The sequence below is a fragment of the Oryctolagus cuniculus genome, chromosome 1 (assembly GCF_051225735.1).
Source record: "Oryctolagus cuniculus isolate XC-2025 breed Fujian yellow rabbit chromosome 1, ASM5122573v1, whole genome shotgun sequence".
Lineage (NCBI taxonomy): Eukaryota > Metazoa > Chordata > Mammalia > Lagomorpha > Leporidae > Oryctolagus > Oryctolagus cuniculus.
The window spans coordinates 81863868-82008046 of NC_142867.1; the positions used below are offsets into that span (position 1 = coordinate 81863868).

General features: G+C 37.2%; 1 pseudogene; it reads right to left on the reverse strand.

Moving 5' to 3' along the window:
* Positions 1–54342: 54342 nt before the first annotated feature.
* Positions 54343–105339, reverse strand: LOC138846073 (heat shock cognate 71 kDa protein pseudogene; annotated as a pseudogene).
* Positions 105340–144179: the final 38840 nt, after the last annotated feature.

Below are 144179 nucleotides of genomic sequence, written 5' to 3' on the forward strand. Positions count from 1 at the left end.
TGATATGTACTGACCAGTTTTGCTTTATTTGAACTTTCTGAACATTTTTCTCAGTAAGGAGTCTAGTGATGGAACAGATTTCAACAAGTTCCTGAGCATTATTGAATTATGTTTCTGGTTGGTCTATTGAGAAATTACTTTTCAGCCATCTGATGATTTGTGGTTGTTCCTTTCTTGTAACAAATTGTTCTGATTCATTGACTTATTCTCCTTGACACTAAGATGGTAGAGAGGATGCAGTCCAGTCTATTCTTGGTATCTGAGACATTGTCTTTTATTTCCAATGAGGAAATGTTGAATTTACTAAAAGATATTTTATTCAAAATTTAATAAAACCATAGTATTAACTTCAGGGCTGTAAAATTTTGCAAAATGCCATGTCTGCTAAATAAGCAGCAATTTATGAATGTATGCCAGGCAAGATGGAGTTTATACACCGGATCTGGTACAAACATGTGAGTATGGATATTGTTCAAAGTAGCAGTAAATAAAAATCTGAACATGCTATGCCACCAGATTGTAAATCTAAACAAAGAGAAAAATTAGGGAAGATCTAGGTCACATAGAAAAACAGAAATTGTGGGAAACAGGGAATACAATTTTCTTTTTCCTTTTTTTAGAAAGCTTTTATTTAAAGAATACAAATTTCATAGGTACAGCTTTAGGAATATAGAGGTTCTTCCCCACATACCTACCTTCCCACCCCCACTCTCATCCCATCTCCTACTCCCTTTTCCTATCCCATTTTTTATTAAGATTCATTTTTTATAAATATTTATTTATTTATTTGAAAGTCAGAGTTACACAGAGAGAGGAGAGGAAGATAGAGAGAAGTCTTCCATCTGCTGATTTACTTCCCAGTTGGCCACAATGGCCAGAGCCGTGCCAATCTGAAGCCAGAAGCCAGGAGCTTTTTCAGGGTCTCCCACGTGAGTGTAGGGGCCCAAGGACTTCTGCCATCTTCTACCACTTTCCTAGTCCATAGAAGAGAGCCATATCAGAAGTGGAGCAGCTGGATCTTGAACTGGCGCTCATATGGGATGCCGGCACTTCAGGCCAGGGTGTTAACCCACTGTGCCACAGTGCCAGCCCCATTATTAAGATTTGTTTTTACTTATCTTTATATACAGAAGACCAGCTGTATACTAAGATTTCAACATTTCGCACCAACACACACACACAAAGTGTAAAGTACTGTTTGATGACAAGTTTTACAGTTAATTCTTATAGTACAACTCATTAAGGACAGAAGTCCTACAGGGAGTAAGTGCACAGTGACTCCTGTTGTTGATTGAACAATTGACACACTTATTTATGACGTCAGTGATCACCCAAGGCTCTTATCATAAGTGACCAAGGCTATGGAAGCCTTTTGAGTCCACAGACACCATCAATATTTAGACAGAGCCATAAGCAAAGTGGAAGTTCTCCCTTCAGAGAAAAGTACGTCCTTCTTTGATGGCCCCTTCTTTCCATTGGGGTCTCACTCACAGAGATCCTTCATGTAGATCATTTTTTTTGCCACAGTATTTTGGCTTTCCATGCTGGAAATGCTCTCATGGGCTTTTCAGCCAGATACAAATGCCTCAAGGGCTGATTCTGAGGTCAGAGTGCTGTTTGGGTCATTTGTCAATCTATGTGTCTGCTATGTGGCCTGAGAAATACAAGTTTCCATTTTGAATGACACCAAAAGGAAACAAATAGTTTCATTAAGCTAAATTGTCTGTTTTCTCCACAGAGTTTACAGGAATGAAATCTGAAAATAAAAAGAATTATCATTCATAACAGCAATAATATGAATTATTTATTGTGTGCTTGTTAGAGCCTATAGCTAAATTAAGTTTGTCATAATTTTTTACTGTAATTTTTATTCCTCAGTGGAAAGTAAAGTTCTAGGCTTAGCTGGACACCTATATCTCTGTCTTAGTCTTTTCCTTCTGAACCCAAAAATCCCTAGAGATGGAAGTCTGGGGTTCTCTAGGATCTTGTGGAACTATTTCTGTAGCTGAGTGTACATATGGCCATTTGGGTCCCGGGTAGATGCAGAACTTTTTAAATTCCCTCATTATTAAAGATTTATTTATTTATTTGAATGGAAGCATTAGGGAGAGAAAGAGAGAGAGAGAAAGAGAGAGAGAGAATCTTCTATCTAATAATATACTCCCAAATGACCAAAAAGGCTGGAGCTGGGCTGGTCTGAAGCTAGGAACTAGCAGTTTCATCCGTGTCTCCATGTGGGTTCTAGGGCCCAAGGACTTGCACCATGTTCTGCTGCTTTCCCAGAAGCATTAGCAAGAAGCTGGATGGGAATTGGGGCAGCCAGCATTCAAACTGCTACCCATATGGGATGCTGGCGTCTCAGGTGGCAGTTTTACATGCTATGCATGGCAGTGGGGCCATTTTCTCCCTCAGATGGCTGTGGATAGTTTGATTTTGAAATATTTTTAAGAAATGAGTCTTCTCATTTTTCCAAAGAAAAGTTTCAAGAGGAGAAAAAAAAGGAAAATTTATAGCCAATCACTACATAAATCACCATGCAGGTGAAAATGTACACCTACAATTAATCACACATCTTTGAACACAAAGTCTGTATTGCCCCCAACAAGTTACCCCAACAATATAAATTAATATTAAGAATGGCTGCTTCCTATCTGGAGAGGAAGGGATGATAGGCTAGTAAGCAAAAATGCCACAAAACTCACTAAGTTTTATTTATAAATTTACAGTGAAAAATAACCTATACATGGAAAACCAAGACACTGTGGCAAAAAATGTTCTACATCAAAGATCTCTGTGAGTGGGACCCCAGTGGAAAGAAGGGGTCATCAAAGAAGGATGCACTTTGTCTTAATATTGACAGAGTTTGTGGATTTAAAGGGCTTCTATAGCCTAGGCAGCCCATGTCAAGAGCATCGGGTGGTTACTGACATCATACATAAGAGTTTTAATTGTTAAATTAACAACAGGAGTCACAGTACAATAACTCCCCATGTAGGACTTCTGTCCTCAATGAGTTATATTATGAGAGTTAACTGTAAAACTAGTTCTCAGTTTGTGTGTGTTTGTGTGCAAATTGTTGAAATCTTTACTTAGTATAGAATTGGTCTTCTGTGTACAAAGTTAATTAAAAATGAATCTTAATGGAGAATGGGATTGGGAAGGGGAGAGGGAGGAGGAGAAGGTAGGGGAGTGTGGATGGGAGGGCGGGTATGGTGGGAACAATAACTATATTCCTAAAGTTGTAATTATGAAATTAATAATAAATTAATTATTTATTTAAAAAAGAAAAATAGCGTATAATGTGATGATGAAGAATATAGTGTACAATAAGCTCCTTACATGCTCTATGTATATATTCCATAAGTAGTTGCAATTATTTTTACTAATATTGGAAATATATGACTTTTATTCTCCTTTGATACTATGGTATAGACATGGAGCAGAAAAATAGTTTCTGAGCAACTTGAAACACAGTTTATTATTTTTAGTCATTAACACTAAATCTGTAGTTACCAACTGCTAACACAAGGTTACTTCAAAGTTTTAGCAAAATGGAATTAAAATGTGAATTTACTTTGGTACAAAAAATGTGAAATCCATATATGTAGGGGATCTTCAAAAATTCATGAAAATTTTCAGAAAAAAAAACCCAGAATTTAAAAATTTTTTTGCACCAGTTTTCCAATTCTATTCTTCCATGAAATTTTTGAAGTTTCTTGGTGTGACAAACCAAGGATAGATTATTGTTTCTGTTTATATCATCCTCATATTCCTCATTATTAAACCATCGAAGCATGGGCATATTTGCACATTAATGCATCAGTTACCTACATGTTGCATTTTGAATTCAAACGATAATCGCTTTTCCCCAATATCTCTTATATCAGTTTTATTGAGAAGTCTTTTAAAATGCTCTGGGGGATTAAAGAACTAAACTTCTACCACAAAGTAAATGTAAACCAGATGAAGTTATCACTTACATTTTTATCACTTGTTTTGCTAACTCTGGTCCATATTTTCACTGGCCATGTAGTTGACTATTTGACTATTAAATGTTAATTCAGTCAGAAATTCCTATGTCCTCAAGGATGAGTTGAAAATCTAGATAGGATCACATATGGTTTTCTTTCTAAAAGTTCTGGTGTGCTTATGGATTAAACTATAATCAATTCACTATGTAGTCAAAAAATAGATGCTATTGTATTTATTCTTTTTTGTTTTTTTGATAGGCAAAGTGGACAGTGAAAGAGAGAGACAGAGAGAAAGGTCTTCCTTTGCCGTTGGTTCACCCTCCAATGGCTGCCTTGGCCGGCGTGCTGCTGCTGGCGCACCGCGCTGATCCGATGGCAGGAGCCAGGTGCTTCCTCCTGGTCTCCCATGGGGTACAGGGCCCAAGCACCTGGGCCATCCTCCACTGCACTCCCTGGCCACAGCAGAGAGCTGGCCTGGAAGAGGGGCAATCGGGACAGAATCTGGCGCCCCGACCGGGACTAGAACCCAGTGTGCCAGCGCCCCAAGGTGGAGGATTAGCCTACTGAGCCGCGGTGCCGGCTTGTATTTATTCTATGTATGGATGATTTGATATTTGAATTAGGGCCTTACAGTGTTATTGGAAGGGTGGAGAAACAAAAGACTGGAAGCCAAAGCTGAAAGTCAGGGAAATTGTCTTGAAAGGGCCTGGAGCAATGAGCACAAAATCATTAGTTTCATGATATATAGTTGGTATCAAGACATCCCTGCATAATATTTAGAAATGTGTGCTCTTGGACTAGTGTTGTGGTATAGCAGGAAAAGCTGCCACCTGCAATGCCAGCTTCCCATATGGGAGCTTGTTGGAGTCCTGGCTGCTCCACTTCTGATCCAGCTTGTGCTAATGGTCTGGGAAAGCATCAGATTATTGTCCAAGTGCCTGGGCCCCTGCCAGCCATGTAGGAAATCTGGAAGAAGTTCCTGGCTCCTGGCTTTGTCCTGGCCCAGCACTGGCCATTCAGGCCATCTGGGGAGTGAACCAGTGGATGGAAAATCTCTAACTCTGATTTTTGAATAACTAAGTAAATATTTTAAAAAAGTGTGCTCTGTAGCTTGATGGCCAGGGTTCAAATTCTGTCTCCATTACTTGGTGGCAAGTACTGGCTGCTATGTAAGTGTATTACTCTAAACAAATCATTTAATGCTTCAGTGTTTTGATTGTCTATCCACCAAATACGTGTGATGATAACAGCCAACTTTATCTGCTCATTGTGAAAATTAATATAACGTTAAAATAGTGTGTATATGAAATGCAGTAAATAGTATATACTGTTTAACTCAGGACATTATTTAATAAATATTAATTAATGAAAATGAATGCTATATTAGCTATTAGCTGTTCATACTGCAGTAAAGACATGATCCCTGGTAGCATAGTTTGTATTATACCAATAATACAATTGTTTCTGTTGATTTTTCAAATGGATCCTTTTACATAATAAAACTGGTATGAACTGTAGTTAATTATTTGCTGCTTGCAGCTCAGTGAAAAAAAAATTTCAGGTGGTCTAATCAGCTATAAATGAGATCCCTGGAGCAATCAGTTTTCTCTGGCTGTAAGTTAGCTGACCTTGTAGCTACTTTTGTGCATATTTTAATGACAAGTCAACACAATTAATTACCTGTTTTACTTGAGTCTACACTATTGACACTACTGACATGTACAACTACATTTCAATCCTAAACATTTTTATTATACTTTCATGCAAATCACTATTGTAAAGTCTGCTCTCTTAAAAGGTATAATTTTTGCATGACATGTAGATGTAGGCACTTAAAATCTAGGAAGACAATTTCTACTTATACAGTTTAACAGAGAGGGATTCTGAAAAACAATGTCTTTTCCCTCTGGAGCATATTGGGCAGTTCCCAGGCATCAGAATCTATTTTAACAGTTGTGTAATACAAATGGAGACTGTAATTTCTATGGCAACTGATATTCTATATGTAGCTAATCTCTGCTAATAAATTCATGATTTGTCTTTTATTTTTATCTAAGCAATAAGAATACATATTCTTCTTATGTCTTAGATTATGTATCACATTATTGACTCCATTTCAAAAAAATCCCAAATTCAATAACATCATCATAGTGATAATCAAGAAAAGAGGGTAATGGGTTAGTATTATCTATGATACTTTGCTATCTATTATAGAATTTCATGCTCGTTTGCTAAAGGTTTTGAGTATTTTTATGAAAAATTTATTGTTTTTTACTTTGTGTGTCTTCAACATTTTTAAAAAGATGTATTTTTTATTTCCTCGAATGGCAAAGATACAGAGAGAGAGGGAGAGACAGAGAGAGACATCTTACATCTGGTGGTTCACTCCCTAATGGCTGCAACCACCAGGGCTGGAACAGGCCAAAGTTAGGAGCCAAGAGCTTCTTAAGGGTCTCCAACGTGGGTTCAGGGGCACAAAGACTTGAACCATCTTTTGTTGCTATTCCAGGCACATTAGAAGAGAGATGGATCAGAAGTGGAGCAGCCAGGTCTCAAACTGACACCTATATGGGATGCCTGATCGTAGGCAGAGGGTTAACCTGCTATGCCATAATGATGGCCCCAACTTTTTTGGTTTTGACAACAGAAATATTTAAAATTAAGATGACCCTATTTTCCCAAATTGCATCTTTATCTGGCACAATATGAGGTTAATTCTTTGATTCAAATTATTGAGCTTTTTTAGTTTCATATTAAATATGAAAGTTTTGCTGCATACCAGTTTTGAACATGGCTGTGGGAGTAAAAACAAAAATTTTATAATTTTAGAAAATAATTATTTATTATGTTTTAATTAGCAAGATGTCATGCAATCATATATAAAAGGACAGTTCAGGAGCTTCAAGGGAGGAAGCCAAGATGGTGGAATATTAAGGGCGCGCACTGATAGTCCGGGAAAAGATAGTTTAATAAAAGTGGACATAATGTAGTTTCAGGGAAAGGTTCGGGAAAAAAAGCTGCAGAGGAAACTCTTCCGGAACTAGGGGGCACGGTGGACCTATGTTTAGGGCAAGGGCACCCGCAGCTCGGGATCCCAGAGGCAGAGTCTACACAGCAGCGCTGGAAAGGGAGGTGAAGCGAAATCTCAGTAGCCTGAGACATTGGCCGGGAAATGGCAGGAAGAGCCTACAGGGAATGAGGCTTGAAGCCCCGCAGGGGAAAGTTCACCAGGCTAACTAGAGGAGAGAAAAAATAAATAAATAAAAGGGACCGGCATGGACACGAGTCTCTCTCTACACTCACCTTACAAAGGCAGGATAGTTCAAAGAACCCATAGAAAATGGAATTAAAGTTTATTTTGACCCAATATTTTTTGAAATATGTACATACTCTTTAGTTACTGTATGAAATATTAAGCATGTCATAAGCCAAACATAGAGTGCGAATTACTGGGGACACAAAGTTAGGCAGGACAGTTTTCTTGTCAGTTGCTCATGGCCTGCTTGAAGAAATAGGTTTGTAAATCAGTGATGACAACTGGCAAATGAACTTTCGGGTAAACCCCATAATACCCACGTCTTGACATTCATGCCCTGTATTATCCTCTCTTGTTAAGGGTGGGCAGAACCTGTGGCTTGTATTTAATCAACACAATATGGCAAAAGTGATAGAATGTGGCGTCTGTGATTCCATTATGTTATATAGGATATCTTACTAAGGCTTATTCTAAAGCCTTCAAGAAGGAATTTGCCATTAGTTGTAAAATCACAAGGAAATAAGTCATTCTTCCCAACTTAGTGATCTTGCAAACATATTCTTTCTTATTGAAACTAGATATTAGAACCCAGCTCTTCTCGGGGCCATCACTGTGGCTCTCTTGGCTAATCTTCCACCTGCGGTGCTGGCATTCCATATGGGCCCTGGGTTCTAGTCCTGGTTGCTCCTCTTCCAGTCCAGCTCTTTGCTGTGGCCCGGGAAGGCAGTGGAGGATGGCCCAAGTCCTTGGGCCCCTGCACCCACATGGGAGACCAGGAAGAAGCACGTGGCTCCTAGCTTTGGATTGGCACAGCACTGGCCGTAGTTGTCATTTGGGGAGTGAACCAATGGAAGGAAGACCTTTCCCTCTGTCTCTCTCTCTCACTGTCTATAACTCTACTTGTCAAATAAATAATAAAAAAAAAAAACCTTTTCTCAACACTCATTCATATTCTTGCATAGATATGCTGGCCCAGAATCTTGACAGTCAGAAAACTATTACATAAAGATGTGTTCTTTGAAGCTGCTGAGTCTGTGGTAATTTGTTTTTCAGTATTGACTCCAAATTTAACAATTCACTATCAAGTAGGCTTATAAACATACTGTTGTAGGGGTCAGATTATGCCCAATGAAGTCAAACTCTAAGGTCAGGAAAGACTGAGATTACATGCAGTCACACACATGGCCTAACTTGGAGTTGACTAGAAGGAAGAGAAGTAACATTTTAGTTTAAAGGAAAATTTGATGTAAGGTCTCAGAGGCAGGAAATGTGGCATTGTTGAACTGTATATTTTTGTAATATGGCTAATGTGAGGGTATATATCATGGCGTAATGACAAATGAGAATTAGTTGGGGCTAGAATTTACAAAGGACATTTTGTCCTGATAAGATTTTTAAATTGTGTGATGGGAAACCATTCGTATAATTTAAACTAGGGATGATATGATCAGATTTATGTGGGAAATTGATTTAGCTTAGAATATGTCATATACAATAAGTCAAAAGCCAATTCTAGCTTTAAGAACAAATATTCCAAAAATAAGAGACTCTCTCACTTCCTCTGCTGTCTGCTCTCTGAGTACTACCTCAAGTCTCCTGTATCTCTTCTATTGAATCTGTTTAACCAGCACTTTCAGAGACTGTGTTTCCCATGGGCATTGATCATGTCTTACTCACTTATTTTTCCAGAGGCTAAAACAGTTCTCAGTAAATTATTCATATTGGTACAAGATACACTGTTATTGACTGAATATGCCATTAGACATATTTTAGGTGAATTTGAGAAGTTTACAGAGATAAAGGGCAAGAATTTCTACTTCAAAAATATGCACAAAACAAATATGAGATAAATGGTAAAACAATTTTTTCTTTTGTCTTAAAAACTTATTATATAACGTGTGTACAATTTTTATGTCTCCTAAAACATTATACCTTAATAATACAAAGAAAATTAATATCTGATAAGGAATTTAAATTCAGGCAGATTGAATTCAACAAATTTTGGAATTTATATTATGCTCTAATTTGAAAAGGAATCAAGGATTAGAATGATATTTAGCACATAGATTTTTAAAAAACAGACTTTTGAGAAGGCATCATAGTATATTTATATTGATGCTTACCCTGCTTTGAGTCATGCTGAAATATCCTTAGACCATCCACATGATAAACTATAATTTTTCCCCACTCCTTTTATTTGTAACTGCACTTCTACTGTCCAGTTTCCCTTTCAGATCTATATCGTTAGAACAGCATCCTGGATGACCTCTTGATTTCAAAACTGGAATAAAGTTGTGAAAAGAGAATGGATATCAAGTCAAACTGAAAAAAATATTGAAGGCTAGCCCTCTGTCTCTTTGTAAGGTGGCCTAGTTTCTTTGAATTTTCTTTGTGTGAAAAAATTTCTTTATTAATCTGCTAATCTCTATTGATAGAATCAAACAAATATATATCTTTAAACACAATAAATCTACTCTACAGTAATTATTAATTATATCTGATTATCATCAATTAAATCAACTTAAATAGTGTTGGTAGATATTTACTGAGATGTAGCCTGAGGCAGAGGACAGAACATACTGTGTTTTAACTCATCTATCATCTCATCTTTATTATCTACTTGTTTTCAGATTTTTTTAGACTTATTTTTGAATTTATTCTTCTGTAAAATGTGAGTATTTTAAGGATTTAATGAGTAAGGAAATTACTATGAAAGCCCCGAACAGTATCCCTGGCATTTAGCATGTACTAAACAAATGGTTTGTGGATATGTCTTTCAGGTATTATTCTAAATACTTTTTTAGATTTATATATTTATTTGAAAAGCAGAGTTACAGAGAGAGAGGGAGAGAGAGAGAGAGAGAGAGAGAGATCTTCCATTTGCTGGTTCATACTCCAATTTGCCACAATAGCTGGAGCTGAGCTGATCTGAAGCCACGAGCCAGGAGCCAGGAACTTCTTATATATCTCCCATGAGAATGCAGAGGCCCAAGGACAAGGGCCATCTTCCACTGCTTTCCCAGGCCATAGCAGAGAGCTGAATCAGAAGTGGAGCAGCTGTGACTCAAACAGCACACATATGGGATGCTGGCTCTGTGGGTGGCAGCTTTACCCACTATGCCACAGTGTTGGGACCTGTTATAAATTCTAATAAAGTTTTTGAAATGAAAAACTAAACATGACTACTTAATGCAGTGACAAGTAGACTAGATCATATAGACCTTTCCCAAATATAATTTTTGTTCATATGCTTCCTTAAAAATCATCTAAATTTTCTGCTATAAAATAGTCAAGTATAACTGGAAGTCAGTTTTAACACAACTGACTAGAGAGTAAGCAAACCAAAGTGTGTCTCAAATAGTGTTTAGAAATAAAGTTGCTTTCTTAAAAATCCATTTATTTATTAAACTTTTATTTAGTAAATATAATTTTCCAAAGTACAGTTTATGGATTACAATGGCTTTTTCCCCCATAACTTCCCTCCCACCTGCACCCCTCCCATTTCCCTCTCCCATTCCATTCATATCAAGATTCATTTTCAATTATCTTTATATACAGAAGATTGATTTAGTATATATTAAGTAGAGATTTCATCAGTTTGCACCCACATAGAACATAAAATGTAAAATACTGTTTGAGTACTAGTTCTAGCATTAATTCACATTGGACAACACATTAAGGACAGAGATCCCACATGAGGAGTAAGTACACAGTGACTCCTGTTGTTGACTTAACAATTTGACACTCTTGTTTATGGTGTCAGAAATATCCCTTGGCTCTAGTCATGAGTTGCCAAGGCTATGGAATCCTCTTGAGTTCGCTGACTTTGATATTATTTAGACAAGGTCATAGTCAAAGTGGAATTTCTCTCCTCCCTTCAGAGAAAGGTACCTCCTTCTTTGATGGCCCTTTCTTTCTACTGGGATCTCACTTGCAGAGATCTTTCATTTAGGTTGGTGTTTTTTTTTTTTTTTTTTTTTTTGAGAGTGTCTTGGTTTTCCATGCCTAAAATACTCTCATGGACTCGTCAGCCGGATCCACATGCCTTAAGTGCTGATTCTGAGGCCAGAGTGCTGTTTAGGACATCTGCCATTCTATGAGTCTGCTGTGTATCCCACTTCCCATGTAGGATCATTCTCTCCCTTTTTGATTCTATCAGTTAGTATTCGCAGTCACTAGTCTTGTTTTTGTGATCCCTTTGGGTGAGCATTTGAGAAACAGACACACACACACACAGAGAGAGAGAGAGAGAGAGAGAAACAGAGAGAGAGAGAGATCTCTTATCCTCTGTGTCACTATCCAAATGACTGGGATGGCCAACGCTGGGCCAGGTTGAAGCTGAAAGCCAGAAACTCAATCCAGATCTCCCCAGTGTGGGTGAAAGAAATCTACTTACTTTAGCCATCACCCACTGCTTCCCAGGGTATGCATTAGTAGAAGGTAGAATTGGGAATGAAGCTGAGAGTTGAATCCAGGGATTCCTATATGGGATGAGGGAATCCCAACTGGAGTGTTGTGCCCCAGGCTGAATTCCATCCCTGAAATTGCTTTCATGAGCCAACATACCAACAAGCATTCCAGTTCCTATGGGAGAGAAGCAGCAAGACAACTTTGAAACAGTATCACTTACTGAAGTTCATGTCCTTAAAAATATTGACACTGTTTTTAATGTAAAATCTCCTTATAATGCCACACCAGCAAATGAACCACTTGATATTCATCATTTATTAATTTAATTAACAAGCAGTTGTTAAACTCCTACTATATGCTAAGCAACCTAAGCTGCAGAAAAGAGAATTGAATAAAATATGTAAAAATCCATGTTCTCATGTATTTTGAGCTCTGATGTAGATGACCATATCACATTTTAAGTGCAGTCCACCCACATAATAAAAGTTATCTTAAAAGCATATTTTATTCATGTAAAATTATACTATAGACATATCTTTGCCATCTTCTAAAGTTTATAAAGGTGAAATTAAAAAAGGATGCTATTTATGGAAAAAGATACAGAAGCATTCACTCTCTCAGTAAATGTTTTTTAGGTACCTAGCAGATAAGAGGCACTGAGCTGAGATGCTGAGGTTCCAAGACCTAACACCCTCACTGCTTTAAAGTAGTATGCAACCTGGTGGGCAAAACACATAACTGAACAAACCTTTGCAAAGATGAGTAAAGCCAGTCCTACTATCGCCTGATCTCTGAGCTCTCCTATAACACATGTTTAAATGGGAAATTAGAGTTCTTAAGGCTACTATTCATTACTATATTAATTAAAATACAGTTTCAAGTAGTAATGAAAATAATAACAATAATGTGTAGTAACAATTATATATAAGTTATTTCCAGTCTATTAAGGACATCACATATTCTGATAGAAGTTGCTTCCCCGAATATATAAAAAATACTGACATTATCCATGTAAAATCTTTTTTGGCTATGACCCAATCCAAACGTGTCAAAAGTCAGAAGTAAACTTTCTATTATCACCATCATCAATTTTCAAAAGTTCTAGAAATATAATTATACACATATGGAATTTTAAAATTTGACTATGGTAAATTTGAGAGCAATTTAGCTGTCACAGCAGGCATCACAGGTAATATAGAATAAAAAATGAGAACAATGAGATACCATCAATAGTTATAATTACAGTCTAAAATTAGCTGATGGTAGTGAATTCAGGCATGAATTCACATGTGCACCTTCTACCTCTGAGGATTATTTACCAGAACATAGTTTTAAGGAAGTTGATTTTAACTACCAATCTTTTACACTTTAGTCATTGTTAGTAATCTATGTGAAAGACATTTGGTTTTGCCAATAAATGCAAATCTAGATGATAGACACTTGGTTCATAGTTTTGTTGTAGTAATTTATTTTTTCCTTCACCTTTAGAGAAATATTTAGATTTTCCACATCTTTTATTATTATTATGCGGTTAACATTGATAAACAAACATAAGCACAACCTTTTGTGCATGGATCTTATTGCCTATGCATATATTCCAGGAAGGCATATTGTTGGGTCAAAGGATATGCAGTTTTAAATAAATGTTAATATAAGCTGATCAAATAAGTTTTGATACAGAAAGTGTTGATCTGGCATGGCTACCAATCATACTTGAAAGCTCTTTCTCATATCTATATTTACTAAATTTTCTATGGACTTTGCTGATCTTTAAATATAGAAAATCTCATTAGCATTGAGAGAGATTAGAATATACCAACCCAAAATATGACATTTTGACGTAAGGGTTATTTTGAAGGGAAGACACCTGAGAGAGTGGACCCAGGGAAAGCTCTGTGCCTTTTCTTTTTCTGCCAAAAAGAAAGGAATGAATTTCCTTTTGTAAAGGTGACAGAAATTTTTGTTTATAAAGTTGTACCCTCTCCTATATCAGGAGGAGTGTAGAAAGCAATCAGTTGAGTCTACATAGCAAACCTTCATAAGCAAGAATTATTTGCCACATATTTCTTAGTCACCTTCCCATAATTAATTACTCTTTGTTAAGATGGTATATAAAACCTAAGTCTAATTTTTTTTGAGTTTTCATTTGTTTCTCTGGAACTCTTAAGTACTTAAAATTAGAAATAAAATTATCATATCTATTACTCCATCAATTTGACTTTTGTAAGATTTTGAAGTTTATTTATTTATCTACCTATCTATTGGAAAGGCAGAGCTACAGGGAAAAAGGAAGAGTCAGAGAGCAAGAGATGTCTTCCATCCTCTAATTCACACCCCAAATAGTTAAACAGCCATGTCTGGACAAGGACAAAGCCCAGAGCCAGAAATTTCATTTAGGTCTCTAATATGGGTGGAAGGGTCAAGAACTGGGTCATTTATGTACCCTTCCCAGGTGCATGAACAGGAAGCTTCATGAAATGTGGAGTAGTGAGGACTCAAATCAGCACCTATATCTTCAATGTTGGTGTCACAGTAGTCATGTTAAAATGCTGACCCATGTCTTTTGTAAGTTTAATTTTCAGAGTAGAAAAAGAGAGTTGAAAAAACATTTTCTTCCTATGTAGCATATAATACTTTCTTTTGTGTGATGCCTCCAAGTTGAATGAAGAGTGATATTAAATTTCAGGAAATTTTTAAAAGATTCCCAAATAGAGCTTTCTTTTATAGTATCTTAATTATTTATTGTAGAAAATTATTAGCCATAAAAGTTTATGAACGTGCCATCATTGTACAGCAGAAGGTTAAGCTGTAGTTTGTAACACCTGCATTCATATGGGTCAAGTCCAGTCTGCTCCACTCCAACCAAACTTCTGGCTAATGATCCTGGGAAAGCAGCAAAAGATTTTCCCTGCCACTCATGTGGGTGACAAGGATAGAATTCTTGGCTCCTGGCTCTAGCTTAGCCTAGACCTGGCTATAAGAAACATTTTGGGGGTAAACCAACATTTCTTTCTCTCACTCTCAGTCTGCCTTTCAAATCAATAAATCAGTAAATCGTGTGTGTATATATGTGTGTGTGTGTGTGTACACATATATAATACACACACACACACAGAGAGATAACTATACCAACCTAGCAAAGAACCTGAACTTCATAATGGAAAATAAATTATTTGCTTCTTTTCTGTCCTCATTCCTTCCATTCCATTCTTTTTCTGCTTCTACTTTTCCCTGCCTTCTGTCTTATTGAAAAATCTACTTGATCTGAGTTTTTTAGTCAAGAACCTAAAAAAGCAAGTGCATGTCTCTGATTATTTAGGATCTTATGGGTGGCACCAGTACAAGAACTACAAAAAACAAACAACAAACTTAATAATAGTGGCCTCCTTTATTGAGGCCTTTGCATTGTGATGGTTTTTCCCTGGTGAAAATAGCAACATTTTGGAGTTAAGCAGGTAGAAGTTTGAAATGCGGCGCATCCACTTGTCAAGACTCCAAACCTGATGTCAGCCTCTTAATTTGTGCTGAGCCATAGAGTCTTAGATTGGAAAATGGAGAAATTAATAAGTCTTAGAAATTCTTTGAGGGGCCAGCGCTGTGGCGCAGAGGGTTAACGCCCTGGTTTGAAGCACCAGCATCCCATATGAGCACCAGTTCGAGACTCGACTGCCCCTCTTCTGATCCAGCTCTCTTCTATGGCCTGGGAAAGCAGTAGAAGATGGCCCAAATCCTTGGGCTCCTGCATCCATGTGGAAGACCTGGAAAAAGCTCCTGGCTTTTGGCTCCTTGCTTTGGATCGTCCAGCTCTGGCCCTTGGGGACAATTGGGGAGTGAACCAGTGGTTGGAAGACCTCTCTCTGTCTCTCTCTCTCTTTGCCGCTCCTTCTCTCTCTGTGTAACTCTGATTTCCAAATAAACAATTAAATTTCAAAGAAATTCTTTGAAAATTAAAAATACTTAGATAATTTGGCTCAATATTTTTTCATTTAGTATTATTTATTCTTTAATATACATATACTTGAAATTTCAGCATTAAAATTGTAGAATGTAAGAGATGGTAAGGATTTTTTTAAAGATGAAAAATGGTTCACTGCATTACAGTTAAAACCAACCACCACTATAGAGAATGATACAATACAAAACTAAACTTGAGGGCTAGAACTGACAATAACTTTTTTTTTTTTTTTTGACAGGCAGAGTGGACAGTGAGAGAGAGAGAGAGAGAGAGAGAGAAAGGTCTTCCTTTTCCATTGGTTCACCCTCCAATGGCCGCTGTGGCTGGTGCACTGAGGCCTGCCCACAGTGCTGATCCGAAGCCAGGAGCCAGGTGCTTTTCCTGGTCTCCCATGTGGGTGCAGGGCCCAACGACCTGGGCCATTCTCCACTGTACTCCCGGGCCACAGCAGAGAGCTGGATTGGAAGAGGAGCAACTGGGACAGAATCTGGCACCCCGACTGGGACTGGAACCCAGGGTGCCGGTGCCGCAGGCAGAGGATTAGCCTAGTGAGCTGCGGCGCAGGCCAAACTGACAATAACCTTCATAAGGATAAAGTTTGATTAATTCAGATTCATAGAAATTTAAAGCAAAAATCTCAGAGTATCATGCTTAGATATGATTAAAATTGATTCTTGACACTTTATTCCATTTCAGAATTTTAATAACCCTGGATTGACAGGACATCATAATTTTAGTTATCAGTTATGATTTAGGTTTACTATATACAAAACAATTACTGAGGTAAATAATCATTATGTCCATTTTAAATAAAAGTTTTGAGGCTCATTGAGAAATGTGATAATGAGATATAAAGCTTATATTCAAAATCAAGTCTGGGGGCTGGCGCTGTGGTGCAGTGGGTTAATGCCCTGGCCTGAAGTGCCAGCATCCCATATGGGCGCCGGTTTCTAGTCCTGGCTGCTCCTCTTCCAATCCAGCTCTCTGCTATGGCCTGGGAAAACAATACAAGATGGCCCAGGTCCTTGGGACCCCGTAACCATGTGGGAGACCTGGAGGAAGCTCCTGGCTCCTGGCTTCGGATCAGCGCAGCTCCATCCGTTGCGGCCATCTGAGGAATGAACCATCGGATGGAAGACCTCTCTCTCTCTCTCTGCCTCTCCTCTCTCTGTGTAACTCTGACTTTCAAATAAATAAATAAGTCTTTAAAAAAATCAAGTCTGTTGCTCTCCAAAATCCAAGCTATTCTCATTATAATATAATGCCTTTAGCTGAGATAGACAACTCAGTTAACAGTTTTGCCTAAGGCCAACCTTGCTGCTCTATCCAGGTTGTAGTCTCCAACATAAATTTATAGACCCTTTCTCATGTCTAGAAGGAATCAATAACTCTTGTTAAAGTACCATTAACCAAATGGGAGATTAAACTTAAAAAATAGAAAAATAAGTAGATCCAATGATTAGAAGCAAAGAATATGTTTACACTTGCAAATGTCAGATTAGACCTACTCCAGTTTTCTCTCCCAAATCTCTTCTTTCCCCAATATCCTCACTAGAGGTGCATTTCTTTGAATTTATGTAACTACTGTCCTTAAAAATGTATGTAGTGCTTTGTCCTTTATGAAACTTATTCATATATTTTTTGAGTTAATCTGATTCTGTTGGAAATTTTCAGGCATAAAGGGCAGATAATTGAGGCTTTTGTCTTTTAAGCTTTCAGCTTTCAGCGAAGGTAAGATTTTAATGCATGTTGGTGGAATGTGAAGACAGATTTGCTTAGAAGTGTGACACGGGCACAGAAGAATGTAGGTCTGTTGTTTCATCCATTTCTATATTCTTTTCAGAACTCATCATAGTTCTATGAGCATAAAAGATATTTTACTATTATTCATTTATTTTAATATTAAGAAGCATAGTTGACTATCAGGGCACAGTGCATGCTTTTGAAAATTTTGAATTCTGATGGTCAAAATTTAACATTTTAAGTGATACTAATTATCAGTCTTTTCAAATTCTATTGATATATACCATCATAGAAGAAGTCTTTCCATATTGCTATGGTTTTGATGGAAACACTTTTTCAGCAACAAAATTGTGATCAGCTTCTATATGTGAACAGCCTATAGAATGGTGATTTTCATCCATTTGCAAATGTTCCTTAATATTATATATATAATATTATAAGATATATGTTTACTTATTTCCTGGAGTTCCTATGTTTGTGGACAGAATATCAAAACTTTATGTTTCTCTATTAGCTAAAGAGATGGGTTAAAATGGAAACCCTCTTGATTGGTCCCTGACAGTTGCTGCGGTTTTAATTGATGTATTTGCTCCTCTCCATAACTACAACCACGGCATTGCAGGACAGCAGTCACTTAAATAATACAAGCTGAAAATAACCTGGTTAATAGCCATGTTTGATGTTCATGTGTGGTTTCTTGGCATCTTGTGTGCACATCCATCTGTTAGATGGCAGAGTGCCTACACATTAGGTAGTATGCCAGTTTCATTGTGGGTAATAATGGTTATTAAGAATAGTTCTCAGTGGGCAAGCTGCCTAATGTTACAAGTACAATTTTCTTGTTGAATTTTATCTTTTGTTTCTCGATTGCCCTATTGTCTATATATGCCTCCTTAAATCAGTCTACTTCCTGTTGTTTTGTTTTTCTTTCTCTTTTTTTAAATACACAGTAAAGGAACATACCAAGTGACCAAATTTAAAGAATACTAACAGCAATGCATATTAATCAGATTCATTCTGAAAGAAAATTACCAATAAAATCAAATATATTTTAGGAAGACAATAAAGTAATTTTGCTTTAGATTGCATCTTTTTTTCTTTTGTTTCTTAATTATCTTGAAATATCTGTTGCAGAAGCAGTTCTCAAATGCATATAAAAAGAACAAGCAATTGCATGCATAAAGACCAGTGATAATCAATAATTTAATTAGATAATTATAGTCTCAAAATTGAACAGGTGAAAATGTAACACACTAGAGACCAGACTCCTAGACCTTGGGCCAAAAGGTCCAGAAGAAATTGAATGAATTGTTTGTTGACCTAGGAAAGATAATCATAAAAAGCTGTTGCAGATACTGAAGGCTAAATGGTACTGAAATCACTTGTCTATGTTAATGAGTTTTAGAAATTGAATCTAAATTATTGTAGATTATAAGACATCTATTTATGCTTGATTTCAGTCATGGGGACTGAGAGGGGATCAGAATAAACACCTATGCTGGCCTCCAAGGAACATATAAACCAGTGAGGTATGTTTAAAAACAAGCAATTACTTTTAACACAAGAGTGACATTTGTGTTAAATAAATGCCAGAGTAATGCGCTCTAAAAAGAGAAAGGATAACATTTTTGTGATTGTTTTACTATGGAAATCTTTCAACAAAGAGATCACAAAAGAGTTGTATCTTGAAAAAACAATGGGTTTCAATAAGCAAAGAATAAGCATGGAGGTATTCATTTACAAGCTCACTATGAGGAAATAATGGACGTTTAAGTTTGCTTTTGACATGGATTTAATGAGTTCATCCTTAAATCTTGGAATTCTCACAACTGGAAATCTTGAAGACAGCAATGTTGCATCAGAGACCTGTTTTAGGTAGTAAAGCCTTAAAATCATTTTGGACAAGTGAGAGACTCCAAGTTAAAGAATCAAGTTTAGATGCTATTTTAGGGAAAAGAATTATTGTGGCAGAGTCTCTCCTACTTTTTTTTTCTAACTAGCTTTTACTTTTAAGGCATGTCTCTTGGAAACCATCCACCTGAATTTGTTGTGGGCAGATATTTATAAATGCCAAAGAAATTTGAACTTGAGAAGCAAATTAGTTAGCAAAATAGATCTTAGTAGAAAACAAAGAATTGTAAAACACATGGCACAACTTTATATTCAAAAAGAGGACGTAAAAGAGTTCCTTTATATTAACTACAAGTGATATGGACATTAAACAACATATGAAATTATATGTCTTGATAAAATAGCTTTGTGTGTATTTATATTCCTTAAACTTAATTCGTTCTGCAGTGAATGGGAAGTAAAGATATGTGGGTATGCTAGAATTTCTTCTACCCTACTTTTCAGAACAATATATGGAAAGGGTTCATGGAAAAAGGCAGATATACAAAAGAGAAGTAAAATGATTTGTGAAAAAAAAAAAATCACCAGCTAATACAAATGAGAAAGAAAAGGAGACAAGAGGAAGTAGCAATAGTTAGGAGTCATAGTTAAGCCTCAGGGATTTAGAAGAGGTCACTCTTAATTTCCATGTAATTTTTGCAAAATTCCTGAATGAAATTTGTCAATGAGATCCCCTTATCCATTGTGAATTTATTATCTTAGGGAGCTTGTGTGAGTCTAAAGTTGTCTGGTAGAGGTTATAGTGGAAGGCTTAGCTAATAGGTGTGCTTGTTTTAACAATGTGTAAATTCGGTGGAAATTCAAGGTCTTGTAGTTGCATTAATTAATAGCTTCATGAAATTCTGCCTCAGCCTTCTTCCCTAAGGCTTTGTTCCTTTTTGCTTCCTCACTTAAATCCCAAATAAATCAAATGGTTTAGAATTTGATGCATGGAGAAGGTGTGTCCATGGAGAAGCCTATTTGGAGTAAGCAGATTTGAATTACAAGAAGTAAGGATTTTATTATGCAAATATTCTACTAAAATTACTCTAAAATTAAATTTAAGTTGTACCTTTCCACAGGAAATTAGGCATTGAAAATTAGAATAGATCTGAAATGCACTGTGCATTGAAAGCTCTTTGTAACTAAGCCCTTTCAACCAGAAGAAAGTTAATGAGCAGCAAGATTACACAGAGAAAGAGACAGAAACCCATGAAAAAGAGTTTAATATTAAAGGAGTGGCCTAAGAACTTTGTTAATAACTAATATAACATTTTAAATTTTTTACTGTACATATTTAGGTAACTATTAACTTATTACATGTTTATACAATTACCTTATTGTATATCTACAAATCCCTCTTTTCCCTTAGGAAAGTATTTGATGTATAGTAATGTGAAAATTGCAGTCTTTCTATGATGTTGATCAAGCACATTTAATTGGTCAAATACAAGAGATAAATATCTTATTTGCCTGAGATAATTACTTATGTTTGTGAAGAATTTCCATCATTAAAACGTTCTTTTCATTTTCTACAAGACATAAAAATAAAGGCATGGTACTTCATTTAGGTGGAAATTTTTGATATGAGAAGCTGACATAGTCTCCATTTCACTTATTCATAAAATCATTGAAACTATGTAAATATTTTAAATTTAGCAAATTGAATAAAAAATTTATTTTTAGCTAGATATAAATGGCATGTTTTGACTGATAAAGGGGCAGAATCTTTCCCAGGGCATAATCCACTTTTTGGAAATAACCCTTTTTAATATTTTTCTCATTATTTCTGAATCTGCTTTTGAGTATTAGTGAGTTAATGAAATTCTTTTTTTTTTTTTTTTTGAGATTTATTTATTTGAAAGTCAGGGTTACATGGAAAGGGCGAGGGAGAGAGATCTTCCATCTGCTAGTTCACTCCTCAGATCGCCTCTAAGTCCAGAGCTGGGCAGATCTGATCAGGAATCAGGCAATCATTCTGTATCTCCCAAGTGGGTACAGCGGCCCAAGCACTTTGATCATCTTCCACTGCTTTCTCAGGAACATTAGCAGGGAACTGGACTGGAAGTGGAGCAGCTTGAATTCGAACCAGTGCAATATGGGATGCTGGTGATACAGGTGGAGGCTTAACCTCCTATGCCACATTGCAGGACCTAGTTAATGAAATTCTAGCTGGTATATTGGATTAAGAGGAGGTACCGCTCCTTACCTCTAATTTTCTTTAGCTAGAAGCAGGAATATTAAAACAAATGTTGCTTAGGCAGTGGTGCATATCTTGAGACTTAAAATGGAAAAATAATTCAGGAAAAGTTGACATTCAATAACTTTATTTATTTTTTTGTTCAGAGTGGATGTTAATAAACAATCACAGCAATATTTACTAGTGAGTTGAGATAGGCTGCAAATTCTTCTTAATAAGGACTCTACTTAGCCTCTAGCAATCAATAAAATTCTCCATGAAAGATAAAACTTGGTTTTTCTAATATATAGAGGAGATTTAAGAGTCTGAAGAACTGATTTTTTATCTCAGTTCTGCTACTTGAACAAGTAAGCTTCTCTTAGCTTTTAAAACCCTCAGCCATGTCATTTATAAAATATGGTTTGTAATTCCTTTTCTCCCTACATGTGAGGTTAAATGTGACAAAATTCTGAAAATAATAAATTGCTACTAACTGGAGCTCTCTGGCCCCACCCAGCACACATCTCTGGATAACCACTGAAGCAGCAGACACTCCACTAAGCCAAACAGCAGAGGAGAAAACCTACAAATGTTTCTAAGATGCCTAAAAATAAATGTAGAAACATAAGAAACAGAACAAAGAAGACAATGTGACTCCCTCAAAGCCACACAAAAACACACAAAAAATTAAAATGTGAATTTGAAGAGATTGATGAAATGCCTGAAAAGAAATTAAAAGAATGATCATAATATTACTCAAAAACACAGAGAAACAAATACATGAGTTAAATAAATCTATAACATAACGTGGAAGAAAAAAATTTTTTGGAGATAAAGATACTGAAGAGAAATTAAACTGAAAAAATAGAAGTGAAGAATTCAAGATTTATGGGATATCACCAAATAACCAAACATATGTGTCTTAAAAGTCCCTGCAAGTGTGGAAAAAGAGGATCGATTAGAAGCCTAATTTAAGTGAAATAATAGCTGAAAGCTTCCATAATTTGGAGAAAGAAAGGTATATCCAAGTACATGAAACACATAGAACTCTCACTAGACATGACCAGGTCTTCAACATGACACATTATAGTCAAAATATCAACATTAAAACATAAAGAAAAGATTTAAAAACCTGAATGAGAGAGGGGCCAGTGCTGTGGCACAGTGGGTTAACACCCTGGCCTGAAGTGCTGGCATCCCACATGGGTGCCGGTTCTAGTCCTGGCTGCCCCTTTTGCAATCCAGCTCTGCTATGACCTGGGGAAGCAGTAGAAGATAGTCCAAGTCCTTGGGCCCCTGCATCCACATGGGAGACCTGGAAGAAGCTCCTGGCTCCTGGCTTCGGATGGGTGCAGCTCTGGCTGTGTGGCTAATTGGGGAATGAACCTGTGGACCTCTCTCTCTTTCTCTCTCTACCTCTCCTTTCTCTGTGTAACTCTGAATTTCAAATAAATAAACAAATCTTTTTTTAAAAAATGTGTATGAGAGAAACTCCAGATTTTTTTCAGAGGAGCCCCAGTTAGACGCACAGCTGACTCTCATCAGAAGCCCTATAAGTGAAGAGACAATTAAGAGATTTACTGCAGGTGCCAGTGCTGTGAAGCAGTAGACTAAACCTCCACCTGTGGTCCATGCATCCCTGTGGGCACCGGTTGTGTCTCTGCTGCCCCTCTTCCAATCAAGTTCTCTGCTATCGAGTGAGAAAACAGTAGAAGATGGCCCAAGCACTTGGGCCCCTGCACTCACGTGGGAGACCATGAAAAAGCTCCTGGCTCCTGGTTTCAGAAAAGCTCAGATGTTGTGGCCACTTAGGGGGTGAACCAACAGATGGAAGACTTTTCTAACTCCATCTCTCAAATAAATAAATAAAATATTTTAAAAAGATATAGTCCAAGTCTTCAAAGAAAAAAAAAAAAAAACTGTCAACTCAGAGTAGTGTACCCAGCAAAACTCTCATTTATGAATGAAGGCGAAATAAAGACCTTCCAAAACAAACAAAAAAGAATTTGTCACAACATGCCCAGTCTTACAAATAATACTTAAGGGGGCCGGCGCTGTGGCGCAGCGGGTTAACGCCCAGGCCTAAAGTGCCAGCATCCCATATGAGCACCAGTTCGAGAACCGGCTGCTCCACTTCCTGTCCAGCTCTCTGCTGTGGCCTGGGAAAGCAGTAGAAGATGGCCCAGGTCCTTGGGTCCCTGCACCCGCATGGGAGACTCAGAGGAAACTCCTGGCTCCTGGCTTCGGATCGGCACAGCTGCAGCCATTGCGGCCAGCTGGGGAGTGAACCAGCAGATGGAAAACCTCTCTCTCTCTGCCTCTCCTTTTCTCTCTGTGTAACTCTGACTTTTAAATAAATAAGTAAATCTTTAAAAAATGATACTTAAGGATGTGCTACACATAGAAACAAAAAAAGATAGTCATCATTTTGAAAGATTATGAAGGCTGAAGGCTGAAAATCTCCCAGTAAAAATACAAAGGAAATCCAAATTAAACAATAGGAATATTTATGGAAAAAAACTTATCAATAGTCACCTTGAATGTAAATTGACTAAGACACAGACTAGTTGAATACGTTAAAAAAGCAAGGCTCACCTATTTGCTGCCTCCAAGAAACACAATTTACCAACAAAGACACACATGGAATGAAAGTGAAAGGATGGAAAAAGATATTCCAAGCTAATGGGAAGCAAACATGAGCAGGTATAGCCTTCCTAATATCAGAATAAACTTTAACACAAAAACTGTTAAAAAAGACAAAGAAAGACATTATGTAATAATTAGGGGATCAATTCAACAGGAAAATGTGATGATAGTAAATATATGTTCTCCCAATGCCAGGGCAACTGGCCATTTAATACAAAAGTTAATGGATATAAAAGGAGACATGGACTCCAACACAACAATAATGAGAAACTTCAGTACCCCACTTTCATCAATGGACAGATCAACTAGACAAAAAAATCAACAAAGAAACAACAGATCTAATCTACACTATAGACCAAAAAGACCTAATGCATATCTACAACACATTTCATCCCACAGCTAAAGAATACACATTCTTTGCATCAGAACATGGAACTTTCTTTAGCATATACCATTTGCTAGGCCTTAAAGCCAGTCTCAACAAATTCAAACAAAATTGAAATCATACCGTATATCTTTTCTGACCACAGTGGAATGAAGCTGGAATTAACAACTTAAGAAATTCTAGAAAGTATGCAAATACGTGCAGACTGAACAACACACTCCTGAATGAAAAGTGGGTCATAGCAGTAATCAAAAAGGAAATGAAAAAAATTCTGGAAATGAATGAAAGTAACAACAAAACATATCAAAACGTCTAGGGTACAGAAAAAACAGAACTAATATGGAGGTTTATAGCATGTAGTGCCTATATCAAGAAATTGGTAATCCATCAAATTAATGAGCTATCAATGCATCTGAAGGATCTAGAAAAACAGCAAACCAAATCCAAAATTAATAGGAGGAAAGAAATATTAAAAATTAGATAAGAGATAAATATGAAACAAAAAAGATACAAAAGATCAATGAAATTAAAAACTGGTTATTTTTGGGCCGGCGCCGCGGCTCACTAGGCTAATCCTCCGCCTAGCGGCACCGGCACACCGGGTTCTAGTCCCGGTTGGGGCGCCAGATTCTGTCCCGGTTGCCCCTCTTCCAGGCCAGCTCTCTGCTGTGGCCAGGGAGTGCAGTGGAGGATGGCCCAGGTGCTTGGGCCCTGCACCCCGTGGGAGACCAGGAAAAGCACCTGGCTCCTGGCTCCTGCCATCGGATCAGCGCGGTGCGCCGGCCGCAGCGTGCCGACCGCGGCGGCCATTGGAGGGTGAACCAACAGCAAAGGAAGACCTTTCTCTCTCTCTCTCTCACTGTCCACTCTGCCTGTCAAAACAAAACAAAACAAAACAAAACAAAACAAAAAAACAACAAAAAAAACTGGTTATTTTTGAAAAAATGAACAAAACACCCCCACCCCAAAAGGGAGAAGAGCCAAACTAATAAAATCAGAGATGAAAATGGAGCTGTAACAACAGATACTACAGAAATAAAAATAATCATCATGAATTAATACAAAAATTTATATGCCATCAAGTTAGAAAATCTAAAAGAAATGGATAGATTTCTGGACACATATAATCTACCAAACTTGAGTCATGAAGATATAAAAAGCCTAAACAGATGATAACCAAGATGGAAATTGAATCAGTAATAAAGACCACACCAACAAAAAAAGTCCAGGACTGGATGGCTTCACTGCTGAATTCTACCTGATTTTTAAATCACTAAATCCAATTCTTCTCAAAGCATTCAAAACAATGGGAAGGGAGGCAATCCTCCCAGACTCTTTCTATGAGAACAGTATAACAAAGAAATAGAGTTATAACTCAGTATCCTTGTTGAGCATAGATGCAAAAATCTTTAACAAAATACCAGTTAATTGAATCCAACAACATACCAGAAAGATCATTCACTCAGTCCAAGTGAGATTTATCCCTGGTATACAGGGATAGTTCAACATATGCAAATCATTAAATGTTTCAACATATGCAGATCATTAACAAATTGAAAAATAAAAACTGTATGATGATCTCCATAGATACAGAGAAAGCACTTGTTAAATACAACAACCTTTCATGATAAAAACCTAAAGCAAATTGGATAAAGAAGGAACATTCCTCAACAAAATCCAGGCAATTCATGACAAACCCACAACCAACATCTTACTGAATGGGAAACAATTGGAAGAATTTCCCCAAGGATCTGGAACCAGAAAAAAATTCCCACTGTCATCATTGCTATTTAATATAGTCCTGGAATTTTTAGCCAGAGCCATTAGGCAAGAAAAAGAAGTAAATTGATACAAATTGGAAATAAGAAATCAAATTTTCCCTATTGGTAGATGACATGATTCTAAATATAGGGGAACCAAAAGACTCCACTAAGAGACTATTAGAACTCATAAAGGAGTTTGGGTAGTTTCAGGATATAAAATCAATACACAAAAATCAACAGCCTTTGTCTACACAGAAAATGCCATGGTTGAGAAAGAACCTCTAAGATCAATGCCATTCACAATAGCTACAAAAAATTAAATTCCTTGGAATAAATTTAACCAAGATGGTGAAAGATGTCTATGATGTAAATTACATAACACCAAACAAAGAAATAGAAGACACAAAAAATGGAAAAATATTTCATTTTCATGCACTGAAAGAATTAATCTGAAAATGTCCATACTAACAAAAACAATTTACAGATTCAATACAATCCCGATCAAAATGCCAGTGACATTCTTCTCAGATCTAGAATAAATGATGTTAAAATTTAAATGGAAACCCAAAAGACCCCAGTAGCTAAAGCAACATTAAACACAAAACAATGCCTGAAGTGTCATAAAACAGATTTCAAGGTTTACTACAGGGCAGTTTCATATGTTTAAAAATTTTTTATAACAAAACTAAAAAGAAAAATAAGAACTACATGGTTAAATAATAAATGAGCAATACGGGTAGAAAAGAGAAAAGGAAAGGATGTTGCTTTTGAAACAAGTATAGTACTTTATAGATTACAGAGCATTCTGACACTCTATTGTGCAGGTGAAGAAAGATATTCAACTTCTCAGCTTTTTTTCTCATCAATTTTGTGTCAAATACTGGATTATGGTATGCCTTGAGACCAGGACTAGAGGCATGGGAGTTAACCAGTGGGTTTGATGGTGGGGATGTCTGCTGGGCAATATGTTTGCAATTTTTTAGGAGGAAACAGAAATGTATTAGTGTCAAGGCTCGTTAACATCATTATGTTTATCTTATTCATACAAGGACTTAACATGCTGGGACAGATTTTTATTGATCTGCAATTAGTTACATTTCATTTTATTTCATGTGCCTTGCTGTCTTTTCACTTACCCTGTTTTCAGATGTCAACAAGAAAATCCCTTTTCTTGATACAATTTTGAATAGATCTCTTGCCAAGGATATAATTGTGAAATATTTATCAAGTTCCTTAAGCTATGGGAAAATCAACAATGTACTCTTTACAGATGGCAAGAAACAGATGCAGCAACCATTGTGGATTTTTTCATTGGGTCTTAGATTTACTCTGCGGGTAGCTACCCAGATTTTCAAAGTCAGATTACTTTTGAGAAAAAACAAATATACAAAATAAGTAAAAACCTGATGGTGTGAGACAATTTCTAATATTTCAATTTATTGAGGCTTTCTTGCAGGTAAACAGGGCTTCCTGGTGCCAGTGGTTACAGCATAGACATTGGAGGTGGGTGGACAAGTCCTGCTGCATGTCTTTGGGCAAGTCATTTAAATCATTTGTGCTTTACTTTTCTCACCCAAACATGAAAGCTACTGTAGGCCATGGGTGGGAGGATATAAAAGATTTTTGAACTGGGAAATAACTTATTTTACTCAATACACAAGGACAGAAGCGTCCTTGGTAATCCATGAATTTTATTTAGGGGGTATTCCCAGTTTTACATTTCTTTCTTGCAAGGGAAATGGAACTATTTCACAGCAGCAAAGGCAGCAACAGATGATATATGGCTGAGAACCTAGTGTCATTCAGACAAGCAAGTCTAACGGACTGGGGTTAATTTAGCTGTTGCTTCAGCAGGCCAAATTAGGAACTAAACAGTGGTTCCCTGTCTACTATGCCTTCTCCACAACATGGGAGATTTGTGAGAGTACAAAAAAAAAGCAAAAATATTGGTAACTGCTATTCAAAGGGTGTTGTAAAATGTATAGTGTGATTTATAGAATAGAGCAGAAGTATAAAAGATATGTCTACACATTTAAAGTCTCAGAGTTGTACTGACTTTGAAACAGATGTGTGTGCACACATGACCAAAACATTAATCAGAAAATATTTCATCTGATTTTAGATATGCTAAAGCAAATACAGCACCACCCATTTTCATGAGTATTTCTTGAATATTGAGTGGGTATCTGCAAATTCCTTTTCCTCTAACACTAAATACACATATAGTAAAAATGATCATTGTAGGATCACAAAAGGACAGCATTATAAAAAATAAAATAATGTTAACTAGCTAGATATAATTAAAAATTCATGAGAGTTAATATGTCCTCTCTACCTAAAGAAAGTGCGAGTTGATATACTGTATTGGAAATATGCAAAAAAAAGTATTTTCCTCTGCTATTTTCTACAGTTGGCGTTTAGACTTAGATTTTCTTATGGGTATCCAAGTATTTAAATTATGCAAGTTGGTTGACTGAGTGGCCTCCAGCATTTAGGAGACAAGCTTTTTCAGCTCAGAATAAAAAATGAGTCGCTTTTCAAATATATATATCAAAATTTGCAGTTTCAATTTTCAGCAATTTTTGAGAATGTAAGAAAATTTTTTTTAGTTAGATATATATGTGCTTAGAGCTGCTAAACATGGAGATTGCTTTGCCCAAGGCCAAAAAAAAAAAAAAAGGAAGTGAAAAAAAGTAGAAAAACTTAAAACATGAACAGAAAAAACATGAAAATTGGATTTAAATTTAAAAATAAATCTAAGAATAATGCTAGATAAATCTACATATGGGTATTTTCTTATAATTTTAATCATGCATCTTTCTAATTAGCAAATGCACAATGTAACAAATATTTGATGAACAGAGCAGTGAGCATTGAAAATGTTCAATGTCAATGTACTGTCAGTGAGGTACTGTTCTATGGGTAGACTATTTAAAGATGGAAGATGGTATGAGAAGTGGAAATGTATTTCCTCTACTAATTTTAAAAAGTCTGTATTTACAAGATTCACTCAGGATCTTGCTCTGACCTAGCCTTTTCTATCTCAATTTCATATTTCTGAGTTAGCATGATTAAAGTCCTTAAGAGGTCTTGATTTGAAACATTTAATTAAATAGTACTAAAGTTTTGGGATTTTTATTTTTATTTTAAAATTTTTTCCCTAAAATTTGAAACCATGTATTTAACTTTGAGATACTTATTTGATTGATTTGTTGCAAACGTTTTGACAATACTTTTACTTCTTCTCTGTGGGTCAAGAGCTACATAAATATGTGTTTATTCGTGTCATTGTATGCATATTTTGTTCATTAATGTGTAACAATATTGATTAGCACAATGTCCAACTTGGTAAATAAAATACACATTCACTGCTCAAGACCAAAAACTATTTCAACATCATTCAAATTTTCACTGATTTTATCAAAGGGTAATACTTGCTCTGAGACTTGTATTCTCCAATTCACTTTGGACTCTTTCCCTCAATCTTAGTAAAAATAAAATTAAAAAACCTGCCCCTTGTTTTAACTTTAAGTTTTAATCAATCCTGGATCAAAGAATTGGTGACACAGTATTTTATCCAAAAATCATAGAATTTTCCCTGAAAACAACTTCACTTTTATATTACTTAGAGCTTGTTAAACTGAACATGACTGAAAATCCAACTCAACTTGCTTTAAGCAAAATGTCAGCACTTTGGCTTATGTAATTATGTATGGCTCAAAAGAGCCTAAGGGTCAAAATACTTCAACAAAACCTAATTTTTCTTTGTCACTTCTCCATTCATCTCTGTATGAGAACTTTCTTTCTACAAGTATTGGTAAATGGCCACACCCTTTCTAGCTTATATCCATTTGATTCAAATCCTGTGGAAGAGTGTCTGCTTTGTTTCACAAGTTACATAAGAAATATTCTTGGTCATCAAGTCTTTCACTAGCTCATAAGTACCTCTTTGGAACAATCACTGTGAGACCATGAAGCATGGATGGGTTTAGATGTATAAGAATTCAATTCCAGAGCTATAGTTGAGAGCAATATCTTTGAAATTATATAGAATGATAATATTGGCATAGTGATAATCAACCAAAAGATGTGTGAATGCATGATATGTTCCCAAAAGAACATATATTCACGAAAACCGTATCATACATTTTAATAAGTTGAATTTTAATTATCTTATTTTCAGTGTGTTCCACACTTCTGGTTTTGATTTCTCTGCAATGTAAATTCTATTTATGAAGAATTTGAAATTATCACAATGCTGGGGTATATTAGTATGTTCAGGCTTTCATAACAAAATACAATAGATTGAGTGCCTCAAATGCCAGAAATTAGGTTTATTACAGGTCTGATCTGGAATACAAAACTTTAGGTACCAGTAAGGTTGGTGTCTAGTGAGACCTGTCCTCTTGTGTTGCACATGGCTGACCTTCCGTTCACATGACATTTCCTTTTGTGTGTTTGGTTGCCAGGGATGTGGGGGATTGCCCTCTTGTGTCTGTGATATAGGAGCTGTCCATAGAGAAAGGAGAGGGGTCGTTAGGAGCTATGGACTACATTTGGCTGACACTAGAAGAAGAAAGACTTTGAATACTGCATTTGTCACTCAAGTGAGACTTGAATTGAGTTCCAGGCAGCTTAGACCTTGTGTATATTTGGGAAGTAAAACACTGGGTGAGATATCTTTCTCTCTTCTTCTTTCTCCCTCTCTCTCTCTCTCAAATAAATTTTTGTAAAAAAGTAATATCAATTTTTCATAGAGTACAGTTATGTGTTACAATATCCAAGTTATCTATAAACAGAAAATTCTTTATTTTTCCAATTACTAATAGAAGCTCTACTCCAATGTGCCCACCTGCTTCCTTGTTGGGAGAACAGAAATGAATGGGTTTTATTAAAGTCTGAGAATAAGAAAGCATATTAAAATTAATAAAACCTGAATGAGATTATCACAAAATTCAAGCTAACTTAAATCTTCCTTTTTAAAATGGAAATTCTTCGGGTTTGATTTTTAATTTTTTATCCAAAGTTTTTGATTAACATGTGATATTTATACATTTTATTAGGTACAGTGTAATACTTCAATATTCATGTATATCATAAAACAATTAATCCAGGCCACTAGCCTACCCATCTCCTTAACCTTTCCCTGTGTTTGTAGTCTACCAGCTCTTCTCCTCCAATTCTTTATAGAGTATATAATATTTTATTATCTGCTATAGTCACCATATGAATCTTTTAAAGCCTACTGTATGAAGTCTCTCCACTTTTCTCTGAAAATGAATTCATTTTTCTCTTTATGCTTCCGTAGCACCTTTTATAAGCTTATCTTTTATGCACATATTTAATGTATGCTTACTGTATTGCATCATGGGAGAAAAGCTCTATGTAGTTTATTTTTATGTCATTAACATGCAGAATTTGTTTCTGATACACACACACAAATCCACACTATACACATGCATATGTATATGTTATAAATATAGTTATTTGAATGACAATAGTTTTCAAATTAAATTGAGTAAATGAGTATGTTTATTGTTAGAACCCTTTGCTCTGTGCTTCAGAAACCTGAACTCTTTTGACTGCATCGACAGACTCAATTGCTTTCTGATATACACCTTACTTCTTGACTGATGAATAAATATTGGAGAAGCTTAAAACTTGATTTTATTCCTTATCTCCTTCTTTGCTTATGTTACATTAGATTAGTTGTAACATGCTATAGAATGCTATGGCTCATGTTGTATTGTCTGCTGCCACAAATAAATTTTTAAGACTAAAAATAATTTTAGAAGACAAAAATTATACATATATGGGATACAATGTGATGTTTCATTACATATATACATTGCGCAATGTCCAATCAGGATAAATACATACACCTTTTTGTACATTTAAGAATTCTTTACAGTGAAAACTTAAAATATCATATACTAGATTTTAAAACAGAAATCTGCAGCAAGCTAACATTATTTATAGTCACCCTACTGTGCAATAGAATCCCAGAAATTCTTTTTTTTAACTTTTTTTTAATGAATATAAATTTCCAAAGTACGATTTATGGATTACAATGGCTTCCCCCACATACCGTCCCTCCCACTCACTACCCTCCCCTTTCCCACTCCCTCTCCCCTCCATTCACATCAAGATTCATTTTTGATTATCTTAATATACAGAAGATCAGCTTAGTATACATTAAGTAAGGATTTCAACAGTTTGCTCTCACACAGAGACATAAAGTGAAAAATAATAGATGATTTTCTTTAAATGATGATGAAATCAGATCAGACCTATTGTCATGTTTAATCCCAGTGAGAGTCAAGTTGGGAGTTGATAATTTCTTTTTTTTTTTTTTTTAACAGAGGATCAGTTTAGTATACATTAAGTAAAGATTTCAACAGTTTGCACCCCCATAGAAACACAAAGTGAAATATATTGTTTGAGTACTCGTTATAGCATTAAATCTCAATGCACAGCACATTAAGGACAGAGATCCTACATGAGGAGTAAGTGCACAGTGACTCCTGTTGTTGACTTTACCAATTGACACTCCTGTCTATGGCATCAGTAGTCTCCCTATGCTCCAGTCATGAGTTTCCAAGGCTATGGAAGCCCTCTGAGTTCTCCGATTCTTATCTTGTTTAGACAAGGTCATAGTCAAAGTGGAGGTTCTCTCCTCCCTTCAGAGAAAGGTACCTCCTTCTTTGAAGACCTGTTCTTTCCACTGGGATCTCACTCGCAGAGATCTTTTGCCAGAGTGTCTTGGCTTTCCATGCCTGAAATACTCTCATGGGCTTTTCAGCCAGATCCGAATGCCTTTAGGGCTGATTCTGGGGCCAGAGTGCTGTTTAGGACATCTGCCATTCTATGAGTCTGCTGAGTATCTCACTTCCCATGTTGGATCACTCTCCCCTTTATTTATTCTATCGGTTAGTGTTAGCAGGTACTAGACTTGTTTATGTGCTCCCTTTGACTCTTAGTCCTTTCATTATGATGAATTGTGAACTGAAATTGATCACTTGGAATAGTGAGATGGCATTGGTACATGCCACCTTGATGGGATTGAATTGGAATCCCCTGGTATGTTTTTAACTCTACCATTTGGGGCAAGTCAGCTTGAGCATGTCCCAAATTATACATCTCTTCCCTCTCTTATTCCCACTCTTATGTTTAACAGGGATCACATTTCAGTTAATTTTCAACACTTAAGAATAACTGTGTATTAATTACAGAATTAAACCTATCGTATTAAGTAGAACAGACAAAAAAACTACTAAGAGGGATAATGTATTAAGTTGTCCATTAGCAGTCAGGGCTATGCTGATCAAGTCACCGTTTCCCATAGTGTCCATTTCACTTCAGGAGGTTTCCTTTTTGGTGTTCAGTCAGTTGTCACCGATCAGGGAGAACATAAGGTATTTGTCCCTTTGGGACTGGCTTATTTCACTCAGCATGATGTGTTCCAGATTCCTCCATTTTGTTGCAAATGACTGGATTTCGTTGTTTCTTACTGCGGTATAGTATTCTAAAGAGTACATATCCCATAATTTCTTTATCCAGTCTACCGTTGATGGGCATTTAGGTTGGTTCCAGGTCTTAGCTATTGTGAATTGAGCTGCAATAAACATTAGGCTGCAGACCGCTTTTTTGTTTGCCAATTTAAATTCCTTTGGGTAAATTCCAAGGTGTGGGATGGCTGGGTCGAACGGTAAGGTTATCTTCAGGTTTCTGAGGAATCTCCAGACTGACTTCCATAGTGGCTTGACCAGTTTGCATTCCCACCAACAGTGGGTTAGTGTCCCTTTTTCCCCACATCCTCGCCAGCATCTGTTGTTGGTAGATTTCTGCATGTGAGCCATTCTAACTGGGGTGAGGTGAAACCTCATTGTGGTTTTGATTTGCATTTCCCTGATTGCTAGTGACCTTGAACATTTTTTCATGTGCCTGTTGGCCATTTGGATTTCCTCTTTTGAAAAATGTCTATTGAGGTCCTTGGCCCATCTCTTAATTGGGTTGTTGGTTTTGTTTTTGTGGAGTTTCTTGATCTCTTTGCAGATTCTGGTTATTAACCCTTTATCTGTTGCATAGTTTGCAAATATTTTTTCCCATTCTGTCGGTTGTCTCTTCACTCTCCTGACTGTTTCTTTTGCAGTACAGAAACTTCTCAATTTGATGCAATCCCAATAGTTAATTTTGGCTTTGACTGCCTGTGTCTCCTGGGTCTTTTCCAGAAACTCTTTGCCTGTGCCAATATCTTGAAGGGTTTCTCCAATGTTCTCTAGTAACTTGATGGTGTCAGGTCGTAGATTTAGGTCTTTAATCCATGTTGAGTGGATTTTTGTGTAAGGCGTAAGGTAGGGGTCTTGCTTCATGCTTCTGCACGTGGAAATCCAATTTTCCCAGCACCATTTATTGAATAGACTGTCCTTGCTCCAGGAATTGGTTTTAGATCCTTGATCAAATATAAGTTGGCTGTAGATGTTTGGATTGATTTCTGGTGTTTCAATTCTGTTCCATTGGTCTATCCATCTGTTTCTGTACCAGTACCATGCTGTTTTGATTACAACTGCCCTGTAGTATGTCCTGAAATCTGGTATTGTGATGCCTCATGCTTCATTACATATATACATTGTGCAATGTCCAATCAGGATAAATATATACACCTTTTTGTACATTTAAGAATTCTTTACAGTGAAAACTTAAAATATCCTATACTAGATTTTAAAACAGAAATCTGCAGCAAGCTAACATTATTTATAGTCACCCTACAGTGCAATAGAACCCCAGAAATTCTTATTCCTCTCTAGTTATAACCTCGTACCATTAATCAACATTTCCACATACCTACATCACCTTTCTGCTGTCCACTTCTGGAAACTATTATTATATTTTTAATTTCTATGAAATCACCTGTTTTTGTACACCACACATGAATGAGATCTTGTGATATTTATCTTTCTGCACACAGCTTATTTCCCTTAACACAGTGACCTCTAGTTCCATCTATTCTGTTGCAAGTGACAAAATTTTATCCTTTATTAAAATTGACTAATACCCCATTATGTGTATGTACCACATTTTCTTTATTCATTTGACAATGGATGGATCCTTAGCATGTTTATTTATTGACTGTTGTGAATAGTGAATAGAGCTGCAGTAAACATGACAGTATAGATGCCTCTTTGGCAGCTGAATTTCATTTGTCCTGGATCTATATCCAGTAGTGAGATTGTTAGATATTTTGGTAGGTTTCTTTATATATTTTTATTTAAATTAAGAGAACAAATTTCATGTATTCATAATACAGTTTTAAGAACAAATTGAGGGGCCGGCGCTGTGGCTTAGTGGGTAAAGCTGCCACCTGAAGTGCCGTCATCCCATATGGGCAGTGGTTCGAGACCTGGCTGCTCTACTTCCTATTCAGCTCTCTGTTATGGCCTGAAAAGCAGTAGGAGACGGCCCAAGTCCTTGCGCCCTTGCACCCATGTGGGAGACCCGGAAAAAACTCCTGGCTCTGACTTTGGATCTGCTCAGCTCCGGCTGATGGGAGTGAACGAGCAGATGGAAGAACTGTTTCTCTCTCTGCCTCTCCTTCTCTCTCTGTGTAACTCTGACTTTCAAATAGATATTTTTTTTAAAAAAGAGCAAAGTGATGTTTCCCACCCCACTTTCATCCCTCCCTCACTCCCATCCTCCTTCCTCTTTCCTTTCTTACATTTCTTTTAATTTTTACAATGATATACTTTCAGTTTACTAATTTGGTAGTTTTTTTTCCGGTTTTTGGGGAGCATCTGTACTGTTTTCCACAATCACTGTACTAATTTACATTCCCAGCAACAGTGCACAAGTGTTTACTGTTGTCCACATCCTAACATTTATTGTCTTTTGCTCTTGGAAAATAGCCAATCTTACTAGAGTGAAGTGATATCTCATTGTGGTTTTGATTTGCATTTTCCTAATGACTAATGATTCTATTATTAATGATATTAATTATATTATAATTATAATAATTATCTTGGCCATTTCTGTATCTCCCTTTGTAAAATTACTTGATCTACTGCCTAGTTTTAAGTTAGATTATTATTTTTATTGTTATTATTGCTATTGAGTTGTTTGAGGTCCTTCTATATTCCATTTATTAACCCCTTGTAAGATATAGGCTTGTAAATATTTTCTCCCATTCTGCAGATTTTTTCTTCACTTTGTTAATTTTTTAATTGGTATGCTTAAGGTTCTTTTGTTTGGTGAGATTCCATTATGGTTTTCTGCTTTTATTACCTGTGATTTTGGGGACTGATCCAGCAGATCTTTGCCCAGTCCAATGTCCTGAAATATTTTCTTCTAGGAGTTTCAAAGTTTTAGCTTCCACCTTTATGTCTTTAATCCATTTTGGATTGATTTTGTACATGGTAAGAGATAGGAGTCTAGTTTCATTTCTCTGCATTTGGATATTCAATATTCCCAGCATAATTGATTAATTTTCACATTTGCTAAATATCACTTGGCTATAGATGTGTTGGTTTAAGTTCTAGGGTTTCTCTTCTGTTCCATTGTTCTATGGATATGCTTTTTTGTCAATACCATGCTATTTAGTTACTATAGCTTTATAATATAGTTTTTGTAAGATTTACTTATTTATTTGAAAGGCAGATTTGGAGAGGGAGAGAGAGGGGAAGAGGGAAGAGGGAAGAGGGAAGAGGGAAGAGGGAAGAGGGAAGAGGGAAGAGGGAAGAGGGAAGAGGGAAGGAGAGATGTCCTCCATCTGCTGGTTCACTCCCCAAATGGCCGCAACAGCCAGAATTGGGCCAGACAAAAACCAGGAGCTTCTTCCAGGTCTCCCACATGGGTGCAGGGGCCCAAGCACTTGGGTTGTCTTCTTTCTCAGGTGCATTGGCAGGGAGCTGGATCAAAAATGGAGCAGCTGGGACTCAAATGGATGCCCATTTGGGATGCTGGCACTTCAGGCAAAGGCTTAACCCACTATGCCACAACACCAGCCCCCCACAATGACAGTTTGACTTTCTTCTTTCCGATTTGGATGCCCTTTATTTCTTTCTCATAGATAATTGTTCTAGTTAGGAACTCCAGTACTTTGTTGAATAAAACAGGTGAAAATAGGCATTCTTGTCTAATTCCAGATCTTAGAAACAAAGCCTTCAGTTTTTCCCCATTCAGTATGATGCTAGCTGTTTGCTTGTTACATGTAATTTTTTATTGTATTGAAGCATGTTCTTCCTATTAAAAGTTGGCTAATTTCCCATGAAGAGATGTTGACTTTATGAAAATACTGAAATGCTCATATCATTTTTGTACTTAATTCTGTTGATGTGATATATTGCATTTATTGGTTTGCATATGTTGAAACATTCTGGTATCTCTGGGAAGAATCCCACTTGATCATGTGAAATCATTTTTTTAATGTGCTCTTGGATTTGATTTGCTAGTATTCTATTGAGGAAATTTACATCTATGTTTATCAAGGATACTGGCCTGTAGCTTTACTTCTATGTGTGTGCTTGGCTGAGTTTGATATCAAGATAATGTTGGCCTCATAGAATGAATTTGAAGGCATTCCTTCCTTCATTTTTATAATATTTTAAGAAGGACTAGTGTTAATTCTTCTTTAAAAGTTGGCAGAATTCAATAGTGAAGTAATTTGGTCCTGGATTTTTCTTTGATGGGAAACTTTTTGCTACTAATTCAATCCCAAAATTTGGCAAAGTTCTGTTTAGGTATTGTATGTTTTCATGATTCAATCTGGATAAAGTATATTTATCCAAGAATTTGTCCATTTCTTCTAGGTTTTTTTTTTTTTACTGCATAGTTGTCCACAGTAATCTCCAACAATCATTTATATTTCTGTGGTACCACTCACAATGTCTCAATTTTATTCTCTCATTCTATGTATTTGATTCTCTCCTTTTCTTGTTTAGTCTAAGAGACTATCTATTTTATCTTTTCAAAGAACCAGTTCTTTATTCATTGGTTTCTGTGTATTTTAGTCTCTATGTACTTTATTTGTTCTCTGAATTTTATTATTAGTTTCTTTTTTAAACAATCAATTATTTTAGGCAAGGCAGAGTTAGAGAGAGAGATGATTATATCAAGAGAGAGCAAGGGAGAGAAGGAGATACACAGAGAGATCTTCTACAGAGAGATCTTCCATTCACTGTTACACTCTCCAGGGCTTGGACAGTCAAAAGCCAGAAGCCAGAAGCTTCTTCCAGGTCTCCCAGAGGCCCAAGCATGTGAGACATCTTCTGCTATGTTTTCAGTTGTTTTAGCAGGGAGCTGGATCAGAAGTGGAGCAGCAGGGACTCAAATCAGCTTCCATACGTGATGCCAGCATTGCAGGCAGAGCTTTACCCACTACACCACAATTTCTGCCCCTTGTTATTAATTTCTTGCTACTAATTTTGGATTTCATTTTTTTCTTTCCCCCTATTTCCTTGAGATACAGTGATAAGTTACTTTATATCTTTCTGGGTTTTGTTTTCCTTGATATGGAAATTAATTGCTATAAACTTCCTTCTTAACAGTGTTTTTGCTGTATTTGTAGGTTTTGGTATTATGTGTTTCCATTTTCAATCATTTAAAAAAATTTAATTGCTTTCTTGATTTTTTTTCTTGATCCATTTGTTTTTTTAGGGAGTAAGTTCCTTAATTTCCATGTATTTGCACAGTTTCCAAAGTTTTTCTTGTTAATGATCCCTGCTTTTATTTCACTGCAGTCAGAAAAGATACTCAATATAATTTTTTTCTTTTGAATTTTTTGTGACTTGTTCTTTAATCTATCACAAAATGTATCCTTGGAAGTGTTCCATGTGCTCTTGAGAGGATTGTGTATTTTGCAGTTGTTAGATGAAAGGTTCTTAGATGTCAGTTAGGGCCAGTTGACTTAGGTTGCAAATTAGCATTCCCTGTCAATTCTTTGTTGATTTTCCATCTAGATGATCTATCCATTTCTGAAAGTGTGGTATTAAAGTCCCCTAGTTTTGAAGTGTGTCTCTTCTTTTGGTCTATTAATACTTACTTTATGTGTTTGGGGGCTTATATAATTATATATGTTACTTGTTCTTGCTAGACTGAATTCTTTGTCATTATATAATGATCTTTAGGTATCTTTACTGATTTTGACTTAAAATCTATTTTGTTTGATAAAAGTATGGTTATTTTTGCTTTTTGGGTTTCATTTACATTGAATATATTGTTCTATTTTTTCATTTTAAGGCTATGTATATCCCTAGAATTGAAGTGAGTTTCCTGTAAGCAGCATATAGTTGGTCCTTTTTTTTTAAATCCATTTGGACACTATCTTTATTTATTTTTATTTATTTGAAGGCATTTCATAAATACAAAATTAGGAACATAATAATTTTTCTCACCATACTTGCCCTTATACTCACTCTCCCCCCTCTACCTCTTCCCTCTCCTGTTCCCTGTCTTGTTTTTTACCAAGATCTATTTTCATTTTACTTTATATACAGAGGATTAACTATATTGTATGTAAAGAGTTTAGAGCTTTGTATGAGAGAGAACAAGAAAAAGAAGAAAAAAGACAGAAAAAAATGAAAAACAAACAAACAAAAACAAAAGCAAAAACAAAAAACCTGTTCCCCAGCAGTCCAGACAAGGGCTGTCAGTTATTGTAACTCAAAGGTAATTCTCCCCTTTTTCCTTCCTTCCTTACTCCTGCTTCCTTTTAGAAACTTAATTATCTTTAAAGGAGAACCCAAGATTTAAATATCTTTTGCAAGCTCTTAGATATAACTATAACTTAGGAGACACAAGAATATCCTTTGCTTAATACACTAAAAGGAAATAATTCTTTGGGAATACTTTTTGCTATTAAGTCTCATAATACAACTCTTCAGGGACAGAGGTATTGCATGGGAAGTTAGTGCACAGTGACTCTTGTTGTTTATTAAACAATTAACACTTATGTATGATGTCAGTGATCACCCGTGGCTCTTTGCACGACCTGCCTAGGCTTATGAAAGACTTTTGGATCCACAAATTCCTTCAGTATTTTAACAGGCTATAGGCAAATTTGAAGCTCTCTCCTCCCTTTAGAGAAAAGTACATCCTTCTTTGGAGGCCGCTTCTTTCCACTGGCGTCTCACCCACAGAGATCTTTCATGTAGAACATTTTTTGCCACAGTGTCCTGGCTTTCCATGTCTGAAATGCTCCACTGATCTTTTCAGCCAGACCAGAATGCCTAAGGGGCGGATTCTGAGGTCAGTGGTCACTATTTTTAAACTGGAGAATTTTGTTCATTGACATATAACATAAACATTGATAAGTAGTGTTGCCATGTTGATACTTTTTTTTTTATCTTTTTCTTTATTCCTTTCTTAAAATCTTTTGTTTGTGATTAAGTGATTTTTTGATTTTTTTCTAGTGACATGCTTTGGCTCCCTACTTATAATTCTTTTAAGTATATTTTAGGTTTTGGCTTCGTGATTGCCATGAGGCTTGTCATAACCTTCTTTTAGATTTAACAAGGTATTTTGATAACATATTAACATTAATTATAGGGGCTGGTACTGTGCATAGCAGGTAACGCCACCACCTGCAGTGCTGGCATCCAAAATGGGTGCAGGTTTGAGTCCCAGTTGCTCCACTTCCAATCCAGCTTTCTGCTATGGCCTGGGAAAGCAGTGGAGGATGGTCCAAGTCCTTGGGCCATTACACCTGTGTGGGAGACACGGAAGAAGCTCCTGGTTCTTGGCTTCGGATTGGCTGCTCCAGCCATTGTGGCCATCTGCAAGGAGTGAACCAGTGGATAGAAGACTTCTCTCTCCTACAACCCCCCTGCCTCTCATTCTCTCTCTGTAACACTGACTTTCAAATAAATAAATAAATCTTTAAAAAACATTAATTATAAACATATGGAGAAAACAAACAAAATCAAAGAGATAGTAATAACAAATTCTATATTTTTTCCATTCCTTTCCATATTTTGATTTTTGAAATAACATTTGTTTCTCAATATTGCCTGTCTTTTAACTTTTTATTATATCAATAATAATTTCTCTATCATTTATATCTACAAGGATATAAATGATTTACTTAGAACATGTATAATATTAGAGAAATATGAATTTGTATAGTTATTCTTACCTTTTAGTTTCCTGTCTTCTGATATTTTCTTTTAGTTGTTAGCATCTTTTCTTTCAGTTTGAAAAATTCCATTTCACGTTTCTTGTTACACAAAATGATGGCAATAAATTCTGTCAACATTTCTTTGAGAATGTCTTTATTGCTTCTTCATATCTGAAGGATAACTTTGTCAGAAGAAATATTCTTGACTAGCAATTTTTGTCTTCAGTATTGTAAAAATTTCATCCTAGTCTCTCTGGGATATAAGATTTCTGATGAGAAGTCTGTATTCAGATGAATTGGGACCCTTTCTCTGCTATTTGCTTATTTTCCTTTGCACCTTTGAGAATCCTGTCTTTAATATTGGAGAGCTCGAGCATACTATGTCTTGGGGTAAACTTGAGGTGAATCTAACTGATGACCTTTGACATTTTGGTATCTAGCTAGTTGCATCTTTCTCTAGGTTTGAATTTTTTCTGTCATTAACTCTTCAAATATGTTTTTCTATTTCTTTGCCATTCTCAAGTCCCTTCTGAATCCCTATAACTCAAATGTTTTCTTTGTGCTATTCCAATTTATCATAAGCTGTATTCATTCATCTTAATTCTTTTTTCTTTTTTCCCTCCAACTGTGCATTTTCATACAGTCTTTCTTAAAGCTCCTTGATTCTTCCTTGTATTTGCTCTGTTCTGCTCTTGATCCTTTCCATCACATTTTTAATTTCACTTAGTGTATTTTTCATTTGAGGGCTTTATGCTTGATTTTGTCTAATTGCTTCCTCCATCTCTTTATCAAATACCTGTTAGCATATTGAATTTGTTCCCTGTGTTCCATTTAATTTCTTTGAATTTCCTTAAAAACAACTCTTTTAAACTCTTCATCTGAGCATTTGGAAATTTTAATCCCTATTGGTTAGTTTCTGGCACCTTATTTTACTCTTTAAGGTGAGGTCAGGCTTTCCTGGAAGTTCTTGACATTTGTTGATGTATGACATCATCTGAGCATTCAACGATTAGTTTTAGTAATCTAGTTTCATTTCTGTCTATCCTTCTAGAAATTCTAAACCATCTGTTTATTTTCTCTGAGCCTCTGGATACCTCTGCTATTTCAGAAGGAGATAGCACCCAATGTTGAGGTTTGTCTCAGGTCTGCTGTCAATATATTTTCATTGATTCAGTCCTACAACGTTTCCCAAACTCAAAATTGTCCTAAATCTGCAGTTGATGTGTGGTTCAAGGTTAACTAGAAAAGTGCCATCAAAGGGGTAGTTTGTCCCTATTAGCCTCTTTCTTGGTAGGTGATAGACTCAGATTCTTTGTCCTGTATTCATGAATGCCATAATGCTATTAGGAGTCCAGAGCCCAGCAAAGCCATTGCAGTCCAGGGTTAGGACCAAAGTTCACTTTCTATATGTCAGCTGCTGAGGTGTGGTCTCTTTCAATGTTGCACCTATCAGCTGTGGACAATATGGGCTGGGATATAAGACTATTGAATCAGGACCACAGAACTCTACTGGCACTGAAGCAGATACAGAGGCTCTGTCTGTTGGGGATTGGTCTGGGGACACCAATTTTTAGGATCTGCCAAATATTGACTTTTATCAGGTTAGCCATGAGTTCCAAAGCAATCCTTTAATACCTTGATGTCCACCAAAGATTGGAGGATTGGTGATGGAATCAGTCCCTCAGCTACTCAGGCAGGCCCTAGGTGGGTCATAACTTGGTTTCACAGTAATTAGATCCTGTGAAATCTTGGGAGTGCATGCCAGGCCCACAAGTGGCTAGTGATGATATACAACATGACAAATTATCTTACCTGGGTGCAGGTCTCCTGATGATACTGAGGCAAGTCCAATGATTCTGTCCATAGGCATTGGCCTAAGAATGGAAACAATAATTGATTGCACTAATTCCCAAGACATGTCACTTGACCCTTCATTGTCTCCCCAGAGTTATCAGAGAGTGATAAAGGCAGCACCCTGGCTTCTCAATCTGATCCCAGGATGGTTATACCTGGGTCCCACATTTCCCTCCATAAGATACTGAGAATATCTGCTATCCTACTTGAGATCAGCAGAAACACACACCAAAATGAATCTGATCCGTTAAAGTGTGGTCTCTGCCCAATTCTGGGCAAGTGTAGAGGCTCAGTCTGTCACCACGGGCTTGAGGGTAGAGCCCTCTGAGGTTTATCGGATGTCAGGTCTGTGTATGGTAGGTCCATCACTGAGCTCCAAGGTTCAGTCCTAAGCTCTCTCCTGGCCTTTCTGCATGACCAGAGCTTAGTCCATATATATGGGCCTGGAAGCAGGTTCTGATTGGCTTTTCTCACAGTAGTTATAGCACTGGGATATAGTTCTTTCTCCCTCTCTCAAGCAGGAGGCATCTCTCCTAGCAGCAAACTGTGGATCTTGGAATGGAGTGATGCAAGCACTCTTTTTTCTTGCTTTCTTCAATGTAACTTTTCTTTTGACTATACAAAACGAGTTAATTTGGTCTCTCATCTGGCTTCCCTGAGTCTTATGAAAGTTATTGAGTAGGTGTATAGCTGTTCAAATTGATGTATCTGTGGAGAGGATGTTGTGAGACTCTTATTCGGTTACTATATAGGTTTTGTGGTTCTGTCCTCCCAAGTACTATTTTTGATCCCTGGTATCAACTCTCATTGCTTATTTCCTTGAAGTTATTGGTGATAAACCCACCCTGATATTCTTAGCCCAGAACACAACACCTTCTCTTACTAGTCACACATTTGTAAATGGTAGCTTCAGTACACTTCCCAAATTATCCAATTTTCTTTTTCTCACTTTCTTCTCAGACCGATAGATGCAGCACTACTAGAGCCATGCCTCCCATGTTTAACAAAAAGTGTTGATATAGACACAGTAAGGACCTGAGATTTGGTAAATGCATATTAAAGCAGCTAAAGATAAGAATGATAAATATTGTTGGAAAAATTCTACAAGTCTCCTTTCTCGAGGGGGCAGTTCTTTCCTTCTATATTTGAATGAACCAGCTTTTCAAATTACATATCCCTTCCATGAACCTCCCTGGGAAAGTTACTTCACAGTGTTTTGCCTATACTCCTCAGGACTTTTCCCTACCACACTTCATTGCCTCTCCAGGAAGAATAATAAAAGGTACAACATAGTCCAGATAGTGGTGAACAAGACCTGATAAGAAAGGAAATAACACCTTACTCTGAAAAACTTAAAGAACCTTGTAAATTTATACCATCAGAAATCTAGGGATCAGACATACAAATAGATTTTAAGGCCGTTAGATCAAAGGAAATGAAATACAGAGATTGATCAGGCTGAACTAATTGATGCTGCTGCAATCATCATAGTGAGATATAATGTGTTGATTCAAGGACTTGAAGTAGGCATAGGTGATTACTATGTTTGGCCCCCAAAATTTTAGACTCAACAGAATTTTATAAGCAATGCAATTTAATTGAATGAAATTTCCATTCAAATGGAACTTGGTATATTTAAAAGGAATATTACATGCAACATACTCTTTATTTTCTGACCATGTCATGTGGTAGAGCCCAAAAAACATTCCTTCATAAAGTATTAAGAACTGCATTTTTAAAGACTTATGGAGACTGTCCTTGATAGTTCAAAATTGGTAGTGGTTGATAGAATGGAATTGGGGTTCCTAACCTCAATGAGATTAAGAGTATTCTATGGTAGATAGTCCAGATGTTTTACTTAACTCTAAGAGATTAGGTAAGCGGAGATATCATAAGAATTTACATTGGGGTGAAGATACAGAGAAGGGGTGTCACCAAAAGAAATATACAACCATGTCTAATTGATCACAGTATATTAGGAATAGAAATGATCAGAAGACAGCTAAGGTGCTGTCTTTATATATATATATATATACATATATAAATAAAAGTATATACACACACATATATATAGACACATATATATATAAATATGATAATGCTATAAAAACACACAGTTAATTCTCATTACACCATTATTTGTGGTAGTTGTGCTCTATAAAGTTGACATGAGTGTGAATACTGAATAAGCAAATAGGGAACAATTGCTCCAAGGTGAAATGCAGAGTTACATTTCTGCGGGGATTTTTTTCATATTTCTACTACCCAATCAATACATAAACTTACTTTATGTATTTCTGTTTAAAGACAATTTGACATACATTATTGAAAATTGTTGAATTCAGCCAGCAGCACTATAATTCATGAATGCATACAACTTATCTAACCTAACACATAATTCTCTTCTTGAACTTAGAAATGTTAGACAGAGTTTCAGCTCTATGGGGGAATTGCAAACAGTGAAATATATGTTGATGGACATCATGGAATAAGCAGAATCTGTCAAGAGATTCACATTCTTTTTTAAAAAAGATTTTATTATTTAATTGAAAGTCAGAGTTATACAGAGAGAGGAGAGGCAGAAAGTGAGAGAGAGAGGAAGAGAGAGAGAGAGGAAGAGAGAGAGAGATCTTCCATCTGATGGTTCACTCCCCAATTGGCCATAACAGGTGGAACTGCGTCGATCCGAAGCCAGGAGCCAGGAGCTTCCTCTGGTTCTTCCATGCAGGTGCTGGGGCCCAAGGGCTTGGGCCATCTTCCACTGCTTTCCCAGAGATGCCGGAGCCCCAGGCCAGGGTGTTAACCTGCTGCACCACAGCACCAGCCCCAAGAGATTCATATTCAATTTAAGTGCTCACTTATTCCGGAGATGCATATCAATCATATTGACAAGATGACCAGTGTAATAGATGTCAAAAAGTGTTTTTCTAATCCCCACAGTGCTTATTCAATAAAGCCATGTACAAACTGATGTGATAACTAGGATGGAGGATAAGTAAGCTCTAATAACATAAATTTCCTCATATGAAGATTGATCTGATTTCTGGTATTGCTGATTCTCTACCTTTCATAGGTTTGCTGATAACATCTGGTTGCTTTATTTACACTAATCCTTTTGTAGCATTTTGAGCATCTTGGAGACCTGATTTAGGAATCAGGGATTTTGTCAGTCTCACTAAAGAGGAGACACAGATAGTAATTGTTATTTCACCTATGTAACTTTCTTCTTGCAAGATTAGGGCTACTGAAGTATAACTACTTGAATTTTGTAATTTTCAGATGACAGAGAAGAAATCACTCAATTTAAGCATTGGATATAGGATTGAGCAAATTAGTTATTTTCAACTGTGATTCTCATTTTCACTGGAGATTTCAGAGTTTTAATCTACTATTATGGCATAAAAATAATTTTGTATTATCCTTTTTCTTCTTAAAATTTTTATTTATTATATGAGTTAAACAAAGCAAAATAGACAAGGCAAATAATTTTAATTCTAAAGTGATTATGTCATTGTAATTTTCTTTCAACTACTCCCATCTGTGTGATAAATAGAGCTATATTTATTTGTAGAAAAGAAGTCTGATATAAAGCATAATTTTGGTTTCATCTTGGATACAAATTTGCCGTGTAGATGAGATCTTTCAGTTTTTATGGATAATTTTTGTCATTTTAAACATGAGAATTTCTGTTGCAGATTTTAGAGAAAATAAATTTGTGAGCAGTGCTTTACATTTATTTAATCAGCTAAATCAAATATTTTGAATACAGATTGCTGCTGAAGTGGGATGATTATGGTCTCTTGTTGTTAATTGTTCCTGGTGTAGGATAGGAAGGAATATGATATTAATTTGAGGAAAGTGGCATAGAAGTACCTGCCACAAAAACCATTTCTTGAGGGTTTTTGATATTATCACAATTCATCTTTTTAAATAAGAGTTTAGGGCATTTTCATCCTGCTTTTATACTTGAGCATATTGATGCTAAATGAATGTAAGAAGCTGAATTGTTAGAATGCGGTATTATAGCATGGTTCATCTACATCCCTTAGAAGCTTCAAAAACTTGTGCATAAACGTAACATCTAAAACATGCAGTGTACTCATCTGTGATAAGAAATATTTAATTCGGTGATTTTGAGGCATCATCTCAACTTCAACATGATCAGATTCTAATTGTCACTATATCCATACTGAGATATTTTCTGCTGTTGTGGTTGAACTCATCATGGTAGGCATTTTCATCATAAGTAAAATATCATTACATATGTTATTAATCTTCATTACCTGTTACACTATACCTACTGGATAACAATATAATTTTTATGCCATTTTTCTCAGCTAAAATAGTTGTGAGATCTGAAATTGATATAGTCATTATTTTTTATGAAGAGAAATAAAGCATGCAAATAAACAACAAATTTAGTGGAACTCTCAAAGTCACCAAAAGCAATAAAGATATGATTTGAGGTCAGAAAAGAAAATGATCTTACTTTTTATGTGAGTGAGCTAATGATTCTGCCAACTCTTAGAAAAGTAAATCTCAATTATTCTTACAGAATCTATAAATTTTACTGTAAATATGGAAAATGTATAAATATATCAATTCAAGGATTGTTAAATTTTTACACTACAGATTTTACATATATGTATATATAAGCATACTTCAAAAAGTTTGTGGAAGGGTTAGCCTGTGGCACAGTAGATTAAGTCATAATCTAGGTCACTTGCATTCCATAATGAAGTGCCAGTTGAAGTCCTGGCTAATCTGCTTCCAATCTGGCTCCACGTTAAAATACATGGGAAGGAACGGATGATGGCCCAAGTACTTGAGTTCTTACCACCCAGGTGGTAGACCCAGATGGTGTTATAGGCTTCAGCCTGGCCCAGCCTGAACTGTTATGGACAACTCTCTGCCTTTCAAATAAGTAAATAAATAATTTTTTTTAAAAATTGTGGAAAATGGAATTAAAAGATAAGTTTATCTTAGTGCAAAAGTTTTGAAATTCTTGAGTAAGAGGAGTCTTCTGAAAGTTATTGAAAATATGTTATGGAAAATCTATGAATAGATTAAAAATTTTTGTACCATAATGGTTATTTTTTAATTCCACTTTCCAAAGATTTTTGATGTATCCTTGTGTATGTGTGTATGTGTGTGCATTTCTTTAAAGTTAAGTTTTTATAAAGATTTATTTATTTATTTGAAAGTCAGAATTACACAGAGAGAGAGGAGAGGCAGAAGAGAGAGAGGTCTTCCATCAGATGGTTCACTCCCCAGATGACCACAACAGCTGGAGATGCGCTGATCTGATGCCAGGAGCCAGGAGCTTCTTCCAGGTCTCCCATGTGGGTGAAGGGGCCTAAGGAGTTGGGCCATCGTCTACTGCTTTCCCAGGCCATAGCAGAGAGCTGGATGGGAAGAGGAGCAGCCAGGACTAGAACCGGCATCTATATGGGATACCGACGCTTCAGGCCAAGGTGTTAACCTGCTGCGCCACAGCACCGGCGCAGTTTAGAGGAGGAATATTTTTCACAAAATTAGGTTTTATTTATAGTTGAAATTTTAACAAATATGCTATAATCCATTTCATATTTATTGAAGTACTGTAACATGTCACAGTTATTTCATTAGTACTTGTGTTACGGAAAGACACAGGGTATGAAATTAGCATTTTTGCTAATCCTCCGCCTTGCGGTGCCGGCACATGGGGTTCTAGTCCTGGTCAGGGTGCCGGATTCTGTCCTGGTTGCCCCTCTTCCAGGCCAGCTCTCTGCTATGGCCCAGGAGTGCAGTGGAGGATGGCCCAAGTACTTGGGCCCTGCACCCCATGGGAGACCAGGAGAAGTACCTGGCTCCTGCCTTTGGATCAGCGCGGTGCGCCGGCCGCAGCACGCCAGCTGCAGCAGCCATTGGAGGGTGAACCAAAGCAAAGGAAGACCTTTCTCTCTCTGTCTCTCTCTCACACTGTCCACTCTTCCTGTCAAAAAATAAAAATAAAAAAAATAAAAAATTAGCATTTTTGAATTTTTATTATGTGCCAGATACAGTGCTAGTTAATGCATATAGATAAAATCTTTGAATGATTTAATTAGTATTCACCATTGGAAACTGTTATTTTGATATCTCATTAAATTATATAAGACAACATTACCTAGGCTTAACTTAGCTATATAAAATAAAACACTAGCATAATACTCTGTGGAAATCAACAATGAACTCAATCTTATCTTTGGAGTTTGCATTGATATAACCTGTATTCTTTCCTCCAATTACAGAACCTCCATCCCTATAAAATAAAGTGGAAATTTCAATTTAATTGCGAACAAATCTTTATTTTATTTTGTATTTTTCTTGAAAACAGAGATATCAATATCACAAAGTTAGGGATTCATAACAATGATCATAACATGGAAAATAAGGATATATTGTCATTTACAAACAATATTTATAACTATATCCAAATGATATGACATCCACACAAATTTTATACTCTATACTAACTTCTATAAGTAAGAGAAAATGTGAATTTGCCTTTCTGAGAATGGTTTCTGAGATCGGTTTATGTTACTTCGCATAATGATCTCCAGACCATTTATTTTGATGAAAATGTGGGGATTGTAGTTTTCAAAACATTTATTTGTGAAAAGTGATCCCTGTTAAATATAAGAGTGGGAATAAGAGAGGGAGGAGATTTACAATCTGGGACATGCTCAATCGGACTTGCCCCACATGGTGGAGTTAGAAATGTGCTAGGGGATTCCAATACAATCCCATCAAGATTACATGTACCAATGCTAGTAGTCCAAGTGATCAATTTCAATTCAAAATTGATCACACTGATAGGTCTAAGAGACAAAGGGATCACACAAACAAGTCTAGTGTCTGAAAATACTAACTGATAGAATAAAAAAGGGATAGAACGATCCAACATGGGAAGTGGGATACACAGCAGACTCGTAGAATGGTAGATGTCCTAAACAGCACTCTGGCCTCAGAATCAGCCCTTAAGGCATGTGGATCCGGCTGCAGAGCCCATGAGAGTATTTTAGGCATGGAAAGCCAAGACACTCTGGCAAAAAAAAAAAAAAAGAAAAGAAAAAAAAGGACCTAAATGAAAGATCTCTGTGAATGAGATCCCAGTGGAAAGAACGGGCCATCAAAGAAGGAGGTACCTTTCTCTGAAGGGAGGAGAGAACTTCCACTTTGAGTATGACCTTGTCTAAATAAGATTGAAGTCAGTGAACTCAAGAGGCATTCATAGCCTTGGAAACTCATGACTAGAGCCTAGGGAGATTTCTGATGCCATAAACTAGAATGTCAAATTGTTAAGTGAACAACAGGAGTCACTGTGTACTTACTCCTTATGTGTGATCTCTGTCCTTAATGTGTTGTCCAATGGAATTAATGCTATAACGAGTACTCAGTATTTTACACTTACGTTCTGTGTGGGTGCAAACTGATGAAATCTTTACTTAATATATTCTAAATCAATCTTCTGTATATAAAGATAATTGAAAATGAATCGATGTGAATGGAATGGGAGAGGGAGCAGGAGATGGGAGGGGTGTGGGTGGGAGTGAAGTTATGGGGGGAAAAGCCATTGTAATGCATAAACTGTACTTTGGAAAATTATATTTACTAAATAAAAGTTTAAGAAAAGATTTATGTGTTTGCAATGTAGAAAAAGAGGCAGTAGCATAGAGAGATATCTTTCATCCACTGGTTCAATCCCCAAATGGCCATATGGCCTGGACTGGGCCAGGCTGAAGCCAGGTGCCAGGAGTTTCATCGGGATCTCCCATGTGGATGCAGGGCCCCAAAAATGTGGGCCATCCTCAACTGCCTTCCTAGTCACATTAGCAGGGATCTCAATCAGAAGTGGATCAGCTGGGACTTGAACTGGCTCCCCTATGGGATGCCATCTGTGGCTTAATCCTCTACACTAAATTGCTGGCCCTGATTTCATTCTTCTTATGGCTGAGTAATTTCCTATTGTGTATTTATACAACATTTTCTTTACTTAATCATTAGTTAATGGATATCTAGGTTGATATAATATCTTTGCTGTTGTGAATTGAGCTACTATAAACATGAGAATACAGGTAACTTTTTCATGTGCTGATTTGATTTCCTTAGGATAAATTCTCCAGGAGTGGGATGTATGTGTCATATGATGGATATATTTTTAATTTACAGAAGTATCTCCATTTAGTTTTCTATAATGATTGTACCAATTCACTTTCCCACTAACTAATCATAAGTAAAATATCATTACAATTAGAGAAAATATATTTGGGAGCAGTGCTTTAAATTTATTTAATCAGCTAAATAAAATATTTTGAATACAGATTGCGCCTCAAAGTGCTAGTATCTCATTAAAAAGGCCTTCTAATCCTTTCTCTCTCTCCATGCCTTCAGGAACTCCTAGAACCCAAATGTTTGGTTTTTTAATCTCATCCTGTAGATTCCCAACAATATTTTTTAGATTTCTAATTTCCTCATCTTTTCTTTGGTTTGACTGTATACTTTCCTGTGCTCTGTCTTCTAAGTCTGATATTCTCTCTTCTGCCTCACTGATTCTGTTTTTAAGGCTCTCAAATTTGTTTTTCATTGGTTCTATTGAATTCTTCATTTCATTTTGGTTTCTCTTCAATATCTCAATTTCATGTTCTACTAAATTCACTGTTAATTGTTTCCTTTGTTGTTCAGAAGTTTCTTAGCTTGATGTGACCCCATTTTTCTATTTTTAGCTTTATTGTTTGTTCTTTTGTGTTTTACCCAGGAAGTCTTTGCCTAGGCTAATATCTTGCAGAATTTCCCTTATGTTTTTTTCTGATATTTTGATGGTTTCAGTTTTAAGTGTAGATTCTTGATTCATTTTGAGCTGATTCTTGTTACAGTGTTAGGGATCTTATTTCAAACTTCTGTGTGTGGAAATCCAATTTTCCTGATACCATTTGTTGAAGAGATGGTCCTTTTTCCAGGGAATGATTTCAGCTTTTTTTTCAAAGAGTAGTTGATTTTGGGTGTTTGAGTTAATTTCTGCAGTTTCTATTCTGTGCCATTGGTACAAATGTCTCATGACTATTTTTGAGACAGTACCATGCTGTTTTGATTATAACAGTCCTGTGGTATGTATTGAAGTCTGATATTGTGATGCTTTTTGCCTTTGTTCTTATTGTTTAAGATTGCTTTGGCTATTTGGGGCCTTTTGTGTTTTCATATGAATTTCAAGATTGTTTTCTGTAGTTCTGTGAAGAATGTCCCTGAGATTGCACTGAATGTCTAAATTTCTTTGGGTATTGATATTTTGATGATGTTATTCTTCCAATTAATGAAATTGAAGATATTTCATTTTCTCTGTGTCTTCCTTTTCTTTCATTAATGGCTTATCATTTTCATTGTGAGATCTTTCACATCATCCATTAAGTTTATCTTAAGGTACTTACATTTTTCTTTAGCTATTGTGAATGGACTGATCTAGTAAAATATCTTTGTTTCTCAATACTTCTCAGTTCAATACTGATTCTTACTGCAATTTTTCAACCATTCCATAACAATCATATCTCAAATGGCTGGGCTATTTTCTTGTACTTGTGAGAATCTTTTTGTTTACTCATCTTCCAAGTCTTCTGAAGGTATGCTATGTGACCATGTTTAAATCAATTCTTAGTGAATTATTTTAAATTTTCCTCTTTCTTGTTTATGTTTTATTTTGCTCAAATCCCATGCTTGGGGCCGGCTCCATTACACTGTTTATTGTTGTCATGGTGATTTTAAAAATAACTTTTTGAATGTGCTTTACTTCCCTTTACCAATCTCTGTGCATACAATACTTTATCGATTCCATCCTTCACTCCAGAGAGCTTAAGGACATTTCCTTAGGGTAAATATAGGAATTGCTTTATGTTTTACAGAGCCTTATCTTTGTCTTCATAGGATATGTTTCAGTTTATATTATATATTCATTATGGATATTATTAAATAATTTGTTTCCTATATTAGATTACAATGGATCAGAAATTGAGCCTATTACTAAAAATTATGTCTTTATTACCTACTTGCCTGGAAAATTAAAATTCTATTTTTAAAAAGAGCAAATAAAGTACAAATTTTTCAAAGATCATTTGAATATCATTTCCTTGATTAAACTCTTTTTTCTCCTCCCTCTAAAGGCATGTTTGAACATTCCTTCCTCTGTATTTCTGTTAATCACTGTAGGTAAATATTGAAAAATATTCATCACATTGGATTACTGTATATAAAAACTAGTCTCCTTTATTAGTGCAGGGACTTTTAATTTATTTATGTTCATAGATACCTCACTGCTTAGAGAAATGCCTAAGTAGTTCAACTAGAAACCATTTTAATGAATTAATAATAATTTATATTGTCTAATAATAGTGTAACATGTTATATGGTGACCTGATAAACATTATGAAACTTTAATATCTTTTTTTTGGATGGCCTTAGCTTTTGAAATTTATATTTCACTATATCTTTGACAGAAGAATACTCACTTACATAAAACTCAAGTACTGGTTAATGTTTACTAAATCATACAGGCAAGAGGAATTTAGAGACCACTTAAGTGACCACACATATGAGTCTGTAATAAACAGGATGTCCAGCCAAGTAGGCAAAGATTATAATTAAATTTAGATATGTATAAACTTTATTTCTTGTTATTATGGTGATAGACTCAGGGTTCTTTTTCAGCAGTTTAGTTCTACATAGTTAAATATCTAATAGATAACAAGGGGGATAGTTCATTGTTCATTTGCATGTTTAATTTCCCAAGAATACAAACATTATCTCAATACTTAATGATGATACAAAATTTCCTAAATTGCATCTGTGTTCTCTAATATCATAAAATATCTTTGTGATGGAAGATTGAATTTTGTAATTTAAGCTATGTTATACATGAGTTGATTTTAAGATAATCAGTCTGCAAATGGGGTCCTTGTCATTTTTTATGTTGGCAATTTCAATTATGGTTTTATTTGAGCCATTGCATTTTCAAGTATTGACAATGTCCAGTAATTTATTATTGAAGCTGAACTTAAAAATTTCCATATAATTTGCTACAAATTTGAGTCCTTCAGTGTTTTGTGTGTCAAATAATGCTATATCTTCATTTGGGTTGAGTCAATCAACCTTTTCACTGTAGGGCAATGAAGAAGATCATTTACATAAACAGTTACTCACATACTCCTTGATCAGGAAAATGCCCATGTATTCTTCTGGCACATTTCCTGCACTCTGGTATAGCTTGGTAATGATGGGGTTGTAGAATTTCTTTAGCTCTTTCTGTTGATGTTCTTTCTTCTCTGCAGTTTCATTCTCATCTAGTCTGCTGATGAATTCATCATGCTTGTAAAGGATCTTCTGTTTATCTTCATCTTTGACCTTGGCTTGAAGTTTAAATTTTTTTTAAATCTTCAACAGTTGCTTTCATGGTGAATATGTAGGATTCATGCACATTCTTTGCAGACAGCTTATCCTTCTGTTTCTCATCTTCAACTCTATATTTCACAGCTTCCTGAAAATGGTCCTTGTCATTAATAGTGGATATTTGCTTTTCTTTTTGTTCTTATATCAATAGCAAATACATTGAGAATATCATTGGAATCAATACTGAAAGTGACTTTAATTTAAGGAACACCATGGTGTGCAGGTGGTGTCTGTTGAGTTAAAATTTGCCAAGCAGCTTGTTATACTTGATCATGACATGATAACGATCATAAACCTGAATGAGCACACTAGAATAGCTGTCAAATAGGTGGTGGAGGTCTGTCATTAATAAAACTTGTAGCATTATATTTGATAAGAATAGCCATAACTTCTACCAGAAGTTTCAATGCCATGGAAAAGAAGTGTGATAATCAAGAGCAACAAGTTTTAAACATTTTCAGCATCATCTCCAGATGGAATGCTGGCTGCCTTTATAGCTATAACACAGGTAACAACCTCATCAGGACTGATGCTCTTATTCAGTTCTTTTCCATTGAAGAAGCTTTCTGTAGGAACTTTTAGACTTTAGTGAAATGGGTAAAATGGCCACCAAGACAATATCATGAATATATAATTTGTCTATTTTGGCATCCCAAAAGACTTTTTTTTTCTGAGACCCAGAGAGCCACAGTAAAGGTCATCACTTAACCATTCAAATAAAGCACAGATAATGGTGATTTGTAAGTGTATTCCTTCATAAAAAGATTCAGTCTCAATACTGGACTGGATTCTCAAAAACAGGGAATAGTTAGCTTATTCACAAACAATATGGAGGCATTGGATACTTACCCTTTTTTTACGGATGTTCTTGTTATGTTTGTGGTTTAGCACAGAAATTAAATGTCTAGCTATTCTGTTGCTGAAGTCATCTCTACATTATGTGAGCATCACTAGCTATCGATTACAGCCTCAAATATTACATCTTCAATGGTTCAGATGGGCACATCAAAAATGCTATGTCCTAATTAAAAGCTGCACATTTCTTTCATCTCCAACCTTCTGTTCTAAGTCATAAACAGTATCTGCAGAAATTGGCTCATTGACGATTCTAAGTACATTGAGAAATGGCTCCAGCATCTTCAGCTGCCTGACACTGAGAATCATTAACATATCTTGGCAGTATGTCCATAGCATTCCTAACTCCTCCCAACATAGACTTCTGCATTCCCTTCATCTTTTTAGAAACATCAGGGATACTTCCTTTGAATAGAAAATTTTTGTCTATATCTTGACTTCTTGGACATTGTACCTGCATGCATCATTCACCACTATGAAAGGCTAATGCTGCTTCATTTCACACTGGACAACAGTATCAATCAGTCCTATGTTGTCAAAAACTGTGCTTTGCAGTATCTGTAAATAATCATTGCAGCCTGATTATTTACAGTGTAATTGGGTAACAGTTTGGTGTTAGTAAAAGTGACATAGGTTGTGGTAGTTTGGTTCTCCCACTCCTTGGAATATACCCAAAGGAAATTAAATTGGCAAACAAAAAAGCAGTCTGCACCCTAATGTTTATTGCAGCTCAATTCACAATAGTTAAGACCTGGAACCAACCCAAATGCCCATCAACAGTAGACTGGATAAAGAAATTATGGGACATGTACTCTATAGAATACAATACAGCAGTCAAAAACAACGAAACCCAGTCATTTGCAACAAGATGGAGGAATTTGGAAAACATCATGCTGAGTGAATTAAGCCAGTCCCAAAGGGACAAATATCATATGTTCTCCCTGATCGGTGACAACTAACTGAGCACCAAAGGGGAAACTTGTTGAAGTGAAATGGACACTATGAGAAACAGTGACTTGATCAGCCCTTGTCCTGACGGTTGATGTACAATGTAATACTTTATCCATTTTAGTATTTTTTTTGTTCTAGTACCATTGGTTGAACTCTGTAATTAACACACAATTGTTCTTAGGTGTTTAAATTTTAACTGAAAAGTGATCCCTGTTAGGAATTTGGAAAACATTATGCTGAGTGAAATAGCCAATCCCAAAGGGACAAATACCACTTGTTCTCCTTGATAGGTGACAACTAACTGAGCACCAAAAAGGAAACCTGTTAAAGTGAAATGAACACTATGAGAAACGGTGACTTGATCAGCCCTCACCCTGACTGTTGATGAGCAACTTGATATGTTATCCCTCTTAGTATTTTTTTTTGTTTGTTCTACTTAATACATTTGGTTGAATACTGTAATCAATACACAATTCTTCTTAAGTGCTGAAACTTAACTGAAAAGTGATCACTGTTAAATATAAGAGTGAGAATAAGAGAGGGAAGAGATGCGCAATTCGGGACATGCTCAAGCTGACTTGCCTCAAACGGTAGAGTTAGAAACATACCAGGGGATTCCAATTCAATCCCATCAAGGTGGCATGTACCAATGCCATCTCACTAGTCCCAGTGATCAATTTCTGTTCACAATTGATCATAATGATAGGACTAAGAACCAAAGGGATCACATAAACAAGAATAGTGTCTGCAACTACTAGCTGATAGAATAAAACAGGGAGAGAACGATCCAACATGGGAAGTGAGATACACAGCAGACCCATTGAATGGCAGATGTCCTAACAGCACTCGGCCTCATAATCAGCCCTTAAGGCATGCGGATCCGGCTGAAATGCCCATGAGAGTATTTCAGGCATGGAAAGCCAAGACACTCTGGGGGAAAAAAAAAGCTAAATGAAAGATCTCCGCGAATGAGATCCCAGTGGAAAGAATGGGTCATCAAAGAAGGAGGTACCTTTCTCTGAAGGGAGGAGAGAACTTCCACTTTGACCATGGCCTTGTCTAAATATGATCAGAGTCAGTGAACTCAGGGGGCTTCCATAGCCTTGGCAGCTCATGACAAGAGCCTAGGGTGATTACTGATGCCCTAAACAAGAGTGTCAAGTTGTTAAGTGAACAACAGGAGTCACTGTGCACTGACTCCTCATGTAGGATCTTTGTCCTTAGTGTGCTGTACATTGAGATTTAATGCTATAACTAGTACTCAAACAGTATTTTTCACTTTATGTTTCTCTGTGGGAGCAAACTGTTGAAATCTTTACTTAATGTATGCTAAACTGATCTTCTGTATATAAAGAGAATCGAAAAGGAATCTTGATGTGAATGGAAGGGGAGAGGGAGTGGGAAAGGGGAGGGTTGCGGGTGGGAGGGACGTTATGGGGGGAAGCCATTGTAATCCATAAGCTGTACTTTGGAAATTTATATTCATTAAATAAAAGTTTAAAAATGCATAACCCAAATTGATATTGCTCACAAAAGACAATATTTCTTTTTTTAAAGATTTGTTTATTTATTTGAAAGGCAGAGTACAGAGAGGCAGAGGTAGAGGCAGAGGAAGAGAGAGGTCTTCCATGGCACTGGTTCACTCCCTTAAATGGCTGCAACAGCTGGAGCTGGACTGATCCGAAGCCAGGAGCCAGAAGCTTCTTCCTGGTCTCCCATGTGGGTGCAGGGGCCCAAGCACTTGAGCCATCTTCTACTGCTTTCCAGGCCATAGCAGAGAGCTGAATCGGAAGTGGAGTAGCCAACCCTCGAACCAGTTCCCACATAGTATGCTGGCACTGAAGGAATGGAGAAACATATCATGGAGGTATATTAATTTTCAGCATCTGAAAACAAGGAAGCATCTAAATATTAGTCCCTTGTGTTTGTATGCCTGGGAAACCAGAAAGAAAAAGTACCTGATTTCTACCTGATGCGAACGCAATGAAAAAAATTATAAAATTAGACCCAAAATTAATGCAATTGAAAACCAAATGTTAGTGGAGAGAAATCAACAAAGGCAAAAACAGTCTTTGAAAAGGTCCATAAAGTTTATAAATTTCATATAATGTGAAATAAGAAAAATAGAAGACACAAACCACACATAGCAAACATCAATTAGGGCTCATCACTAGGGATAGCATGGACAATAGAAGAGTGGAATGTATTTGATGCCCACAAATTTGGTAACAGTTAAAATGAACCAATCCTTGAAGACACATACTACCAAAACTCACAATATGAGAAAGAGTTACAAAGCAAAGAAAAGTTAGTTTCCTTCTGAAATGAAATCACAAGATACTGATGGTTTCACTGGTGAATTTGTCTAAAATAAATAAATAAATTTGTCAGGTCATCAAAATATCTTCAGAGAATGGAATCTAAGGTAACACTAACTCATTTTCTGAAGCCACCATTATCCTAATACCAAAATCAGATGAAGGCATTAAAATAAAGGAAAACTTGGGACCAATTTTTTTTCAGAACTTCATGACAAATTTCAGAAGAGTCATCTATAGTATTGTCTCAACAGCCTTATTCTCTTATTATAAGGCTTTTTCATTCTTAACTTGCCACTAAAATTACTCTTCTCAATGTCACCAGTGACTTCTAAACTACGTAGTTCAAAAGTTACTTACCTACTTTAATCATATCCAAAATCTCAATAGCACTTGAAAATGACAATTCATCTTCTTGAAACTCTCCTCTTGGCTTTCTTTCACCATACTGAACTTATTGTCTCCCTACCTTACTGCGTGTTCCATTTTAGTATTTTTTCCTAGCTTCTTTTTTCTGATAGAGTCCTTAATGTTGTAGGACGTGAAGGCACTATTCAGTGTCCAACACTGCTGTATATTTGTGTTGTTTCCTTAAGTGATGATAAGCAGAGCTTTGACTGTAAAGTCCACCACTGTACCAATGACTTCTAAATATGTATCTCTAGGTCTCTCCTCTTTACTCATATATATATATATATATATATATATATATATATATCACAATCGTGTATATATACCTACTTCCTCATTGAGCTAATACACGTTTTAAATTCAAGATAGCCAAATAGAATCTTATTTTAATCCAATATGACATATTTCTCTCCTTTCTTCTCCATTTGAGTAAATGATACTGCTCTCCATTCTACTATTCAAAACAAAACTAAACCTATTTTTTTAAATAATTGCTACTTGTTCTGATTTTTGTTTCAGAAATTTACCTTATTCATATCTAATTCTTACCACCTCTACCTACACACCTTTATGCAAGTCATGACTAGCACTTAAATTGGATATTGCAAGATCCACCTAACTAGCAATAATAATTATACCCTGCTTATCAACATGCTATAGTATTTTAATTTTTTTCTCAGAAGTCTCTCCCCAATATGTAGTTAGAAAAAAAAGATCTTTTACATGATTTCTGAAAATCATTTAGAATTTGAGAAGTTTTCTTTTCATTTTCTTATTTAAATATACCACTGTGTAATGAAATACAGTATTTTTCAATGCTTTTTCCAAATTATATTTGTAAAGATCATTTTCAAATTTGGTAATAAGAGGAAAATAAAATGGAGCCCAAAAAAACTGAGTATTAGACTATAGTGTCATTAAGATGTAATATGTAAGATAAGACCTTCTCTGAGGGTTCAATGTTGCATCCCCATTACCTTAGAATAACATGTGACACAAAAAAGATATTCAGCAAGCATTTATTGATTGATAGAGTGAATTGATGATCAGCCTATTCTTTTTATTCTAGAACCTTTAGGTGATGTCTGCTACTTTCTGCTGCTCTCCAGAATCTTTATAAGGATCCAGTGTCACTTGCCACCATGTTTTCCTGCATCCCTTAACAGAAAAATTCTTCTTTGAATTATTTTTGCTGGTTTTCTCTTTGTCCTCCATTTCCTAAATATTAGGAAACAGACTTAGTTTTTAGAACTCTTGGTTGTATTCTTTTCAGATTTACATTTTTGTACATTGTACTCTCATATGTACTTAAAAATTGTAAGTATCATATTTTTGCTTTTTGTTTTTTTCTTATTATTTAATATAGCTAGTAATTGCCTCAGTGTTTGCAGCTTAGAAAAAATGACTATAGGAAAAACAAAAGTAAAAAAAGAAATAATACGTTGATGAAGAATTACATAGGAAAGTTAAAAATGACCCACCTTAATTTATTTCTTTTGACATAATAGTATCTTGCAATGATTGAAGCTCAAACATTTGGATGAATGCATGTGTTTCAACCAAAACCAGACCAAAACCCTGCATTTCAACATTAAAAGGAATGTCCTCTCTCGTGTCCCATGCTTACTTCAAATTGTGATTTTCTGAATCTGAGTTCAACTTTTTTTCCACAGAATTATTTCTTCCATTCTTCCCTCCCTAACCTGGACTTTGGTCATCTATTCAAAAAAGCAGAAACTTTACTTTTCTATTTTTGTAAAGATTATTTATTTGAAAGGCAGAGTTACAGAGATGCAGAGGCAGAGAGGGGAGTGGGAGCATCCATCTGCTGATTCACTCCCCAGATGGCTGAAATGGCTGGAGCTGTGCCAATCCAGTTTTCCCAGCATCATTTGTTGAAGAGACTGTCCTTTCTTGAGGGACTAATGTAAGCTCCTTTGTCAAAGATACGTAGGTTGTAGATGTGTGAATTGATTTCCGGAGTTTCTATTCTATTCCATTGGCCTATATAACTATTTTTGTGAAAGTATGAGGCTGTTTTGATGATAACTGCTCTGTAGTATGATTTGAAATCTGGTTTTGTGATGCCTCTAGCTTTGTTTCTGATGTATAATTTTCCTTTAGATAATTGGTGTCTCTTGTGTTTCAATATGAATTTTAGCATCATATTTTCTAGATCTGAGAAGACTGTCATTGGTATTTTGATCAGATTGTATGAATCTGTAAATTGCTTTGAGCAGTGCTTGAATTTTGATTATATTGATTCTTCCAATCCACGAACATGGAAAATTTTTCCATTTTTTTGTGTCTTCTTCTATTTCTTTCTTTAATGTTTTGTAATTTTCATTGTAGATATCTCTTACCTCCTTGATTAAATGTGTTCCAAGGCATTTAATTTTATCTTCAGCTATTGTGAATGGGATTGATCTTAAAAGTTCTTTCTCAGTCATGGTATTGTCTGTGTATAAAAAGGTTATTAATTTTTGTGCATTAATTTTATATCCTGCAAATTTATCAACTTTTTTATAGTTCCAATAGTCTTTTAGTGAAGTGTTTTGGTTCCCTTGTATATAGAATCATGTCATCTGCAGAGATAATTTGACTTCCTAGTTCCCAGTTTCTATCCCTTAGATTTCTTTTTTTTTTTTTTTTTTTGCCTAATGTCTTTGTCTAAAGCTTAGAGGACTATATATAATGGTAATGGAGGGTGGGCATCTTTGTCTAGTTTTGGATATTAATGGGAATGCTTCTGACTTCTCCCCATTCAATAAGATGCTGGTCATGTGTTTGTCATAAATTGCCTTGATTTTTTTTTATTTTTTTTAAGTTTTATTTAATGAATATAAATTTCCAAAGTACAGCTTATGGATTACAATGGCTTCCCCCCATAACGTCCCTCCCACCCGCAACCCTCCCCTTTCCCACTCCCTCTCCCCTTCCATTCACATCAAGATTCCTTTTCGATTCTCTTTATATACAGAAGATCAGTTTAGCATACATTAAGTAAAGATTTCAACAGTTTGCTCCCACAGAGAAACTTAAAGTGAAAAATACTGTTTGAGTACTAGTTATAGCATTAAATCTCAATGTACAGCACACTAAGGACAAAGATCCTACATGAGGAGTCAGTGCACAGTGACTCCTGTTGTTCACTTAACAACTTGACACTCTTGTTTAGGGCATCAGTAATCACCCTAGGCTCTTGTCATGAGCTGCCAAGGCTATGGAAGCCCCCTGAGTTCACTGACTCTGATCATATTTAGACAAGGCCATGGTCAAAGTGGAAGTTCTCTCCTCCCTTCAGAGAAAAGTACCTCCTTCTTCTTTTTTTTTTTTTTTTTGAGACTTTACAATAATACATTTATTGTGCATTCTTTATAGATTTTTTTTATTTAATGAGCATAAATTTCCAAAGTACAGCTTATGGATTACAATAGGTTCCTCCCCCCCGTAACTTCCCTCCCTCCCACAACACCCCCCTCTCCCACACCCCCTCCCCTTTCCTTTCACATCACGATTAATTTTCAATTATCTTTATATACAGAAGATCAATTTAGCGTATGTTAAGTAAAGATTTCCACATTTTGCTCCCACACAGAAACACAAAGTGTAAAATACTGTTTGAGTACTAGTTATAGCATTAATTAAACACCTAAGAGTAATTGTGTATTAATTACAGAGTTCAACCAATAGTTTTAAGTAGAATATAAAATGCATCTTTTGTATTGTTGTGGCTCCCCCCCAACCTCCCTCCCTCCCGTGGCCCTCCCCTCACCCACTCCCTCTCCCATCCCGCTCTTCATCACGTTTCATTTTCAATTACCTTCATATACTGAAGATCAACTTAGTATATACTAAGCAGGGATTTCAACAGGTTGCACTCACACAACCGAACCAGGTATAGGATATTGTTCGACTAGTAGTGTTGTTTTTGAGTTTCATAGTTAAACATATTAAGGACAGAGATCCTGCGTGGGGAGTATGAACCCAGTGACTCCCGTTGTTGATTAACAGTTGGCACTCTTATTTATGATGTCAGCAATCGCCCGAGACTCTTGCTATGAGCTGTCTAGGCTATGGAAGCCCCTTGAGTTCACCAACTCTGAATTTGTGTAGTCAAGTCCATATCACAGTGGAGGTTCCTTCCTCCCTTCAGAAGAAGACATCTCTCTCCTTGATGTCCTGATCCTTCTGCTGGGGTGTTGTTCACCAGTATCATTCATTTAGATTGTTTTTTTGCCACCATGTCATGGCTTTCCATGCCTGCGAGACTCTCATGGACCTTTTAGTCAGATCCGAATGTCCCAAGGGTTGATTCTGAGGCAGGAGTGCTGTTTTGAGCATTTGCCATTCTATGAGTCTGCTGTGTGTCCTGTTTCCCCTGCAGGATCATTCTCTCCCTTTTGATTCTATCTTTCATTATTTGCTTACACTGGTCTTACTTGTGTAATCTCTTCGACACTTACCCTATCTTTTTAATCAGTTGTGTATTTATATTTGTCACTTTACCAAGTGTGCTGGCTTTGGTACCTGCCTCCTTGGTAAGGTTGAGTTGAAATCCCCTGGCACATTTCTAGTTCCACCATTGGAGGTAGGTCTGAGTGAGAATGTGCTGTCCTATATATCTCCTCCCTCTTTATTCCCTCTCCTATGTTTCACAGAGATCAATTTTCTGTTAATTTTTAAACACTTAAGAATGGTTGTGCATTGATTGCAGAGTTCAACCAGTGGTCTTGTGTAGAGCAAACCGAGCAACAACAACAACAACAAAAATACTAAAGGAACAAAATAGTAAGTTGCTCCTCAACAGTCTAGACAAGGGCTGCTCATGTCATTGTCTCTCATAGTGTTCATTTCACTTCAATGGGTGTCATTTTCGGTGCTCGTTTAGTTGCCATCGATCAGGGAGAACATGTGATATTTGTCACTTTTGGACTAGCTTATTTCACTCAGCATGATGTTTTCCAGCTCCCTCCATTTTGTTGTAAATGCCCGGATTTCATTGTTTTTTTACTGATGTATAGTGTTCCATAGAGTACATATCCCATAGTTTCTTTATCCAGTCATCCGTTGATGGACATCTAGGTTGATTCCATGTTTTAGCTATTGTGAATTGAGCTGCAACAAATATTGAGGTGAAAATGGCTTATTTCACCCCTTTAATTCCATTTGGGTATATTCCAAGGAGTGGGATGGCTGGGTCCTGTGGTAGTGCTATATTCAGGTTTCTGAGGATTCTCCAGACTGTCTTCCATAGTGGCTTTACCAGTTCACATTTCCACCAACAGTGGATTAGTGTTCCTTTTTCTCCACATCCTCACCAGCATCTGTTGTTGGTTGATTTCTGTATGTAAGCCAATCTAACCGGAGTGAGGTGGGATCTCTTTTTTTTTAACTTTTATTTAATGAATATAAATTTCCAAAGTACAGAATATTGATTACAATGGCTTCCCCCCCATAATGTCCCTCCCACCCGCAACCCTCCCCTTATCCACTCCCTCTCCCCTTCCATTCACATCAAGATTCATTTTCGATTCTCTTTATATACAGAAGATCAGTTTAGCATACATTAAGTAAAGATTTCAACAGTTTGCTCCCACAGAGAAACTTAAAGTGAAAAATACTGTTTGAGTACTAGTTATAGCATTAAATCTCAATGTACAGCACACTAAGGACAAAGATCCTACATGAGGAGTAAGTGCACAGTGACTCCTGTTGTTCACTTAACAACTTGACACTCTTGTTTAGGGCATCAGTAATCACCCTAGGCTCTTGTCATGAGCTGCCAAGGCTATGGAAGCTGATCAAGTCACTTTACCTCATAGTGTCCATTTCACTTCAACAAGTTTCCCCTTTGGTGATCATTTGAGGTGGTATCTCATTGTGGTTTTGATCTGCATTTCCCTGATGGCTAGGGATCCTGAGCATTTTTTCATGTGTCTGTTGGCCATTTGGATTTCCTCTTTTGATAAATGACTGTTAAGCTCCTTGGCCCATTTTTTTATTGAGTTGTTTGTTTTGATTCTGTGGTGTTTTTTGATCATTGTGTAGATTCCAGTTGTTAATCCTTTATCTGTTGTGTAGTTTGCAAATAACGTCTCCCATTCTGTTGGTTTCCTCTTCGCTTTCCTGACTGTTTCCTTTGCTGTTAAGAAACTCTTCAATTTGAGGTAATCCCATTTGTTTATTTTATCTTTGATTACCTGTGCTGTGGGGTCTTCTCCAGGAATTCTTCGCCTATTCCGATATCTTGAAGGGTTTCCCCTATGCTCTCAATTAGTTTCACGGTGTCGTGGCGCATCTCTAGTTCTTTGATCCATGTTGAGTGGATTTTTGCATAAGGTGTAAGGTAGGGGTCTTGCTTCATACTGCGACATGTGGACATCTAGTTTTCCCAGAACCATTTGTTGAAGAGGCTGTCCTTGTTCCAGGGGTTGGTTTTAGGTCCTTTGTCAAATATGAGTTGGTTATAGATGTTTGGATTGATCTCCAGTGTTTCTATTCTGTTCCATTGGTCTATCCATCTGTTTTTGTACCAGTACCAGGCTGTTTTGATTATAACTGCCCTGTAGTATGCCTTGAAGTGTGGAATTGTGATGCCCCCGGCCTTGTTTTTATTGTTAAGGATTGCTTTAGCTATTCTGGGTCTCCTGTTTCTCCATATGAATTTCAGCATCGTTTTTTCTAGGTCTTTGAAGAATGACTTTGGTATTGTATTGAACTTGTAAATTGCTTTTGGGAGAATGGACATTTTGATGATATTGATTCTTCCAATCCATGGGCATGGCAGGTTTTTCCATTTTTTTGTGTCGTCTTCTATTTCTTTTTTAGTGTTTTGTAATTTTCATCATAGAGGTCTTTGACTTTCTTGGTTAAATTTATTCCAAGGTACTTTATTGTTTTTGTGGCTATCGTGAATGGGATTGATCTTAGTAGTTCTTCCTCGGCCCTGGCATTGTCTGTGTATACAAAGGCTGTTGATTTCTGAGTGTCGACTTTGTATTCTGCTACTTTACCAAACTCTTCTATGAGTTCCAGTAGTCTCTTATAGGAGTTTATCGGGTCCCCTATATATAGTATCATGTCATCTGCAAACAGGGATAGTTTAACTTCCTCCTTTCCCATTTGTATCCCTTTAATTTCTTTTTTTTGCCTGATGGCTCTGGCTAACACTTCTAGGACTATATTGAATAGCAATGGTGAGAGTGGGTATCCCTGTCTGGTGCCAGCTTTCAATGGAAATGCCTCCAACATTTCCCCATTCAATATGATGCTGGCCTTTGGTTTATCATAGACTGCCTTAATTGTGTTGAGGAATGTTCCTTCTAACCCCAATTTGCTTAGGGTTTTTATCATGAAAGGGTGTTGTATTTTGTCAAATGCTTTCTCTGCATCTATTGAGATAACCATATGATTTTTGTTTCTCAATTTATTAATGTGATGTATTACATTGATTGACTTTCAAATATTGAAACATCCCTGCATACCAGGGATAAATCCCACTTTGTCCGGGTGAATAATCTTTCTGATGTGTAGTTGGATTCGGTTTGCCAGAATTTTATTGAGTATTTTTGCATCTATGTTCATCAAGGAGATAGGTCTGTAGGTCCTGGCTATCTGTTGCATTTGTGTGTTGTTATCTAGCTGCCTTTGTTTAAAGTTTTCTGATATTATTTCGTTAAAGACACCTTCTAATCCATTCTCTCTTTCCACCCCCTCAGGGACTCCTATTATCCGAACATTACACCGTTTGATTGAATCTTGTAGGTCTCCGACCATATTTTTTAATTTTTTAATTTCTTCTTCCTGCGTTTGAACTGACTGCATTATTTTTGGAAGTTTGTCTTCGAATTCTGATATTCGGTCTTCTATTTCATCTGTTCGATTTCCGAGGGATTCCACGGTGTTTTTTATATGGTCAATTGAGTTTTTCAGTTTTAGTATCTCATTCTGGCTTCTCTTTAGGATCTCTAATCCTTGGGCTTGTTTTTCATTCAGCTCTTGACACTGTTTCTCATTATTTCTAAGTATTCTGATTATTAATTTTCTGAATTCTTTTTCTGGCATGTTTTCAACTTCTTCTTCTTTTACCTCTGTTATGGTTGGTTTAGCCTGCTCCATTGGCAAGTTTATATGTTCTTCTATATTCTTTTGGGTTTTTGTTTTGTTTTTTGGCATACCATCTGGGTTATTTTTCAGGTTGATTTCCCTCTATTACTGGCTGCTGTAAGTTTCTACCAATATCCAGTGTAAGCAGGCTGCTCTACACAGCCCGCATGTAAACAGACAGGATGGCTGCTCTCTGCCCACTGCAGCTCTGAATCCTGCCCTTTTTCCCCACCAGCAGGCGCTATTCAGTTGTTGTTTTTTTTTTTCTTGTAACTTGAGTAGTCGGGTGTCAGAGCTTTGAGCTGCCCTCCATCAAGCAAGAAGTGTCCAGTTGCTCTGCTCCACCTTTGGGCTCCGCCTCCGAAGGTTAGTGTGGAGGCAAAGACAGTTCTCCTTTAAGCCCGAATGTAAACAGACAAAATGGCTGCTTCCCGCCCGCTGTAGCTCCAAGGAGGCGCCAAGAGATACTGGCTTACTCAGTCTCTCAATTAGTATCCCTGAATCGCGCATTCTTTCCGCAGGCGCCACCCACTCTGTTCCATTTTCTATTTCCTCCCCTACTCAGTCATGTGTGTCTCAGTGTCCGTCCCAGGGTGGGTTGGGGGAGGGGCGGCGACAGCTGTTCCGCGGTGCTGGGCGAGCGCCCCGTCTCACCTTGGCTTCCAGCGCTGGTGCGAACACACTGCTGCTGGTGTCCTGAGTCTCAGGCGTCCACGTCCTCTGTACCTCCTTCTTTGAAAACCCATTCTTTCCACTGGGATCTCATTCACGGAGATCTTTCATTTAGGTTTTGTTTTTTTTTCACCAGAGTGTCTTGGCTTTCCATGCCTGAAATACTCTCATGGGCTTTTCAGCCAGATCCACATGCCTTAAGGGCTGATTATGAGGCCAGAGTGCTGTCTAGGACATCTGCCATTCAATGGGTCTGCTGTGTATCTAGCTTCCCATGTTGGATCGTTCTCTTCCTGTTTTATTCTATCAGCTAGTATTTGCAGACACTAGTCTTGTTTATGTGATCCCTTTGGTTCTTAGTCCTATCATTATGATCAATTGTGAACAGAAATTGATCACTGGGACTAGTGAGATGGCATTGGTACATGCCACCTTGATGGGATTGAATTGGAATCCCCTGGTATGTTTCTAACTCTACCGTTTGAGGTAAGTCAGCCGATTTTTTTTTAAATTTTTGACAGGAAGAGTTAGTGAAAGAAAGAGAGACAGAGAAAGGTCTTCCTTTCATTGGTTCACCACCCAAATGGCTGTTATGGCCAGTGCACTGCACCGATCTGAGGCCAGGAGCCAGGTGCTTCCTCCCAGTCTCCCCTGCATGTGCAGGGCCCAAGGACCTGGGCCATCCTCCACTGCACTCCCAGTCCACAGCAGAGAGCTGGACTGGAAAAGGAGCAACCAGGACAGAATCCAGCACCCCAACCAGAACCAGAACCTGGGGTGCCGGTGCTGCAGGTGGAGGATTAACCAAGTGAGCCGCGGTGCCGGCCTGCCTTGATATTTTTGAGGACTGTATTTTCTTTACCCAATTTGCTTAAGATTTTTATCATGAAAGGATGTTGTATTTTATCAAATGCTTTCTCTGCATCTTTTGAGATAATCATATGTCCTCTATTCTTCAGTTTGTTAATGTGATGTGTCACATTTATTGATTTGTGAATATTGAATTGTTGGATACAATTAGCTAGTATTTGAGTGAGGATTTTTGCATCTTTGTTCATCAAGGATATTGATCTATAGTTGTATTTCTTTGTTGTATCTTGTTCTGGTTTAGGAATTAAGGTGTTGCTGGCCTCATAGATGGAGTTTGAGAAGATTCCCTCCCTTTTAACTTTTTTTTTTTTGTATATGTTGGGAAGAATTGGAATTAATTCTTATTTAAATGCAATAATAAATCCACCGAGTTCTAGACTTTTCATTGTTGGGAGTCTCTTAATTACTGATTCAATCTCCATCTTGGATATTTGTCAGCTTAGGTTTTCTAAATATTTATGACTCAGTTTTGGTAGATCATATGTGTCCAATAATCTTTTTATTTTTCTAGATTTTTTAATTTGTTGGTATATGGCTTTTTGTAATAATTCCTGATGGCTCATTTTATTTATGAGTTTTCCATTGTTCCATTTCTGATTATATTAATTTGGGTCTTCTTTTTTTTTTTTTCTTTTTGGTTAGTTGGGCCAACAGAGTATCAATTTTTTGTTTATTTAAAAAAATCAGGTCTATACTTTTTCTTTAAAAGTTTGTATCTCAAGTGCATACCTCTATCCTAAATTCTGAACTCATGTATTTTATTACCTTTCTTTTATTTTAAAGATTTATTTGTTTATTTGGAAGTCAGAGTTACAGAGAGAGGGAGAGACGGAGACAGAGATTTTCTATCCACTGGTTCACTACCCAAATGTCTGAAATAGCTGAGGCTGGGCCGGGCCAGTGCCTGGAGTTCAGAGTTTCTTCAGCGTCTCCCTGAAGAGTGCAGGGCACCAAGCATGTGAGCCATCATCTGCTGCTTTCCCAGGCACATTATCAGAAAGCTGGATCAGAAGTGAAACAGCTGGAACTCGAACCAGTGCCCATATGGATATTTGCCTATCCTTTTTATTGTGCATTTCTACCCTGCCCCTTGGAATAGAAACTCAGTGATGGCAGAATCTACATCTTCAGTACCTATAACACAGCCTACCATATCAAAGCCAAAAAATACATTTTTGCTAAGTAATATATTTTTTTTTGACAGGCAGAGTGGACAGTGAGAGAGAGAGAGAGAGAGAAAGGTCTTCCTTTGCCGTTGGTTCACCCTCCAATGGCCGCCGTGGTCAGCGCGCTGCGGCTGGCACACCATGCTGATCCGATGGCAGGAGCCAGGAGCCAGGTGCTTTTCCTGGTCTCTCATGGGGTGTAGGGCCCAAGCACCTGGGCCATCCTCCACTACACTCCCTGGCCACAGCAGAGAGCTGGCCTGGAAGAGGGGCAACTGGGACAGAATCCGGAGCCCCAACCGGGACTAGAACCCGGTGTGCCTGCGCCGCTAGGCGGAGGATTAGCCTAGTGAGCCGCGGCGCTGGCCAGCTAAGTAATATTTTTAATAAGACTTTTAATGCATCTTATAAGTAAGCTGAATAGGAGTATTGTAGAAGCCACTAAGAAATTGAGGAACACACATAGCTATAAAGGCCCCAAGCTCTGCAATTTGCCAGTAAAGTGAGTTTCTCAGAGTTTTAAATCTGATTCTTAGTTTCTCTACTTTGAAATTGATATAATATAATCTGTAAAATTTACAGAATGATCAATTGAGATAACTTATATAACAGTGCTTGACATTATAGTAGGTATTAAAAATGCAGTTTTTAAGATTCCTAAATTGTACTGTGAGAATACTTTAGAAAATGATATCAATTGATATAATGATTTGTACCTCAACAGGTAATTACCTTGAGGTGAATCACAAGTCTATAAAAGTCATGTAAACCTGAAAGTAAAAGGATTTGTATAGACTATTTACCCCCAAACACTCCATTTTGGAAATAGAGAAATAAAATCCAGAGAGAAGGGACAGGTGTTTGACACAGCTGTTACAAGACTTGGGATGCCTGTATCCCATATTGGAGTGCCTGGGTTCCATTCTAAACAATACCCTTGATTCCTGCTTCTTGTTCATGCATACCCTAGGAGGCAGAAGGTGATGGCTCAACAACTTAAATCCCTGTCACCCACATGGGAGATTTGGATTGAGTTCCTGGCTGCTGACTTTAGCCTGATCCCCCCTCAAATTTTGTGGATGTCTGTGAAGTAAAACAGCAAATAAGATCTTGTTTACTTTTCTGTCTCTGTCTGCCTTTCAAATAAAAATGAATCTGGAGAAGTTAAGTATTTGTGATGGAGCTGGACATACAATGCATGAATCCTAAACCCTCATATAGATTTTTTTGCAATCACAATAAAAATAAGCGGATAAAACACCCATATCAACATCAAAGGACAGAATCTATCCCAGAAGTTTTTTGAGTTGTGATGTTGAATCATTAAAGATACCAAATCGACTAAGTGACCTGGATAGGAATTTAAAACGTCTGAGAATATGCAACTGTCAGGGCACAAATACTTCATTTCATTTGGACAAACTGTTGTGACAGTAAAGGAGAAGTTCACCAGGCCTTCAGCCTTTGGTACCCATGAAAGGAAAACTCCAACTTAGCATAACTAAAGAGCAGCATACTCTGAAGTTTTTGGCTGTAAAATAATTTAAGTCTGGGAACACGCTGAGCCAGGAAACTGAGAATGAAGTATCTCCAATTCCTGAGAACTACATTTGTCTTATAATGACCACAGTTGTTTCAGTGTCATTTCACTTACAAGATGGTACTTTTGCTGAATGGAGTTGGAGAGGCAGAGCTGTCTCCAAAGACATAAGATCATCATTGTCTAGTAATTGTGCAGGCAGGTTAACTGGTCAGGCTGTTCCTTTGGATTTGGCTATTTCAAAAATGGAAAGAAATAAAAGATAACAGTAGCTCTATTGCCAATTGCCTTAGAAAAGATACATTTAATCTTCTCTTTTGTACTTAGCAGAAACACTAGTGGTGTCACCTCAGGGGGCAGGGAAACTTATTGTCTGGGATAATCAGTATGGCCTGAGGTTTATGTGAAATGCACATTCTATTCTTAGGAAAATGAAAGTATCCAAAAAGCTCACTTGTCTCTTTTCAATGAAAAACTGTTCCTTTCCTCTGCCAGTAGCATCTACTGATTATATATGCATAATGAGACTACTGAATTCTTAAGCTCCTCATTCACTTAAAATGCAATTTGCAAAGATGAAAAATTTCCCAACCCTCTCCAGTCATGCCCATCGGTGTCAAACACAACATAATACTACAAGGGAAAAATTATATAACATTTGTACAGATCTAGATTGAATTATTAATTTTTCCAATGTGGATTCTAAAAAACAGCTGCCAATAGCTGTTATGGAAAGAGGATTACACTCTCCTCCAATTTGGCATTAAAGGACTTGTCCTGTGTTTTTAGTTAACTAAGAGAAACTGCATACATCTCTACAGAGAGTATGAGAGTGAAAGCCTATCCAGATATGTGTGAATTTCCTGCCTTGCTTCAGTTTGGTTCATTTCTGTTTTATTTTATGGGATAATTTTGCCATCCCTACTTGGTAAAAAGAGGAAAATGACAGAGAAGATCATCTGTAGCAATGAAATTCCCTTAGCTATAGTAATGCATTCTAAAAGCCTTTGAAACGATGTCCTTGTTTTTAGTAGTAGCTATTCCCTATGAGAGGCATGTTCAGGTATTTACCTCCCTTTCAGTTTGGCAAAAATGTGTAGGTAGCCAATGTGAATGAGAACACTGGATATAAATTACATCAGACCAGTCAAGTGTTACTTAAAATATATTGTCATTGCATCTGACCTGAATTTGTAGGGCTCTCTATTGATATTTGTTGATTCCCATGATTAAAGTGATACACTGAGTCCTGAAGGAGTTAACTGCTTCAAGTTTAAGTTAGAATTATTTGAAATGTTTCAGGTAGTTCTTTTACAAGACTGCATGCTGAAATGTTTTGACTGTTACCATATATCGAATGGCCACTGGGTGGCAGAAGGCAGGTTAAGAAGAGAAGGTGATTCAGCAAAACAAAAAAGTAAAGATGTGATTTATTGCACAACTATTTACGAATACTTTCCATATACCCCTATATATGACAAAAAAATTTGCTTTCTCTCCTGAAGGAAATGTCAATTCATTTACCTTCCAGGCTACTCAAGGCAAGTGTAGGTTCTAAATCCTCATTCTGATTGATATTGGCCAAGTGACTGAAGGCAAGTAATTGTTTAATTTCAGTAATTCTCCATATCATAATATGGAAATGGTGATAATTACATCTTGCAGAGAAAATAAAATAATTCTTAGAACAATATATATATTCATGCTGAGGACTCTTTGTGACTTTACTTAGGATAAACTGCTGTTTATATAATACAATCATTTATCTGTGAGAAATAGAAACAGGGCAAGGGAAATTGGAAGCAGAGAAACAAGTACTCCTAGAATCTATTAGGAAAGTAATATTCTTTTTTAAAAAAATAAGTATTTATTTACTTGAAAGTCAGAGTTACACAGAGAGAGAAGGAGAGGCAGAGAGAGAGAGAAAAGTCTCCCATCTGATGGTTCACTCCCCACATGGTTGCAACGGCCGGAGCTGTGCCTATCAGAAGCTAAGAGCCAGAAGCTTCTTCCAGGTCTCTCATGTGAGTGCAGAGGCCCAAGGACTTGGGCCATCTTCCACTGCTGTCCCAGGTCATAACAGAGAGCTGGATTGAAGTGGAGCAACCGGGACTTGAACCCGTCACCATATGGGCCATAGGGGATGCTGGCACTGCAGGCAGTGGCTTTACCTGATACGCCACAGTGCCAGCCCCATAAGCAATATTCTTAAATAAAATGATGATATACAATGATAAAAATACTATGTATATTATATATTTATAATATATTATACAAGCACATAATTTCTCCATACATTATTTATTCAACCCCAAATATATTTATATAATAAAATATATTATTGAATATATTTACCTCATTGACTCTAATAATTTCTTTTTTTTTTTTTAATTTTTTTGACAGGCAGAATGGACAGTGAGAGAGAGAGACAGAGAGAAAGGTCTTCCTTTGCCGTTGGTTCACCCTCCAATGGCCGCCGCGGCCAGCGCACCATGCTGATCCGATGGCAGGAGCCAGGTACTTCTCCTGGTCTCCCATGGGGTGCAGGGCCCAAGCACTTGGGCCATCCTCCACTGCACTTCCAGGCAGAGCTGGCCTGGAAGAGGGGCAACCGGGACAGAATCGGGCACCCTGACCAGGACTAGAACCCGGTGTGCCAGCGCCGCAAGATGGAGGATTAGCCTAGTGAGCCACGGCGCAGCCCATAATTTCTTTTAGTTAAGAAAGGACTTAAGAAATCTTTCTCTCTGTTGGGACCCAAAGGGTCTTACACTAATGCTAAATAATGAGGGAAACATGCATGAATATTTTAGTCAATTATATATAACTATGAGGTTGTGTGTTGTATGTAAGTATTTGTTTTGCATCAGTAACTGAAGGAGAAGCATATTTTCATTCTTTAGTTTTCCTTTTCATGAACAGGTCTCTCATACTATGAATGTTAGCTCATTCTTCAGAAAAAACACCATCTCTTCAATTGATTTGAACCAGAAAATGAGTTGTTAAATTATTTGAAATAGCTCAAGCAAATGCTTCCATAGAGGAGAGGAGAGTCTATACTTATAAGTGGGCTGTTATTGTAATTAAACAAGCTTCATTCCATCAGAGAAATACTGTTGGTTTTCTGTTTGGTGAGAATGAATTAGGAGGAAGGGCTATCTGCAAGGCAGTCTTCACTTCTTTCCACAGCTAACTTGAAATTCTTATGCATTTAAGAGCAGTGTTACTAACAGATGATTACCTTCTTGGATCAATTGTTTTAATTAATTAAGGGGTTAGTTGCTAGCCCATAAATTATGTAAGATTTTTAATTTAATGACATTCTCTGTTTTTGTTGTTATTTTGGCTTTTTTTTTTAAATTAAGATTTATTTTATTTATTTGAAAGGCAGTTATTTGGGCCTGTGATGTGGCATAACAGGTAAAGCCACTGCCTGCAGTGTCAGCATTCCATATGGGTGCCGGTTCGAGTCCTGGCTGCTCCACTTCTGATCCAGCTTTCTGCTATGATGTGGGGGAAGCAATAGAAGATGGCGCAAGTTCTTGGGCCCCTGCACCCACGTGGGAGACCTGGAAGAAGCTCTTGGCTCCTGGCTTTGTATTGGCCCCAGCTCTGGCCGTTATGACCATCTGGGGAGTGAACCAGTGGATAGAAGGCCCCTCCCCTCTGCCTTTTCCTCTCTGTAACTCTTTCAAGTTAACAAATAAAATTAAAAGAGAAAGAAAGAAAGAAAAGCAGTTATACGGAGAGAAGGAGAAATTGAGAGAGAGAGAAAGACAGAGAAAGAGAGTGATCAATTTTCTATCCCCTGTTCACTCCCCAAATAACTGCAATGGCCAGGGCTGGACTAGGATGAAACCAGGAGCAGGGAGCTTCATCCAGGACTCCCATGTGGGTGCAGGGGCCCAAGAACATGAGCCATATTCTGCTGCTTTCCCAGATTCATTAACAGGGAGCTGGGTTGGAAGTGAGCAGCCACCAGGACTTGAATTGGTATCCATATGGGATGCCAGCATTGCAGGCAGTGGCTTAACCATTATGCCAGAATGCAGTCCCCCATTATCTGTTTTTATTTTGGCTTTTAATAAGAAAGCCTGCTGACTCTCCTCTCATTTTTCTTCAAAGCATCTGAGCTGGAAGATGAAGGCCGATTACAATGATAAGGGAAGAGCTGGAAGAGATCAAATAAGATTGGAAAACTTGGCTATGGTTCAACAACTGACTCTTCCAAACACTACAAGGCCACCTTGATTGGAGGGTATTTTTTAAATGCTTTCTATAAACTTTGGTGATTCATAACAAAATACTTTCATCTCTTCTTGGGTTTCAGTGTCTGGTTCAGTTAATCAGGTACTGAGTTTATAGCTATAAGAATAGTGTAAGCAGAAAAGTATAGAATGTTATTATGTGTTTTAATGAGTAGATATCTGATCACACATGCACAAAGGTAACTATGTAAGGTGTTTATTTGTCATGATAATCTCTCTCTCTATATATATATACACAAAAATCCAAGTTGTATACCTTATATGTATATAATTTTTATTATATGATAATAGCAATGAAAAAAGGAAAAATTAATAACCATGGTAGATGTTAGCATATCATAGAACATGCCATAACTTAAAATTGAATTATCAAGCTTCTTCCATCCATATCCATCACTACCCCTGTGTGTCTGTTCTGTCTGATTTCATAGCCCTGTCACACAGCATGTTTATTTGATCTGTCTTTATCTCCATCCTTGTATTCCAATCCTCCAAATAGCAGATACTTCTCACTAAACTGTTTGTTGGTTTGTATGCCATTAGCCCCCTCTACACATTGATGGAATTGTAACAGGATAAAAATCATTTTTAACAATTAGGTATCTTCTTAAACTAAAAGCTATTTACTTCCAGTTACACTTATCCTTCCCCAAAATACAACCCATTAGTAATTATATTTTTAATAATTATATTTACTTTCTGATGTAAAAATTATGTACATCAAAGTACATGTACTTTTTACACATTATGGATTCTAGATGCAATTGTTTTTTATTAAAGACAAAGTTGTAAGATATCAACAATTAAACTGGGTGGAGATTCTGGAGCTCAGAATAAAAAAATTCACAAGTACTTTAAGAATATTAGTGGAACATGCTACAAGCTTTATCACATCTCACATTTATTTTGTCATTCAGAATTCAGTGTCCTTGACTATAATGTCTGAGCATAAAAATAGAATTTCTAAGTGTATTTTAACATTTAAAATTAATATTTGCTTTTTATCCAATTAAAATATCTATTGATCCATAAGCTTTTAGCTTTACTTTATGAATTTTATCATTCTTTTAATAAATCTATCAAACTTAATAATACCTTTAAGTCAGTCTTTATAGAAATCAAGCTTTCTTAAAATTTTAACTACCTTTATAAATTCAATGTATATGTTATAAATATTTCTTCTTAAGCACTTTGTCTAATAAATAAAACCATTCTGAATATCTAAATGAATCTTATAAATATAATAGATTAAACATATAAATGTAATACTCATATTTCAGTATTTTATTAATTTAGTAATTATTTTACATTTCACATTAAAATAAAATACTAAAATATTTTAATTGAAATCAAAGTTAGCATTAGTTTAATGTATAAACTCATATTAAACAATATTTATAATTATATTTATCACATATACAAAATATGGGTATATGCATACATATTTGTATATGTATAAATTATTTTTATGCTTAACACAAAAACACTAAACTGAAAGGCTCCCTTAGTTTTAGCTTTTTGTAATCCATTTAAAATTTAAAAGAAATTTGTCTGTTAAGGAAACATTAACATCATTTCAAGTAGTTTAGGGTTAAAATCACAAGGCATTAGATGTTATATACCCAATTCAGTGGAGGATGCACATTATTTAAAAGAGGAAAACAGAAATTCTTATGTTTTCTGAAGATGATGAGAAAAACATAGAGACATCACTTATAATTAAGATGTATCAATTCCAAATATACACTGTCCTAATTCTTTTTCTTAACTTTTATTTAATGAATATAAATATCCAAAGTACAGCCCATGGATTACAATGGCTTCCCCCCATAACGTCCCTCCACCTGCAACCCTCCCCCCCCACTCCTTCTCCCCTTCCAATCATATCAAGACTCACTTTCGACTCTCTTTATATACAGAAGATCAGCCTAGCATACATTAAGTAAAGATTTCAACAATTTTCTCCCACACAGAAACATAAAGTGAAAAATACTGTTTGAGTACTAGTTATAGCATTAAATCTCAATGTACAGCACACTAAGGACAAAGATCCTACATGAGGAGTAAGTGCACAGTGACTCCTGTTGTTGACTTAACAACTTGACACTCTTGTTTAGGGCATCAGTAATCACCCTGGGCTCTTGTCATGAGCTGCCAAGGCTATGGAAGCCCCCTGAGTTCACTGACTCTGATCATATTTAGACAAGGCCATGGTCAAAGTGGAAGTTCTTTCCTCCCTTCAGAGAAAGGTACCTCCTTCTTTGATGACCCATTCTTTCCACTGGGATCTCATTCGCGGAGATCTTTCATTTAGGTTTTGTTTTTTTCTTTTCCCCCAGAGTGTCTTGGCTTTCCATGCCTGAAATACTCTCATGGGCTTTTCAGCCAGATCCACATGCCTTAAGGACTGATTATGAGGCCACAGTGCTGTTAGGACATCTGCCATTCAATGGGTCTGCTGTGTATCTAGCTTCCCATGTTGGATCGTTCTCTTCCTGTTTTATTCTATCAGCTAGTATTTGCAGACACTATTCTTGTTTATGTGATCCCTTTGGTTCTTAGTCCTATCATTATGATCAATTGTGAACAGAAATTGATCACTGGGACTAGTGAGATGGCATTGGTACATGCCACCTTGATGGGATTGAATTGGAATCCCCTGGTATGTTTCTAACTCTACCGTTTGAGGTAAGTCAGCTTGAGCATGTCCTGAATTACATATCTCTCCCTCTCTTATTCCCACTCTTACATTTAACAGCGATCACTTTTCAGTTAAGTTTCAGCACTTAAGAAGAATTGTGTATTGATTACAGTATTCAACCAAAAGTATTAAGTAGACTAGAACAAAAAAAAATACTAAAATGGATAAAGTATTACATTGTACATCAACCGTCAGGACAAGAGCTGATCAAGTCACTGTTTCTCATAGTGTCCATTTCACTTCAACAAGTTTCCCCTTTGGTGCTCAGGTAGTTGTGTCTGATCAGCGAGAACATATGATATTTGTCCCTTTGGGACTGGCTTAATTCACTCAGCATGATGTTTTCCAAATTCCTCCATCTTGTTGCAAATGACCGGGTTTCATTGTTTTTGACTGCTGTATAGTATTCAATAGAGTACATGCCCCATAATTTCTTTATCCAGTCTACAGTTTATGGGCATTTGGGTTGGTTCCAGGTCTTAGCTATTGTGAATTGAGCTGCAATAAACATTAATGTGCAGACTGCTTTTTGTTTGCCAATTTAATTTCCTTTGGGTAAATTCCAAGGAGTGGGATGGCTGGGTCGAATGGTAGGGTTATCTTCAGGTTTCTGAGGAATCTCCAAACTGACTTCCATAGTGGCTTAACCAGTTTGCATTCCCACCAACAGTGGGTTAGTGTCCCTTTTCCCCCACATCCTCTCCAGCATCTATTGTTGGTAGATTTCTGAATGTGAGCCATTCTAACCGGGGTGAGGTGGAACCTGATTGTGGTTTTGATTTGCATTTCCCTGATTGCTAGTGATCTTGAACATTTTTTCATGTGTCTGTTGGCCATTTGGATTTGCTCCCTTAAAAAATGTCTAGTGAGGTCCTTGGCCCATCTCTCAAGTGGGTTGTTTGTTCTGATCTTGTGGAGTTTCTTGATTTCTTTTTAGATTGTGGTTATCAACCCTTTATCAGTTGCATAGTTTGCAAATATATTTTCCCATTCTGTTGGTTGCCTCTTCACTTTCCTGACTGTTTCTTTTGCAGTACAGAAACTTCTCAATTTGATGCAATCCCAAATGTTAATTTTGGCTTTGACTTCCTGTGCCTCTGGGGTGTTTTCCAAGACGTCTTTGCCGGTACCTATGTCTTGCAGGGTTTTTCCAATGCTCCCTAATAATTTGATAGTGTCAGGTCGTAGATTTAAGTCTTTAATCCATGTTGAGTGAATTTTTGTGTAAGGTGAAAGGTAGGGGTCTTACTTCATGATTCTGCATGTGGAAATCCAATTTTCCCAGCACCATTTATTGAATAGACTGTCCTTACTCCAGGGATTGGTTTTGGATCCTTGATCAAATATGAGTTGGCTGTAGATGTTTGAATTGATTTCTGGTGTTTCAATTCTGTTCCATTGGTCTATCCATCCGTTTCTGTACCTGTACCCTGCTGTTTTGATTACAACTGCCCTGTAGTAAGTCCTGAAATCTGGTATTGTGATGCCTCCGGCTTTGTTTTTGTTGTACAAGATTGCTTTAGCTATTCGAAGTCTCCTGTGTCTCCATATAAATTTCAGCATCATTTTTTCCAGATCTGAGAAGAAGGTCTTCGGTATCTTGATTGGTATTGCATTGAATGTATAAATTGCTTTTGGGAGAATGGACATTTTGATGATATTGATTCTTCCAATCCATGAGCATGGAAGAATTTTCCATTTTTTGGTATCCTCTTCTATTTCTTTCTTTAAGTTTTTGTAATTTTCATCGTAGAGATCCTTAACATCCAGGTTTTTCTGCTAGGCTCAGGGCTGGTGCAGACCTGAGGTCGCTCTGCTTATGATGTATGTCCAAGATGGCGCCTGCTCTTTGTCTTGCTCGCCTTTGAGAGGTGAGCGGAGAGAGAGAAACTCGTGTCTGTACCAGTCACTTTTCTCTCTCTCTCTCTCTCTCTCTCTCTCTCTCTCTCTCTCTCTCTCTTTTCTAATTAGCCTGGTGAACTTTTCCCCCTGGGGTCGTTCCCTCTAGTCTCCTCTTTCCACTTGCCTGCCAGTGTCTCAGGCTATTGAGTCGGCTCACCTTGCGTTCCAGCGCTGGTGTGTTGAGTCTGCCGCTGGTGTCCCGAACTGTGGGCTCCCATGCTCTCCACGCAGGTTCACTGTGAATCACGCGTTCCGGAAGAGTTTCTTCTGCTGTTTCTTCCCCTACTCTTCCTTGAACCTTATTAAACTGTCTCTCCCCGGACTATCAGTGTGCTCCCTTCCTATTCCGCCATCTTGCCTCCTCCTCCCCAAAAACAAGTTTTAAAATATATAATTTACTGGATTGTAGTTGTGCAATATTTTAAAAACCCTAATATTTAGTAATGCAAAAGAAATAGATGACTACTAATTTTAATCTTTAGCAATTATTTATCTTGTATTCATCATGTGATTTTAAAATCATGAGATTTTAGTTTAACAGAATGATTTTTCATTTTGAATGAATGAAAATATGAAAATCAACACAGTATACAAATAGTTTTTTTTTTTTTTTTTTTTTTTTTTTTACAGGCAGAATGGACAGTGAGAGAGACAGAGAGAAAGGTCTTCCTTTGCCGTTGGTTCACCCTCCAATGGCCGCCGCGGCCGGCGCGCTGCGGCCGGCGCACCGCGCTGATCCGATGGCAGGAGCCAGGAGCCAGGTGCTTTTCCTGGTCTCCCATGGGGTGCAGGGCCCAAGCACCTGGGCCATCTTCCACTGCACTCCCGGGCCACAGCAGAGGGCTGGCCTGGAAGAGGGGCAACCGGAACAGAATCTAGCGCCCCAACCGGGACTAGAACCCGGTGTGCCGGCGCCGCTAGGCGGAGGATTAGCCTAGTGAGCCGCGGCGCCGGCCACAAATAGTTTATTGTCCATTGAATGGTCACCTCAGTCACTGGACTGCCATACATTTTCTTCCACTAAACCTTACTTTCTGGACTTACAAACTATGAGACACAGAGAGTGGAATATGCTTCATGCTTTCTTTTAAGCAAAGTACAAAGTCCAAGTAAGGAAGGGCTTATACTGAACGATATTTTATATGTAAAGAAACTAATTCTCAGAAAGTTTAACTTACTTTAAAAAATAAGACTTACTTTTGTGTCTATTCCTGTATGATCCCAAAGATCATACTTTCTCTATCATGTTTCATGATAAACATAATGTAGGAAATTAAATCTATTTCAATTAGAGAAATACAAATTAAAAGAAGAAAGTTGAAAATATTGCCTAAGAGTGAATTTAAAATTAACAGTGCTAATTAACAATATTTATTTTGTACATGTTCAAATTTTTTTTTCAATAAACACAACATTTTCTCATCAAACTCAGCCTCATCACTGGAATGCATTACTGATAATGTTTAAATTATTTATGTTGTGTTTGCAAAGAATCCAAGTTCTATAATATGTCCCTATAGGAATATTCCTCATAAAATAATTCTTCTGCTGCCAAATTCATTCCAAATTCAGCAAAATACAGTTTAGTAATGGAAGCCATCTTATATGTTTCACAAATAATACTTATATCTGTCCTAAAAAATAATCCAGAAGGTACAATAAAGGGCGTTAGATATTCAATACTTTAACATGATAGCAGTGCAAAAGTAGATGGTCATCTACATTTTCTATGTTTAGATTTTCCAGGTTGATTAAAAACTTTGAATTTTTTTACACAAATATAAGACATTTTTTGTATTCTGTGCACTAGATTTCATGTAGTTCTGAGAAAGATCAATCATGTTTCTAAAATACCTCTTTCATCAAGGGAGAGGCATTATGTTTCCTGTTTCCTGAAGTTGCCTATTAATACCTTTCTCTTCTTACTGTTTGTTTTCTTTATTCCTTGCCTGATCTAATGATTCTGCATATTCTACCAGTCTGGGTTTTATTTTTAAGAACTAACTCTTTTGAATAATGACAGCTTCATTTACTTATTTACCAGACTAGAAATGCACTTTAGGAACACTGAGATTATTCATATAGCTTTTCTGGCTTATTAGAATATTAATGGGGCCAGCACTGAGGGACAGTAGGCTAAGCCTCCGCCTGTGGTGCAGGCAGCTCCTATGGGTGCATGTTTGTTTCTGGCTGCTCCACTTCTGATCCAGCTCTCTGCTGAGGCCTGGGAAAACAGTAGAAAATAGCCTAGTGCTTCAGCCCCTCCACCCCTGTGGCAGACCTGGGAGAAGCTCCTGACTCCTGATTTCAGATTGGCTGTGGCCATTGTGGCCATTTGAGGAATGAACCAGCAAATGGAAGACTTTTCTTATTGTCACTCCCTCTCTCTGTTTTTAACTCTACCTTTCAAATAAATAAATAAAATCTTTTAAAAAAGATATTATTGACAACAATTGTATGTATATTCAAAGTGTACCTTGTGATGTTGTGATAAATGTGTACATTGTGAAATGATTTCCATGATCAAGCTAATATACATATTCATCATCACATAGTTACCATTTTTTTTCTGTCATGAGAATACTTAATACTTTACTACTCTTCTAATAAATTTTAAGAATACAATACATTATTATTTTTATTTTAAATTGGCAAATAACATTTATGTATGAGTACTTTTTGTTATCCAACATTGTGTTTTAATACATGTATACATTCTGGAATGATTAAAGCTATTTAGCATGTTCATTATCCCATATACTTATAATTTTTTGTAGTAAGAACCATTAAAATATTCTCTCAGCAATTTTCAAGTATAAAATGTATTATTATCAACTATAAAAACCATGATGCACAATAGATCTCTTGAACTTACTCCTTCTATTTAACAAAAATTTTCTGTCCTTTGAACAACATCTCCCCATTCTTCCCCATTGCCCTGCATTCTGGTGACCACCATTTTACTTTTCATTTCTATGGATCATCTGTTTTAGTTTCCACATATAAGTGAGACCTGGTGTTTTTGTATTTCCATATGTGGCTAATTTTATTTCATATAATATCCTCTAGGTTCACCCTTGGTATTCCAAATAATAGAATTTGTTTTTGTTTTCAAAGAATGAATAGTGTTTCATTTTCTCCCACATTTTTTTAAATCCATTTATTCATTGATGGACTCAGATTGACTCACTATCTTTGCTATTTTGATTAATGTTGCAATAAACATGGGAGTGGAGGCAAGTCTTTGACATATAGATTTGTATCATTTGACTATAAAACCAGAGTGGCATTGTTGAATCATATGGTAGTTTTAAGTTTTAGCGAAACCTTCAAACTGTTTTCCTGAAGTCTGAAGTCAAGGTCACAGGGCCAAAAAAGGGTAGAGTAAGGATTCTAATCAACATGTTTGGCTACAGAATCTATTCTGCTTATCATTCTGCTTGCTGAGAAGAAAATCAAATGTTTCACAGATTTTAAGCTGAAAAAAAGTTGATCTACTTCTCTTTATGGGGCTCATTTCCTTATGATTTGTGTGTGGAAAGTAGACTTAACAGAGACTATGTAGGAAGTAGATGAAGAGGCAAATAAGAAAAAGCTAAGTGTATAATTTAGCAAGTTTTTCTAATACAGTACTTCAGGCTGCAGTTGAAACTGATTTGGTCTAGGAAGGCACTGATGGAAGTGAAGGAAGCGGTCCTAGGATAGCGTCACTGTGATCAGCTGATATATTGAATGTTCTAGTGAGAAAAAGAGAATAATTTAATAGAACAATAAGTTTTTGGCCTGAAAAACTGGAAGAATAGGGGCTCTACCTACTGAGATCAGGAAGACGGGAGAAGAAGCAGATTTGTTACAGTAAAAAGACGTTGGACTTAGACATGGTAATCGGGAATGCCAAAAAATATGAATTAAGGAATACATCTATGTGTTAGAAAGTGAATAAGATTAGATTAGATAATGAAGATTAGAGATAATGAAGAGAAGAGGAATTCATATTTATGAAGTAGGAGAATCTTTAAGAAGTGTGGTTTGGAAACCATGGGGGGAAAATGTTTCCATAATGAGGCAGTCATTGATTCAAAATACTACTAACACATTAAGATAGAGTATGAAAAATTGATATCAGAATTAGAAAGGCGAGGATCGTTGGTGACCTTGACAAGAGCAGTATCAATAATAAAAGCATGATTGAAAAAGATATCAGGGTAAGGGAAGAAAGGAATTAACGGCAAGTATAGACAGTTCTAAGAACTCTGCCATAAAGGTCATTGTTTGACTTGTTTTTGGTAGTAAAAAAGGGATTTAAAAAAGTTGATTGAGTTGCAGGCAAGATGGTGGAATAGGAAGGGAGCACACTGATAGTCCAGGGAGAGACAGTTTAATAAAAGTGGAGATACTGCAGGTTCAAGGAAGAGTAGGGGAAGAAACAGCAGAAGAAATTCATCTGGAATGAGTGATTCACAGTGGACCTGCATGGAGAGCGTGGGAGCCCACAGTTCGGGACACCAGCGGCAGACTCAACACACCAGCGCTGGAACGCGAGGTGAGCTGAACCTCAATAGCCTGAGACAACGGCAGGCAAGCGGAAAGAGGAGACTAGAGGGAACGACCCCAGGGGGAAAAGTTCACCAGGCTAACTAGAAGAGAGAGAGAGAGAAAAAAAAGTGACCGATATGGACTCGGATTTCTCTCTCTCCGCTCACCTCTCAAAGGCGAGCAAGACAAAGAGCAGGCACCATCTTGGACATACATCATAAGCAGAGCGACCTCAGGTCTGCACCAGCCCTGAGCCTAGCAGAAAAACCTGACACTGGGCGGGGTGAATTAACAGGAGATTAGGACCTAGTGAATTTGTGGTGCTACTGAACTGAGACTGTGAAAAAAGAGACGGTGGGGGAGAGAACTCACAGAATCCACGTGAGTACTCTCCAGAGATGCTACAATTCCGTAACTTTGGCAAACCAGTGGGAGACTGAGGGAGAATTTGAGCTCACTCTGAGGGCAGAACAGATTCCCTGTGTGGTCCTTGGGAAAGAGCTTCTGATCTCTGGCTCCTGTGGGTATATCATTTGCCTGCTAACTACCTCCAACTTCGTTCAGCTGTGTGGAATTACTTCCCTTTTGAATCAAAAAAAGAAAGAAAGAGAGAGAGAGAGAGATCTACCACGCCTAACCTGGGAGTGTCACCTTTGGCACACCAAACAGAGCTCTCAGGCCACACCCATCTCAAGCCTCTAAGGCTCCATCAAAAACAGACAGTCCACTTAATCTAGAGTCATACTATAACAAGAAAAACACACAGTGCAGAAACCAAATATCTCCAATATGCCAAATAACAAACACAAAAACTGAGATAATAAAAACAAGGAAGTCACCATGACACCCCCAAATGAAAAAGACACCCCAATTCAAGATTATGAAGATGATGAGATAGAAGAAATGCAAGAAGCAGATCTCAAAAAATTGATAAGAACATTAAGAAGTTCTCAAAAACATATTCTTGAACTACAGAAATCCTTAATGGACAAGATAGAAAATCTCTCTCGTGAAAATGAAATATTAAGGTGGAATGAAAACGAAACGAAACAACTAGTACAACAGGAAACTATGATAGTGACGAGAAATCATAATGAAGTGAAGAATTCAATAGATCAAATGACAAACTCATTAGAGAGCCTTACAAACAGAATGGGTGAAGCAGAAGAGAGAATATTGGACTTAGAAGACAGAGAACAGGAAAGGGTACAGTCAGACCAAAGAAAAGAAGAGAAAATTAGAAATCTAAAACATATTGTCAGGAATCTGCATGATACTATTCGAAAACCCAACATTCGGGTTCTAGGAGTTCCTGAAGGCATGGAGAGGGAGAAAGGATTAGAAGGCCTTTTCAGTGAGATATTAGCAGAAAATTTCCCAGGTTTGGAGAAGGACAGAGAAATCCTAGTACAGGAAGCTCACAGAACCCCAAAAAAACATGACCAAAAGAGATCCTCACCACGACATGTTGTAATTAAACTCTCCACAGTGAAACATAAAGAAAAGATTCTAAAATGTGCAAATGAGAAACGACAGATTACTCTCAGAGGATTTCCAATCAGACTCACAGCAGACTTCTCATCAGAAACCCTACAAGCTAGGAGGGAATGGTGAGATATAGCCCAGGTACTAAGAGAGAAAAACTGCCAGCCCAGAATATTATATCCTGCAAAGCTCTCATTGTGAATGAAGGTGAAATAAAGACTTTTCATAGAAAACAGAAATTGAAAGAATTTGTCACCACTCATCCAGCCCTGCAAAAGATGCTTAAAGATGTGCTGCACACAGAAACACGGTCATCAATATGAAAGAAGGTAAAGGAAGGAAACCTTACAGCAAAAGATCACAGGGAATTCAAAGCATATATTAGAACTTATCTTTGGCAAATGGCAGGGCAAAGTTACCACTTATCATTAGTCACATTGAACATTAATGGCCTGAACTGTCCAGTTAAAAGACACCGATTGGCTGATTGGCTTAAGGAACAAAACCCATCTATTTGCTGCTTACAAGAAACACATCTTTCCAACAAAGATGCATACAGACTGAAAGTGAAAGGCTGGAAAAAGATATACCATGCCAACAGAAATGAAAAAAGAGCTGGCGTAGCCATCTTAATATCGGACAACATAAACTTTACCACAAAAACTGTTAAGAGAGACAAAGAGGGACACTATATGATTAAGGGATCAATTCAACAGGAAGATATAACAATTATCAATGTATATGCACCTAACTACAGGGCACCGGTTTTTTTAAAATATTTGTTAAGGGACTTAAAGGGAGACTTAGACCCCAATACAATAGTACTGGGGGACTTCAATACTCCACTCTCAGAAATAGACAGATCAACAGGACAGAAGATCAACAAGGAAGCAGCAGATTTAATCGACATGATAGCCCAAATGGATCTAACAGATATATACAGAACTTTCAATTCTACAGCTAAAGATTTTACATTCTTCTCAGCAGTGCATGGAACCTTCTCTAGGATTGACCACATACTAGGCCATAAAGCAAGTCTCAGCAAATTCAAAAGAATTAGAATCATACCATGCAGCTTCTCAGACCATAAAGGAATGAAGTTGGAAATTAGCAACTCAGGAATCCCTAGAGCATACGCAAACACATGGAGATTGAACAACATGCTCCTGAATGAACAATGGGTCATAGAAGAAATCAAAATAGAAATCAAAATTTTCTGGAAGTAAATGAGGATAACAGCACAACATACCAAAACTTACGGGATACAGCAAAAGCAGTGTCAAGAGGAAAGTTTATATCAATAGGTGCCTAAATCAAGAAATTGGAAAGGCACCAAATAGATGAGCTTTCAATTCACCTCAAGGATCTAGAAAACCTACAGCAAACCAGACCCAAATCTAGTAGGAGAAGAGAAATAATTAAAATCAGAGAAGAAATCAACAGGATTGAATCCAAAAAAACGTTACAAAAAATCAGCCAAACGAGGAGCTGGTTTTTTGAAAAAATAAAATTGACACCCCATTGGCCCAACTAACTAAAAAAAGAAGAGATAAGACCCAAATCAATAAAATGAGACATGAAAAAGGAAACGTACCAACAGACACCACAGAAATAAAAAGAATCATCAGAAATTACTACAAGGACTTGCATGCCAGCAAACAGGGAAACCTATCAGTAGTGGATAGATTCCTGGACTCATGCAACCTGCCTAAATTGAACCAGGAAGACATAGAAAACCTAAACAGACCCATAACTGAGACAGAAATTGAAACAGTAATAAAGGCCCTCCCAACAAAGAAAAGCCCAGGACCAGATGGATTCACTGCTGAATTCTACCAGACATTTAAAGAAGAACTGACTCCAATTCTTCTCTAACTATTCAGAGCAATTGAAAAAGAGGGAGTCCTCCCAAATTCTTTCTATGAAGCCAGCATCACCTTAATTCCTAAGCTGGAAAAAGATGCAGCATTGAAAGAGAATTACAGACCAATATTCCTGATGAACATAGATGCAAAAATCCTCAGTAAAATTCTGGCCAATAGAATGCAACAACACATCAGAAAGATCATCTACCCAGACCAAGTGGGATTTATCCCTGGTATGCAGGGATGGTTTAATGTGCGCAAGACAATCAATGTGATACACCACATTAACAGACTGCAGAAGAAAAACCATATGATTATCTCAATAGACGCCGAGAAAGAGTTTGAACACACGTTCATGATGAAAACTTTAAGCAAACTGGGTTTGGAAGGAACATTCCTCAACACAATCAAAGCAATCTATGAAAAACCCACAGCCAACATCCTATTGAATGGGGAAAAGTTGGAAGCATTTCCACTGAGATCTGGTACCAGACAGGGATGCCCACTCTCACCACTGCTATTCAATATAGTTCTGGAAGTTCTAGCCAGAGCTATCAGGCAAGAAAAAGAAATTAAAGGGATACAAATTGGGAAGGAATAACTCAAACTATCCCTCTCTGCAGATGATATGATTCTTTATTTAGGGGACCCAAAGAACTCTACTAAGAGACTATTGGAACTCATAGAAGAGTTTGGAAAGTAGCAGGGTATAAAATCAATGCACAAAAATCAACAGCCTTTGTATACACAGGCAATGCCATGGCTGAGGAAGAACTTCTAAGATCAATCCCATTCACAAAAGCTACAAAAACAATAAAATACCTTGGAATAAACATAACCAAGGATGTTAAGGATCTCTACGATGAAAATTACAAAAACTTAAAGAAAGAAATAGAAGAGGATAACAAAAAATTGAAAATTTTTCCATGCTCATGGATTAGAAGAACCAATATCATCAAAATGTCATGGTACTGGTACAGAAACAGATGGATAGACCAATGGAACAGAGTAGAAACACCAGAAATCAATCCAAACATCTACAGCCAACTCATATTTGATCAAGGATCCAAAACCAATCCCTGGAGTAAGGACAGTCTATTCAATAAATGGTGCTAGGAAAATTGGATTTCCACGTGCAGAAGCATGAAGCAAGACCCCTACCTTTCACCTTACACTAAAATTCACTCAACATGGATTAAAGACTTAAATCTACGACCTGACATCATCAAATTATTAGAGAGCAGTGGAAAAACCCTGCAAGATATAGGTACTGGCAATGACATCTTGGAAAACACCCCAGAAGCACAGACAGTCAAAGCCAAAATTAACATTTGGGATTGCATCAAATTGAGAAGTTTCTGTACTGCAAAAGAAACAGTCAGGAAAGTGAAGAGGCAACCAACAGAATGGGAAAATATATTTGCAAACTATGCAACTGATAAAGGGTTGATAATCAGTATCTACAAAGAAATCAAGAAACTCCACAAGATCAAAACAAATAACCCACTTGAGAGATGGGCCAAGGACCTCACTAGACATTTTTCAAAAGAGGAAATCCAAATGGCCAACTGACACATGAAAAAATGTGCGAGATCACTAGCAATCAGGGAAATGCAAATCAAAACCACAATCAGGTTCCACCTCACCCCGGTTAGAATGGCTCACATTCAGAAATCTACCAACAATAGATGCTGGAGAGGATGTGGGGGAAAAGGGACACTAACCCACTGTTGGTGGGAATGCAAACTGGTTAAGCCACTATGGAAGTCAGTTTGGAGATTCCTCAGATACCTGAATATAACCCTACCACACAACCCAGCCATCCCACTCCTTGGAATTTACCCAAAGGAAATGAAATTGGCAAACAAAAAAGCAGTCTGCACCCTAATGTTTATTGCAGCTCAATTCACAATAGCTAAGACCTGGAACCAACCCAAATGCCCATCAACAGTAGACTGGATAAAGAAATTATGGGACTTGTACTCTATAGAATACTATACAGCAGTCAAAAACAACGAAACCCAGTCATTTGCAACAAGATGGAGGAATTTGGAAAACATCATGCTGAGTGAATTAAGCCAGTCCCAAAGGGACAAATATCATATGTTCTCCCTGATCGGCGACAACTATCTGAGCACCAAAGGGGAAACTTGTTGAAGTGAAATGGACACTATGAGGTAAAGTGACTTGATCAACTCTTGTCCTGATGGTTGATGTACAATGTAATACTTTATCCATTTTAGTATTTTTTTTTGTTTAGTACCATTGGTTGAACTCTGTAATTAACACACAATTATTCTTAGGTGTTTATATTTTACCTGAAAAGTGATCCCTGTTAGGAATTTGGAAAACATTATGTTGAGTGAAATAAGCCAATCCCAAAGGGACAAATACCACTTGTTCTCCTTGATAGGTGACAACTAACTGAGCACCAAAAAGGAAACCTGTTAAAGTGAAATGAACACTATGAGAAACGGTGACTTGATCAGCCCTCACCCTGACTGTTGATGAGCAACTTGATATGTTATCCCTCTTAGTATTTTTTTTGTTTGTTCTACTTAATACTTTTGGATGAATACTGTAATCAATACACAATTCTTCTTAAGTGCTGAAACTTAACTGAAAAGCGATCACTGTTAAATATAAGAGTGGGAATAAAAGAGGGAAGAGATGTGCAATTTGGGACATGCTCAAGCTGACTTGCCTCAAACGGTAGAGTTAGAAACATACCAGGGGATTCCAATTCAATCCCATCAAGGTGGCATGTACCAATGCCATCTCACTAGTCCCAGTGATCAATTTCTGTTCACAATTGATCATAATGATAGGACTAAGAACCAAAGGGATCACATAAACAAGAATAGTGTCTGCAAATACTAGCTGATAGAATCAAAAAAGGAGAGAATGATCCAACATGGGAAATGAGATACACAGTAGACCCATAGAATGGCAGATGTCCTAAACAGCACTCTGGCCTCAGAATCAGCCCTTAAGGCATGCGGAGCTGGCTGAAAAGCCCATGAGAGTATTTCAGGCATGGAAAGCCAAGACACTCTGGGGAAAAAAAAAAAAAAACCTAAATGAATGATCTCTGCGAGTGAGATCCCAGTGGAAAGAATGGGTCATCAAAGAAGGAGGTACCTTTCTCTGAAGGGAGGAGAGAACTTCCACTTTGACCATGGCCTTGTCTAAATATGATCAGAATCAGTGAACTCAGGGGGCTTCCATAGCCTTGGCAGCTCATGACAAGAGCCTAGGGTGATTACTGATGCCCTAAACAAGAGTGTCAAGTTGTTAAGTGAACAACAGGAGTCACTGTGCACTTACTCCTCATGTAGGATCTTTGTCCTTAGTGTGCTGTACATTTAGATTTAATGCTATAATTAGTACTCAAGCAGTATTTTTCACTTTATATTTCTGTGTGGGAGCAAACTGTTGAAATCTTTACTTAATGTATGCTGAACTGATCTTCTGTATATAAAGAGAATTGAAAATGAATCTTGATGTGAATGGAAGGGGAGAGGGAGTGGGAAAGGGGATGGTTGTGGGTGGGAGGGACATTATGGGGGAAGTCCTTGTAATCCATGGGCTGTACTTTGGAAATTTATATTCATTAAATAAAAGTTAAAAAAATAAATAAAAATAAAATAAGTTGATTATGATGTCTATCACTGTACATTAATTTAGTGATGGAGATTATTTAGGTCAGATGAGTTGAGAAATGTCAGTACCTTAGGATATGGGGAATGATATGAAAATTAGTACATAAACATTAGAGTTGGCTTATGGTGGGCATAGGGTGCATGCACTTTTTCTGTTATAAAATAAATAATATAAAGATGCAGATTAGTACATAGATTTGATGGGAGAATGAAGAAGTTTTGATTATTTCTATTATTGCAGTGAAAGGAATTAAAAAGACATCAGCCAAGAGTAGAAGAAGAGAATGTTGCTCTTAGGTTAAAAAAATACAACACATGGAGCCGGCAGCATAGCTCAGTAGGTTAATCCTCTGCCTGAGATGCCAGCATCCCATATGGGCGCCGGTTCTGGTCCTCGCAGCCCCTCTTCCAATCCAGCTCTCTGTTGTGGCCCCAGGAAGGCAGTGGAGGATGGCCCAAGTGTTTGGGCCCCTGCACCAGCATGGGAGACCAGGAAGAAGCACCTGGCTTCTGGCTTCGGATTGGCTCAGCTCTAACCATTGTGGCCATTTGGGGAGTGAACCAATGGAAGAAAGACCTTTCTCTTTCTTTCCCTCTCATGGTCTGTAACTCTACCTCTCAAATAAATAAATAAAATAATCTTTAAAAAAACAAAACACATGAAATTTTCCAGGAGATTTAGGAAGTAAACTGATAATGGATATAGTAGGGTTTATACATGGATGTTGAAGGCCTTTATAGAAGCTGTGTTTCTATGTGGGAAGAAACTGAATGAGAAATAAAGGAAACCTAATGGGACAGTCTCAGGTGTCTATGATGTGACTGAAGGAATTGGGCAAAAGAGCAGACACAAGACAGGCAGGGAGGAATACACAAGGGCTATTCTTATACATCATAGTAAAAGAAAGGAAGCATTTTTTGATGGGGGAATCATAGAATGCTTTAGGGACACATAAAGAAATGTGACCAATTCTAGCAAGAGAAGAGGAAAAGTAAGTGCTAAGGGGATTTTAGAAGTAAGGTCTGAATTCATTTGGGAGGGACTAAAATGAGTCAATAGGTCAAGAAGGATGCAAAGAGCCTTCTAAACAGAGGGCATTATTAATACATACATTAACAAATGCTGACTTGCCTTGTAATATTTAATTTTAATTTCTAGCCAATAACAAATGGTTATTTGTCATCTTTTATGCCTGGCATTGAACTGTATTCAAAGAGACAAAGCTTGCCTTCATGGATATTACATTCCAAAAGACAATAAAACAACACTCTTATAGTGCTGTGATGTGCAGCAAATAATGTAGAAACAACTGGCTAAGATCATTTTTCACTAGGGTGTTGAAAGAAATCTGCTCTGAGGAGTGAACATTTGAGTTCTGACCTAAAAAATAGAAAGGAGCCAAGCCATCAGTGACCTTGATAAAGGGTATTGGAGACAGGGGACACATTGATCGCAAGGACATGTTCAGGGATTGGAAAGATCAATATAGCTAAAGCACAATGTTAGGTTTGTAAGAAGTTTATGGTTCCTTTTAAGAACAAAAAAAAGCCAATGCCCATCGTTTTTCATTTTTTTGTTTTAGTTTTTGTTGTTGGTTTTTTTTTTTTTTTTTTAGAACTGATCTGTATTACTCCCAGAAACAAAGATGGATATCATAACTTCCCACCCTCAATCCGGGTTCCACCAATCATGACAAAGGAGACTATGCTTCAGGTAGCTCCTGGCTGCTATGGTTGAGGTTCTCCTGGCTTCAACCACTTCATTTCACTGGATTCCAGATTGATTTAAGTCCATATGTCCTCTTTACATTTAGTTACACAACTTATACTAAAATTTTTGTACAACTTCATATAATGAATTCAGTTGACTTAGTCCTTATTCTAACCCATAAATGCATTATTATTACAGAAAATGTCACATGTAGAGTTCTTGATAATTTTTACCTTATTAGACAGAAAAATACAAAGTTATTCATTAGCTCCCTCACTCCAAGCTTTTTGTTTCCCTAGACTTCCCTCTCTCAGTAAAAATATCACTATACATTCAGTTTCTGATAATGAATTTCTTTTTGTTTATACTTTTACCCTCGCTTGCTTGGACATTGCACATCATTTAGTTGTGTCATTCTTTTTCTAAACTATATTATAAGTACCTCCTATTCTTTTCATCTTTTTACTATGTTGGCACAAGGCAGGCAATATCCACATAGGTCTCCGTTTCAATCGGCTCTCCACAGATAGCCAAGGAGATTCCTCAGGAACACAAATTAAAAAACAAAACAAAACAAAGGAAAAACATAACCAACTATAGAGAGTAATTATCATTTTTCTCTCCTAGTTATTGCTTTATGATTGGAGCTTTAGAGTTCCTCTTCTATTTTCTCAGAAAATATGTGCTATCTTATTGTGAACTACAGTCACCCCCACTGTACTGTGTGTTGCTAAGAACATATTTCTTCTGTCTAGTTCTAATTTGATCAATACATGATGTATACCTGTATTGAAATGTCACACTATACTCCATAAATATGTACAATCATTATTAACCAAAAAAGTGTAATGATTTTTTAAAATTGTGATAAAAATATTTGAAAGTAAAAATACCTATAGAAGACATTTAAATTCCTACACATATCAGCAGTATATTTAACATATGAGAGTGTCTTCCTTTATCTATAAGATTATTTGCATTCTTATTTTCTTCATTAGCTCTCTTTCTGAAGATTTATTGCTGGCCACTGCGTTTTAAGCCAACATCTGCAGCACAGGCTTCCCACATGGGCATTGTTTGAGTACTGGCTATCTCACTTCTGATCCAACACCCTGCTAATGTGCCTGAGAAAGCAGCAGAGGATGGACCAAGTGCTTCGGCCCCTGAACCCACATGGGAGACCTGGACAAAATTCCTGTCTCCTGGCTTCAGTCTAGCCCAGCCCCGGCTGTTGTGGCTATTTGGGGAGTATACCAATGGATAAGTCTTTCTCTCTCTTCCTCTCTCTCTCTTTCTCTCTCTCTCTCTCTCTCCATCTGTCTCTGACAGAGTTATATAGAGAGACAGAGGAGAGAGAACACGGTTGTTCTCCCATCTGCTGATTCATTCCCCAAATTGCTGCAATGACCAGGGTTTGGTCAGACTGGAGCCAAGTGCTTCACCCAAGTCTTGCACATGGGTGACAGGGCACGAAGACTTGGGCCATTTTCCAGTGTATTTCCAAGGCTATCAGCAGGGCACTGGATCTGAAGTGAAGCAAATGGGACATGAACCAGCACCCATGTGGGATGCAAACATGGCAGGAAGCTTTACTCACTAAGCCACAATGATGGTCCCTCTTCATGAGCTCTTATATGTCCCTCACAACTGCAAGCAGTTTATTCCATCTGAACGTCCTTAACCACTGATTTTTTCTTTCCTCACTGGACTAAGTGAGTTGCCTTTCTGTCTTTAGATAGCTTTCTGTGCTTCCCTCTGTAAAAGCACTTAATTTCTTGTAATTCATTGTGTTTGCTTGATTGTATAATTATTTTACTCAGTAGGCTGAGGGGTGCTTGAGGACAATGTCTATAATGTTCATTTTAATGTATTCACCACCTGGTATGCAATTAGTGCTCAGTATATGATGCACATTCACAGCAATCACAAAAGAATGAGTGAACACATACATGTAGATGAGATGACTAGGAAAAGTGTCATGAATAAGGTGATACTAGAATTATGATTTGAAAGATGGACAACATACAATGGTAACAAGAATAATTTCTGCTAGAAAAATAGGAAAATATATTTATTAGCTTATTTCAAAACCTTTATCCAAGTTATCTCTTGGAATATTGTGACACAAGGGAGTATACTAATCAGATATTTTGGCTTCCTACAGCTCCACAAGCTTTCTGAGTTATGTTTGGATAATGATGTGGCCAAATTTCTATGCTACAGTATTTTAGCTTCTAAAAAATCATTACCTTCAATATGTTTTTTACAGAGAGACTAAACCAGTGCACAGGAAAGAATCTGGATGAATAGTATTTCAGCTTCTTTTATAAGCAGATGTACCTTTTAAACCTTAATAATTAATGAGAAAATAATGACATTATGAGAGACTGAATATACCACTCTATTCTTAGTCATGAGATTAAGTTTGTGTATCAACAGAGATTATAATTTATGGCATTCTAAGTAATTATAATCCTTAGGATCTTCCTTTCCTTTGAGCATAAATGCTGGCAGTAATGATGCTGTGTTACATATCTTCAAAGCTTACAGATGTTGATTAAAAGATAGCATTAAATGTCTGAAAATATAAATACCTACAAGTTTTACAAACTCACTCAAGGGAAAAAGTGTTGTGTATATATATATATACACATATATATATATAAAACATGCATTTATATATTTATATATATTGTATATATGTTATATAGATTTACATATGAGTGCATGGATGTGTCCATATACAGGTGCATATATTTATGTTTATGCTCATTTCCATGAATACATGTGTATGTACATTCATATGAATATACATAGACATATACAAAGACATGTGTATGTATATAAAAGGTCATCAAAAAGTTCATTGAAAATGCATATTATGAAAAAAGAGTATGTATGCATTTCAAAGGTTTTTGCACTAAAATGAAATTTTTTTAATCTCATTTTCCAAGAACTTAAAACGTTTCTTATTTTCATGTTATTTAAAAGGCAGAGAGTCAGGGATAGAGAGAGATTTTTTTTATCTGCTAGATCATTCCCCAAATGTCTGCAATAGCTAGGTTTGTGCCAGGCAGAAGTCTGAATTCTGTAACTCCCCAGGGGTGGCAGGGACTCAAGTACCTGAGGTGTAATCTTCTGCCTCCCAGGATGGGCACCAGCAGGAAGTTGGATCAGAAGCAGAGGACAAATAACTCAAATCAGCAAACCAACACTTCCACATAGGATGCAGGTATACCAACTGGTCACTCAAGAACTGCCCCAAATTTACAACCCTCCATTAATTTTTTCAGCTTTTATATTTTTTAGAAATTATTTATTTCATTTGAAAGGCAGAGAGACAGAGACAGAGATGGAGAGAGATTTTCCACCTACTAGTTCACTCCCTAAATTCCCACAACAGCTGAGCCTAGGCTAGCCCCAAGTCTCTAATGTTTGTAGCAGAAAGCCAGCTGCTTGAACCATCACCTACTGCTCCTGGGTTGCATATTAGCAGGAAGCTGGAATCAGAAGTGGAGTCAGGACTCAATCCCAGTCACTCTGATAGTGAATGAATGTACCAAGCTGCATCTTAAAAAAATAAAATAAAATAAAACCTAGAAACATTTTAAGGTATACAAATATGCATTTCATATATACAAATTTAGTAATTTTTCCCATCCTACTCTCCCTTCTTCCCACACTCCCACTCTACTTCCTCCTCCTTCTATTTCTATTTTTATTTTTCTTTACTTTTTGAAGGTTTATTTATTCATTTCAAAGGCAGAGTTATAGAGAGGCAAAGGCAGAGAAAGAGAGATCTTCCATCCATTTGTTCACTTGCCAGATGGCTGCAATGGCCTGAGCTGTGCCAATCCAAAGCCAGGAGCCAGGAGCTTCCCCTGGGTCTACCATGCTGGTACAGGGGCCCAAGGACTTGGCACATCTTCTACTGCTTTCCCAGGCCATAGCAGTAATAGACTAGGATAGGAAGTGGAGCAGCCAGGACTTGAACCACCACCCATATAGGATGCTGGCACGGCAGGCGGCAGCTTAACGCGTTACAGCACAATACCAGCCCTCCATTTTTTATTTTTCACTAAGATCTATTTTAAATTAACTTTATGCACATAATATTAACCCTACACTAAGTAAAGAATTCAGCAAACAGTATGGGAAACAAACAAAAAATCCTGTTACTAAACAGTCAAGACAAGGGCTGTTCAAAATCATCACATCTCAAAGTGTCAATTTCATTTTAAAGATTACCTTTTAGGTACTCTATTAGTTACCAAAGACCAGGGAGAACATATGGTATTTGTCTTTTGGGGATTGGCTAAGTATAATGGTTTCTATTTGCATCCATTTTATTGCTAGAATTTCATTTTTTTTACTTCTATGTAGATATCCATGGTGTACATATACTATAATGTCTTTATCCAGTCTTCAGTTGAGTGGCATCTGCATTGATTCCATATCTTAGCTATTGTGAACTGAGTTGCAATGAACATGGGGGTACAGATAACTCATTCAGGGACTGATTTCATGTTTCTTCAGTAAATTCCCAGGACTGGGAAGGCTGGATCATATGGAAGGTCTATATTCAGATTTATGGGGTATCTTTATATAATGTCATCAACATTGGCTGTACCAGTTTACATTCCCATCAACAGTAGATTAGAGAACCTTTTTACCCACATCCTCTCCAGCATTTGTTGTTTGTTGATTTATGTATGAGAGCCATTCTAACTGGAGTGAGGTGAAACCTCATTGTGGTTTTGATTTTCATTTCTTTGATGACTAGTGATCCTGAGAATTTTTTCATGGTTTTTCGGCCATTAATTTTTTCATGTGTTTTTGGGCCATTTGGATTTCTTCTTTTGAAAAATTTCTGTTCAAATCCTTTGCCCATTTCTTAACTGGATTGGTTTGTTGTCGAGTTTCTGGAGCTCTGTATAGATTCTGGATATTAATCCTTTCTCAACTGCATAGTTTGCAAATAATTTCTCCCATGCTGTCAGTTGCCTCTTCACTTTGCTGAATCTTTCTTTTGCAGTGCAGAAACTTCTCAGCTTAATGTAATCTCATTTATCAATTTTTCTTTGATTGCCTGGACTTCTTGGGTTTTTCCATAAAGTATTTTTCAATGCCAAGGTTTGGCAGAGTTCCCCCTATGTTCCCTATATTCCCCTCTAGTAATTTGATGGTATCAGGTCATAATTTTGATTCATTTTGAGTTGATTTTTATATAAGATGTGAGGTAGTAGTCTTGTTTCATACTTCTGCATGTAGAGATCCAATTATCCCAGCACCATTTGTTGAAGAGACTGTCCTTTCTCCAGGGATTGATTTTAGCTCCTTTATCTAAAAAAAGTTTGTTGTGGATGTGTGGACTGATTTAGGGAGTTTCATTTCTGTTCCATTATCTACATGCCTATTTTTGTGCCCAGCTTTGGTTTGTTGTCTCAGATAGCTTTAGCTATTTGTGGTCTCTTGTGCTTCTGTATGAATTTTAGCATGGATTTTTCTAGATCTGAGGAAAATGGCATTGGTATTTTGATTGGATTGCATCAAATCTGTAAATTGCTTTCGGCCATATGGGAATTTTAATTATGTTAATTCTTCCAGTTTTATAATTCTTTTTGTAGAGATATTTGATGTCCTTGGTTAAATTTATTCGAAGGTACTTGTGATTTTTTTGTAGCTATTGTAAATGGGATTACCCTTAAATTCTTTCTCAGCTGTGACATTGTCTGTGTATACAAAGGCTATTGATTTTCATGTGTTGACTTTATATTCTGCTGCTTTAACAAACCTTTTTATGAGTTCTAATAGTCTTTTAGTGGAGACTGTTGGATCCCCTATATATAGAATTCTGTCATCTGCAACTAGGGTTATTTTGACTTTTTCCTTTCTAATTTTTATCCTTTTGATTTCTTTATCTTGCCTAATGGTTCTAGTTAAAACTTCCAGGACTATATTAAATACTAATAGTGAGAGTGAACATCTTAGTCTGGTTCCAATCTTACTGGCAATGCTTCCAACTTCTCCCCATTCAATAAGATTCTGTGGGTTTGTCATAAATTGCCTTTATTCTGTTGAGGAATGTTCCTTCTTTACCCACTTTGCTTAAGATTTTTATTATGAAAGGCCGTTGTATTTTATTGATATAATATATAGTTTTTATTTTTGAGTTTGTTAATATGATGTATCACATTTATTGATTTGTGAATGTTGAACCATCCCTGCATACCAGGAATAAATTCCACTTGATCTGGGTTAGCTAATATTTGGTTGAGGATTTTTACATTCATGCTCATGAGGGAAATTGGTCTATATTTCTCTTTCTCTGTTGTATCTTTTTCTAGCTTAGAAATTAAGGTAATACAGGTTTCATAGAAAGAGTTTGAGAGTTTCCCCTCCCTTTCAATTGTTTTGAATAGCTTGAGAAGATTTGGAATTAGTTCTTCTTTAAATGTCTGGTAGAATTCAGCAGTGAAGCCATTGGTCCTGGACTTTTTTGTTGTTGTTGTTGAGGGAATCTTTATTACTGATTCAATTTCTGTCTTGGCTTTTGTTCTCTCTCTCTCTCTCTTTTTTTTTTTTTGACAGGCAGAGTGGACAGTGAGAGAGAGAGAGAGACAGAGAGAAAGGTCTTCCTATGCCATTGGTTCACCTTCCAATGGCCACCGCGGCCGGCGCGCTGCACCGATGGCAGGAGCCAGGTACTTATCCTGGTCTCCCATCCTCCACTGCACTCCAGGGCCACAGCAGAGAGCTGGCCTGAAAGAGAGGCAACCGGGACAGAATCCGGCGCCCCAACTGGGACTAGAACTTGGTGTGCCAGCACCGCAAGGCGGAGGATTAGCCTAGTGAGCCGCGGCGCCAGCTTTGGCTTTGTTCTCTTTAGGTTTTCTATGTCTTCATGGCTCAATTTTGGTAGGTTGTATGTGTACATGAATCTATCCATTTCTTTAAGGCTTCCAGTTATGATGGCATATAGTTCTCTGCAGTACTTCTTTTTGATGATTCTATTTTTTTCTCCACAGTATCATTTGTTGCTTTTCCCTTTTTATCTCTGATTAAAGAATCGGGTCTTTGTCCCCATTTTTTATGATTATTAGGCCAATGTTGTGTCAGTTTTGTTAATTTTTCAATAAACCAGCTCTTCATTTCATTGATCCTTTGTATTTTTTGTTTTGATTTTGTTTATTTCTTCCCTATATCTAATGATTTCTTTTTTCCTAATAATTTTGGGTTTTATTTGTTGTTGTTTTTCTACATCCTTGAGATGCATTGATAGCTTATTTATTTGGTGCCTTTCCAATTTCTTTAAGCACCAATGGCTATAAACTTCCCTCTTAACACTGCTTTTCCTGTATCCTGTAAATTTTGATATGTTATACTTCTATCTTCGTTCATTTCCAGAAATTTTTTGATTTCTGTTTTGATTTCTTCTGACTCACTGATCATTCAGAAGAATGTTGTCAGTCACCATGGGTTCTAGATTCTTTTTTTTTTTTTTTTTGTGCTCTGGAATCAGATAAACTTTTTTTTTTATTTTTTTAACTTTTATTTAATAAATATAATTTTCCAAAGTACAGTTTATGAATTACAACGGATTTCCCCCCCATAACTTCCCTCTCACCTGTACCCCTCCCATCTCCCACTCCCTCTCCCATTCCATTCACATCAACATTAATTTTCAATTATCTTTATATACAGAAGACCAATTTAGTATATATTAAGTAAAGATTTCATCAGTTTGCACCCATACAGAACATAAAGTGTAAAATACTATTTGAGTACTAATTATCACATTAATTCACATTGGACGACACATTAAGGACAGAGATCCCACATGAGGAGTAAGTACACAGTGACTCCTGTTGTTCACTTAAGAATTTGACACTCTTGTTTATGGTGTCAGAAATCTCCCTAGGCTTTAGTCATGAGGTGCCAAGGCTATGGAAGCCTCTTGAGTTTGCTGACTTCAATCTTATTTAGACAAGGTCATAGTCAGAGTGGAAGTTCTCTCCTCCCTTCAGAGAAAGGTACCTCCTTCTTTGATGGCCTGTTCTTTCCACTGGGATCTCACTTGCAGAGACCTTTCATTTAGGTCCTTTTTTTTTTTGCCAAAGTATCTTGGCTTTGCATGCCTAAAATACACTCATGGGCTCCTCAGCCAGATCTGAATGCCTCAAGGGCTGATTCTGAGGCCAGAGTGCTGTTTAGGACATCTGCCATTCTATGATTCTGCTGTGTATCCCACTTCCCATGTTGGATCGTTCTCTCCCTTTTGGATTCTATCAGTTAGTATTCGCAGACACTAGTCTTGTTTGTGTGATCCCTTTGTCTCTTAGACCTATCAGTGTGATCAATTGTGAACTGAAATTGATCACTTGGACTAGTAAGATGGCATTGGTACATGCAATCTTGAAGGGATTGTATTGGAATCCCCTGGCACATTTCTAACTCCACCATTTGGGGCAAGTCAGCTTGAGCATGTTCCAAATTGTACATCTCCTCCCTCTCTTATTCCCACTCTTATATTTAACAGGATCACTTTTCAGTTAAATTTACACACCTAAGAATAAATGTGTGTTAATTACAGAGTTCAACCAATAGTATTAACTAGAACAAAAAATACTAAAAGGTATAAAGTATTAAATTGTACATCAACAGTCAGGACAAGGGCTGATCAAGTCACTGTTTCTCATAGTGTCCCTTTCACTTCAACGGGTTTCCTTTTTTGTGGTTGGTTACTTGTCACCGATCATGGAGATATTTGGGACTGGCGTAATTCACTCAGCATGATGTTTTCCAGATTCCTCCATTTTGTTGCAAATGACCAGGTTTCATTGGTTTTTACTGCTATATAGTACTCTGTAGAGTACATGTCCCATAATTTCTTTATCCAGTCTACTGTTGATGGGCATTTGGGTTCATTCCAGGTCTTAGCTATTGTGAATTGAGCTGCAATAAACTTGAGTTGTTGGTTTCCAGCTTCATTCCATTGTGAATTTACTGAGACTTGCTTTATGGTCTAGCATATGGTTCTATCCTACAGAAGTTCCACGTAATGGTGAGAAGAATGTGTACTCTACAACTGTAGGATGAAAAATTCTGTAGATATCAGTTTGATCCATTTGGTCTATAGTTTTGATTAACTTTTTTTTTTTCCTGATTTTCTGTCTGGTTGATCTGTCCATTGCTGGAATTGAGGTCTTTAAGTCCCTAAAACTATTGTATTGGAGTTATGCCTCCCTTTAGATGCATTAACATTTCTTTTAAATAGTGAGGTGTCCTGTAATTGAGTGCATATAAGTTTATTATAGTCATATCTTCCTTTTGGATTGATCCTTTATTCATTACATAGTATCCTGCTTTGTATCTTTTAAAAGATTTTGTGTTAAAGTCTATTTTGTCTGATATTAGGATGGATACACCAATTCTTTTTTGGTTTCTGTTAGCATGGAATATCTTTTTCCATCCTTCCACTTTCAGTCTGTGTGCATCTTTGTTGGTCAGATGTATTTCTTGTAGGCAGCAAATAGATGCATCTTTTTATAAAAATCCATTCAGCCAGGCTGTATCTTTTGACTGGAGAGTTGAGGCCATTTACATTCAAGCTGACTATTGATAAGTAACGAGTTGACCCTGCCATTTTTCCATAAACATTCCTATTGTTTACTCTGGATTTCTTTTGGACTTTTTACTGGGAATTTTTCTGCCATCATGTTCTTTCATGATGATTATTTTTCTGTGTTTCTGTGTGTATCATCACATCATTAAGCATCTTTTGTGAGGCTTGGTGAGAAGTAACAAATTCTTTCAATTTCTGTTTACTATAGAAAATTATTTCACTTTCATTCATAAATGAGAGCTTTGAAAGGTACAGTATTTTGGGTTGACAGTTTTTTCCCCTTAATATTTGGATCATATCTTGCCATTCTCTGCTAGCCTGCAGGGTTTCTGATGAGAAGTCAACAGTGAGTATAATTGGAGATCCTCTGAAAGTAATCTGGTGTTTCTCTCATGCACATTTTAGAATCTTTTTTGTTATGTTTTGTTGTGGAAAGTTTGTATTGTGAATACGATCTTTTCTGATTATGTCTATTAGGAGTTCTATATGCTTGCTATATTTGAATGTCCCTTTTCTCTCCAAATAGGGGAAGTTTTCTGTAATTATTTCACAAAATAATTCTTCTAATCCATTCCCTCTTTTCACACCTTCAGGAACTCCTAAGACCCGTATGTTGGGTCATTGCATAGTATCCCACAAATCTCCAGCACTGTTTTTAATTTTTCCAATTTCTTCTGTTTCTTCTTCTAGCGTGACTGTATCAGTTCCAGGGATTTGTCTTCTAACTTGGATATTTTTTCTTCTGCCTCACTGAGCCTGTTGTTAAGGCTTTCTACCACATTTATTATTTGATCTATTGAATTCTTCATTTCCAATATTTCATTTTTTTCTCTTTAAAATTTCAATTTCATGAAAAATTTTTAATTTAATATCATCAATGGATTGATTCTGAGGAATCCCATGATGATTTTTGAATTCCATTTCCAACATTTCATCTATCTCTTCATCTTCACATTCTAGTATTGAAATGTTATTGGGTTCCTTTAGGGACATTCTGTTATCTTCCTTTTTCTTGTTTCTTAAATTTCTGCATTTATTTTTTGACATTTATGGAGATACTTGATGGCTTTTTCCTCTGGTGGTTTTCATCTTTGAACTATGGCTCTACTACATAGTCGTGTGTCTGCTCTTTTAGTGAATACCCAAAGATGTGAGCTGGATTTGGCTAGGGAGCTTTGTTCAGTGCTCCAGAGTGGAGGGAATAGCTAGGCTGACACCCAAGTTTGGTTGGTAGATATCTTTATTTATCAGAAGAGAGGATTAGATCAGCTCTGTTGGTGTAGTCTCACCTCATCTCCTCTCTTCCAAGGTGATCAATGCCCAGTCACTAGTCCCAGTGGGTGCAATAATCATCCATGCTGCCACAAGGACCAAACAAAGGATCCATGCAGTTGTCCGTTGGGAATGGATCCCACAGCAATGACCAATACCATGAAATCAGGGAGCCCTGAGCATGAGGAGCTACCCACAGTGACTTCCCAGAGACCCAGCCACACCCTGCACCCTCCCACGCAGCCACAGTGTTTTCAAAGTATCAGCACACAAGGCTCTTACAGCCATGGGGGACCAAGGATACACTTCACCCTGTCAGTTCATCCTGTCCATAGAAATGCAGAGACACTCTTAGAGCAGGCTGCCTGTGGGTGCTCTACCTAGGCAGTTTGAGCCTCAGAGCCTGTGATATGTTGGGAGGCTAGGGGCAGCTCACAGACCTAAGTGCTTTCTCAGCCCCCTGTCAATCCTCCCAGCAAGACTCAGGTGTCTCCTCTCGGCTGGTTGTTTGGTGTGTGGACACAAGCTGGTGCAGCTGTTACATATGTTCAAAATAGCACCCTCCCTCTCTGCCAGTTACAGAGCACCATTGTCAGATGGATGGGGAGAGAGAAAGTACCCCTTACTTTCCTCTAGGTTGGCATGTACCCTGTCCCACACAGGGTTCCAGGCTGAACTCACACCAGACTTTCCCCAGTGGCTTGGGCTGCTGCAGTCTGGTTTTACTCACCTCACTCTCCAAAGCTGGCAGTGAGGCTCTTGACTGCTCTGATCCTGTGTTGTCTGTGTTTGTGTTGTGCATCCACATCCTCCATATAGAGCCTCAGTGTCCTTCTGCCTTCCATGGAATTTCCAGTGCAGGTTTCTCCCTAACTCTTCTCTGATACTGCACTCTCTCCACTTTTTTTTTTTTTTTTTATCTTCCCCTAGCATACAGCAGTAAGCTCCCTTCTTATTCCACTAAGCAGCATCTTAAGTGGTAGACCAGATGCCTGCTTCCGGTTTTTCTAATAATGATTATTTTCTTTATTACCATAGCAATAATAATAATAATAATAATAATACTTCTTAGATCAATATTTTAAATTTATATAAGGGTATGTATGAAAAACTTTGTGATCCCCCCCATCAATCATACCACCCTACAAACCACAGGTCATCCTACCTTTGTTTTTGATGTTAATAATTTTAATGCTGCTTATATTAATCTAAGTACTATTACATCTTGATGTTTTGATTTATCATTATTATTTTATGAGCTTGTGTTTCTTGGCTCTTAATTGTAACTGAAATTTAGCACATGCACACAATTTAATTTATTTAAATAATTTTAAATAAAGATTCAAATAATAATTACTAAATAAATATTTATAATATTATTTATTACATTTATTAATAAATAATTATAATAAATAAATATTTACTTTAAATAATTTATTTAAATTTATCACATGCACACAATTTATTTTACCTTTATTTTCCTGCCCAATTTTTATTTTTATACATTTTTTCTGGTAGTTTTAGCTTTTTAGCAATAACTTCATATGTGCCTATACTTTTAGTCTATAATTCTTAAACAATGTCTACTGGTTCCTTGTTATGTGATATATGAAATTAACTCACACACATCTCTATCCCCTTCTACTTCTTACTTCTGTCAATCAGAAAATAAGATGGACATTTTTGAGTATCTATGAGTTATAAATCTTATTCAGTAAATAAAGTGATTCTCATTGAATGTAGAGATTAAATCTAGGAATAATCGTATAATTAACTAAAATATATCTTTAAATAAATAATATTGTGATTTCATCAAATAAAGCAAGTTTAGTCCTATATGAAATCTAGATCATTCAAATGATAATTTTTTACATGCCTAGGCCAAATGATTCTTTCCTTTTATATGAAGCATTTTCTCAAAATTTTGTGATATTTTAGCATGCTTCAACTTGATTCGCTTATATTTAAAATGTCATTGAAAAATTTTACACACACGTAAAAATTGTACCATGTGATGCATTTATATATTTTGTATATTTCTTGTATTTTTAAAATTTAAAATTATTTTAAAATCTCCATAAATTATATTTCTTTTTGCTTCAAGACTTATTTTTATTTATTTGAGAATCATAGAGTGATAGAGAGACAAGAGTGTAGGGGTTGTATAGAGAGAAGGAACCTTCCATCCAGTGGTTTACTTCTGAAGTGACTGGGGTGGTCAAGGCTGGGGCAAGCTAAAGCCAGGAGCCAGGAAATCCAGCAAGGTTTCCCATGTGGGTGACAGGGACTGAAGTACTTGGGCAGTCTTACACTGCCTTCCTATGTGCATCACCAAGAAGCTGAATAAGAGGGTTGGCACTGTGGCTCACTTGGTTAATCCTCTACCTGTGGTGCGGGCATCGCATATGGGCACTGGGTTCTAGTCCCGGTTGCTCCTCTTCCAGTCCAGCTCTCTGCTGTGGCCTGGGAGGGCAGTGGAAGATAGCCCAGGTGCTTGGGCAGCTGCACCTGCGTGGGAGACCAGGAAGAAGCACCTGGCTTCTGGCTTTGGATGGGCACAGCGCCGGCCGTAGTAGCCATTTGGGGGGTGAACCAACTGAAGGAAGACCTTTTTCTCTGTTTCTCTCTCTCACTGTCTATAACTCTACCTGTCAAATAAAAAAATCATATAAAATTTTAAAAAAGAATCTGAATAGGAAGCAGAACAGCTGCGACTTGAACTGTCACTCAGGCCGCTGGTTAACACTCTGTGTCACAACCCCGCCTTGAGTTTTATTTCTTTTGTTTGTTTCTTACTGATAAAGGAGAACAGTACAGGTCTTCATTTTCCTAATCACACAATCCATTGGTGACATTCACTTTCTCCTTGAAGGTAAACTTTATGAGTTAGCTTTTTCTTGTTGTTCAGTTCTATGTTTTCTAACCTTGCCTTGCCTTGTCTTCTTAAATTTTCATAAAAGGCTTTTTTGGATTAGTTCCATCTGCCTTCGATTCAATGAATGCTTCAATCTGATATACTTCTTTTGTTTGAACACGTTCTTAAGAAATTTTTATTTTTCAAAAGTGTAAATGCTATGTTTTTAAATTAATTAATTTATTTGAAAGGCATTTTTACAGAGAGAGAAGGAGGGACAGAAGAGAGTGAGATCTTCCATCCATTGGTTCATTCCCAAAATGGTCACAACAGACAGGGCTAGACAAGGCTGAAGCCAGGAGCCCAGCATTTCTTCCAGGTTTCCCACATGGGTGAAAGACCCCAACCACTTGCACCATCTTCTGTTTTCCCAGGCACATTATCAGGGATCTGGGTCAGAAGTGGAGCAGCCAGGACTGCAAGGAGTGTCTACATGGTAGGCTGTCATTTCAGGTGATGGCTTAATCTGCTGCACCACAATGCCATCCCCTAATTACTGATTTAGTAAACATCTTTGTATTCATCACCCCACTCCATCAATTCATGGTCAGTTTTGTTTTATTTATAGTTTTACTCACTGCCTGTCCTCCAAAATTTTATCATTTTAATGACACATAAATGTTATACATATTTATGCAGTGCCCTGTGATGTCTTGACACATGTATATATTGTGTAATGTTCAAATTAAAGTAAATATTTTGGAGGAAGAATGCATGATACATAAAATATATTACTCTGTGTGGAATTGTATTTGTTGTTGTTGACAACTGGGTTGGGTTTGAAATGAAAAACTCAGGGTTATTTACCTCAGAACTTTGAAGGCATTGCCCTATTATTATCAAGCTCATGATATCATGGTAGACAGTGTCATGCCAGTCTAAGTTCTTTTTCCTTTGGAGGTAAACTGTTTTTTTTTTTTTTTTTTCTATTCTGAAAGCTTATATAAATTCCTTTTAAGTTCAGGAAACCTGCCAATATATTTCTAGGTTTAAGTCTTTTTCTTATCCTATTTTATGCTCTGCGAAAAAATAGAAAAGTCTTCTTAAAATCATGGAAATTATATTCTTGTAATTTAATCATTTTCTTTGTTCTCTTATTATGTAGGTTCTATTAAACAGATGTTAGAATATTTGCCTCAGTCGTTTTCCATTTCTTAAAATCTATCACTTTCAACCAGTGTTTTCTCCATATTCTGAAAGAATTGTTAAAGCCAAATCTTTCAAGTGAGTTAATGATATCAGCATATTGTCTCCCTGTCACTCTGCATCACAATAAAATGAGTCAAAGTGATTTTGCAATGAATAAAATCTCTTGAAGTTTGCTTTCATTTTAGGAATCAAAGGTAAATATGACATGTATTTCAGTCACTGGAAATTATCCAGTGTGATGTATCCAGTATTAATACAAATCTATAAACATTCACATTTCTTATCACATTAATGTTGCTGTAGGAAATAAATATATATGTTAGTTTCATATATCACAAATAAAAAGCTAAACAAAATCCAGGATATATATTCTGACATTCTTGTTGCCATTTAGCAACAAAATCATCATTCCCATGAGGAATTCAATTGGAATTAATTAATATTATTAAATGATGAGTAAATTGACCATCCCTGATTGCAAAGAATTAATGATGCTAGTCAACCATAATATATGGAAGCTTTTTCAAATGATCTGGTTAACGTAGGAACTCAGACACGGAAACTTCCCCACTCCTAGACTTTGACTTTAGAAATAAGGACTAAAACAACAACAACAACAACAACAACAAAAAGCAGAAATAAGGACTAAGGGCTGGGCTGGCGGTACAGTGGTTTAAGCCACCACTTGCAATGATAGCATTCCAGCACAGAGTGCCAGTTTAAGCCCTGCTACTCCATTTCTAATCTAGTTTCCTGTTAATATGCTTGGGATGGCACCAGAAGATAAACCAGGTGTTGGGGTCCCTGCCATCCATGTGGAAGTCATGCGTGGAGTTCTTGGCCCAGACTTAGCTATTACAGCTATTTGGGAGAATGAGTCAGAAGATACAAGAGCTCTCCCTTTCTCTCTGTCTTTATCACTCTGCCTTTCAAATAAACAAATAAATAGATAAACAAATAGATCTTTTTAAGGGGCCTTGGTGTATAAAGAGAGCCCAGGATGAATTAAAAATGAAGTCCAATAGTACCAGAAATTTTCATGTACCCTCTTTCATCGTTATGATCAAGTTACTTAAGTGAACTTTTTGAAAATAAATAGAACACCAATATCACCACATTACTCAAAAGAGGGAGAAAACTCCAGATGCTGCTAATTATAGTCAGTATGTCAAACTATTAGGCCATGTACTCATGAATTTAGGAAGCAAAATTATCAAGTGAGCGAACACATTAAGTAGACAAACTATCCACATTAAATTGGATTTACAAATCCATGTAGTATGTATGTCTAGGATCTAAAATGAAACAGTACTGTTTTGAGACATTAATTTCCCATACCCATGACAAATAGGCATATTTTAGTTCCAGTGGTATTTATTCTGCTCAAATATGTTAAAGTTCTTATCCACAGATTCATTGGATGGGAACAAGCTTCAGCGAACAATGCGAAATGGAGAGGAGGAGTAAGATGAAGGAAGAGAGCAGGGACCACCTAGTACTGGATAATTCATCAAGGTACAATAAAGTACTTCACTTTATAAGCATGTGCACACACACATATCCTACCAAACATCAGGAAAAAATATACTAGTTTCTTTTCACCTTTCACTCAGTCCTTACTCCTACCAAAATGATCATTATCTTTGAAAAACTTCTATTCAGATGAACTAGTCATTTGTATATCATACTCAAGGACCACATAATGAAGGCATGAAAAAATACTTTTCTAGAATAAATAAATTTATGAAGAAAATTATGTGTGTGTGTGTGTTTGAGTAACCATCTTTATGAGTGTGTAAGGACTGTATAAAGAACAAAGCAAATGCTATGTCTGCTGGCTTCGACTGACTAGCAGTAGTAAATCCCAGGAAAGCAAGTGTTCAATTGATGTCTGAAAAATCTAAAATATGTGGGCACTGTGCACTGGAAAAAACAGAGGATGTGAGTTTTTCTTATTTTGTGTCAGTATATTTTGGGTGAATCAACTTAGTATGACATTCATGCCTTTAATTGCTTGAAGTAAATCACCTGTGATTGTCTATCATATACGATGCTGTTAATCACACAGGAGAATTACACACAGTAAAGGTTTATCTGTGGACAGACTGTGGTAAAAACAACAACCCACATTCTTATGCAGTGTTGTCTTGGGTATCCTTAAATCTACATATGCAAGTGATATACCCTTGGACAGAACTGTAATAGAATTATTCAGTTTTGCCGATAACAATTTTTAAAACCAGCAAGAATAATAGCTAGTGATTCCTGAGAGTTTATGTTATTCAAACATTGTATAAAGGGTTTTAAATGTAACATCTGCAGATGTAGAGTGGTTAACAGCTTGCCTAAATTTAGAAAACTAGCTTGCCTAAATTTAGAGAACTAGCAACAAGAAGAGCCAGGATTGGAAACTGGGACCTACTCTTTCTAGTACTTTCTTTTTTTTTTTTTTCAATATTACTTTATTTGTTTTTTTTAAAACTTTTATTTAGTAAATATAATTCTTCAAAGAACAGTTTATGGATTACAATGGCTTTTTATGCCCCATAACTTCCCTCCCACCCGCACCCCTTACATCTCCCACTCCCTCACCCATACCATTTGCATCAAGATTCATTTCAATGATCTTTATACAGAAGATCGATTTAGTATATATTAAGTAATGATTTCATCAGTTTGCACCCACACAGGACATAAAGTGTAAAATACTGTTTAAGTATTAGTTATAGCATTAATTCTCATTGGACAATACATTAAGGACAGAGATTCCACATGAGAAGTAAGTACACAGTGACTCCTGTTGTTCACTTAAGAATTTGACACTCTTGTATATGGCATCAGAAATCTCCCTAGGCTCTTGTCATGAGGTGCCAAGGCTATGGAAGCCTCTTGAGTTCACTGACTTCAATCTTATTTAGACAAGGTCGTAGTCAGAGTGGAAGTTCTCTCCTCCCTTCAGAGAAAGGTACCCCTTCTACAATGGCCTGTTCTTTCCACTGGGATCTCACTTGCAGAGACCTTTCATTTAGGTCCATTTTTTTTTGCCAAAGTATCTTGGCTTTCCATGCCTAAAATGCACTCATGGGCTCCTCAGCCAGATCTGAATGCCTCAAGGGCTGATTCTGAGGCCAGAGTGCTGTTTAGGACATCTGCCATTCTATGATTCTGCTGTGTATCCCACTTCCCATGTTGGATCGTTCTCTCCCTTTTGGATTCTATCAGTTAGTATTCGCAGACACTAGTCTTGTTTGTGTGATCCCTTTGTCTCTTAGACCTATCAGTGTGATCAATTGTGAACTGAAATTGATCACTTGGACTAGTAAGATGGCATTGGTACATGCAATCTTGAAGGGATTGTATTGGAATCCCCTGGCACATTTCTAACTCCACCATTTGGGGCAAGTCAGCTTGAGCATGTTCCAAATTGTACATCTCTTCCTTCTCTTATTCCCACTCTTATATTTAACAGGGATCACTTTTCAGTTAAATTTACACACCTAAGAATAAATGTGTGTTAATTACAGAGTTCAACCAATAGTATTAACTAGAACAAAAAAATACTAAAAGGTATAAAGTATTAAATTGTACATCAACAGTCAGGACAAGGGCTGATCAAGTCACTGTTTCTCATAGTGTCCCTTTCACTTCAACAGGTTTCCTTTTTTTGTGGTTGGTTAGTTGTCACCGATCATGGAGAACATATGATATTTGTCCCTTTGTGACTGGCGTAATTCACTCAGCATGATGTTTTCCAGATTCCTCCATTTTGTTGCAAATGACCAGGTTTCATTGGTTTTTACTGCTATATAGTACTCTGTAGAGTACATGTCCCATAATTTCTTTATCCAGTCTACTGTTGATGGGCATTTGGGTTCATTCCAGGTCTTAGCTATTGTGAATTGAGCTGCAATAAACATTAAGGTGCAGACAGCTTGTTTGTTTGCCAATTTAATTTCCTTTGGGTAAATTCCAAGGAGTGGGATGGTTGGGTTGTGTGGTAGGGTTATATTCAGGCTTCTGAGGAATCTCAAGGCTGACTTCCATAGTGGCTTAACCAGTTTACATCCCACCAACAGTGGGTTAGTGTCCCTTTTTCCCCACATCCTCTCCAGCATCTGTTGTTGGTAGATTTCTGAATGTGAGCCATTCTAACCGGGGTGAGGTGAAACCTCATTGTGGTTTTGATTTGCATTTCCCTGATTGCTAGTGATCTTGAACATTTTTTCATGTGTCAGTTGGCCATTTGGATTTCCTCTTTTGAAAAATGTCTATTGAGGTCCTTGGCCCATCTCTTAAGTGGGTTGTTTGTTTTGATATTGTGGAGTTTCTTGATCTCTTTTTAGATTGTGGTCATTAATCCTTTATCTGTAGCATAGTTTGGAAATATTTTTTTCCCATTCTGTCAGTCGCCTCTTCACTTTCCTGACTGTTTCTTTTGCAGTACAGAAACTTCTCAATTTGATGCAATCCCAAATGTTAATTTTGGCTTTGACTGCCTGTGCTTCTGGGGTGTTTTCTAAGAAGTCTTTGCCGGTACCTATATCTTGCAGGGTTTCTCTAATGTTCTCTAATCATTTGATGGTGTCGGGTTATAGATTTAGGTCTTTAATCCATGTTGAGTGGATTTTTGTGTAAGGTGTAAGGTAGGGGTCTTGCTTCATGCTTCTGAATGTGGAAATCTAGTTTTCCCAGCACCATTTATTGAATAGACTGTCCTTACTCCAGGAATTGGTTTTAGATCCTTGATCAAATATAAGTTGGCTGTAGATGTTTGGGTTGATTTCGGGTGTTTCAATTCTGTTCCATTGGTCTATCCATCTGTTTCTGTACCAGTACCATGCTGTTTTGATTACCACTGCCCTGTAGTATGTCCTGAAATCTTGTATTGTGATGCCTCCGTCTTTGTTGTTGTTGTACAAGATTGCTTTCGCTATTCGAGGTCTCTTGCATCTCTGTATGAATTTTAGCATCTTTTTTTTCTAGATCTGTGAAGAATGTCTTTGGTATCTTGATTGGTACCACACTGAATTTATAAATTGGTTTTGGGAGAATGGACATTTTGATGATATTGATTCTTCCAACCCATGAGCATGGAAGATTTTTCCATTTTTTTGTATCCTTTTCTATTTCTTTCTTTAAGATTTTGTAATTCTCATCATAGAGATCTTTAACGTCCTTAGTTAAGTTTATTCCAAGGTATTTGATTGTTTTTGTAGCTATTGTGAATGTGATTGATTTTAGATGTTCTTTCTCAGCTGTGGCATTGCCTGTATATACAAAGGCTGTTGATTTTTGGGCATTGATTTTATATCCTGCTACTCTTCCAAACTCTTCTATGAGTTCCAATAGTCTCTTAGTAGAGTTCTTTGGATCCCCTAAATAAAGAATCATATCATCTGCAAAGAGAAAAAAAAAATCTGTTCCTTAACAGTTAGACAAGGGCTATGAAAGTCATCACATCTCAAAGTGTCAATTTCACTTCTATAGATTAAATTTTAGGTACTCTATTAGTTACCAAAATCAGGGAGAACATGTAGTATTTGTCTTTCGGGGACCTGCTTAATGCACCAAGTATAATGTTTTCCACTTGCATCTATTTATTGCAATTGACAAGATTTCTTTTTTTTAACTTCCGACTTTTCTGCATTAAATAGGATGCTGGCTATGCCTATTTTAGAATCTTTTCTTAATTCTTTACTGTGGAGAGTTTGACTACTTTTTTTTGTAGTGAAGATCTTTTCTGGTTGTGTCTCTTAGGAGTTCCATGTGCTTGCTATACTTGGATGTTCATTTGTTTCTCCAAATTTTCTGCAATTATTTCACTAAAAAGACCTTTAATCCACTCTCTCTTTCCATGCCTTAAGGAGCTGCTAAGACCCATATGTTGGTTCATTTAATAGTATCTCATAATCTCCAACACGGTTTTTAATTTTTCTAATTTCATCTTCTTTCTTTTTTTTTTTTACCTGACTGTAACATTTTCAGAGAATTGTCTTGTAACTCAGATACTCTTTCTTCTGCCTCTCTGAGTCTGTCTTTAAGGCTTTCCACAACATTTTTTGATCTATTGAATACTTCATTTATAATATTTCATTTTGATTTCTCTTTAAAATCTCAATTTCATATAAAAATTTTCATCCATGTCATTAATTTCTTTAATTTGTGGATTTCTTTAATTTGTGGATTTACTTCTTATTATTTTAAGCAAGCCTGTGGTCAATTTTTTGAATTCCATTTCTTGCATTTCTTCAATCTCTTCATTTTCACATTCTAGTATTGAAATCTTGTTGTTTTCCTTTGGAAGCATCAGGTTATCTTTCTTATTCTTGTTTTTTGATTTTTTGCATTTATTTTTAGGTATTTGCAGAGATATTTTTTTCCCTGTTTTGGCTTTTGTCTTTGGACTACCCCTCTGTGGCTTAATGGAGTGTCTGCTCTTTTAGTGAATACTCAGAAATGTGTTCTGGGTGTGGTCTGGGTACTCTGTTCAGTGTTCCAGTGTGAGGGGAGTGTCCAAGATGACACCCACATTGGGTATGGCAAATCTCTTTTTATATCAGAACAGAGGGTTTGATCAGCTCTGTTAACATAGTCTCGGGCTCACCTTCTTTTTTCCAAGGCGACAAATGCCTGGGTGATAGCTCCAGTAGGTGCAATATTTAATCAGAGCCACACAAAGGATCAATGCAGTCCTCCATGTGAGCCAGGATCCCACAGCAATGACTCTTCCCAGGAAATCAGTGAGCCCAGGGCATGTGGAGACACCCAGTGCTACTGGCCAGAGACGCAGTCACACCCTATGCCCTCTCACACAGCCACAGTGTTTTCACAGTCCCAGAGCACAGGCTCCCACAGTCAAATGTGCCCATTCCCCTGTCAAAACACTCAACCAAACTCAGGTGTCTCCTCCTGGCTGGTTGCTGGGTGAAAGGAAACAACCTGGCTCAGCTGTTATATATGTCCAACATGGTGCCCGCCCTCTCTAAGCTAGTTTATGATGCCAATTTTGGGTGGTATTTGAGAGAGAAATGTGCTCCCTTTTCCCTCTAGGTTGGCAGGTACACTGTTCCCCACAGGGCTCCATGCCTGACTTACACCAGGCTCTCCCCATAGCTTTATCATCAGTCACTTTCCTGCTGCAGTCTGGTCTCAACTCACTCTCCAAAGCTGGTTCTGAGGCTCTTGGTTGTTGGTGTCCTGTGTTGTGTCTGCTCATGATACACATCCATACCCTCCACAGTGTCCCTCTAACTTGTGTAGGGTTTCCACTGCAGTTTTCTCCCCAACTTTTCTCTGAGATTGCACTCTCTCCATTTTTAAAGATTTATTTATTTATTTGAAAGGCAGAAATATAGAGAGCAGAGGCAGAGAACAGAGGTCTTCAATTTCCTGGTTCACTCCCTAGATGGCTGCAATAGCCAGAGCTGTGCTGATCCAAAGCCAGGAGCCAGGAGCTTCTTCTGGGTCTCCCACATGGGTCCAGAGGCCCAAGGACTTGGGCCATCTTCTACTGCATTCCCAGGCCATAGCAGAGAGCTGGATCAGGAGTGGAGCAGCCAGGACTTGAATGGCCACTCGTATGGAATGCCAGCACTGAAGGTGGCACCACAGGATCAACCCTCCACTTTTTTTAACTATCTTCCCCTAGACTAGAGCAGTAAGTTAGCACCCTATTCATCCATCTTGGTGCTTCTTCCTTTACTTTCTTTAAGATTTTTTATGTATTTATCTGAAAGACAGAGAGAGAGAGAGAAAAAGAGAGAAAGGATAGATGAGGCAAAGATCTTCCATCTGCAAGGGCTGTGCCTGGCTAAAGACAGGAGCCCAGTTCTTCTTCTGGGTCTGCCACTTCGTACAGGTAGCCAAGCATCTGGACTATCTTCCACTGCTTTCCAGGTGCATAATCTAAGAGTTGGGTTGGAAGTGGAGCATCTGGGACTTGAGTCTGTGTGCATATGGGATACTAACACTGAGGGCCACTGCTTAACTCACTGCTCCACATTGACAGCCCCTCACCATTAATTCTAAGTACTTGAGTGCCTAGCCAATTTTATTATTACTATATGTTATTTATTTTTATTATGGTTCATCATAATAACTCTGAGGTTTTGTTATATTATCCACATTTTAAAGATATGTTAACTGAAACCCAGAGTGATTAATTTGTTCAATGTCATAAATTATTAAAGTTGTGCAGGTAGGATCCTCACTCAAATGTGTCAGATACCAAAACCTGCATTCCTTTTATTGTGTCACATTATTTCATTGCTAGAAATATAAAGATGTTATTTTTTAATTGGGCTTGTTGCTTGATTTTCCAATAAAATTCTCCCCTATGCATTTCTTCCACCTGATGTACTGACTGGGAACACTTTTGTGATTACTTGGCATTTCTGAGTGAACATTTGGCACACTTTATAATCACATAATCTGATCATATTTAAGTAATACCTATAAACAATAGTAGGAAGTCCAGCTCTGTTAGCTTATACCATGTAAGGATACTTTTGTTTCTAGTATTTCAGAAACTAAAACTAAAAATCTATAATGATTTTTATAGGTTAACTCCAAATTTGGAAATAATTGGCATTACAAAGTTGCAATGTTTGTTCCACCATATGGACTGAGTATGTTTTAACACCACTTAAATTCTGTGCTGATTTTCTTTCCATTCCTAAGAAAGAACAGATCCTGGGATAGAAGAAAAAAAGGAAGAAAAACACCAAATCAACTCTGGGACTATGTGATCAAGAGAAACATTGAGCATAAATTCACACACGAAAACATTTTTAAATGTTAACTGGATGGTGAAATGTGCCTCAAGCGGGATTTTTGTGATGCCATTTGCTGTTCTTCACATTTGATTTTTTATTTCTCTTCATTTTTAATTTATTAAAACCTCCAGTTTCCGTGGAAGTAGAAGTATTCTGCTTTGTCATCACTCTTCCTTTTCTAAGACAGGCAGCCTATTGTACAAATCTCTATGATCTTCAGAAGAGGAAAATGAAAACCAAGAAGGAGAATATGGGGAAGGCAGTGAGTGACTGTGAGAATTTCCTTAACCAGGAAAATTATGGCTGAACAAGAATTGTCATCAAAGGCTCAGGGTTACTCTTGTGGAATTGGCTCCTTTGCTTTGAAATGTGCATTTTTGTCTTGCAAATTGAACAAGTACAAAAGAATTCTCACTTATCTTTCAATTTGACAAGAATTTTGGAAGATAACTCTTGAACACTCCAAGCAACGTTGTCAACAGAGAAACAAAACTTTTTCTAAATCTAAGTATATGCTGAATTTTGTATATTGTAATGCCATTCTCACCCCCCTTTTAGAGCCATTTTATCTTACAAAACCATTTTTTGTTACAACCTCCAGAGTGAAGCTTCTGGTTTCCAAGCCTATCTCATCCCTTCTCTTCTTCCAGCAGACAGGATTAATTATAACTTCTTATTCCTTCTTGAAGTATGTAGTCCTTTTGTTTAGTGCTATTTAACCCCACCTTGTATTATACAGTGGTGAGTCTATTTTCTCTGCTAAAATACAGAGCTTTTGAAAGCTTCCTTTTATTTAACTTCAAATTTTTTGCTACCTTTAAACTGAATTGAATGTCTGGCATAGGTTGGGTATACAATTTTGCTACCTTTAAACTGAATTAAATGATAGTTTCTAACTATGTCTCTGGTCACTATTTTTTTTTAGATATTTATTTATTTATTTGAGAGGCAGAATTCCAGACAGGGAGAGGGAAAGATAGACAGAGAGGTCTTCCATCTGCTGGTTTACTCTGCAAACAGCCACAATGGCCGGAGCTTCCGTCTGCTGGTTTACTCTGTGAATGGCCACAATGACCAGAGCTGGGCTGATCTGAAACCAGGAGCCAGGAGCTTCTTATGAATCTCCCACTCAGGGAGGTACAGGAGCCCAAGCACTTGGACCATCTTCCACTGGTTTCCCAGGCCATCAGCGGAGAGCTGTATCAGAAGTGGAGCAGCCAGGACATGAACAGGAGCTCATATGGGATACCAGGGTGTAGGCAGAGGCTTATCCTACTGTGCCATAGCTTGGAACCCCTCTGATCACTTTTATAAAATGAAATGTAAGCACAGTACTAAGATTACTTAGTTATTTTACTTAGGATGTTAAAGTTTTAAGTTTTCCTGTGTCCAAAACCACTCTGCTTATTAATGTAGAGACCACATCAAAAGCTGCCCAAAAAGTTTTGTAGAATTACTGATTCCTTGACTTTGAACTAAAAGCAGCTTTTAATGTCCATACTTTTGTTAACATCCCCTACTGTTACTGGTGAATAGTTAATTTTGGTAGCCACTGGTTACAGGCAAAGCAAAATAAAGTAATAAAGATAAGTACACAAGGTAAATTCATTTCTTTATTTAAATAATATATATTATTTTCCAGTTATACATAATGCACCAAATTGTATTTACTGTTGCACACTTCCATTAGAATGTAAGCTACATAAGAGGAGGAAACTTCTTGGCCTTTTCAACTTTAAAGTCCAGTGCCCAACATGGATCATGCAACCATCTCTCCTGATTCCAGTTAGAGGCAAGAATTTTGTTTTTCAAAATCCAGAATGGAACATAAAGTTTTTTGCTTGCAAATATAAGTCTTCCTTTCTCTCTCTCTCCCTGTCTCTCCCAAGATTTATTTATTTATTTTGAAAGTTAGAGAAAGGGAGAGACAAAGAGAGAGACCTTCCATCTGCTGGTTCACTCCCCAGATGAGTGCAGCAGCAGGCACCAGACCAGGCCAAAGCCAGGAGCTTCATCTAGGTCTCCCACATGGGTGTCAGTGACCCAAGCATCTGGGCCATCTCCTGCTGCCTTTCCCAGGACATTCTGGATCAGAAATAGAGCAGCTGGGACATGAACCAGTGCCCATATGGGATGCCGGTGCTATGCTACAATGCCTATTCCAAGGATCTATTTCTCTTACAAAGCAATTTTCAAACTTCAACATACATTAAAATTAAAATAAGTTATGGAATTTAAAAATATATATTATTTCCTGTTTTTTTTTTCTTCTGAAATTCATTGCTATTTGACTTTGATGGAAACAGGGCAGCTCTGCAAGTAATTCTTTATTTTTTAACTTTTATTTAATAAATTAAATTTCAAAGTACAACTTTTGAATGATAGCGGCTTTTCCCCAAGCAACCTCCCTCCCACCCACAACCATCCCATCTCCCACTCCCTCTCCCATCCCATTCTTCATTACAATTCATTTTCAATTATCTTTATATACAGGAGATCAACTTAGTCACAGTCAATGTTTAAAACACTGGCTTTGAGGGGATTCCAATTCAATCCCATCAAGGTGGCATGTACCAATACCATCTCACTAGTCTAAGTGATCAATTTCAGTTTACAATTGATCATACTGATAGGTCTAAGAGTCAAAGGGATCACATAAACAAGACTAGTATCTGCTAATACTATCTGATAGAATTAAGAAGGAGAGAACGATCCAACATGGGAAGCAGGATACACAGCAGACTCATAGAATGGCAGATGTCCTAAGCAGCACTCTGGCCTCAGAATCAGCACTTAAGGCATTCGGATCTGGCTGAAGAGCCCATGAGAGTATTTTAGGCATGGAAAGAGAAGACACTCTGGAAAAAAAAAAACAAAAAACAAAAAAACAAAACACCTAAATGAAAGATCTCTGCGAGTGAGATCCCAGTAGAAAGAACAGGCCATCGTAGAAGGGGTACCTTTCTCTGAAGGGAGGAGAGAACTTCCACTTTGACTATGACCTTATCTAAATAAGATCAAAGTCAGTGAACTCAAGAGGCTTCCAGAGCCTTGGAAACTCATGACTAGAGCCTAGGGTGATTTCTGACGCCATAAACAAGAGTGTCAAATTGTTAAGTCAACAACAGGAGTCACTGTGTACTTACTCCTTATGTGGGATCTCTGTCCTTAATGTGTTGTCCAATGTGAATTAATGCTATAACTAGTACTGAAACAGTATTTTACACTTTACGTCCTTTGTGGGTGCAAACCGATGAAATCTTTACTTATCTTTCCTAAATCGATCTTTTGTATATAAAGATAATTGAAAATGAATCTTGAATCGAATGGTATGGGAAAGGGAGCAGTGGGAGATGGGAGTGGTGCGGTTTCGGGGGAGGTTGTGGAGAGGGAAAAAGCCATTGTAATCAATAAACTGCACTTTGGAAATTTATATTTATTAAAAAAAGTTAAAAAAATAAAACACTGGCTTTGATTACACAGATAGTCAAACAACTTGATGTGACACTAAGGATATTTTAAAACTGGATTCCAGTTATTGCTCTAGGTCTTTCCCTATGATATACTCTCCACATAAGCCTAATAGAACACTTGAAATTTCACAAATAAGCAATAATCTTCATTCTTCTAGTGAATTAGATATACTTTCTCAATTACAAAAAATTCTTCTGTCTTAACACCTGCATCTGATAAAGTTGTAATATGACTCATGATCTAGTACTAAAGCTACATATTATAAAGCCACTTGGCTTCCCCTAGGATTAATTATTTTTTTTCACTGTGCTCACATAAGAGACTTTACATTTCTTATAACAATTATTTCATGATTGCAATATTTTCTGTTGCATTCACCCATTTAAAGATTATGAAGTTGTTGAAGCACATATACACACATATACTGTGTGGGGAGCAACTCGGACTAGACTGTTACTGGAATTAAGACTTATTCTATGCATCTGCTCTCCCACAATATGGCGCCGGGAGAGGAGGAAACAGCTTCTACACAGCTGCCTCCAGTTCAACCAATAAACTGTAGGACCTGCTCCTGATTGGAGGAGAGCAGCATACTCGGCGTGTGGGTAGCAGAGTTGGGATTGGTGGAAGAGGACTATAAAGGAGGAGAGAGACAACATGCACCAGGAACATCTATCTGAAGGAACACCTGTGCAGCTCCCGAGAGAGCCAGCCGGCAGTGTGCCGCTCCCCCGCGGAAGTGGGGGAAGTGGCAGGGGGAACCACCCTTCTACGGAGGTGGAAGGGACGGTAGCCAACCCGGGAAGAACCAGCAGCAAACCCGGGGAGGGCCGAGCAAACAAAAGAACAACGCAGGGTCCTGTGTCGTTCCTCCACGAAGATGGGGAGCGACAATACTGTATCTTTATAACATCTTATTCTTGAATGTCATTGGGCATGTTGTGATGTTTAATAAATATTGTTGAATTTCATTAAAAATGTGTTACAATGTAGTAGATGCACAAACTCAATGAGATAGTTGATATTACAAATGCTAATTATTGCACAAGGATAAAAATTAGGAATATGTTTGTGGATATTAAACAAGTAGAATTTAATTAAAATATTATACATATTTAAAAAATAATAAATTTGTAATTTTATCTAGTATTCCATGAAGAGGCTTTCTCTGATTAATTTCTCTCAATCTTCTTATTAGTCAGTCAATAAAGCAAGAACATGAATTTATATTTCAAGTGTTTTATTACAATGTATTTCCATAAAATCTATCAAATTTAAAAAGTGAGTCTGTTTAAATGTTTTAATTAGCACTCTACAAAAGACCAAATAAATTATTCTTGAACTGTGTTATATCTATATCATAATAAATTGAAAGATTATAAAGAGAAACTACATTGACATATTTTATGTCTAAAAATTTTACCATTACCTTTTTTCAGTGATGCAAAAGTGTTTTCTAAGATGTTTTGAAATAACAATTCAGCCTATCTTAGGACATTTTTAAAGGGGAAGGAAAACATTTATAGCACAGTTTATTAAGTAATGGAAGCATATTATATACAAATTATTTTATGCTATTACAAATATTTTGAGGTAAAAGATTGTTCAGTGTTTTGTAGTCAATTAAAAGGGCTATTTTCTTTTTAAAGATATCACTATAATGGTAGTACAATAGAATTTATTTTTTAAGTTTATTAAGAAACACAAAATTCATGCATTTCATATATATAAATTTAGGAACATAGTGATTCCTCTTACCCTCCTCCATCCCACCCATACTCCCACCCTTCTTACTCCTCCTTTTTTCCATTCCTATTCTTATATTTTACAAAGATATATTTTTGGTTAACTTTATACTCATAAGATTAACCCTACACTAAGTAGAAAGATGAACAAATATTGTAAAGAAAGCACAAACACACAAAACCAAAACCAAACAATTTTTTCTTAACAGTCAAGACAAGCACTGTTAAAAATCATTGCATCACACAATGTCAATTTCACTCATGTAGATTACCTTTTACAGACAGAGAGGGAGAGACAGGTCTTCCATCCGCTGATTCACTCTCCCAAGTGGCTGCAATAGCTGAGCTGAGCCAGCTGATCTAGAGCCATGAGCCAGGAGCTTCTTCCAGTTCTCCCAAAAGATGCAGAGGCCCAAGCACTTGGACCATCTTCTACTGCTTTCTCAGGCCATAGCAGAGAGCTAGATCAGAAGAGCAGCCAGGACTAGAATCGGTACCCACATGGTATACTGCCACAGGCAGAGGCTTAGCCCACTTTTCCACAGTACTGGCCCCTATATACCATAATTTTTGTATCCAGTCTTCAGCTGATGGACATCTGGGTTGCTTCCATATGTTAGCTATTATGAATTGAGTTGCAATAAACATGGGATATAGATCAGTCTTCCATTGTTGATTAGATTTCCTTTAGTAAAACTCCCAGGAGTGAGATGGGTGGGTCATACAGTAGGTCTATATTCAGATTTCTTTGGTATCTCCATACTGCCTTCTACAGTAGCTGCACCAGTTTACATTTCCACCAACAGTGGATTACGGTACCTCTTTTTCCATATCCTCACAAGCATTTGTTGTTTGTTGATTTCTGTATGAAAGCCAAGTTGAATAAAATTTAAATTATACTCTGATATACTTAATTTCTGTGACTCATTTTCAGCAAAATATCATTTGAATTTTTCTTTTTTTTTAAACTTTTATTTAATGAATATAAAATTCCAAAGTACACCTTATGGATTACAATGGCTTCCCCCCATAACGTCCCTCCCACCCGCAACCCTCCCCTTTCCCACTCCCTCTCCCCTTCCATTCACATCAAGATTCATTTTCGATTCTCTTTATATACAGAAGATCAGTTTAGCATACATTAAGTAAAGATTTCAACAGTTTGCTCCCACAGAGAAACATAAAGTGAAAAATACTGTTTGAGTACTAGTTATAGCATTAAATCTCAATGTACAGCACACTAAGGACAAAGATCCTACATGAGGAGTAAGTGCACAGTAAGTGCACAGTGACTCCTGTTGTTGACTTACAAATTGACACTCTTGTTTAGGGCATCAGTAATCACCCTAGGCTCTTGTCATGAGCTGCCAAGGCTATGGAAGCCCCCTGGATTCACTGACTCTGATCATTTTTAGACAAGGCCATGGTCAAAGTGGAAGTTCTCTCCTCCCTTCAGAGAAAGGTACCTCCTTCTTTGATAACCCGTTCTTTCCACTGGGATCTCACTCGCAGAGATCTTTCATTTAGTTGTTTGTTTTTTTGTTTTTTTTTTTCCCCAGAGTGTCTTGGCTTTCCATGCCTGAAATACTCTCATGGGCTTTTCAGCCAGCTCCGCATGCCTTAAGGGCTGATTCTGAGGCCAGAGTGCTGTTTAGGACATCTGCCATTCTATGGGTCTACTGTGTATCTCACTTCCCATGTTGGATCGTTCTCTCCCTGTTTTATTCTATCAGCTAGTAGTTGCAGACACTATTCTTGTTTATGTGATCCCTTTGGTTCTTAGTCCTATCATTATGATCAATTGTGAACAGAAATTGATCACTGGGACTAGTGAGATGGTATTGGTACATGTCACCTTGATGGGATTGAATTGGAATCCCCTGGTATGTTTCTAACTCTACTGTTTGAGGTAAGTCAGCTTGAGCATGTCCCGAATTGCACATCTCTTCCCTCTCTTATTCCCACTCTTATATTTAACAGAGATCACTTTTCAGTTAAGTTTCAGCACTTAAGAAGAATTGTGTATTGATTACAGTATTCATCCAAAAGTATTAAGTAGAACAAACAAAAAAAAATACTAAGAGGGATAACATATTAAGTTGTTCATCAACAGTCAGGGCAAGGGCTGATCAAGTCACTGTTTCTCATAGTGTTCATTTCACTTTAAAAGGTTTCCTTTTTGGTGCTCAGTTAGTTGTCACCTATCAGGGAGAACATGTGGTATTTGTCCCTTTGGGATTGGCTTATTTCACTCAGCATAATGTTTTCCAAATTCCTAACAGGGATCACTTTTCAGTTGAAATATAAACACCTAAGAATAATTGTGTGTTAATTACAGAGTTCAGCCAACGGTACTAGAACAAAAAAAAAATACTAAAATGGATAAAGTATTACATTGTGCATCCACCGTCAGGACAAGAGCTGATCAAGTCACTGTTTCTCATAATGTCCATTTCATTTCAACAAGTTTCCCCTTTGGTGCTCAGTTAGTTGTCACCGATCAGGGAGAACATATGATATTTGTTCATTTGGGACTGGCTTAATTCACTCAGCATGATGTTTTCCAAATTCCTCCATCTTGTTGCAAATGACTGGGTTTCGTTGTTTTTGACTGCTGTATAGTATTCAATAGAGTACACGTCCCATAATTTCTTTATCCAGTCTACTATTGATGGGCATTTGGGTTGGTTCCAGGTCTTAGCTATTGTGAATTGAGCTGAAATAAACATTAAGGTGCAGACAGCTTGTTTGTTTGCCAATTTAATTTCCTTTGGGTAAATTCCAAGGAGTGGGATGGCTGGGTTGTGTGGTAGGGTTATATTCAGGTTTCTGAGGAATCTCAAGACTGACTTCCACAGTGGCTTAACTAATTTGCATTCCCACCAACAGTGGGTTAGTGTCCCTTTTTCCCCACATCCTCTCCAGCATCTATTGTTGATAGATTTCTGAATGTGAGCCATTCTAACTGGGGTGAGGTGAAATCTCATTGTGGTTTTGATTTGCATTTCCCTTTATGATTATCTCAATAGATGCCGAGAAAGCATTTGATAAAATACAACACGTTTTCATGATGAAAACTCTAAGCAAACTGGGTTTGGAAGGAACATTCCTCAATACAATCAAAGCAATCTATGAAAAACCCACAGCCAACATCCTATTGAATGGGGAAAAGTTGGAAGCATTTCCACTGAGACCTCATACCAGACAGGAATGCCCACTCTCACCACTGCTATACAATATAGTTCTGGAAGTTCTAGCCAGAGCTATTAGGCAAGAAAAAGAAATTAAAGGGATACAAATTGGGAAGGAAGAAGTCAAACTATCCCTCTTTGCAGATGATATGATTCTTTATTTAGGGGACCCAAAGAACTCTACTAAAGGACTATTGGAACTCATAGAAGAGTTTGGCAATGAAGCAGGGTATAAAATCAATGCACAAAAATCAACAGCCTTTGTATACACAGGCAATGCCATGGCTGAGGAAGAACTTCTAAGATCAATCCCATTCACAATAGCTACAAAAACAATCAAATACATTGGAATAAACTTAACCAAGGACATTAAAGATCTCTATAATGAGAATTACAAAATCTTATAGAAAGAAATAGAAGAGGATACCAAAAAATGGAAAAATCTTCCATGCTCGTGGATTGGAAGAATCAATATCAACAAATGTCCATTCTCCCAAAGGCAATTTATAGATTCAACGCAATACCAATCAAAATACCAAAGACATTCTTCTCAGATCTGGTAAAAATGGTGCTGAAATTCATATGGAGGCACAAGAGACGTTGAATAACTAAAACAATCTTGTACAACAAAAACAAAGCTGGAGGCATCACAATACCAGATTTCAGGACATACTACAGGGCAGTTGTTATCAAAACAGCATGGTACTGGTACAGAAACAGATGGATAGACCAATGGAACAGAGTAGAAACACCAGAATCAATCCAAACATCTACAGCCAACTTATATTTGATCAAGGATCCAAAACCAATCCCTGGAGTAAAGACAGTCTATTCAATAAATAGTGCAGGGAAAACTGGATTTCCACGTGCCGAAGCATGAAGCAAGACCCCTACCATACACCTTACACAAAAATCCACTCAACATGGATTAAAGACCTAAATCTATGACCCAATACCATCAAATTATTAGAGAACATTAGAGAAACCCTGCAAGATATTGGCACCGTCAAAGAATTCTTGGAAAAGACCCCGGAGGCACAGGCAGTCAAAGCCAAAATTTACAATTGGGTTTGTATCAAATTGAGAAGTTTCTGCACTGCAAAAGAAACAGTCAGGAAAGTGAAGAGGCGACTGACAGAATGGGAAAATATATTTGCAAACTATGCAAACGATAAAGGATTAATAACCACAATCTACAAAGAGATCAAGAAACTCCACAACAACAAAACAAACAACCCACTTGAGAGATGGGCCAAGGACCTCATTAGACATTTTTCAAAAGAGGAAATTCAAATGGCCAACTGACACTTGAAAAAATGTTCATGATCACTAGTAATCAGGGAAATGCAAATCAAAACACAATGAGGTTTCACCTCACCCCAGTTAGAATGGCTCACATACAGAAATCTACCAACAATAGGTGCTGGTGAGGATCTAGGGAAAAAGGGACACTAACCCACTGTTGGTGGGAATGCAAACGGGTAAAGCCAGTATGGAAGTCAGTTTGGTGATTCCACAGAAACCTGAATATAACCAATCCATACAACCCAGCCATCCCACTCCTTGGAATTTACCCAAAGGAAATTAAATTGGAAAAAAAACAACAACAACAAAAAAAAAACACACACACACAACTGTCTGCACCATAATGTTTATTGCAGCTCAAGTCACACTAGCTAAGTACTTTACACTTTGTGTTGCTGTGTGGGTGCAATGTTGACATCTTTACTTTCTCTTTTTTTTTTTTTTTTTTTTTTTTTTTTTTTGACAGGCAGAGTTAGTGAGAGAGAGAGAGAGACAGAGAGAAAGGTCTTCCTTTTTCAGTTGGTTCACTCTCCAAGTGGCCGCTACTACCGGTACATTGCGTTGGCGTGCTGTGCTGATCCAAAGCCAGGAGCCAGGTGCTTCCTCCTGGTCTCCCATGCGGGTGTAGGGCCCAAGCACTTGGGCCATCCTCCACTGCCTCCTGGGCCACAGCAGAGAGCTGGACTGGAAGAGGAGCAACCAGGACAGGACTGGTGCCCTAAGCGGGACTAGAACCCGGGGTGCTGGCACCGCAGGCAGAGGATTAGCCTTTTGAGCCGCGGCACAGGTCCGAAATCTTAATATATACTAAATTGATCTTCTGTATATAAAGGTAATTGAAAATGAATCTTGATGTGAATGGAATGGGAGAGGGAGCGGGAGATGGGAGGGTTGCAGGTGGGAGGGAAGTTATGGGGGGGGGGGAGCCACTGTAATCCATAAGCTGTACTTTGGAAATTTATATTTGTTAAATAAAAGTTAAAAAAAGTGTGTGATACTGCCCAGTATGTAATGAACAAACTGGGAACAGTTAATTATTATGCTCTTCATAATGTTTGATTGTATAATCTCTGTGTTGCCATTTATTTTAATTAGCATGAACTTGCCAATTAAAAAAGGCAGTGATGTAACCGAAGTTTCCCATAAAAAAGCAAAATTTTCAGATGAGTTTTCTGAACATGAAAGAATTTTATATTTGTTGGAATGGAAAGCAATCCTTTCAGGTTTCTTCTTAGCCAGTTAAAAGAACCTTGCACTTTCCATTTTTAGAAATCATCAAATGGAAAATTAAATTTTTCCCTATTATTAGTTTCTTCAGGATTATAGAAATCTTTATGAGCATAAGAAAACTGTCCATGTCATATACTGCTCTCTCTTGAGTCAATCAGGTCATTTCCTTAGCTGAAAGCTTCATGAAGACAAAGATTTTTCTTGGTACACAGTAGGGGTTCAATGACTACCTATTAATAAATGAATGAATTAGAGATTGAAATAACATATTAAATGGTTTGCAATAGCTTACAATAATAAAATTACAGGAGCTAGCATTGTGGCACAGTGGGTTAAATGCTGTCGTCTGCAATGCTGGCACCTCGTATGAGTGCCAGTTTGAGTCCGGGATGCCACAGTCTAATCCAGCTCCATACTGATTTGCCTTGCAAAGCAGTGGGAAAGCAGTGGAAGATGGTTCAGGTGCTTGGCCTCCTGCAGCCATGTCGGAGACCTGCAAGAAACTCCTAGTTCCCAGCTTCAGATTGGCTGAGCTCCGGTCATCGCAGCCATTTGGGGAGTGAACCAGCAGACTGAAGACCTTTCTTTGTCTCTCTCTCTTTCTGTCTGTAGCTCTACCTCTCAAATAAATTGAATATTAAATTTTTTTTTAAAAAATATTTATTTGAAAGGCATCATGATACAGAGAAGGTAACATATGTACACACAGAGGGAGAGAGGGAGAGTGAGAACAAGAGAGAAAAACAGAGATGCAAGCACTTGGGCCATCATCTGCTGCTTCCCAGTGCATTAGCACAAAGCTAGACCACAAGTGTTCAGTACCCAGGACTCCAAGCAGGCACTCTGATATGACATGCAGATGTTCCAAGCAGCATCTTAACCTGGTTCCCCAGAATGTCCACCCCTGACTTCAGTTACCTTTTAGAATCCGCATGAGGGAGATCACATGATATTTGTCTTTCTGTAGTCAGTTTATTTCACTTAACTTAATGACCTCAGTTCCATCCAAGTTGTTGCAAATGCCAGATTTCATCTGTTTTTATTTCTCAATATTATTACATTGGATATACATACCACTTGTTTTTGTTCATTCACCATGGGATGTACACTTAGGTTGTTTCCATTTTTTGGCTATTGTGAGTAGTGCTTTCATAGGAGAAGGTATATAGTACATTGATGATTAACAGATGAAATAGTTCACAAGTGACTCAGAAGCTTTGTAATAAATACTATGAAACAAAAGGCATCTTCCTCTTGAAATTGATTTACTTGTCAATACATTAATATACTCTAATAAGATTTAATGACCCACTAGAAGAAAGGTTCAAATACCCAAAAGCTCTCATGTGGAGGGCGTTTCAAGGAAATCTGCAACTCTTTATTCTTTACTGTTTAAAGCTAAATGTTAAGGAGTGCCACAGCCATTGTTTACTGTGCTTTAGAGAAGTCAGTTTAAGCCATATGAAACTATGCAACATGCTCCTCCAGGGTGGTATGTAAATATTTTTGCTCTTAGATTTTAAAGTTACATAAAGCCTTGAAAGATGATGGCAAGACTTAATCTGACTCTGTAATTAGACCAACTGACATGCCATGTTTCTGACAAATCACAAATGAATCTGCAGGCTTATAATAGTATAAGTCCAAGTATTCTCCTTTTGCTATGGGATGCTATTATTTTGTTGCAGTTTTGGTAGAATTTCTGCAAAGTATCCTCATAATGAAGAAACATTATTTTATTTATTTTGAAAGGAAGGCTCTATTGCATTCTTGATGTACAGAAATTGTCTGAATACTTTTAGTGATGGGATTTTGGTAATTTTTTATGACCTTTGTCATGCAATTTTTTTCTTTGTAATATCTCTTGCTTTTTTCTGGCATTGTGCATTTTTGTGGGGTGCAGTGCAATATTTCAACGCATAAATCCAGACTAACCAATCAAGCCAAGCAATTAGGCTTTCCATTTCCTTATCTTTTATTTCTGTTTGGAGCCTATCAGCTTCTCTCTCCCAGTTATTAATACACAATATTTGTACATTATTGTGAAGTTAACCATCCTATTGTGCTATGGAGCCCTGGATCTTGTCACTTCTACCTGTATGTGTTTTGGTACCAGCTATTCCACCTCCTTTTATTCTCTTTCTCCTCTCCATTCACTACCCCTCATAATCATTACTCTAAGTTCAGATTGACTTTTTTTTTAAACTTCCACATATGAAGGGGAACATATAGTATTTTTCATTCTGTGATTGGCTTATTTTTTATAACACAATGATATCCAGTTCCATCTATTTTTCTGTAGATATTAGGATATTATTTATTTTTATGAGTGAACAATGTTTCATTATATTTACATATATATTTTGCATTTTCTGTACCTATGATATAGTATGTCATTTTAAAGGGCATATACATTTATGTGAGTGCAACTGAGTTACATCTTTAATGTTAAAATGTTTAGTTTTTAATGATCTTTAACAAATTTTTAAAAATATATTTATTGGAGAGTGGAAGATTCTTTCTTCTTATGGTTCATTCAGTAAATGGCTGCAAATTCTTTATATCTGCCTTAGAACTTGCTTAAGAAAATCTGTTGTACAAACCACATGGTTTTCACAATGTGCAAATGAGAAGAATGTTTTACCTTAAAATTTGTAGCTATGTTTTCTAACCCTTGCAATGTTTGCAAAACCCTTAAAACAACTGATCTATTCTTACATTTGGTCTTCATTAAAATTCTCCCCTTATAATTAAACACAATTAAACATTAGCACATCTTTTTGTTTTTTTTTTTTTTTCCAAAGAAAATTCTCAAATACCCAAGTTTTACTCATTATAGAAAAGCTCTTATACTCATGTTTTATGTTAGGGAATTGATGGCATTTTGGGAGTATAAAGAATGTAGCTACTTTCAACAACCTGGAGATGATGTTTATTAAATTTCTCTTGGTTGGCCGGCACCACGGCTCAATAGGCTAATCCTCCGCCTGTGGCGCCAGCACACGGGGTTCTAGTCCCAGTCGGGGCACCGGATTCTGTCCCGGTAGCCCCTCTTCCAGGCCAGCTCTCTGCTGTGGTCCGGGAATGCAGTGGAGGATGGCCTAAGTCCTTGAGCCCTGCACCCCATGGAAGACCAGGAGAAGCACCTGGCTCCTGCCTTTGGATCAGCACGGTGCGCCGGCCGCAGCACACTGGCCGTGGCAGCCATTGGAGGGTAAACCAACAGCAAAAGGAAGACCTTTCTCTCTGTCTCTCTCACTGTCCACTCTGTCAAAAAAAAATTCTCTTGGTTGAATAACTGAAATGCATCTTTACTAAATGAAGACAAAACTTACACTAGATTAATATTATCTTAAATTATATTTTTATTGATGACATTAGTGAAGTTACAAGCTGAATTTTTTTTTTTTTTTTTTGACAGGCAGAGTGGACAGTGAGAGAGAGAGAGACAGAGAGAAACGTTTTGCTTTTGCCATTGGTTCACCATCCAACGGCCGCCATGGCTGGTACACTGCGGCTGGCGCACTGGGCTGATCCGAAGGCAGGAGCCAGGTGCTTCTCCTGGTCTCCCATGGGGTGCAGGGCCCAAGCACTTGGGCCATCCTCCACTGCACTCCCGGGCCACAGCAGAGAGCTGGCCTGGAAGAGGAGCAACCAGGACAGAATCTGGTGCCCCGACCGGGACTAGAACCCGGTGTGCCGGCGCCGCTAGGTGGAGGATTAGCCTATTTAGCCGCGGCGCAGGCCTACAAGCTGAATTTACCAACAAAGAAATGTAGCTAGTCTAGGAAAACGTCATAGAGAAGCATTTTTGATTTGGTGTATGTGCCTCATAGTTCAGGACAAAGAAATGCTAGGTCTTGAAGCCAGAGGAAATTGTGCACCTGTCATCTTCTATAGAAACTTAATTAATTCCATCCTACTGGGTGAACTATTCAGTTGTGAATTCAGTTATAATAAGCACAATACTAAGCCACTGATCAGCAAATTTTAGATTCTGAAACTTGTAGGCATTGTACTAGTAACTTGTCACACACCTCTGCTTAAAATTCCAGTAGAATTCAAGCATCATGTTTTCCCTCATGTCTTACAAGATTTTAAAGTTTAGGAAAAACTGTGCTAGATTGCTATTAGTTGCATCAATCTTAGAGATAAAAACTACTTCTTGTGAAAATATATTGTCTAACTTATTCGAAGTGGGTATTTTCCCTAAATTACACAGAAACCTAAGACAAGAACATATAGGAAATATTCATAACCAAGCAAATTGCAAGAACAAAGATTGCTAATCCACAATGCAAGACAAAGTTGGAAAATATGAGAAATATTGTTTAACATCACCATAAACTATACATAATTATTTCATTAATATTAGGAGAATTTCTTCAGTTATCTCTTTAAAATGTTAAGCTACTTTTACAAATAAAAGAGATGGTTTTAATTACGGCAGTATAGCAGCACTAGATTTACTCTTCAGGTATAAATAATTATATAATTAAATAAAATTTATGAAACATTGATTCCCATTAACTAGAAAATAGAAGCAGTGTCTTACTTAGCATCCTTATTATCCTACGCTCACTAGAAAGCTGTGGTTTTTAGTAGAAGAGAAACATATGAGATGAATTCAAATTTATCCTAACTTTATATTTGAGGATATCATGGTACAAAGCAATGAACAGAAACAGTTTTCAGTAGTCTATTTAGATTAGGAATAATCAGCACTCAGGACTACTGAATTGGATAGAATTTGTTGGTCCGGATTTTAGATAAAAGGAAGAGGTTCATAGAAGCAACTTGAAAATCTTCATTAAGTTCCCTTGAGATATTTTCAGAATACTGAACTGCATGTTCTTATGGTAAATATCTTTAAAGCCTAGAAGAGAACACTAATGGGGAAGTTTGAGATAAACAGATATCCCATAGATGCCACACCCTTGAAAACATGGAACTTCTCAACAGCAGAGTGGAGAAATCTCAACTGGACAGCACTGATCTTCAAAAATACCCAGGCCTAAGCCATAGCACCACTGGATATATACCTTAACAGGAAGATCATGTTCATCTATCACAAAGTCATATTCCAGAAAAAAAAAAAAAAGATTCTTTTTGGCTGGCACCATGGCTCACTTGGCTGATCCTCCTCCTGCAGCGCTGGCACCTCAGGTTCTAGTCCCGGTTGGGGTGCCGGGTACTCATGGTGATGCTCCTTTTCCAGTCCGGCTCTCTGCTGTGGCCAGGGAGGGAAGCAGAGGATGGCCCAAGTGCTTGGGTCCCTGCACCCGCATGGGATACTGGGAGGATGTACCCGGCTCCTGGCTTCAGATTGGCGGCCACTGGGAGAGTGAACTAACGGAAGGAAGACCTTTCTGTCTCTCTCTCACTGTCTATAACTCTCTCTCTCTCTCTCTCTGCCTGGCAAAAAAAAAAAAAAAAAAAAAAGATTCTTTAAAGGAAGCCAAACAAATGCAAGCTATTCAATGGTGGTGAAAAAGTTGAAAGCTTTCCTTCTAAGATCAAAAATAAGAAAAGAATGCTCTCCGTGCCACTTCTATCCAAGATAGTACTGAAGATCCTAGCCAGAGTATTGAGTCCTGGTTGCTTTACTTCTGATGTAGCTCCCTGTTGATGTGTCTGGGAAAGCAGCAAAAAATGTCCCAAGTACTTGAGCTCCTGCCACCCACGTGGGAGATTTGCATGGAGTTCCAGGTTCCTAGCTTCATCCTGGCCTACTAACAGACTGTTGTTATTTGGAGAGTGAACCTGTGGCTGGAAGATCTCTCTCTCTCTCTCTCTCTCTCTCTCTCTCTGCCTCTCCTCTCTCTCTCTGTCACTCTGCCTTTCTTTTTTCTTTTCTTTCTTTCTTTTTCTTTTTTTTTTTTTTTGACAGGCAGAGTGGACAGTGAGAGAGAGACAGAGAGAGAGAAAGGTCTTCCTTTGCCGTTGGTTCACCCTCCAATGGCCGCCACAGCCAGCGCGCTGCGGCCGGTGTACCGCGCTGATCCGAAGGCAGGAGCCAGGTACTTCCTCCTGGTCTCCCATGGGGTGCAGGGCCCAAGCACTTGGGCCATCCTCCACTGACTTCCCGGGCCACAGCAGAGAGCTGGCCTGGAAGAGAGGCAACCGGGACAGAATCCGGTGCCCCGACCGGGACTAGAACCCGGTGTGCCGGCGCCTCAAGGCAGAGGATTAGCCTAGTGAGCTGCGGCGCCGGCCACTCTGCCTTTCAAATAAACTAAAATCAGTCTAAAGAACAACATCAACAAAAATGTTAAGAAAATAGAAAACAAACAGCACATAGGAGCCCACACTGTGGCACAGCACCTAAAATTGCCACTTGTGACCCCAGCATCCCATATCAGTTTTCAGTTTGAGTCTTGGTTGCTCCACTTCCGCTCTAGCTCTCAGCTTATGTGCTGATAAAGCAACAGAAGATGGTCCAGTGCTTGGGCCCCTGCCACCCAAGTACAGTTCTAGCCTCCTGGCTTTGGTCTGGCCCAGCCCCAGCTGTTGTACCAATTTGAGATATCTACTAGCAGATGGAATATTTTTTTCTCTCTCTCTTCCCTTTTCTCTCCCTGCTCTCTCTATCACTCTGCCTTTCAATTAAATTAAATAAATCATTAAAGTTAAATAAATAAATTTTTCTAAAGCAAATTGGTGAAGATTTTGCAAATATCATATATTTATTCACATTTAGAAAAGAAAACCTAAATTGAGCTTAAAAATGTATTAATCACAAATGCAACACCTACATATCATATGCAAGCTCCCTAACTTTAATTTATCTGCATCAACAAGTCTGCTTTTCATGTAATTTTTGCTAATTAGTAACTACAAGTTATTAGAGGTATAAAAAAGCATTAGAAGATTGATTAGAAGGTCTGTAAATCTGGCATGTGTTGCCACAAGAAATATCTCCTTTTTTTTTTTAAATTGACTTGAAATGTAATTTACCAAACATCTTGAATATTTTCTTTATTATTATTTTTCAGCTTATTTTCATCAAAACAATGCATGTACTTATTTAAAGATGTTAAGTAATTCTAACAGGTTTTTATGAAAAACAGCAATCTCTTTTGTCATTTTTTCTTTCTCCCAAACCTATGTGTACTGTTACTTCTTGAATTATTTGCTCTGGATAGATTCTATTGTCTATTATTTTCCTTCATAGTAGTTGAGAGGCTTTTTCTTGGATCATATGCTGTCCCACTTCTTCTTTTCCTCTTCTCCCATTATTCCTTTTTAGTGAGCACCATGGTTCAGAGAGGCATAGACAACACAACATGCATGACACACAGAGAACAGGATCAATGAAATGGGGCAATGCAAAGAGAAGATAAAACCAAACCAAATAAAAACTGCAAAAATTGGGGCTGGTGCTATGGTGTAGTAGGCTAAGACTCCACCTGTAGCACCAGCATCCCATAGGGGTGCCAGTTTATATTCCAGCTCTCCATTTCTAATCCAGCTCTCTGCATATGGCCTGGGAAAGCAGTGAAAAATGGCCCAAGGGCTTGGACCCCAGCACCCATGTGGGAGACCTGAAAGAAGCTCCTGGCTCCTGGCTTTGGATTGGCTCAGCTCTGGCCATTGTGGTCATTTAGGTAGTAAACCAATGGATGGAAAAACCTTTCTCTCTGTCTCTGTCTCTCTCTCTGTAACTCTACCTCTCAAAAAAAAAATACAAAAATTCTCTTATTCTAAGAATCTCACGGATTCTATGGAAGAACTAGCAGTTCATATAAAATCTATTTACATATAATTGAAAATTATTTTTCAATTTATTTTACATAAATTAGTCTAAGTTAATTATAAAGAAAACTAGATATGATTATTTCCTGGACATCAGACATTCTCAATTAGTCTTTGTGTTTATTTTCACATTCATATATTTTTGAAATACTGTGAGAGACAAGTATCTATACTAGGTGGGTGGAATATGTTATTAGTGTATACGGATTCTGGAAACAAAAGTGCCAAAACTAGATGAATCTCCTGCAGTGGATCCTGTTATTATGGAACTTATTTTTGACTAAGTCTGTTCTATATTGGACACATGTAACATGTATCTGTCTTGTGGAGCCTTTGGTTACTTTTGGAGTAAGAAAGCTAAGATAATCACCCAAAATCTCATGTTTAGAAGCTGCCTATTGGTACCATTTGTTTCTTAATTATATTGAAAACATAGATGCCACCACATTAGTAACATTGGAGCTAGAAATGAGTAGTGAATTCACAGCTGAGTCACTCGAAGTTGGTACAGTCAGAGAGACGCACAAAACCAGATTATAGTGGATAGTAGCATGATCAGGTCCTAATAAAGTGAGATAAAATACATGTGGAGTAGCTAGATGTGATTTCTGAAAGTCATAGAGTTAAGAGATTGGAGATGAGTCAGCATTGTGGTATGGTAGATAACACTGCCACCTGTGATGCTGGCATGCCATATGCACATTGGTTCATGTCCAAGATGCTGCAGTTCCTATCCAGCTCTCTGCTAATGGCATGGGAAAAGCTGTAGATGATAGTCCAAATTCTTGACCTCTGCCATACACATAGGAGGCCCGGATGAAGCACCTGGCTCCTGGTTTCAGCCAAGCCCGGTGCCAGTTGCGGCCAGCTGGAGAGTGAACCAGTACATGGAAGATTTCTCTTTCACTGTGTCTCCCTCCCTCTCTGTACTTCTGACTTTAAAAATAAATAAGTAAATAAATAAATCTTTAAAAAAGAGATAGAGAGGGATATGAAAGATTAAAGCAGGAACAAAGGACAGATACTTGGGCAAATGTCTCAAAACTTTACTGGCAAAATTTTTTTTTTCTTACAAGGACTGGAATATTTATATTATATTATGGTTCAAATTGACTATAAATATGAAGCTTAACACTCATTAGTATGGTAAACAGTGAAAAACACGGGACACAGAAAATAATTATTGGTGAAGATGAGAAATTTAAATACATTCGCATTGCTGGTGGAAACATAAAATAGTTCAATTTCTATGGAAAATATAATGGTGATCCCTAAACAGATTAAACACAAATTGACCATATGATCAAGAAAATTCACGGCCAGCGCTGCGGCTCACTAGGCTAATCCTCCACCTTGCGGCACGGGCACACTGGGTTCTAGTCGGGGCGCCAGATTCTGTCCTGGTTGCCCCTCTTCCAGGCCAGCTCTCTGCTGTGGCCAGGGAGTGCAGTGGAGGATGGCCCAAGTGCTTGGGCCCTGCACCCCATGGGAGACCAGGAGGAAGTACCTGGCTCCTGCCTTCGGATCACCGCGGTGTGCCGGCTGCAGCGCGCTGGCTGTGGAGGCCATTGGAGGGTGAACCAACGGCAAAGGAAGACCTTTCTCTCTCTCTCTCTCTCTCACTGTCCACTCTGCCTGTCAAAAAAAAAAAAAAAAAGAAAAAAAGAAAGAAAATTCTATTAATGTGTTTGTATCCAAAAGAAAGAAAGCAGGGTCTTGAAAAGGTACTTCACAACCAAGTCCATAGCAGTATTTTTTACAATAGCCTGAAGGCATTAGCAACCCAAATGTTTATTGATGCATAAATAAATAAATATATGTGTTTTATACATACAATAACAATTATTCAACATAAAAGGAATAAAATTCTGACACATGTTACAATATGGATGGCCTTTGAAGACATAATGCTCAGTGAAATAAGCCTGTCACAATAGTATACAATATTTACCCTATTATGATACATGTTATGTGATTCAGCTTACATGTGGTACTAGAATAGTCAAATTTATAGAGACATGAAATGAAATGATTTGAAAGAATATATATGTATTATGTATGTATATGCATATATGTATATGTGTATATATATATAAATATATATATATATATAGAGAGAGAGAGAGAGAGAGAGAGAGAGAGCACCAGGAACTCAAGTCCTTGAGCCATCTGCTACCTCCCAGGAGGTACATTAGCAAAAGTTTGCTGGATAAGAAGTAGAGTAGCTAGGACTCAAACCAAGCACTCTGATATTGGATAGGGGCATCCCAAGCAAAGGCTTAATCCACTGCACCGCAATGCCTGGTCTGTTTGAGTGGACGAAAAAGTTCTGAAGATGGATAGTAATTACTGGTTTCAAGACACTGTAAAAGTTATAGATCTGCACATTTAAAATGGTTAAAATGACAAATTTTAGGGTATGCATATTTTAAACATAAAAAATAAGTAAACATCACAGGTATTCCATGTCCATATAAAAATAGCAAAACACAAAAACATTAAGTAGATTTAAGTTTAGATCCACTAGAATTTGCAACATATAATTTCATATTTTAAAGTTTCAGACAACATTAGACCATAATGTTGGTTATGGAAGAGTATGTCTATACTATGCATGATAAATAAAAATGTCTATAAGGACACACAAATAAATACAAAAAATAGTTTTTTTAAAATCCTGCTACAAGTACAAAAAACTGGACATACATTAAAGGAAAAGAAGAAAAAATGGAAATAAAATCATACAAGCAGCAAGTAGAATGTGCACATCAGTGTCAAAGTTAAAGTCCCTGACCCTTCCATATCATCGTCCTGTAACTACTTTGTATCCAGCCACTACCAAAACGACCTTTAGCAAGGAACAGAGCAGAGAAAAAACCTCAGTGTATGGGACCCCTTCATAAATCACTTTCCATAATTACATAGAAATTTTTCTTTTAAAATAAAAATATAAAGGAACCTTTGATCAGATTTTAAGATTTATAGACGGTGTTGATAAGTGGAAGTGCCACAGAGAAGAGTGCCATAGGCTGGCAGTTTTAGTACCAACACTGGCCACAAAGTGTATTTGTAATCTGCTGATGTCTTAGCTCAGAAACAGTTACCTTCGTGTAGCAGATAAAGCCACCACCTGCAGTGCTGGCAACCCATATGGTCGCTGGATCAAGTCCCAGGAGCTCCACTTCCAATCTAGCTCTCCGCTATGGCCTGGGAAAGTAGTAGAAGATAGCCCAAGTCCTTGGGCCCCTGTATCCATATGGGAGACCCAGAAGAAGCTCCTGGCTCCTGGCTTCGAATAGCCCCGCTCCAACCCAGCCTCTGTAGCCATTTGGGGAGTGAAACAGAGGATGGAAGACTCTCTCTCTCACACACACACACACTATCTGCCTCTGCCTCTCTGTAACTCTGCTTTTAAACTAAGAAATAAATAAATATTTAAAAAATGAAAAGAAGTCAGTGTCGTGGGGCCAGTAATGTCTCATAGTAGATTAAGGCTCTTCCTGCAGCACCAGCAGCACACATGGGCACCGGTTTGAGTTCCAGAACCCATCCAGTGCCCTGCTAATGATCTGGGAAAGCAGTAGAAGACAGCCCAAATGCTTAGTCCTCTATACCCACATGGGAAAGCCAGAAGAAGCTCCTGGCTCATGGCTTTGTATTGACCAGCTCCAATTGTAGCCACTGTTTGGGAAGTGAACCAGCGGATGGGAGATTTCTCTCTGTCTCTCACTCTCTCTTATATTCTGCCTCTCAAATAAGTAAGTAAATCTTAAAAAAAAAAAGTCACTGTCTGCTGTTCCTGATCATTTTGGTAGCCCTGAGAAAAATGTAAAGTATGTCTACTTCAGTATTTCCACCTATCCTGCCAATAAAACCCCTCCAAAATGATTATCCAAGTTCTTTTCCCTTAGAAAGGGTTTTGTTTTAAGTAGCTGACAATTACCATACTAAGTGTGGACAGTGTGTGGAATATAATGGGGATTTTGAATAGAAAAGGACTAGCCTGTAATTAGAATTCTTATATCTCTTGAGAGATATTTATATGATCTACATAAGCAATATTCAAAAGTGCAGGTTGCTGAAATTGGCATTTGCATCAGAACCACATGGGGTTGCTAGAGAACATTTCCCTAGGATTAAAAAAAATTTTTCTAGAAGTAAGGGAAGGAAGAAGAGAAGCTAGGCAGACACAAAAAATGATGTTCACTACAAAATAGCCTATCCTGGAAGCCTGATTTTCCTACCTCCAGCTACTTTTGTCTCCAAGACATAATGTATGGTGGAATATAGTACACACCTAAGAGCTGGGAAGATACAAAGTCACTATTAAGATGAGTTAATTTTCTCCAAAAGAGATCTAGGATCGGAATGACCTTCTAACTGCATGGAAGGATGAAGGAAAAATAGTTTATATTAATTCGCACATTCATTATTCTCTTATTCTATTGTTGTGTGTTTAGTTTTCAGCACTGGGTTAGATCCGTGACCATGATGAATAAGGCAGTTACTCTCAGGAAGCTAACACTATGGTGAGAAAAGAGAAGCTCTTTGGGCCATTGCCAAAGCTCACCAAGTCTTCTTTTGTCATACATTTTGATAGGTCAAAGGTATAGGAAGCAGGAAGGAAAGATCCAGAGATAGGCAAACCTCTTGTCTTCTGAACCTTTTTCTTGGCGCTGAAGTGACATGTAAATAAGAAAAGACATTGCTCAAGTATATGTTCCTTCAGTAGTTACCTCTCCTGCTAGTAAATATGATGAAATCAGCAAAGGAGAAGAGAATGTGGGACCATTCCCTCCCATTCATATCTGCATTGGACACTGATGAAACTGCCTCACCAGATCTCTTTGCGAGTGTAGATGTGTGGTGATATATATGCAGAAACAGGTCACAAGAAGTTCCACTTGTATCTTGAAAGGAACACTGATTTTCTGATGCCCTGTTAAACTGAAAACAGTGACTGGAGGTCTCCAAAACTTTGTTTAAGCACTTGTACTTCTTAATTAACACAATGGAACTGAGATGTTACCATCTTCCCTATTCTGCTCCCTGCCAAAACGCTTCCAAATAATTTCTGAATTTCTTAGGTAATGCCTAAAGGTAATCCTACTCAAATCCCAAGTCTTTAGGTGACCAGAAAAATGTGCTACCTCTACATGCTTTCTCTGCTGTAACCATAAGTGACCCTGGAGAGATGCCCATTTATTTGGAGACTACTATTCTCCATTTGTCACTTTTGCTCCTATCCCACTTTGACTTTGGAGAACGCTGATGACTCTGTTTTCCTATGGAATGAATGATACTATATTTTCCCTTCAGAAAATAGAAATGTAGCCAAAGACTAATTTCTAACTGTTATTCAGAGTCTCTCTATTAGCTCAGGTCTGACCTCAGAGCCCTACACAAGAGTTTCTTTCTCTCTAGCTTCTGGAATGTCTTCAAATGGCAGGAGTCAAGTTACCATCGTGACTGACTGCTACAGCACCTTCACTCCTCAATTTTAAGGTTCATCTAGACCCAAAGACAGGGAGTGTTTTTCTTTATCTTAGCCTAGGATCCAGCCTTTTGCCCTAAATTCACTATCCAGAATGATAAAGGTAGAAGAAGTGGGAAGGAAACAAAATCCCTCACAAATATGCAATCTGGTTTCACAAACTCCAGAAGGAGAAGCAATAGTCTAACAGCACATTTACCAACTTAACCTTAGTGAATCATAGATAAGATCAAGTGTTTTATCTTAAAGGGTATATTTAATGGTGCTAAAGCTAGTCTTGAAGGGGACTTTGGCTGAGGATAACAGACATGGTAGCCAAACTACTTAGGTTTAAATTACTAGAATTGTGATTATGAAGACCTTACTTAATTTCCCAGTTTTTAATCTATAAATTTGGGATAATAATAGTATGTATTTTATAGATATTTGGAGAATTAAAAGGAGTATGTATAGAAGTGACTTAAAACTATATCTGGATCTACAGAAAATGCTGTTGTATAATAAGCACCATGTATTTTCTGCTATTATTATTCTTAGCAGTTTTTAAATGATGTTTTCTTCTGCATGAATTGATGAGAAGTTTAGGGTTTATACATATTCTGCTATAGTCTAATTTTGACTGTTGACCACTCTTGCATAAAAGTTTGAATATAAATTCACATGTGAATCCTAATATCAAATAATTAATTTCAAGCATAAGGAAATTTAATTCCATGTAATGGAAAAAAAACAAATATTTTTCTAAGTATGTAGACATATAATACAGCTATTATACCTAAATTTCCTTTCCAAACTATAGACTTATGTCTAGGAGTATACCACAGGTACTGGGTAGCTGCACAATCTTATTCACTTTCTTTGCCAACCATCATAGGTACTTTTCTTACATAGTCATAATTAAGAGTCTGATAATTCATTAATTTTAAGAATAAAAAGTCTCAAAATACATTCCAATTTTCCTCTAGAAGGCAGAAACTTCTTCGTGACCACTCACTTCAACAGAAATATCCTCATTCACAAGTTTTAGCAGTTCTCCACTTTTGAGAAAACTAATGTGCAATTCCCCTTGGCACCTAATAGATTTACATAATTCCACTCCCCCTCCATTATTATCTATACACATTATTATCTATGTACATTCACTCCTTAAAGTAGAAAAGAACTCTAATTACACATAGAAAACCAAGGCATTGTTTGGTTAAAATTAATATCTCAGTTTCACAACTAGTAAGTGATGGAATCATTATCTGATATCTTCTCATTCTAAAATCAGTGATCTTTTTCTACCTAATTATCCTTAATAAGGCTTGATTTCTTGTTTAAAATTTAACCCAAGTCCTTACTTCTTATTAATTTCTACAGATGAAAATTCAGGGTTCTTAGAGGTAGAGTAACTTGCTAAAATTCACGTGGCTGACAATCCTTCAAAGGAAGTATGTGAATTTACAAATATTCTCTTTAAACATCCCTGGATGTATTTGAAAGTTAGCCTCATTAGGAGAAAATTGATTAATCTTGGAATGAATTACTCCTCCCAACCAGTTAATGGGTAAAACCCAATTTTGACCTCATGAGTGCAGCATTCTAATCAATGTAGTTGTACATTGATCATGATGGCCGTGACGCTTATTTCAATTTCTGTTGAGCAAAATCCATCACAGAAGCTGCTTACTAGTAGGGTGTCCATATGATTTATCATCTAAATTGAGTTGCTTTTGAAAGTAAAAGTAGTGCTATTAATAATGATACTGAGACAACAGAGATTAACTGGGACTGTCCGGAGAAAATATGAATGCTTGATTAAACTTCAAGTAGCCTAGGAACATGACCATTGGCTTATGCCAGTGACATTACTTCCTTTAAGGGAAACACATTGTTATTCAGGAGCAAAAAAAAAAAAAGAAAAAAGAAAAAAGAAAAAAGAAAAAGAAAGAAAGAGCTTTCATATTATAAAGGCAGACACCCTGTAGCAAGTTTCACCAAATGTGCTTTGTTTACAAAAGAGCAGGCTTCATATTTTAATCATAAGTACTTCTATTCATCATTAATCCCCTGAAGAACAGAAAGCTCCTGAAATGTGTCTTAATAATAAATATTTTCATGTAGTTTGAATCTCCTCACTCTCTCATTTATCTGGTCAGTGGAATCACAATGCTTGCCTTTTTGAGCTGTGAATAGGTTCCTCTAGCCTGTTTCCAGTTATATGCTTGCTAATTTCTCCCTGCCAGGTGACCTGCAGAGTAGAGCCTTGATTTCAAACACTATCTCCAAGCAGAATGGCAGTGGGAGGCCAAAGGAATCTACCAAGGAAAGCATATTTTAAGGATATTTAAATATTTTTAATGGCCTGTCTTGATTTTGATGCTAATCTCACATTAAATCCTACAGTGTTTCTTGAAAATAATGGCATCAAAATGACCTAAAGGAATTTTACTCTCCCTAAGACCTTCTTTTCTTTGTTAATGTGTTTATTAATACTGCATGTTTAGAATTTATTAAATTGTTTTAAAATATTAAGCTGAAAAGATTGGTCTGTCAATTAGCTGAACACTTGAACAGCAGGCAACTTTTATTCCAGTGTTTATATCACTGTTTCTTTTATGTGTGTTTAGCCTTA